This window comes from Calypte anna, chromosome 2 (genome assembly GCF_003957555.1).
Source record: "Calypte anna isolate BGI_N300 chromosome 2, bCalAnn1_v1.p, whole genome shotgun sequence".
Lineage (NCBI taxonomy): Eukaryota > Metazoa > Chordata > Aves > Apodiformes > Trochilidae > Calypte > Calypte anna.
Genome location: NC_044245.1, coordinates 17,215,171 through 17,339,007, shown reverse-complemented (window position 1 = coordinate 17,339,007; position 123,837 = coordinate 17,215,171). Strand labels below are relative to the sequence as shown.

The 123,837-nt window shown below is 40.0% G+C and overlaps 1 protein-coding gene across 2 annotated transcripts; it reads left to right on the top strand.

Moving 5' to 3' along the window:
• The first annotated feature begins 66,637 nt into the window (after positions 1-66,637).
• Positions 66,638-123,002, top strand: APBB1IP (amyloid beta precursor protein binding family B member 1 interacting protein). 2 transcript variants are annotated; one of them, XM_030445206.1, is made up of 14 exons: positions 66,638-66,809; positions 80,159-80,230; positions 82,564-82,651; positions 84,295-84,584; positions 86,505-86,582; positions 88,466-88,625; positions 90,658-90,779; positions 97,795-97,869; positions 99,170-99,313; positions 102,786-102,896; positions 113,979-114,077; positions 115,053-115,170; positions 118,992-119,083; positions 121,418-123,000. In XM_030445206.1, exons 2-14 carry the CDS (start codon positions 80,159-80,161, stop codon positions 121,937-121,939), a joined length of 1,971 nt encoding a protein of 656 aa, XP_030301066.1. In that variant the 5' UTR covers positions 66,638-66,809; the 3' UTR covers positions 121,940-123,000. The 2 variants fall into 2 exon arrangements, with proteins under 2 accessions (XP_030301066.1, XP_030301067.1); XM_030445207.1 differs by lacking the exons at positions 66,638-66,809; positions 82,564-82,651 and having other exon boundaries at positions 121,418-123,002.
• The last annotated feature ends 835 nt before the right edge of the window (positions 123,003-123,837 follow it).

The following is a 123,837-nucleotide window of genomic DNA, read 5'->3' as shown; positions in this document are numbered from 1 at the left end:
CACCTTCTTTAAATTAAAAGCAATCAGACTGAATGATGGTAAATTTACCCAAAACGGTGACAAAATCAAATTGGGGAAGTGGGAGGGGGCGGTGAGAAGCAGAGTATACAAGCTGTATGTTTAAATGTGAAAGTATTTTACCTTTTCGTAGTATTAGAACAGAATTTCTAATTACCTGTAGCAACATTTCAAATGTATTTAAATAGGTATAGTTTTACAAAAGGAAATATATATATAAAAAAAAAATCCTATTTTGTAAACTATATATTTTTCTTTTATATGGGTTATAAAACTGCAAGGACAGAAGCTGAAAATAAACCAGGATTATTTTTCTTTTGATGGAGGTGCCTCAAATATTTATTACTGTTTATTTTAAAATATGAGCCCATATACTACATTCTTAAGAGGTACCATTACCTCATTTCTCCATATCATATGGATTGTACATCTCCAGGGTTGAATACTGAAAAACCTCAAGAGTACTGCAGCTCTCAAAACCAATTAATAAGCTCAATTACAGTACAACAATAGGATGCTATTATTCCTAATTATGCTCCCACTTGGTCTAACAAAGCAGACGCACAATCAATATACAGTGCTAACCATGACTGAAATAAGGTTGGATTTGGATTTTTTCTGTGGTAAAAAAGCCTATTAAACAAAGAGTCACGTGTCTGACTAAATGCTTGCCTCATAACCATTTCTTCTATGAGCAATCCAAAACTGCAGTCCAAAACTACAGAGAAAATTAAAACTTAATGCAATTCTTACTAAAGAAATAGCATGGAACCTCCTCACAGCTACATTAAGAGGGTAAAGGCTTCCTACAGAAGTACAGGTCTGCAAGACAATGTCTAAATTACACACGACTGTAATCTGAGGGACTAGAATGGGGTCCAAGTAACAAACTACTTTGTCAAGGGTTTCTCCCAGTGCTGAACTCTATCCATGTCTGCAGCAGCTTTTGAAATTGCAGAAAAAACTAAGATAAAGCTACGTCTGGATAAAACAGTCCATGTAGAGCCTCTCAGGCCTTTCCAGAAACTGCAGGCACAGCTCTTGCAGAATTCATGTGCTGCATCATTCTTTAACATTAGAGGTGATTCTGGCATGGAAACTGAAATTTATCATCTCTTCCACCAACATGGAAGTGTTGATAGGAGTTCTGCAGCTTGGGCCTGTCTATTTATAACCCTACTAAAGTTTTGGTTTCAACTTTGCCTAAACAGCTAACTTTTATTTGTAAAGCAGTATTGTTTTGCTGTCTCTAAAATACTTGAAGAGATAAAAAGTGCAATGTGGTTTTAATTTCATCTAAAATAGATAAGTGGAATATTGATTTAATGTAGTATCATGAGGACATGAAGTAAGAGGAAAATAAATTGTGTCTGTAATTGTGTTGCCTTTATTATATTGATAGTACTGTTTTGTCACCTCAGATTGAGGCTGTGCACTTTAGATTTAAACTGTAAAATGTTGCAAATCAACATGTGTTGCTGTATAAGCTTGTACAATATATTATTGATATGTCATTATTTGTGTGGTAGTAGTATTAACTCTTGATATTGTAAGAACTGCATTCACACCAGTCCCTCTACTATATATCTTTGCTTGGTATTGACCTCTCCTGGTCAGCTTTTGGGCAGACTTCTCACCTCCCTTCCGTGGATTTCCATTGCTACCTACAATGAGTAGTGTTGCCAGCCAAGCTATAGAGGAGATACCATTTCTGTCAGGAAGGACTTCTGTGTGACCTTTGCCAAACAAGTCAAAATCAGCAGACTAATCACTGAAATGCTGAGTAGAGCAGCAAATTGTAGCCTTTCTTGCTGGCAAAAAGGAAAGCAGAGAGCTTAAAAAGTAAAAATAGTATGGGGACGATGATGAAGGTGATCAGTAGCCTGGTTACATCTTGCATGTGCAATTCTGTTTTAAAGTGCTAAGTGCAAACAACGTATTTATTAGCTGTATGTGCCAATCCAAGATTTACAGTCAGTGTTCCAGAAGAACCAGCATTTTTTTTCCACATTATTGTACTTACTGCAGCCAGGAAAGAGCAGCATAACATATACTGTTCCTGTGTTTGACCAAAGTATCTTATCTGTGATGTTGATCTAAATCCAAATAAAAGTGTAAAACGTGACTGTGGATCTTTTCATTAGCAGCACTGATGGCACTGTGATCATTTATCACTTGTGCCATTTCAGAACAAGGCCCCAATAAAGAGAATGTTTAATTGTAACTTTTTTTGTTTGTTGCTGGATTTTTTCATTACGGAATGCAATCTGTGTAATTATTGTAACATAAAAAGCCCAATTCCATCACCAGAACCCTTTTGAGGCAGTACTCAGCACCAGCATACTAGCCATTTGGTATTTGTTTACCTTGTCTTTACAGGATGGATTTTGTTGCTTTATTTTCCTCAGACAGGCTTGACAATATTTTTTGTAATTTCTTTGTATTCCAAGAGCATTTACCCCAAATTAACTATAGACTAATCAGCTGCTGGCACATCAGTGAAAATAAGAAACAGGTACAAAACCAGATTTTAATCCTGTGGCCACCTTCCTCCAAAATCTACTGCCTGCCTGTTCTGTTTTCCTTCCATCCTCTGGAATGCTGCCCAGCCTGTTGCCTGGAACAATACCCTGAGAGCAGCAATGGTCAGAAAGCTTATGCCTGAAATGAGATTTTCTGTATCATTTCTAAGCCTGCAGCAGGATTTGACAGAAGTGTCTGGGCTGAACAGCTGGTCAAAGCCCAGATAGGAGCATTATCAGGAAATGGTGGGTGGGAGAAGATGTGGGGATAAGTTACCTTCCTTACTTGGATGAAGCTCTTCATTTGGCACTGGGAGAGGGAGCTCTGGTTTGGTGGGTTTGAATATTACTCCCACCAGAGTGCCTGAAGCTTGGGCTTTGCTGTAAATCTGTTGGATCTGGAGCTGCATGGAGTCTCCCTGAGAGATGAGAGGCTGGAAAGGATCGTGACTGAGTCAAGCGCAGTCCCAGCTGTGCTCAAGGAAGGAATAACAAAATTGCCAAGCAAGAGGGAATTCTGGTGGCAGCCTGAGTGCCTGTTCTTCACAAAGACTGGTTCCTTTGGAGTTCTAGAAGAAAAACTTTGGCTTGCTACCAGGAGCCATTGCCACCACAGGACACTCTGCCTTCCCACCACCACCCCACAGACCTGCCTCTTCCTCTGTACCAGTCCTTTGCCCCACCTTTTCATACCTCTCTTTTGCCCTTCTCTCACAAAATGCATGTATATAACCATCTTAAACATCTTCATAAAGTGTCACAGCCTTTTCCTTTTAAATGTATTTTTTTAAATGTAGTCCATTAATTTAATTAAAATTGCACTACAATGAGACTGGGATCCTCAATCCAAGAAGCAGCTGATCTTTCCTTTAGGGGGGCTGGACCTGGTCTGAGCAAACTCCACAAGAAGCTCATTATCAATGGGTACCCCATTCAGAAGCTGGTCTGCTGTGGAAAGAGGCAGAGTACCAAGGAAGAGCCCTGCAGATCTCAGGGAGGCCTCAAAGCCTGCATGAAGGCATCCCGATGAACTTGCAACCTCAGTCCACTGACATCATTTAGTGCTCTTGATAAAGTTTTTCTGTCATTCATTTCTTAAGCCTTAGTTTGATCTAATTATAGCTCAGACCAGGTTCCAGGAAACAGAGAATAAGCAAACCTGGTGGTGCCAATACAAACCTCATGCTGTTTTGACATAGTGGCATATGGCTAATTTCTGGGGTTTCACTTTGGTGCATCATTTTATCCAGAGAGCCACTCTCCCCATATCTCATCTTGCCTAAATGGATGCTGCGTTGGGAAATGAACAGAGTACAAAAGTGCATCATGTCAATAAAATACACCAGAATATTTCTCTGATGATGCCAATGTGCTATGAGGAACTAGGAAAAAAATTCAGCTATTTAAATAGCTATTATAGCACCATCCAGTGCCAGCAGAACAGCTGACCAAGAACTGTGGCTGCAGCAAAGAAAGCAACAGCTCAAATTACATAAACCCCGTGGGTCTGGGTTTTTTTGGTGGTGGTGCTTATTTGCAGAGGGAGGTGCACAAATACGGGCACATGATTTTGAAGTAAGTCCATAGCTACAAAGAACAGCATGACCATATGTAGAAGCAGTATCTTGACATGATGTTTGGCTAAAAATGCAGTAATTAATTACTGAGAGGGGGGGTGGTGTTAGTGCCAAAACAACAGTGCAGCTGGGCTCTCCTGCAGCTCTTGAAAACCCTTAGCCCTGGGGCCATGTTGGTCAGAGTACAAGAGAGGCTGAGCAGCTGAAGGCAGGTGAGAGGCAGGGGAGCCTCTCAGCCCAGGTGGCCTGACAACACAAGATGGGACTACTCAGGGATGTGGCTGATCAGGTGGTTGGATCTCAGCAATTTTGGCAACTTGTGAAGGCTGCTTGCTCTTCAGTCTCTAGGAGAGACCCAGGCTGAAGCCCTCAACTACCCCACAGCCCATGGTTCTAAGGAAGGTAAGTTTAAGTACCATTAGTTGTAGTAAACTCATGTTCCAGCATGGCTAAGGAAAGAACACACAGAGCCAGAGCTCAAGGGAATGTAAATCTTTCACCTGACCTGGCCAGGCTAACTGCCAAGTAGAAAATTATTCTAGGTAGAACACAAGCCCTGTAGAAAGGATTCTGTAGACAGGATTCTGTCTTTAAAGTGCCAATCCCTTAGACTTAAAATGTCTGTACTATCAGCTTTCTACCTGACAAGCCTAACTAAAGTAATTCAGCCATTAAGGGAAAGCCAAATGCTGCAGCTGGAAGAATTAGAGACCTGACTTTGCTCTACAGTGAGAAGACAGCATGGCTTCAGGTCATGGCACTGCTCATTACAACACTGAAGGATGCAGGTGAACAGATTTTAAACTGCACCTTGGAGCAAGAAATTGGGTCTGAGATTAGAGTCAAAGGAAAAGGAACACATACCTCCTTCTGTATTAGAATAGAAGCCTACGTATGCTGTTACCAAAGTTCTTGAATTACAAATAAAGATGAAAAAAATCTGTTCTCTAAATTTACATAGCATGAACAGAGCAAGGACTATTTTCTGAGGGCACAGAAAAGTTACACGTCAAGCAAGGATGGAAACCTCCACTTCTTCCACTACTCTGTAACTGCTGCCATTGTGCAGCAGTTCTCACTCCATCTGATTCCCAGACCTAAGACTTCCAATGATATGCAGATTCTTAACTTCTATGACATGAACCCAGATTGCTTAATTCCAGTCCTCTGGACTACTCACTTTCATTCTGTTGATCTACTGATAATTTTCCAGAGGTCTCTGATAACTGGAAAGAACAAGTTCATGTACTGCTTTGCAGTATGTGAAATTTCTAAAGGGGTCATCACCTTCCATGGAAAAAAATTAGAGGCTCAGGACTCAAAAGAGCTTGAAAACCACACAACTAGGCAATTTTTTTTTTCTAAACACTTCATTTTGCAATACAAGAAATGGGCCTAGCAAACTGCTGGCATCTGACCTGCACTGGGCAACTGCAATCATGCAAGATTGTCATTATATGGCAGATAAAAGATGTGCTCTGCACAACAAATGTTAAACTAACACACAGGACATGAAGTATGACAATAGGTACATAATTTGCAACGTCAACCTAGATACATTCGTTATTTTATATAATCCTCTATCAGTTAATTTGCATTTTCTCACACTTCTGCACTGCCTGCATGAGGGATTTCTGTTTTCCTACCCATCACCCTCTGTCCTGGTAATGAAAACGGTTCTGGAAGAAAGTACAGATGTTTGGGACTCGATGTAAGCGTGCTTTTGCTGCTCTGAGAAACAAAAAGGAAATGGCTTGTGTTAATATAGTTAGCTGCAGACTGCAGCTTATTAAAGACAGCCTATAAAGAGTGATGAGGCAGTGTGGCAGAGGACTGCACACATGCCAGGATGGTCTGGCAGAGTTCCCCAGGTGCTGAGGGGCAATGACCACCATGGGAAGCGACTCCACAACAGACCCTGCCAAACAGCTTGCTCTGCTAAAGTTAATCCAGCTCATTCCCTCATGCATATGAACCACTGTTCATATTGCATTGGCAACCAGATGAAGGCCAAGCCTTGTGGTAGTAAAAGCAATATTACTGCCAGCTTGAGATCTGAAAGCCTGGAAGATACTTGGTATGCAAAGCTTTTCTCAGGACTTTGTCTCACATGATGATTTTTCCTTTTCACCAGTTTTTCCTTCTGATCAGGACTGTGGAAGGACCATGAAAATAAAATATGAATCTTTCAGGCAATTCTGTTTGTATTCATCTTTCGACAAACTTGATTTTGGGACACAGGAAATTCAGAGCTACACTATTTCCTTTCAGTAGTTGCCAGATACATGACCTTCACCAGCATGTTTGATAAATCTTCCTGGCTGATAAATCTTTGATAAATCTTCCTGTGATTCTGTCACTGCAGAAAGCTCAAAGAAACCTATCAGTTTCTGCCCATGGCTGGGGAGCTGGATGACCCAACCCAAACCATTCTATGATTCTAAACCAGGGCACCAGGACACCACCTCTGCACATTGCCTGCAAAGAGAATTCCTGCAGACCTGTCCAACAAAGCTGTTCTTCCTGGAGAAGGTGGGATACTGCACTTCTGCAGTGGACACTCAGATCCCACCTGGGAGCAGAACAGATCTAGGTGAGCTATGAATCTCCTGCAACAGCTTTATTTCCACATGCATTCTCCATGCCTTATTCTATGGCTTTGGCTCTCACACAGTTTGAGCATCTACTCCAGACAAGCATGTCTATATTAAATTTAGGAGAATAAGAATTAAATATTATTAATAGTGATGCTGATAAGAGTTGATGAGGGTGATATTAATAAAATGTAGAATGCTTTAAGTAAGCGCTTACTACTGAGTGATATTCATGACAGTTCTAAACAGAAGCTTCAGTAGAAATTTTTAAGCTGTAAGGTCATAACTGGGTTGGTACTGTAATAACTTTGGATAAAAATATAATAATTTCCAGTTTGCAGTCTACAGACTCAATAATCTGCCCCAGGAATTAGTATCCAAGAGGCAAATGATAAACTTCAGGGTTATGAAATACTGCAAGTGCCTCTGAATCTCGCTCTGTCCTTTTACCTTCAATATGTTTACTAAAATTTCAGTAGATGTCAGTGGTTGAAAGAAATGATCACATTAAAGTGAAATACAAAATATGTATGATTCACAGTGGTGCTCAAAAATGTCAGTTGATGCACTTTACTTAGTGCCTTATTTGTGCATAATATAGTTCAATTTGCCTTGATTAATTTCTCCCTTTGTCATTTCTCTTAATTCACAGTGTCACATTTTTATGAGCTGGAGCTGCTAGAAAATCTACAAGCAAAGCACATATTATTGATATGACACTGGCAACTCAAGAGGTATGCACAGATCATCTCACTATTTTTCCATAGCTTCTGAAATAGCTTTCTTTTTATTTACCACACTGACAGATTTTGTCTTCTACAGATGACAATTTGCAATTGCTTTTCTCCTTTTCTTCAGCTAGTTCAGCCACAGTTATTATGAAAAACGAGATAAAATAATCAAACTCGAAAAACCTGTCTGTGGTTTGGTCTGATTGTAGATTGCTCAATTGCAATGGAGCTGAAATTACTGATGTATTACAGTTCTTGAAGGCAATTTTCTTGCAGTAACTCTGGTAGGAATCTCTAATAAATTGTAGCTATTGATCACTAGCCTTCACATTTCCCACAAAGAAACTCTGTCTCTTTCTCCAAATTGAAGGAAGCCTCATTTGCTCCCAGGCTCGTTTTTAGAGAATTTGACAGGACAGGTCACCAGAGAGTCTGATCCAAGCAAGCAGCATAGATACAGATTTCACCAAGTTTGTCTTCTACATCTTAGGGAACCTTGCAGCTTCAAAAATACTCTTTCTCTCCTTCAGGTACATGAAAAACACCCTGGTGCCATTCATTAAGACATCAGTCTGCAGGGTGTAACAGAGATCTCCCATATCTCCTGCACTTTGAACGAAGAAGTGTTGAAAAAGTAATAATAATGCCTCAGGAATACCCCAGGGTACCGCCAAGAGACCTGAGGGAAGTGCTGTGCAGTATGGATGTGAGCAACATGCTGGCCTTCAGCCGGGTGAACAGACCATCCAGCTGGGCCAGGGTGTCTTTCAGGTCAGGCCACAGAGGTACAACAGACACAGTGACAGGACTGATGCATTAAAATAATCTGAGAGCCCTCCTGCTACAGAAAAAAACCTCTTAGAAGAGATTAGTATATGCCAGGCAATCTTTTTTGAAATGTAACTAATAAGACACTACTGTAAGATGGCGAGTGGTTTCATTTTATCTGTCTTAGTGCTGACAGAAAGATCCTCATAAATGGGGAATGACTTGTCCCTCATGGACAGCAATGGCCTCTCTGTGGGGTTCTCACTGACAGCCCATCACCTCTAGTTGATCCTGCTGTAGTGGGAGAGTTGGACTAGATGATCTCTAGAGATCCCTTCCAAATCTGACAATTCCTTGGTCTTGTGATCTCCTGTTAGACTGCAAGGCTGCTGCTTAAGGTGTTCCTCAGGGGTAGCTTTCACATGAACATGTAGAAAGGAAGGGACAGCTTTATGGAGCCACACCATAAATGCCTCATTTCTCTGTGCTTCCCTGCTTTCTAGCCCAGCCAAGTTGCTCTCAAGGGGCTCAATTATTAGTGAACAATGTTCCATGAGAAAAAAAAAAAAAAGTATGTAGTCATTCTGGAATACATGAGTGGGAAAATGGTTTGTACTGCAGCCTGAGTCATTCCTTTGATCTGGTCACCAGGGATGACTGGTACAGACTCAAATGGGATGTAGTTTTTGGGCATCACGATTCCAGGAAAACATTAAGACAGTAGTAACTATAATTATTAGCAATCTAAAACAGTACAACCTACACAATGGATGTAGGAGCAAGGTGACTGGGCAAGGGTGTCAATTGCCTGGGGGCTGGAGAGGGAGGAGAGGCACCAGTGCTGGTGATGCACATTGCACAGCAGTCCTGGTCTAGTCCCAGATGAAATACAGAAGCTAGATTCAGCTGCTGATGCCCCTCTTTGATTCATCTTTCCAGCTGGGTGATCTTGGGTGCTCTCTCACCCTGACTCGCCTTGAAAATTAACCTAGTGCTGTGGTGAGTAGGTGATAAAATATCCCTGTAGTCTTAGTTACCGACAGATAACGTATTGGAGGAAGGTAGCTGTAAATCCTGCTCCTCTACACCTGCACAAGTTGAGTTTTATTCGGCCCCTGCCCAAGTTTGTAGCAAAATTCCCCAATTGCTAATGGACTTGGGCCAAGTTTATGAACCACATAATTTACAGGATGTCTTGTCTGCCTGAACTAATTCCCATCTGTTTCAATGCCATTTACGACGCCTAACAAATGGGTTGAGCCCAGGGGATAGGCAGGGCCTGAGAGGCAAACACCAAACAGAAACCTGGACTGTCACTGCTGCTGCAAAGAAGCTCTTCAGACGTGGCCATTTCTCAGAGACCATCCTCTGGAGCAGCACTTGAGTGACTGCTTTTCAGCACCCAGCCAAGTGGGTACCTGAGCAGTGGGAATGCCTTTAAGGTCATCTGGAAAGGGAGGAAGCAGTTGATCACCCCATTGCCCCGCTGGGTCCTCACTCCCTCACTCCTGGTGGCAGTCAGTGGCTGGTAATGGACATGTGTCTGCTTTCTAGACAGGTAAGATGATGTCAAACGATTAAAAAGGTCTACAGGATGAAAAAAAAAAAACAACAACCTGGTTCATGACCTGCACATACCTAGGGAAGTAAATATTCAGTTTGTATGAATGAGGGAATTAAAGTAGGCACCAGACACTGGATAACAGATGCTATACCCTGGCAGCCCAACTCAGAAAGCATATTCCATTGCAGGAATAAAAAAACATAGGTCTCCCCACAATTTAATTTCTGGTCATCCAAATTATTATGCCAGAACTACTGTGTATTCTTTTGGGATTATTTAGCCTTTTAAACCTGTTGTGTGTTTTGGTGTTTTTACTTTGGTACAGTTTTCAACAAAAGCTGGTATTTCAAAATAAATCTTCAGCTTTAAAAATGCAGAAATTGTGTTTCTAGAATGTTTTCAGATTATAACTACAGTTCTGTCCAGCATAACCAGGTGATCAAAGTTAGTGTGATGTCTGATTTTCGGTATCTCCCACTGAGATGTATTTTCTGTATCTTCCACTTGCCCTCATTTTAGAGCTGGCCTGTTTTTCACATCACTCTGGGGCTTGTAATAGTCTCTTCATCTGGCTGATACAACCACCATGTGCATTTCGTGGGCATGTTTTCCCTCTCTCACAATGCTCCGAAGTAGCAAAGGAATGAGCATGAAGGAGCTTCTGGGCAGCATGAGAGAGTACAGGGTCATTGGTTTGGAGCCAGATGCCCTATCTCAATTTCACATGTAATGATTTCCAAAAGTCTTCTACCTGCAAGGAGTATTTTTGGGGCAAAACAGATAAGTCACAAGTTAAACTAGTTTAGTTTGATCAGCCTAATGTGACAATTCCAGCTTCTAAAATTTATCTATCTAAATGCCCAGGGTCCCTTTAGAGCCCACAGGGAAAGGTAGGTGTCTTCAAGGCCTCAGAAAAGATCCCCTTGATTCAGACTGGGAGTCAAGTTAGAGGGGCTGAGAAGAGTTAAGTACACACCAAGTTACTTAATATAAATGAAAATCTTTGGTTTTCTAGAAGCCCAGGTTAACTTTTATTTGTACAGAAGGAGTGGAAGTGTGGCCCATACAATAGGCTGGATATTTTAAATCTATAGATCAATTGCTGGCCTATGACATAGAAAATGATCAATTTTTCTTAAGTACAACAATTTCAATTTAGAATCAGGAAAAAGAATATGAAGCTAAGACTGTCTTTTACATAAGAATTTAAAGTTTTTTGCCATGTGGCATCCTGGCTATAGGAAGGAATTCTAGCCCATCTGCTAGATGAAATCCCAGGCTTGCAGCAGTGTGCAGTAAAACTCACAGTAAGTATTGCAGGATTTCCCTGATATCCTTGCAGCATTCTGAACTTGGTTATGTTTTCTCTGTGAAAAGGGTGGTGTTTCCAGAATGGGTAGTTATTTTCTACATCACACAGTTGTGGTCTGGTTGTTCTCACAAGAATGAGACCTCCAGTGAGTGACAGGTGTGACTGCTTAATAGAAACCTGATTTTGACCAGAAAAGGGACAGAAAGCTGCTGTAACATTGGACATCAGTAACACAGAGCTACACTGACCTAGCAGAATGGAAGGATTTACCTGACACACTGGTACTCATGCCAGGAGGCCACTAAATGTGAAAATTACTGCCATTATTTAGAAGATGGGCTTCTTTGTTAGTTTTTCCTGTAATTTCTCTGTACTTCAGCTGTATTCAGGGGACCTTATGATTTTCCCCCCTTTGGCTGCTTTAACAACCTGCAATATTTTCTTTCATTCTCACCTTGGGTGTCACTACCTCTAAAAAGAACCAAGTTGACCCAGAACAGTGCAATGAAATTGTTAAATTTGTAAATAGACTAACACTACACTGGTAGCAGTTTGGGATGTATCTACCCTAGGTAGCTGGAGAAAAGTGTTGACAAAATTAAAGAGCGTGTAAATATAATCACAATGATTCCTATTTTCATCTTAGTTGCATATTTTCATTTAAGCATTCTAATAAGTAGAATGTATAAATTAATTAGATAAAACATCCATTCCTCAAATTTTCTTACTTTTATAGTACAAGAATTGGTGTTTCTCTTCAGTACCTCATGCTCTTCTATTTCTTTTCTCTCACATTTGTATCTATGTCATATTTTGTCTTCATCCAACTTTTACTGCCATATGTCTATAAAGATAATGCTTTTATCAATGAGGCAAACATCAGAGATGAATAGCAACATGGAATTAAAACTACTAAGCTCTGAATAAAAGAAGCCTTGATTGTACTTTGTAGTTAACTTTTTGCCTAAAAATGTTTACTTTTCTGTAGAGAATATTTTATGTAATGTAACTTAAAAAAAAGGAAATCTCAAAGCTAGGGTACCTGGACTGATTTGGAGAAGTGTGAATCAGAAAGACTATGGCAGGGCATGAAGTCAAGCTTTCACATTTCAGGCATTAATTGCCTGCTAAGAAGGAACAGCTGAAGCATAGAGGAGGGTTAATTTTGGTGAGCACCAGCAAAGACCAGAGAGCCTTCTGGTGCTTGTATTTTTCAATCCTGCTCCAGTATAAGTGAAGCTGGTGAAGGTTTTTTGAAAATCAAGGCAAGCAGATGTGAGGACTCTGTGTTGTGATGAGGAGCTGATGTCTGCTCACAGAATTACCACCTCCAGCCAAGTCTTCTGCTGCAGGTACTGGGGCTGGGCTGCAGCACCTTTGAGCTGGTGCAGTACTTGAGTGGCACTACTTAGAGGGAAACTGTAAAGCCACCCTGAGCATGCACAGCAAATGGAAAGGACCTGAGGATGTAAAATCATGTGCTTCTAACCTGCTGCTTCCAGACAGAGTGATGGGCAGAAGCTTGCAGTCTAGCACAGAGGTAGTACACTGGGAGGTCCATCCTCCTGGGCTAGGGGTATGACAGGGTTGCCAGTCACCCTCCAAAAATATGGATGCTAATTTACTCCCCAAGGAAGCCAAAGAGAAAGAAAAACTGTATAAATTTGATCAGCTCCCAGAGACCACAGAAAGTCATTGCCCCTTATTCTGGGTGGACTCACATGACAAAAAAATTATTTGAAAAATTAAGCAAGGACTTTCTATTTCATCTGAATAAGAGAAAAATGCATTTGATGGCCTTAAAAATACTTACAAAACAATTACTCTATAGTTTTCAGAATAGTATTTGGAAAACTTAGTGAATACGACATACAGAAGGACTGCTCTGCTGTACAGATAAATAGAAACTGGAACATTCAAGGAAGAGTGCAAGGTTCTGACTGTGTTTTTTGAAACAGACTTCTGTAGCAGACTTCCTACAGACTTCTGTAGCAGGGATTATGCTCTCCGATAATTCTGCATCATGGTTTATTTTCTGAAAAAATCACATGATAACAGAAGTGGTTTGGAAATGTATCATGAATAGGTATCAGCTCTGCTCCAAGTCTCAGCTATATATTTTCAAAATATATATGTAAATTAAGTGTTTATTGAAAAATGAAAGTCAAGTATCTCTACCAGTGTTAATGAACATTTTCTTTCATTCACTGTCCCAAGCTGATTGTTTCAATTAGAAGAGTTTTAGGTGGAATGTGCCTGGGACCTCTTAAGCAGAAGAAGAGGGATCCAAACAAAACTAACTAGGATGATGAAAACCTTGAAGTACACATTAGCCTCTGCTGTGTTGGCTTGTGCCTTTCTGTACAAAAACATGGATTATATGTGTATGCCTCGCTGTTCAACAGGCATTAATAATTGTTAGCATTTACACAATCAGCTGCATTTCATGGCTCATCATTAATCTGCTGCTTTTCCTATATCTTTATAGAAATAACTTGAAAAATACTCAGAAGTATGCTAGAGATTTCTTCCACATTATGAGCTGCTAAGACCACAAAGAAATCACTACATTTTCTAAGTGTGAATTAATAGGGAAAACAGATACTTTTGTTTAATGAAATAATTTTCTGTGATTACTCTAGCTGCTACTGTGAGAGTTGAAGTTTTTAAAAAAGAAATGAACACAGCTGCATTTACTTGTAATGTTTAGGGAATGAGAGGCCTTAATAAATTGAGATGTGATGAAAAAAAATTAAAAAGAACTGTAGTTCAACTGCAGTTTTAACAACTTTCTGGTTCTACAATTATGAAAAAAACATGTGGTTCAGTTTTTAAATGGTGGATTTAAACTCATTAGCCATCTGGACACCCAGTAAAGACAAGGGTACTTCTGAAGTGGTCATTTGTTAATTTGCAGAATTGTAAGAAAATCATAAGGATTTGGTTGCATGTGTAGTTGTTAATGGAAACCATTGTGTTAGTCTGATTTTAGTATAGGAAATTATTTTCTCAGACATTCTTTATTTTTAAACAAATTTCAGGTTGTTTAATCTGCTTTGTAAACTAAACTATTGAGAAATGATGCAAGAGAAATATTTCTTTTCAGAGACATCCTCTATTTTGCAACAAAAGTCTACAGTAATTTTTTTCCTCCTTCCTTATTTGGATAAAGAGCTAGAAACAAAACCTTCTTGCAAAACTCAGCACTTGAGTAATCATGTGGCTGTTAGTGCATTCAGAGGGACTCTTATTAATCACAATTATCTAAAGATAATTGATACCTTAAACATGTATCTGACACCCACAGAATATGTGCAGACACTCTATATATAGTAATTTACTCTATAATGTTTAACATGTTAGGACCTATCACCAGTGCTCATTTTCTGTCTGGTGCTTGATAGACTTCAACAGGAAGGAGGGAATCTCTGCTTTCCTTAAGGTACAAATGGCTGCTTAAATGAAATCAGTAACATACCACAACTTGCAGCAAAACACTATTGGTGCTTTTCCCAGCTTTCCTTTGTCAAGCCCTAAAATGACAACACACTGAACATGACTGTATGTGGGACAGTTCAGCATTCCACAGGGAACTGCTCAGCATTGACACAGCTCACTTAGGGCTTCTGGGTATCCTGGATATGCTTCTGGGTACTGCTGCAGTATCTCTATGATCTCTAGAAGATCTTGCTGTGTTCCACTCCCAGGTGTGTGTTTCCTCTCTCAGCTGGCATCACTGTCAGCACTGTGGCTCTTTTCATGATACCAATCAGAAAAGCTATTTCTTCTCTCAAGTACAGGCTTTCCTCTTGAAACAAATGTTGATAATTTCAAAGCTACCAGGCTGCTCCTGAAATCAGTCTGGAAAATGCCATGTCAGCTAAAATACAGAGTAGTGACAGATGTAGAACTAAAAATACCAGTTTGAAAAACTTTTGAGAAGTCAGGCCCTACTGAGAGGTGTGTGTATTACAGGCTCAGTCCCCTGAGGTCTGGGGCACAGACAGGGACTGGTCAGCAAGAAGAGCAATGTGTGGGCAGAGCCAAGGGCTGGAGCAAGGACCTTGCAAGCACTGCTTCCTGGGGTTAGAGCAGGTCTGTTTGCACAGCTGTGCTGTAGATAAAATGTGGTCTTGTTGTATCCTCTATTCCAAGTGTTTGGGTCCCCACCCCTGGAGGATTCCCTTGTGGAAGGAGAAACTGCTACTGTTCATTTAAAAAGCCACAGGAGATTCATCTCAGACAGCTCTACCCTCCATAACTCATGCCATCCTAAGGTGTCTTTCCATCATGTGCAATTTAAAACCATGAGCATTCTGCTCCTGGCAGACTGCTGAGCCCTGGATATTACATTATTGCATTACAAATTTTTACCCAAAGAGCTTATCTTCTGTTTCTTCTTCTGAAGTTAATCGCCTGCATTAAACATCCCTCCAAAGTACTGCCTGACCCTTCTGCAGTTTTACCCCTACTGTCACCCTCTTATCTTTCCTGCAAATTAGTGTGACAAATTCCTGGAAGCTGGAGATCAGCTTATTTTGACTGGAAAAAAATGACCTTTTTTAAACGTCAGTTTTTTAATATTCTGCTTTAATCGAGGTCAAGCCTCTTCTCTCTACCCAAACCATTTAACCATGCAACATTTATTACTTCTGTTCCTTTTTCTATAGTACAGATCCTAACACATGCAGAGAAAAGTGCTGGAGCTTGAATTGCCTGGTAACATGTACTCAAATGTTCAGTGTTTCTACAGAAAAGTGTGATTAAAAATAGACAAAATAGACAAAGGAATTGCTTTGCAGAGCTCAGCAGCTTCTGACTATTTGCTCCCACTAATTGCTGAACTTGACCACTAGAGCCAGGTTTACTGCCTGACGAGCCATTTCAGTATTTGAAAAAAAGACTGAAAAATGCAGTAACCAGCTTTACCAAATCATTGTCTCAAACCTATATAAAGTCACCCTACCAATAAATTTAATGAGAATGAACTAAATAGCTTTCTACTGATGTAAAAGACTTGTATTTCCAGACAGAGGAAGGGGCTTTGTTTTATCACACGACTGGCAAGCGTCTGCTTTTGTCTGTCATTTTCCTTCTCCGGACTCTGATTTTATTATCATATTGCTGTAATGAAAAGCACAAATCATCTGGACAGCAATGGCAAGGAGCCTTATCTCACTGCTCTGATGTCACCAAACAACTATATTTCAACGCTTTTTCATCATATAACTTTTTTGAAAAATATCAACTAGGTTGAGGTCTAGCATGCAGATAAACAGGACCTGGCTTCATGGGTCTCATCTGAGCCACATCAGGCAGAAGTTTCAGCTGTGCCTTTGCTTGTGCCCTTCATTCCTGGCTGTCTCCAACAGCTCCCTGCACAGAGCCTCCCCATGGGACCTTCTGTGCTCCTCAGTGGGGACAAAGAGCCAGGGCTCAGGATTTCCTCAGGGGGAAATCCAAACATTACAGCAGAATAGGGAAAGTTCTGTTTTCCCCATACTCCAGCATGCTGTGAATGAGTGTTTGATTGCTACTGCTCTCGCCATAATCCAATTACTACATCGCTCGATCCCTCCCATCCGGCAGCAGGAAATGCTGCTTTCCAAATTGCACACATTTCTTGCAACTGGTATGCAAAATTCAAACAGTAGGAATAGTGCTGTGATACTGTAGGGTTTTTTCAGGCTTATTGCCTCTGCTTTAAATTAAGAAGGCACTGGACTGGAGCACTAACTCAGCATTGTTTCAGCTTTCTGTTGATACTCAAATCACCTCCCAGCAAAATAATCCCACTCACGTGCTGAGACACACCTGTGAGCAAATCTTATTTGGGTCTTTGTGTAAAAAGCCATAGGATGAAGAACAAATGCAGAGAACTGATTGACCTTCCTCTAAAAGGCAGCTAAACTTTAATGTCTTTAAATGAAACATTACAGAAAGAACTCATGATTGAGATATGTAATGTGATATCTGGAAAACTGACCCCAATTTCTGGTTACTGACCCTCATCTTACCTGCTACTGCTGCAAGAAGCTCAAGCAGCTGTGCAAAGGCAAGTGTGAACACACTCAGACTCTGCCAAAGGTAATGATACATTTCTAACAAAAAGAAGAACTAGGTGGGAAAAAACTGGTGCATTTTGTTTTGGAAAATTTCGCAAGTAATTGCTTCATTTAAAGCAATTTGCAAGCAGTTGCTTAATTTTAAAAAAATCAATCAAAAACTTTACAAAAAGCAAGGAGTTAAAAAAATTATACCATTATGAAAATTATATTCAGGCCTGAGATTTTTCCTCTTTTAAGTTGCTATTGGTGCATCTTAGCAACATTGCTGCTCATATTCTTGTGCTTCTTCAACAACAAGATGGTGTCAGAGCATGTGTATCTCCTGGAGATTTGACTGAAAAGGACCAGTTAGAAGCAAAAATAGATAGAAATATATAATCAAGACTTCTATTGAAGTCTTTTGACTCAGAGATTTCAATTATTCATCTATGTATCATTTGTGTCCTAATGCAGTTGCCCTATGGACAAGGCAACATAGTTGCCTCTATCTGAAGTCAAGAAGAATTAGATTACAGAGGACAAATTCAAACCCATAAATAAAAAATTTAAATTTTGTGATAAAATCCAGAAGAGTGGATAAAATCACAGTGTGATAAAATCACAGAAAGTTGGGGGTTGGAAGGGACCTTGAAAGATCATCTATTTCAACCCCCCCTGCCAAAGCAAGATCACCTACAGCAGGTCACACAGGTGAGCTTTGAGTGTTCCAAGGGAAGGAGACTCCACAGACAACCTGGGCAGCCTGTTCCAGTGTCCTGTCACCCTCACAGTGAAAAAATTCTTCCTAATATTTATACAGAACTGCCTATGCTCCAGTTAAATCATATGTAGTTTTCTGTGCATTCATATAATATCACATAATATGAACATTTGCCAGTGGTGCATCAAGTGATGAAGCTAATAATTGTTACGTGTGTTTTGTTTTCTCTCTTGTTGCTACTCCAGAGCTCAGTGTGCATCTATGAAGCATTCTGTCCTGTATTGGTAGGGACTCTGCCTGAATTGATGTTTGGCCTCTTTATTGCTCTGTGCCAGTTTCAGATTACTGAACTGAGGAAACACACTAACAGAAATTCTCCATGACTCTGTACTTTTAGACTTGTCACTTGTCTTTATCCTTAACTTAGAAAATAAAGATTTACCATCTCTTTCCCACCCCCCATGGTCAAGTTTTGAGGGTAACCAAAAACTCCTTCAAGCAATGCAAATTGATATTTTGAGGGCTTGGCTTTGGTAAAGCATAAAGCATCATTGATGTGTTAAATACACACAGACACTGCAACTCTCCCCAAAAAAGCTCTTGCTACACTTCAACAAAATTTTAGTGTCTTCTCCCTCTGATGACTGATGATCACAGTCAAAAAAAGTACAAGATCTGTTTTAAATCTCTTTAAGGCAGAGAAGTACTGTTCTTTAGTGAAAGCAGATGGGAAAGTCTGAGATTTCAGGCAATTATTACACACATGGTGATCCAGGAATAGAGCAGCTCATGATGTTAAACTCTTTCAGCCCACTACAGTGGATGGGTTGTCTTTAAGAATAGTATCAAAGGAGTAATATTTTTTCAAAGTGATGGATTATAGCCCTTGACAGCCACCTTAAAAGAACAGGAATTTAAGGAAAATGCATCCACAAGGCAATACCTCTTGGTATATGATTAAATTTCCATTCTTAACGTGCCCTACATTGTATAAGGGCATGCTCACAAAGAGTAAACAGCCCATACCTTGCCTCAATCATACTCACTAAAATCCCTTTGAGACATGAAGCTTTTTGCGGCCCCAACAGCAGCAAAGGAGTTACCACTGCATGATTGTATCCATTAAAAATAATTTAATGATTAGCCACCAAGCACAGCAGGCAAGAAAAGGGGAAAATACTACAAAGCACAACAGATATATGAGATTTAAATCACATTTTCAGCCTTCTAATACCAATCTGTTATGGACTGTATAAGTCATATAATTTAAAGCAGATCAAGAGTTGTCTGAGATGCAGAGTACTGCAGACTGCTAGCACGCAACACGGAGTACCCATGTTCTTGATATCAAGCAGCCCATTTTGGTCCAAGGTTATGTCCATATCCAGAGACTGTAGGTTATTATGTCTTATAGCATAACCCCCACTGAGTTCGTACTAAGTGATTCCTGTTCTGAAAGATGATAGAAATTTTTTACTTCTATGCTCCTCCAGATCTGCTTGTAAGGGCAAGAACTCAACTGAGAGTGTCCCAGAGCTAGTTTCAGTGTTCACTTCTAGGAGCTTGTCAGAGCTGCTTGCAGGATCATTGATCTCCATGTGAGAGATTTTATATACATTTTTCAGCCTCTCCTTCTCTAAGTAGTTGCCAAAGTCTATCAGCAGAAGGGTGGCAATAAGCTGGGATGAAATTTAACACCTTTTTAAATGTAAGGTCATTTTAAGGTTGCTGGTTCTTCTTAATTTTAAATAAATTTAAATAAGCCATCTAATAAAATGGAACCATTTCATTCATGAACAACTGAAGAAGAGTACCCTGAGGATAACCACGTAGGATTTTACCCACAACAGTTCTAAAAGTCAAGATGAAACTGTGAAACAGCTGCAGGTTGCTAACAAATCTGTATCTGGCAATAGCATGGTGTGATCAGATGTGCTGTAAGTAACTAAAATGAGGTCAGGATGCTGTTCTGTTTCCTCTCTGCAGCTGTAGCCAGTAGCTGTTTATTATATAGGTGGAAGGAACAGGTAGGCTGCATTCTTCATTCTTCATGTTCTTTCATGGATTTCCATGTTTCTTTCATGGACTTGCACTCAGCTATGACATTTATTGTGCAGTTATACAGTGCTGGCTGTGATGACAAAGGTGGCTCCAGAAGTATCTCCTCTGGAGCCTCTGCTGACTATTTTCAGTGACTTGGTTTACAGCATGGCCTCAAACCAGCCATAACTTCACAGTTTACAGGCAGTAAACTTCACCATAGCAACACAAACTCTTCTTCATGGCTGTTATGAAGAAAGGAAGGAGCTTCTTAAACCAGCTTCCCACTGGAACCAGCACACAAGCTTGACTTGATTCCTTACAAAAACACAATCCATTAAGCACTGCATGGTAAGAAAGTCCTGGGGTTTTAGTAATTCAAGGCAATCTAGAAGTCCAGGCACTGTGAAACCTGGTGCATGGATACTCCAAATTGTAATGCAATCTGATGAGTGTGCTTTCCTGATTCCCAGTTTTGCCATGACACAAATTTATTGGGAAGGTTGGTTTGTATGGAATTTAGGAACTTGTTTGTTGTTAGAGGCAAGTCCACATTTACTTTGTTAATCCCTTGCAGAAGTGCCTTCTGAATCTTGAAGTTTGTTTTCATTAAGGTCTCTATCACACTTGAGTCTTTTTCCCAGTACAGTGAATTGCTGTTTCCCCATATGGGTGCCATATTTCCGGAGTGTATTTTTATCTGTAGATGTAGATGCATATATACAAATATGTACTCCTCCCCTGCCCTTCATTAAAGCAAACATGTATTCCAAGATCTTTGTCATGTATCCAATGCTTTCTTAGTACCTACTTACGATGCACTGAACATTTTGTCATTCTCTGCATGCTTCCTCCAGAGCAGCTCTACTACTGTGTCACTGCTCAGCTGTTTAAGATACCTGCTAGGCACAAAAGTGCTTGAGTCCCTTCACAATTCTCAGAGAAACTGAGCATCCCAAACAAAACACAGTATTCCTGGCAACTGGGGATTTTCATTAAACAGTCAATAAGAAATGAGAAGGAGAGATGTTCGACTGATTCCACTTATTTTAACATTAAAGTATGGTCACTTAATTAGCATCAATTTTAAACTGGAAAATGGTCTCCCAGGATACTGTAAAGCAATTCTTTATTACTTCATTTGCAACAAATGCTACTCCAAGAAACAGATTTCAGTAGGGGCAAACCCTCTTTATGCAAAGGGAGATATATAAATTTGAAAGAGGTAGAACATGCACTGTAAGAAGAAACTGCTATGATAATCTTTCTGGATCTCACAGAGACAATTCTCCTTGACCTGCCTTCAGTTCTTGCCAAATCTAAGCAAGGTTCTGCTTTCTTTTGCAGCTATTCACATTCCAGCTTTTATTAAGTGGAAGGAGGTCTCACTGGCACTAGGCATATAATTGTGGTAATATCATGCTCACATAAACACTGAACAAATGGGCAGATTTATAGGATAGACTTTGTTGTCCAAAACCTGTGCATCCTTTTCCTTATAATCATGAAACATTTCTTAACCTGAAATTGACTTTTCATGTTCAGTTTTGCAACACCTTAACACACCTGTTTGGCACTTTTTCCTGGGGCATCACTCAGTGCAGATGCACAGAGCTGCAAACCTGTTTGTGAACAGAGGTGTAAGGAAGTGACACACTAGCAATGAACACCAGGGGAAAAAAGCTGCAGATACAGGTCCTTAGAATGAGTGGAGATCTGGAATTTGAACTCAAGTCTCATCCCACCACTTTTTGTCTGTATTTGCCCTTATAACTTATGTGGATAGACTAACAGTGAGAAGAACTGACTTCTTGAAATGTTAAAGTTTTTTGTTTGCTTGCTTGTTTGTTTTTTTTTAAATCGGTAGGAACTGTTGAAGTGTGACATATTTTCTATTCTCCATACATAGGAGTGGATATTCAGCAGTCACAAATCATTTCAACATGCAGGAGTGAAAAGCAGGACACTGACACTGGCTGCATTAGGAGGATGAGATTGCACTAAATTTACATGCTGTGATGAACGCTGTCTTACATGAGCTTCCATGGGCCATAAACTCTGCCCTGTCTAGAAGCACTGACCATATGTGGCTCAGAGCTGCAGAAGGTCTCTTTGCTTTTTGTTTTTTTGTAAAGTCATTCATACAAGCATGACAGGTCAAGAAAAAACTGTTAGATAATATTACATCTCTCTACATTGCTAAAAGGAAAACATTTATGGACATCATAAGTGAAACACACACAGCTCTTTCCAGGGAAATGAACACAAGGTTATCACATACATCTGCTGACAGTAACAGATGGCAGCACTAATTGTTGTTCAGAAAGTTCATGTTGTTTTAATTTTTCTCAAGGGCAATGTTTGGATATGGACATGATGTATTTCTGTATGACCACATTTGTGCACTGCTCAGAGAAGTGCTGCTGCTTCCTACCTTTGATGGGGTGACCCTGAGGCTTCTGCTGTAGGCAGGAAAGAGGGCTCAGCTGAGCTCCCTCCCCATGGCTCCTCTCTCCTGCCTCTCTTTGTTCTCTCTTGGCCCCTCCTATCTCCACAGCACCAAAAGCTGATCTGATCTCTCTGAGAGGAACTTCTGTAGAAAACTAGTCCTCTGTTTCATTTTTTGAGGGAGATTATTTTGCTACTAGTCAAGTGAACTGAATTGGCCTCCTGAAGGACCATGGATCCTGATGGTAGAGAAAAGGAAGGGGGGAAGAAAAGAGGAAGGATTAGGCAGGAGTAGGCCTGCACCACTCAGAGCAAGCAGCACACAGTTAATGCAACAACAGAACCTTTTCAATAGCAGCATATGAATGGAGCAAAATGTGAGCAAGCCTCAGTAATGACTCTTGATATTTCTACATACAGTAGAAAGCAGCTACAATGGCACAGATGTGGAGGGGTTGTCAAGGAAACAGACATTTTGCTTCAGAAATGCAGTGGAGCACACACTGCAGACATTCATATATCCTCATTATCGCTGTATCTGAATATCACACGGTCATTAATGATGAATTCTATCCTCAAAACACCCCTACAGTATCATGGCACTTTGTCCCATTTTTAATGGAGCAAAAGCAAATAGAAGTAGCCACCTGCCCAGCCATACCAGCACTCTGTCATCAGACCCCTGAAATCTAAACAAGAACACAGCAGTTGCACCCATTGTCCAGTCAGTGTGGTGAATTTGATATGGGTCAACAATAAACTATTAGGGAAAAGTGCAAAGATAGCAAAACTCCAGCTCCTGATACTGGCCAGCAGACCAATGCCAGGAAATGGTGCCAGGTTCATTCCCAAGGATCTGTGACACTTTCTTCCCTGAGCATAGCAGGGAAACACTGGTGTGGTTTGGGGCTCTGTAGCTCAGAATCAAATAAATGTTTTGGAAAAATCTCTTACCCTGAGCATACTGGTAGTCTGATTAAAAATTCAATGGAAAGATAAGGGATAAGGAAATAAGCAGACATTGCCCATTAAAATCCAGCTTTTTATCATGTTCCATTCCCTTCTGCCTTAAAAGCAGAACAGCTGCCCACAAGCATGGAAGAGAAGTAATGGTGGGAAGTCTTTTCTTTTCAGGGAATATGAAGGAATGGCCCAATCATAGACAAATAGACCACTTGATATGCTACCCAGTGCTCAGGCTGCATTTCCTTGCCCTTTATTTTCATTTTATTTTCTAGTCCATCATATCTCAAGCAGATTTTGTTCTCAAGAGAACACAGAAACACTTAAAAACTATTAAACAACAAAATAAATTAAAAATACTTTCTCATTCATGTAGTAGAAATTACTCTGCTGAGACATAAAGGTTTTAAATTCCTAGTGAAGAAACAGTGCAAGGCTCTCAGGGTAAGTTGTGGATAACAGGCAGTACACTGAAAGCACAGGTAATAGTCTTTCAGTCCCTTTTAAGAAATCTGGAGATAACTAGCCAGACCACCTGAAAAAGCTAAATAATGGTCCAGCGAACAGAGTACTCCATAGTGATTTCAGGACGTATGATGGGTGCTGTTATGAGCTCAGTGCACTCAAACCATCTCTGAAGAAGTCTACTGTCTACTTTTGTTAAGAAGTTTCTTCATCTTCCCATGAGAAAAATATTTCTCATTTAAAATATGAACAGATACAAAAAGACAAATAAAAATAAATAATTGTCAAGGCTACAAAATCCCTCTAATTTACCACAAGAAACACTCTTAAATAATTCTGACATGAAAGTTTGTCTCAAAACATTTTCAAGGTTTGTGATGTAGAAATTTCCAGATTTCCTCCCCCACATACTCTTTCTTTTTAATAAAGCAGACCAACACATCCTGTTGCATCATACAAGGTTAAGATGTTAGCTGGATTCAACAGAAACTGAGGGAACAGTGATGGTGACCTTCTCCATTTCCATTGTGACATCCTCTTTGTCTGCACTATTTCCTTATATCAGATAAATCCAGTCTTTGAAAACCTTAGTGTTAAAGGACACCCTCTCAGGGGACCTAAGGTAAGACAGTATGGATGTTCAGAACTCAAGCAAAAATAAAAAATACCTGACACATACCATCTGTTTTACAATTACTGGTCATTCCAAAATATTCAGGAGAAATATAACAAAATCTGTATAGCTCAAAACATTGTACAAGGCAAACTGCAGACTGTGTATTCCTTTTGTTCTGAAACTAATGTGTACAAGGGTTTAACATTCAATTACCACTCATCTAATTCTGTACAGAAGTATTTAACAAATTGTTACAGTGAATATCAGCTGATTCATACTGTGATACACAGAAAAGACAAAAATTTGTAAGAGCAAGGACTTCAGAGAGAACCTATCATGACTGTAAATCCAAAGCTGATGTAACTTCAAACAAAATAATTTGGGGCAAAGTCTTGTCTCAAACACAGCTCCTCAATGCATGGCACAAAAATCAAAAGACATCCTTTTGTTTGAGACCAAAGACCTCACTTAGCCCTGGTCTCTGAAGGTCTCTTTATAAGAAAAATGAGCTAGCTATGAAGGTGAAAGCTGCCAACAGTAGATTAAGAGATTGTTGTAACAACTGCAACTACGCCTACAGTAATTTCTCTATCATTTACCTGTAGCATTAACCACATTCATATGATGATCCCATCTGTCTCCCAGCCAGCAACACCTCCAATGTGGTGAGCAGCCATTTGTCAAAACCTTCCTCAGGGTTAGAGACCTGCCTTTTTATTGCCCTTATCAGCTAACTACTACTGCCACTTTTATGACTGCAAAGCTGAAGCAGTGATAAGTAAGACTTCCCCTGCTCAGAGCTCTTTATGGGAAGGAAAAAATATTGACTCTCTAGGAGTCAAACCTGATGCTGGCAGCCTTGATGGGCACAGAAATACCTCTGGGGCAACGCAAAACCAATCTACACTTAACAGCCCTGAAATCAGAACCTTTCTTTCCTGGCTCTGTTTCTCAAGAGGTCCCCATCCCCAGCCTTCCCTGAGCAAGGGAGAACTGCAGTGCTTTGCTACATGCCATGGGCAGAGCCAGACTTGGCTTTCTCCTCCACCTGTAAGGCTGCAAGGAGCTGATCTGTAGAGGGATGTTCCTGCTCATGGGCTGAGGCTGCTGAGGCAGAGAAAATATTGGTGTTTGGTTGGGTCTCATGTACTCCTGCTCCTGCGAGGGCCAGGCTGCAGTGAGACCCACAATCAACACAAGCTCCTAAGCATCAGCAAGGAGTGCCTCTCACAGAGCCATCTTCACCTCTTTATTCAGTGTTTCCAAGTGCTCTCTGATTTGTTTCTTGTCAAAAATTACTGTGCCCGAGCCCAGCCTGGTCAGAAAGAAAGCTTCAAAGACTTTGATACCTGCATTGTGATTTAAATACTATGTGCAGAGCTTACCTGATTCATTATCCCTTGTGTCCAAAGTTGCAAAAGTGAAGCAGCTGAGGAGAATGGCTGCATCCTGCAGCCAGAATCAGGGCTCACATCTCTTGGGACACCTGCATTATCAGACACTGTTTTCCAAGGACTTGATTAGATGCGTAGGAATTGGCAAATGTAATATGTCTGCAGAGCACAGCAGGGAAGAACATCCTCAAATAGTACAAATCAAGCCTGTATTAAGTCATTGATACAGCATTTGAAACAAAGGTTTAAACAAATCTAGATGTGTGTTCACAAGAAAAATGAAGTACAGAGCATTTTCAGGCACAAAGGCATCTTAAGCTATCTTCACCTCCTCTATGAAGACAAGCTGAGGAAATTTGGGTTGTTAAGCCTAGAGAAGAGGCTCCAAGGTGACCTTATAGCAGCTTTCCAATATCTGAAGAGGGCCTGTAAGAAAGCTGGGGTAGGACTTTTTCATGGAGGGCAAAGAACAATGATTTAAAACTTGAAGAGAGAAGATTTAGGTCAGATGTTAGGGAAAATTCTTTCCTGTGAGGGTGGTGAGGCACTAGAATGGGTTTGCCAGGGAAGTTACGGATGCCCTATCCTTGGAAGTGTCCAAGGTCAGGTTGGATAGGGACTTGAGCAACCTGATCTAGTGGAAAGTGTCTCTGCCCATGGCAGGGGGTTGGAACTAGATGATCTTTAAGGTCTTTTCTAACCCTTGACATTCTGTAATTGTATGTATCTTATCTGCTGGCATAAAGCTCACGTTTTCATTCTCCTTTCCTAATAAATCAAACAAATTTACTTCTCCTTCAACAAACAGCATATTTTACAGTGTATACTAAATCTTTCAATTTTTTTTTGATCTCCTGAGTACAGTATGAGGCTTTTATTTGAGTTTGATGCAAAGCATCTCCAGCTCTTTACTTGAGACACCTGCATTTAATCTATGGATATACTCAGAAGTTTTTAATACTCTGAAAGAGAAGGCTGCAATCATACAACTCAGATGCGATTACCAGTCTAAATCACTCACCAGGTCACATTTGCTTTGAAAGCCCAAATCTATCATATGGACTCCTGAACTGATTTCAACTTATTATTTAAAACAATGAACCAAGTCAGGAAATACTGTGACAAAAACACTCCATCAACATCTCACATATACAGAGGTCCTGAAAACACTTACTACATGTCTACATTATTGACTGCAGTATAATAGAAAAATACCCAAAGGACACTTAAATGAGCAACTTTAGGTACCATTAGCAGTCAAGTTATAGTAACAAGGAGCTCAGAAAACTCTCATTTATCTGATGAGAAGCAGTTCCCAATATAAACATAGTTGAGGTTTGCATGAAACTGAGGTTTGCATGCCAAAGCCCACAAGTATATCCAGTTTTCCCAATGTAAGTTGGAACTAAATAAACTCTATTACCCAATGTTGCAACTGGACAAAACATTTAAGCATATTCAGGATACACTAATCTCTCTGCTGTTCCTTCCTCCTCAGGGTGGGGACTGCTCACACTCTTCCCCTGGTCCAGTGTGGGGTCCCTCCCACAGGAGAGAGTCCTCCACAGACTTCTCCAAAGTGAGTCCTTTCCACAGGTTGCAGTTCTTAATTAACTGCTCCAGCGCGGGTACTTTCCACGAGGCACACTACTTCAGGAATTGACTGTTAAAGCATGGGTCCCCCATATGGTTACAAGTCCTGCAAGAGAACCTGCTCCATCTTCTGCTCCTCTCTTTACTGGCAGTATACACCTCTACTGAGGTCCATAGGTCCTGCAAGGAGCTGTGGGCTTCCCATGGAGTCAGAGCATCCTTTGGGTGCATCCATTGCTTCCATATTGGTTCCTACATGAGCTGCAGGTGGCTCTCTGCCATGAACCGCCCTGACCTGCAGGGAGACCTCCTGCCTCACATGGACTTCACCATGGCCTGCAGGGGAACCTCTGCTCTGGCACCTGGAGCACCTCCTCCCCTTCTTTCCTCACTGACCTGAGGTGTCTGCAGAGTTGTTTCTCTCGTATATTCTCATGCCTCTCTCCAGCTGCAGATGTTGCAAAGTTTTTTCACCCTTCTTACCTCTGCTATCCCAGAGGCAAAACCATTGTCATTGATGGGCTCCACCTTGGCCAGTGGTGGGTCCACCTTGGAGCCAGCTGGAATTGGAAGTTGGATAATTTTTTTTCATAAACAGATGCAGCAACTTTTGCAAATCCTTTATCCACAGTTCTTCTTTTAGAGAAAATGCTATTTAACCCAAGGATATACACGTATTTGACAAGAAAGGCTTTTCAAGTTTCTGCCAAAGACAAGCATTAACAACTCTTCTAGTGAGGAAATTTCATACTGCCTTTTAAGGCTACTTTCAAGTTATGCTATTTAACAGGATTGCACTAGACTGCTTGGAGAGCAGCTAGTTTCTCTTCTGAAGAGCCTACAATCAATAGATGCAATCCTGCAGATCTCAGCACGTCTGCGGAGCTCCGAGGAAGGACTGAAGGAAGCTACAGAAACTGCAGCTGGGCAAGATCTGTTCTAGCAATAATGACTCAATTATTTAATGCAAACAAGAATTTCCTGAATTCTCCTTTTGCAAATCATTTCCCTTTAATAAATTGAGGGCCAGAGTGTGAAAGACATGTATTTGCATGTAGCTAGAGAGGTGCTGAAGTCAGCATATTGATAAGACAGTTTTTGGAGGCCCACTCACTACCTGTTTTTGTCAGGTATCACCAGCACAGTGGCAGAGGCACTGGCACTATCACAGCCAGGATCTCCTGAGACTCATTTTAATGCAAACCCTCCACGCAGAGGAAGGGCCACAAGCCTTGGTTGCACAACATGCTTCTAGACATGGATGTTGTACAAGTGAGTATCAGATCCCTGAAGAGAAACATGAGGTGAATCTGAGAAAGACGTATTCAGCAATCAGAGCTCAAGAGGTCTTTTTGGCTGTTATGGAAAGGGCATAACCTGTATCAGCTGCTGAAGGACAGATGAAAAGAGGCAATTCTAGATCCAGCCTGAAGGAGGATGGTTTTCTTTTCACCAGTATTTCACAAATACTTCTTTTCTCTTTCCTCTGAATTTACTCTTTGTCTAATTTAGGCTATGTCTATGATGACTGTAATCCCCCTATGGGAATTATTTCTTTGAGCCCTTCAAATCAGTACAAATGCAATCACTGAAAAACACATGTAAAATTTCCCAGTTTTGCTTTTTGGTGGAAAATGCTGAAATAAATACCAGTTTGGTCTCAAATTGTTTTTTCAATCCATTTCAAAACTATTTCTGAACAGAAGTAATCTGACAGCACCTCTTCTGCATTTAGATCTAATAAAGAGTAACATCTCAAAAAAAGAAACAGTTTTATAATTTAAATTAATCATAAAGAATCTCTACTGAGAACACAGGAGCTTTAAGTAGCACAGATCCTGACAAAAGAATAGCTGTGCCACTGCAAAGGTCTGATCAGGATAACCTCCCCCAGCACTGTCAAAGCTTCCACATCTGGCAAACAGCCCATGAAGCACCAAGGCAGGACACACTTCTTTTTAAAATGCATTCTCATTTTTCTTTTCTGTATTAATAGAATGGTAGCAATGACCAAAATAAACTGTACTGCTCTTTTGACACAACCATTTATTGGTGTAGCAGCATCAAATGCAATTTTCATCTTCTCAGATCTACTGATCTACAACGGTGGGAAAATGGAAAAGAAGCAGACTAGGTGAATGCTAGAAATGTGTATTATTGCGGTGCATGTTCAGTCACACTTCAGCAAACACAGGTTACTAATTCAGATAACAACCATAAAATTCTGGTCCCAAAAAAGTCAGTGGCAAAAATCATAATAGCTGCAATTAGCCTTCCTCAGGACAGAACATAAACACAAGTGAAACCTTATTGACTTATTTATTTCAGTAAAGTTCTCTTAAAACATATTGCAATACAATATTAACAGAGGCAGGTGTCTAAACAGTATTTTTAAAACAAGGTAATATTTCAAAACAGAAATTCCATTAAAAAGCACCATTTGAAACCAGAGTAGTTTTCACAGTGTACTGCAATCTGCAGAGACCACAGAACAGAAGAAGCACCCACAATATTAAAATAGATTTAACATATTCTGCCCAGTTTTAACTTCATAGAAAGCATTAAAAAAATTGTATAAGTAGTAAAATATATTCAGGGAAAGTCTTTGAATTTGCAAAATGTTTCACAATACAAAAGTAAGCAGGTTTTTGCAAGACAAATTCTTTTTCCTCTCATATGAGCAGCACTATACACCTGTAATGGTCATGTTTTCTGTAACAACATGCTGACCATTATCTGCAGAACATAAATGAAATAACCACCTGCCTTCCTCAATGTATTAACTTCAACTCTTTCTGTACAGCTAGATTCTGCCAGCCTCATACTTACTATATTACTTCATTAATACCTCAACTGGAAAAGCTCTCAGGAAAAATTAAAAGACCCTTTCTCCAGCTACTTTAACCATGTTTAGGAACACAGCCTCAAACGATGCAAAAGAAAAGGTTTCTAATTAATTGTGTATGTGACAGTATTACATTGTGGTGCAAACAGAAAGAAACAGCATGAAAAAATGAATATAAGAAGTTTAGAAGTTTTAAGTATAAATAAGATATACCTGTCAATAAAATATGCAATTTGTTACAGCAAATGGGATATGCCATAAAATTAGCATTCACCGTATACTATCTGATTCCTCTTGAAATTAACCTTATTTAGGATCATAGTGCCACAGTACCACTTAATTTTCCATGGTATGAGGCAATATATATAATTTTCATAGAGGCAAAGGATATATATACTGTGCCATCAATTAGACTATCATAAATACACACTGACTCCAACATTACAAATGTTGGGATTCCATTAAACTACTCCAAGTCCATGTTACTATAACCAAGGTCAGTGAGTGTCCTGAACTATGGATTCGGGCTTTTTTTTTTTTTTTCCAAAAGGAAAAGATGCAAAAGGGGCTCAAATTTGAGCCTTTTCTTGCTTGAAATAAGGCTAAGTTTACCATAAGCTGCAACTGGTACTATGTGTTTAATGAGAGTTTTTTCCTCATCATGTGAGTACCTTTCCATAGATATCATTATCAAAACAGTACTATCTGCATTATCACCACCAGATGGGTACCACCAACCAACATGTGCATAATGCAGGATTTGAGCTTCAGTTTCTTCTGTGTTCAAGCAATTTCACCAACACCACAATCTTACTCAAATAAAGCATATTCATACAAATAATGTAATTAGATTTTTCTACATGCTATATATAGGTGAATGCTGACTATAAAGTAAAATCTGCACTTTGCTTAGGATGCATCAGCTTATGTCTAACATCAGATTCTGGTATCTGCTACCCAGGTTTAAATCTAGAACAGCTCTTAAGTTGTCACCATACTGGAGATGGCAGCCTTTAACACAACTGCACACAGAAAAATAAGGGTGTTTGACTGTAAGAAAGTGTCTTTCTTAACTTCCTCTAAAACAAAACTGTAAGTGCATCATTTCAACATTGCCTTTCCCTGAATATGTGCCTTATAAATAACTCAAGCCTGCTCTCTATAGAGCTCCTCTTACATCATATGCATCCTTGCACAGAAATGAGGTACCTGCTTGTGTGAGAAAGCAGACCTTTAACCCCCTCCTCACAAAATCACCTCTTTGTAGAGAGGAGTTTGTTTGAGAAGGTATGATGGCCTTGGTATCACCTAAGAATCATTTCACTAGTTTGCCATTCTAGCAGATGGATATGTCAGAAAAGTTTTACCTCCTGTGGGATCTCATCTTTTCACAGTAGATTTTCAGACTGAAGTACATAGAAAAACTGCACTGCTCCCAGGTATTGCCGATCCTCTGTATACAATAAAAACATGTGCTCTCATTGCACAAGTCTTCCTCTATCACAAAACAATATCTTCTGTAATAATAACAATGTATGGCAAATATTGAGCATCTTAATATTAGCTTTATTCTATCCTTCCTTATGTTCTTGAAAGACCGAATGAGCTTGGCTACACGAAGGCACTGAGATCTCCATCACAGACCTATAAACTTGTAAAAAAAAAAAGAAAGACAACTGCAAGTGTTAAGGACATAGTTAAAAAGTTACAAGTGAAAACAGAGCCACCATATATATATTGCGTTTGGGTTCATCTTTCCACAGAAAATTGTAAGAGGAGACTATACAGCAAAAGCAGAGTGACAAACTCCAAAATAGGTGAAGAGCATAGGAAGGTGCATATATTTTAGATTAACATACTGAAGCAGACATCAAAATAAAAGTGATATGATGCATAGCATTCCTTCTTCAGCAAGGTTGATGTAAGGCAGCCTTTAAGTGCCCCATTAATGTCCCTTTGACATTATGTACAAATGTACATAGATGTACATGACATACGTACATCTATGCTTTAGTAGGAATAAGTGAAACAAGGCTGGAAAGAGTTGAGCTACTGGACAGGGCAATGCCATTTAGTCCTAACAACAGAAATGAGAAAGGAGAGTGAAGGAATATTTGTAGAGAAGAAAGGAGAAAAGGAGAGGAAACATTACATAGAAAAAGAAAGAAATAGTTTGATGGAAGACCTAGAAGTAGACAAAAATCACTGCCGCTGGATACATGATTTCCTTTTTGAATTAACTGAGTTTGGGTTTGAAAACCCCCAGCCCCCCACCTTTTTAAAATTAAGTACCTATTCAGCAAAATAAGTTTGTTTGTGAATGGTTTTCCTTTTTGGTTAGAAAAAAATACTTTGTTATTTATAAGAAACTGGAAAAAAGTATTTAATTTTGAAAATTTTAATTTTCAAGACACTCTTGTAATGCTCATTTATTTTCTCCTATATACTCTTAGTTTTTAGAATAGAATTCCTTCATTCTCATATTGCAGCTTTTTAACGGCAAAAATAGGAAGGAGCCTACTCCAAATACTTCCAATACTTTCCAAAGGAAACTAGAAAAGTCATTAGTTCTAAAGTGTTTGTTTAGAGCAATTACATTGTTTTAAAACAATGTTCCATTTCTGACCTAGGTCAATTTCTATAATATAAAGCATGTATACTCTAGTGTCACCATAATATAACATCTAGTTTGAGGCATGTTCTCTCCATATATAGAAAACACAACATTTTATGAGATGTAGACAAATTAGCCACAAAGTGCTTTTAGTCTTGCTGTTAGCTGCAGTGAAGTAACTGAAAGGTTTCTATTATTTGCCTGTGATGCTTTCAGCTGCAGTAATAAAAGGTATGCACTTACCCTCACCTGCAATTTCTTGTGGTCCAGAAGACTGCTTTATTAAAAGAAAAATTAGTTTGATCTGAATTCAAAGTTCCCTGCCTGAAGACATTAACAGAAATAAAACCTCATAACACTGAAAGCTTTCTTTTCTTTAAATACCAATGACTCAGTTAGGATTTATTTAAATATCCCTAAAAATAGAGAGCATTTTAAGTGGGACATGCTCATGTCAACACAGTATAAGTTGTCAAATATGTCTAGAATCAGAGTACAATCCGAATGCAATTTAAACCCCAGTTCTGTGCTAACTTTGCTGTACATAAATTAGGAAGAGACCCATAAAATAGATATACTTGTTCCATGTTCATGAGTGATCTGATTAATCCTTCCACGTACACAGTCAAGAGAAACTGATATGAGAGTTCCATTACGCACTGCAAAAGATGCACGGAGGGACACACTGGTCCATGTGCTTCCCTCTGGCATCTGACCTCCAATCTGCTGAGCAATTGCTGTGGGCTGCATGTGATTCATGGTCAACTGATTGAGAGTCATTTTGAGCACATTGCATGAGTGGATGAGCTTTAAGTTAAATGCAAGACTGGCAACACCCTTTTCAGTAAAAATGAAATACTTCTGAGCAAGCTGTCCCGAAGAAACCAACTGTATCTGTTTCTCATCGGGTGAGATTTGGGTGAAATCCAGTAATTTATTCCTCACAGCTCCAGTAGGCAGACCTGTAACAGAAACTGTGGCTGATAAGGCACTAGAAACTGCTGAAGGGATCCAGATGAGGCTGAACATACTAATTCCAGAACTATCTCCAAAATACCGAACATTACACTGTGCAGGAGAAAGTATCTCAAAGCTAATCAAATCTCCAGCATCAACTCTCGTGGCCCCAGAAGCAGATATTGAGGTATCTCTGTAATTCACCCCAGATTTAAACACATTCATTAATTCTCTGTTGGTACCATTCCTATTGATGTAAGAAATTAAGGAGAAGCCCTCCCGGACACATGTATGACCCATGGAATACAGTGCTTGGTGGAACACAAATTTGACAACACCAGTTTCAGTGAACTTTATAGCTCTGCCATCATGAGATAAGCTTAGCATGTAGGGGTCAGAAATGGATATTATTTTAAAGGCAGGTCGATAGTTGGTTTGGTAATGCATTGCTGTTGACATCTGCGCACTGAGTGCCACAGCACCCGTGTCATGTGACAACCAAAACAAACTGAGGGGGGTATTAAGATCATAAATATTTAAGTCTTTGCTTTGATTGCAGAATTGATTTGGGCTCCTCAAATACACAGAAAGAGTTTGGCTGGGCTCCACTTCAGCAGCACTGCTTAAACTAGTGCTCTGGAAATACTTCCCCTCCGGCTGTTCAATGCGAACACCACTCAGTTCCCGGCCTTCCTCGCTGCCATTTAGCTTTAAGGAAAGTTGCAAAAAATTCCTGCAGTTGTGCTTTACTGCAAAATTTAGGTCAGTCCACAACAGACCGTGTTGCCTGAATACCAGGCTGTTATCTTCAATGGACAGAATTTCACAGGGAAGCTTTCCCTTTACCTTCAAGGTCAAGCCAGAGTAGACCTGAGAGATGCCAGACTTTACAGAAGGTAGAATGATGTTTGCAGCCCAAGATTCTGAGAGTTTGTTTTCACTGGTTGCTGAACAAACTGTGTCACTGACAGTGGAACATGGTGTGGTGACCATTCCATCTTCACATTTTAAACATGCTTGGCATTCTTGCATTTCCTTATTAAAGAAATACTCCTTACCACACAGTCCCAAAGCTGCATCTTTCTCAGTAATTCCAAGGCATCGGAAACCACCTATTCACAGGAAACAGATAATTTTTATTGACATATCTTTAAAACAATAAATCTAAGAACTCTGTAACTCACATATCAAGTATCTTTGGTAACACATCTTATCATCAGAGAGAAAACTGAAGACAATTATGGTGTTGGATCACTTTGCTCTATTAAGGATACCTAACAGCAAACACAGGAAATACTTAGGGGTAACTCATCTTGCCCAAGTCAAATCCTGTGCTTTAGAGTGGGAAAGCAGCAAGAAAGGGTGGCATAGGGGTAATTCTTACCAAATCCTGCAAAGGATCAGATACAATTATATTGCTGGAAGGACTCTCTCTCCCTTCCCCTAGGTGAAAGGCATGGTAACTAACTGGTGCACTGGGCAGCAAAAATATTTTCAGCTAATGGAGAATTGCTCTGTGCAAGGAGAAATGTGCATTGTCTGCCCAGGCATGTTATGGGGTAGCACAGCTGTAGCAGTGCTTTGCAATCCAAGAGACATGGACTGTAGGCATTCTGGTAGTTTTTTAAGAACCTGAAAGGAACAAATAGGAAAAACAAAACTGTAAACAGCAAGCTTAAAATCATGCAGAAGTCCACAAATTTAAAAGGTGGAAAAAACACTGTGCTAAGACACTGGACAGCAGCGCTCATGGTCAATTTAAAAGAAAAATAAGAAAATAAAAATGAAAAAAACTTAAGTAACATCTAGAGGTGCCATTTGAAATTACTTTATCTGACGTAAAGCAATTTTGTGCTGTTAAATGAATGGTACACTCTGACCTCAGTGGATCAAAGAATATACACCCGAAGAGTGAGTTTTTAAAACAGCCTGTAATTTTCTATGGCAATTTTCCAAAAGCAAGCTGCCTATGCCTCCATCTGCAGTGACTGGTGCCCAAAATCTTTGTGCACAGACCCTTCAGGATCTAAATCAACACACACGATTTGAAGCACCCTAAAGAATAACACTTGCAGTTTTTGCCTCAAAGCTTAGTGACTAAAGCACTCCTATTTTTTTACCTGCAGTAAAGTCAGTAATCATCTTTCTTATCTTATAGCCCTTCTTAAATATCCTTTACTACCCAAAAAAACTGTGGCATGCATTTACTTTGTTCCTCAGCTGGAAGGTTGCTAAAGCTAAGCCAGGATTAATCTAAGTCTGAGACTAAAAGCATTTGACACAGAGCTCAGCAAGTCCATTTTTTCCATTGCTAATTCCAGTGTGGAGCTGGCTATGCAGGCACATATACACACCACAGATACCACAAACTGCAAGACAGAGCAGTATACACGCACCTGGTCCACAAGGGAGGTCAGAATATCAGCTAAAATTCACTTCTTATATTACACTGTTCAGCAGAAAACATCAGACACTGTGTTAATTTATACAGGCTTCATATATTCACCCTCATATCTCTCTATGTTTTTGTCACTACTGATATGTAGGACTATATGATTTATGATGTGAGAAGATTCCTTCTGAGACCAGGTATCATTTTCCCAAAAGAGCTCATAGCAGAGCAGAAAGATTTGTCTATTTAAATAAAAGTCAAGAGAAACTTAGCAATTTGTTCCCCCTGAAAGTGTCTGGCTTTTTTTATAAGAAACAGAAGCCAAATAAGTAAGATCCCATTTTTTCAACTAAGAACATTCTAAGGGGAATAAAAAAAAATCCCAGGTGAACTTTCCTTTTGTTAATTGGTTTTAACCATGGTTAAAGTTCTCATGTTCTCATGACCCTTTTTAAATCATTCTGCTTCTGAAACTTTTCACTTCCATGGCTCCCCATCGCTAAGAAATACTTGATGAGCTGCTATTGAGTACAAAAATGCAGCTGATTCACACAGCAGAGAAGATCTGCAGTAGTGCCTAGAAATACTACTTATATTATTTGTTTCTTTAAAATATATTAATGTATATATAAGGATTTTTAAATAAATACCAAGTTTATACCGCTCTTTTGCTGCCTGACAACATTTCTATTTTTACTGACAACATTCTATTTTTACTGATTAAGTACCTCCAACCATCATTGTTCCTAAATGACTAGCCTCTAATCAAATAACAACTTCCATCCTAGATGAAAGCAAGGAAAAGGATCAGAGGAAGAAGGTATGATGTAGAGGGAAGTAGAAGAGTGAAGAAAGAGAGACTCATAGTTGCCTGTTTCTTTATTGTTGTTTGTTCTGTCTCCCTTCACACTGCACAGTGAACATGAGTTGCTAGAGATGCAACAACCTTTGCGTGCAGCTCAAGAAACCACATACAACATCTGGAACTCATATGTCAGATCAAATCCTCATCTCCCCTCCATTACCCAAAACAGACATTGAGTTTCAGCCTCCCTTTTGACAAGTTAATTGCACTTCTATAAGATAATGAGCTATAATGAACAGACAGGCTGAAAGTAGCAGTCCTCTCCAATAAAAAATAAAAAGATCGCTCTCTCTTTTGTGACAGACAGGGATGGCTTTGACAGGATGTTGATTCCTGATCCAGGTGACGGGAAGTAGTTTGCTTTCATGTCTTTACAAGCCACCATTAAAACCAGGAGAGAAGGAAGCAAGAGAAGAGTCCTTTCCTTCCTTCCAAAGACATTGCTACTGCCTTTCTATGGTCTGACACCCCCCCACTATCCATCTATTTACTTGGCAGCGTTTTGCCCTCACTTACTGTCCAGCAGTTGTGTAGACCACTCTCTGTCTGGGTCCCCCCACAGCTGGATAAATTCCTTACAACCTTCCCTCTTCCAAGCCACAGACTAGAGGAACACCAAATGATTACCACATCGGTGCCTCTCCTTTCTTAGAGCTGGGGCCTCGTGGCTTTCTTCCACAAAAGCACCAACTCAAACAAACACAGCCTCTTAAGAGGAGACAATGTCTTACACCTTTCCAATGCTCTGTCTCAAATTCTGTGCCCTAAGCTGTCTTGTCTCCAACTGCTAAACACTTAAGCTGTCTAAAAGTGTCTTGCTTCCTCTTTTGTAAGACTGATGGCACGTCCTTTACAGCACTTGCCTCATAAAGCAACACTTCCTCTAGTAATTTCCAGCTTACTGTAGTATTTGTAGTAATACTACCCAACTCACCACAATTCCAGCCCAGAGGAAGTAAGGAGCCTATGTCCCCTTTTAATTCTTTCCTCGGAGCAGTTCCCTTTGTCTCCCCCAGTGGAAGGGCAGGAATAGTACAAAATCACTCAGAAAAGAAGCCCCTGTCCCTCAGACAGGCATCTTCTTTTTACAAGTCAGAAGTCTAGAGCAGGAAAAATGTAAGACCTAATGAAGTCCTCCCTTGGTTATTTGACTGAGAGCCTTCAGGCAGAGGTCACAACTAGCAAAATGCTCTATTTGATCACAGAGTTCCTTTCAAGGTTTTTTGGCCAACCAGAAATCAGACAAGTAGAAAGAAATCCAGTACCGGGATACAAATTGCTCAGTATGTCTCTTAGTTTTGCTTTTGTGTGTCTGCCATGAGAATTAATGAAGGCAAAGTCTGCAGTGCAGAATTCCTGTCAACTCTGTTCTTAAATGTCTGTAAAATTCTGTTCCCCCCAATGGTAGTAGAAACTGTTCAGTATTTTCTCAGTATCTGACAATATTGTTGCTAAATAGAACTATTTAGTTAAAGGAAAATAAGACTGATGGAGGGAGGCCTTATAAGCACCTTCATTAGATCACATCAAGTATCTATCCCAGTGCAGCAGAAGGAAAATGACAACTATTTTTCTCCATTAGGAATAATGTGGATTTTGACCCCATTTGCACTAGCATGAACAACAGGGAAAGTCAGGTCATAAGTGGAAATTAAAATCAAAGCAAATAAAACCCTACAAAAATAAAGTAAAATGGACCATCCAATGCTCCTCGAGGATATTACATCCTAAATATCCCACTGTCCAGAAGAACTGCTATCAACTTACAGCTGAGTGTTTTTCAACCCCTCTGATTCCAGCAAGCTGGGTAAAACATTCAGGCCTGAGTCCTTTTCTATCTCTGTGGCCTGCTCCTGGAGCTCTAATTATTTTCATTCTTTAATTACCAGAGAATATTAACTTACCTGGAGTATTCAAGCACTTTATCCTCTCACCACAGATGCTTGGAGATTCAGTGCATTCATCTCTGTCCTGTAAATCACAAAGACCATATTGTAACACTTTAATGCAACAACTTCAATTTGAAACAGGCACTTCTTCAGGCTCTGTGATACCCGTCTCCCAGTAAAAGGCATGTGTGGAGACAGAGAGGGGACTGATCTCATAAGCACGTTGGAGCAAGACAACGTGGTTTGGATTTGTCACCTGTTTTAACAAGTTATTCAAAAAGACTGCGTGGTGTCCACAGAAAACAAGTAGTGTGCAGATGATGAGCTAAATGGATTGATTCTACAACTAAAACATTACAATGCATGATCTGTAAAACACTACCACAGCCCTGAGACTGATGCATCATTCCATTCTTCTTAAGGATATTTTTTAGGAAAGGCTCTTAAAGACATTCAGTCTACGAGGAAGGTGCTAACTGAAAAACACAAGAAAGGTAAATGATAAAGTAGTATTTCCTGTCAATGAGCCCTCCTTTCACCCTGCAGAAGGCAGAGGGGAAATAATAACAGGCTACATCTACATTTAAATGATAGCATTAAAGAAAACTGAGACTAGCAGAGAGGGAACTCAGAAGACTCTTTCAGGTTCTCTCCTCAGTGTTTTAGGATTAGGTCACGCACTGTTCCAGCTCATAATAAGCTAAGAACTGGGGGCAACACTTGGCAAACAGGACACTGCTTGAAACAAGACACTCACTATATTTTTATATGCTTGTACACTATGTTTAACCTGGAACTAGCTCTTATATTTGTTTAAACTGACAATTTTTGTTTTTAAACTTATAAATAAGTATCTGACCTCAAGGTTTGGCCAGTAAAGTTTTCCTCTCCTTTTCAGAGATGCATAGAATTCCTGCAGTGGACTAAGATCAAATAAAAAAAAACCCCAGCATGCGTAAGTATACATGCTTTAGGATGTCTTTTTGTACCACAATGAAAAAAATCAAAATTCTGCCAGCTGTGAGGTTTGGGAAAGCGTCACACCCAACAGGCACAAACCAATACCCCATTAGAAGCAGGAAATTGTAAAGAGAAACCCACAAAAAACTTCATGCAGACTTTGAAGTGCCATAGATCCATTCAGTAAAACACATGCTTCAAACTGGATCATTCCAGCTCTCCAAATAGTTATTTCCAGAATGCTATCCCCATATGTACAACAAAATAGTTCATAAGCATTAACTGAAAGATACAGAATTATATTTCACCTGGCAAATCCGATCAGAGTTTGCAGAACACTCGGCCATTTGAAAAAAACCAGCAGGACACAATGTGCATTTTTCACATTGTGATGGTGTCTTTTGGAAATTGCAAAATTCATCATTTTCACAAAGGCCACAGTCCAGCAAAGACTCCCCAGCACTTATCACTTTCGCATCCACTTCTACTTTATGCACTGAATATGACTTCTGGAGATGATTTCTGACCTGGTTCTGAAGTCCTTGAAGATGAGTTTCAAAATAATTTTGAATATCTTCTTGCAAACTCTGAAATGACATTTGTTTCACTGTATCAAAAAGCATGCCATACTGGACTTTGATCAGATCCATTTGCTCATACATTTTTCTTTGCTGCTCAAGAATCTCCCGTTGCTGGCCAACCAGTATGTGCTGCTGTTCAGCAAGTTTTTGCTGCAAATCAACAATGATCTGCTGTTGGCTCTTTAGCATTTCAGTAAATTTTTCATGCCCTTTGGCAAGCTGCAGCTGTAGTATTAGGGCATCTTCAGACGGAACTTCATTTTCTCCTGAAATAGAAATGATCAGTTATTGTCCAAGAAAAGTAATTTTCCAGCTTGCTGGGTGATCTCTTCAGAGGCATTCATATTTTAGTAAGTTTGTGAAAAGTTTCACTAAATTCAAGTAATGGTTAGAAAGCCAGTTCTTCTACTATCTTTGTAGTCCCTTCGTGGGGCCACAAGGTTTTCAATTTTATAAGAAACAAGATTTATAGTTGTAGACATTATAAAAATTGTAATCAAGTCCCATGCTTCAGGGCACAGATTAATCATCAATGGAGTTCAATAACAGATTAATCATTCTTGTGTACATGTTCAAATACAGTAAAGAGTAAATGACCAATTTCCACTGTAGAGGTGATAAAACAAAGTACTAAAATTTTCTGAGAACACTAAGCTATTAAGGGTTGTAAAAATAAGGGTCAATTGCAAAGAGCTGCAAAAGGAGTCCATGATAATGAGTAGTAGCAATAAAATGGCAAAAAGAAACTCAAAGGTGAAATGAGGCACCCACTGGAAAAAAAACGCAGAGTTTTTTATATCAAATATTTTACTTGTAGATTACCAATACTATTTGAAAACAATGTTGAGCTAGTACTTCTAGATAAACATATTGGTCTACAGAGCCATATAGACATCAGTTCAATGCCCACAGAGGTCAAAATGGCAAATAAAATGCTACAACTAATCAGAAGTACACAACAGAAGATAATGTAGCATTATGACATTATATTAATCAATAGAGCATCTTTACAGCATGCAGTTCTGGTTCTCCACCTCAAAAAAGGGCAAGTAAGAACTCAAATAGTTCACAAAAGGGCATCAAGGAAAATCTTATGTATGATACTGTCACTACATGAGAAAGTAAGCAGGACTTCTCAGACCTGGAGGAAAAATAAGAACCCAATAAATTGCTGTATTACAGGTGTTGTAAAGCAAGTGGGTATGGAAAGACTATTTGCTCTTTCTTCCAATACGAGAATTAGGGGCCACTAGCTAAAGGCACTGGTTGCAACACATGCTAGAAGCTGAATCTTCAAAGAAGATGGAAAGCCTGTGAGGAAAAGGGCAGCCCTTGCCTGTCCAAGTAAAGAATAGCCACCTAGAAAAACAGCCAATGAAAGCTGGCATATTGAGGCTACCATGTTGACTACTGTTACTTGTTTCTTGGTAGGTTGATCTCCCTGTAAATTTTCTGAGAGGGACTTCATCCTCTTGTCCTGCATCAATATGGTTTCTTACATGCTGGGATCACATGTGAGAACAGGGCTCCAGGCTAATGCTGCAATACAGTTATCAGTTATCAATAAAAATAGTATAAATGTAGTAAGCAATGAATACAATATTCTTGTAACACCAGAAAAGCTAAAATCTAAATGCAGTCCCCTAGGAAACTGCTACATAGTACTAACGGGCATTGCATTTACTGCCAAATGTGCTGTGTACATGTCTGCCTCTCCCAGTAACTTCACAAAGAGATTATCTTGACTTTAAACTTGAACTTAAGTAACAGCATTAAACAATGCCCTTCTAGGCCTTTTGAGCCTCCTGCTCAGTGAAAAAGGTAATAAGAAATAACCTTCAGACAGGTGAGAATAAGTCCAATTGCAACATTTAAAGGTCAGCCCAGGGAACTGCCTCACCAACTGCAAGGGAGAGTGAATCCTGTAGTCGAGGATATATCACCAAACCACTTTTTACCAAAACCACTTCTACTCCAGTTCTCAGTGGCTGATGTTCAGGTACCAGTAACAGTTCCTTTTTAATTATTCCAGCCATCACATATGTATTGACAGGGAGAATACAGACTCTACTAAGGCAGGGTTACTGGGGCTCGAAGGCCCCCATCCTGGGAATCTGGGCTTTTCTCACACTCACAAAATAAACTATTAGAGCAAAAAAGGTTAACTGAAGCCCTGGTTAGGGCTTCATAAAGAGACATAAAGTAAATCATAAAGAGGCATAAGGTAAAGCTTATTTTTAAGCACAAATTAAAGGACCATTGCCTTCAGCCAGTCACTGTCTGACTTGCTGGCAGTAACAACAGCTACTGACTGCAGTGAAGCTTACTCACACAATGAACCAGCTTTCCACTATCTCTGCCCTAAAGGGCCTTACAGAACTTTGTCACAACAGCTATGCTCCAGTTACTCAATTTTGGTTTGCGGCTTTTGGCTGTCAAAAGCTCAGCTGGCGAGAACGTGTGGCCTAAAAATCCTTTGCAACTTTTTTTCTTGCCTCATTTTTATCTGTGTTGCAGTAGTATGACTAAACTTATACTTAATGGTACAAGAGGCCCTTCACTGCATGATAATAGTCAATGCTATTGGCAGTTCGCAATGCCAGAGCAAAAGAGACTGTAATAAAGCTCTTGGACAAAAGAGAAGACTCAACTGAAAATAAACTATATTAGTTAAGCAGAAGGGATATCTTGTTTGCCAAAAGAATTCTGAAGTAGAAGTCCAAAATAGATCAGATGCAACATGCCCTAAATGTGGCCTGGTTTCCATTAACCATATAAAGGCAAGGCACAGTGAACATGTCAGATGGAGATGCCTCTATCGCAGGTGTCTAAAATTATAAGAATTACACTGCAAGTGATATTTACACATTAGTAGATGCCAGCAATCAAGTACATTTCTACATTGCCCAGGCAAGGAACAACCACTAGCAACACTCAGATGTTCCCATAAGTACAGATGCAATATTACTTTCCTTGCACTCACATGCCACACACAGTGGTGGAAAGGTCAGCATTGCAGACGCCTGCTCCATGCTTCCAGGATTAATCCATGGTGCAAACATATCACATACAAACCTGTGCTGCATTTCCCTACTATGCCTGGAAAGGATATATCATCCTCAGGGCATACTCCAAGGACAAGACAGTCCTCAGGCACAATCTGCAGCTACACAAGGTGCAGAGGCTAAAATCAGGAAATTGTCCTACTGTGAGGAAGTGAAAGTGTGATCTTGATGGGTACACGAGAGCACAGGGCCATCTGACTGTGCCAGTGCCATCTCCTGGTAACCAGGAGATGAGAGCAGTGGACTGCAGGCACATACAGCAACAGCATGAGCACCTACAACCTTGTTCACCAGATTTGGCAGGTATGAGATATGGCAGCTGCACATTATTTTGCCCAAATTCAAATGTTTGCAGCTGCAGAGGAGTGTGCTCAAAGGAAAACAACAGAAAGATGGGTCTGATAGGAAAAATCAAGGATTTAATGTCAATTAATTAGGAAGAAGAAAACCACGGAGGAATACAAATTAAGACAAAACAGGTCCTATGCATTCCTTCTTTTGGGATGCCAGTCTTGCATCTGACAGAAGTACTCATGCTGAGTACTGATAAACAGCAGTGAAAATCTGGCAGAGGTATGGGTTCATCTGCTTGGAAAAGGGAGTACAAGTCTGCATTCCAGCATCTTCACCAGGACAAGAGAAGTGATGCTTCAGCTGCAGCTGGCAGGAGCTTCCCAGACAGTAGTTGTCATGCTGGTGATACCGGCTGAAAAGGTGATGATGATGTTTGTGTGATCCTCACAGAAGGGCTGTGCTGGTTCTCGCAGGCAGCTGGTGGGCAGTATCTGTCATCTGCCTCATGCAGATGAGCCTGCAAACACAGACACAGTGCTGGGAATCAGCTAGAGCCCCTGACACGTGCCTATACCTTGGAAGGTTGATTCCAGGCATGGTTTTCAGCAGCATTCAAGTAGACTGCACCTCACATAAATGGAACTACATAACAGACTGAACAACAGATTATTCTGCTCACAAAAATAGAGGCTTCTGTCAGGTAAACAGTAGAGGAGGTCTCTCTCAGTGACTGAAGGATCATAGAATGGTTCAGGTTGGAAGGGACCATTCAGATCATTCAGATCCAACCCCGCTGCATGGGCAGGGATATCTCCCACTAGATCAGGCTGCACAAGGTCTCATCCAACCTGGCCATAAACACTTCAAGGGAAGGAGCATCAACAACCTCCCGAAGCAACAGATTTCAGTATCTTACTACCCTCATGGGGTAGTATTTTCCTAATATCTAACCTAAATCAACCCTTTTTCAGTTTAAAACCATTACACTTTGTCCTATCACTGCCCTCTCCAGTGAAAAGCCCTACCCCAGCTTTCCTGTAGCCCCTTCAATGTACTGGAAGGCTGCTAGAAGATCTTCACAGAGCCTTCTCTTCCCCAGGATGAACAGCCCCAATTCTCAGCCTGTTTTTGTAGCAGAGGCTCTCCACCCTCTGATCATCTTTGTGGACCTTCTCTGGACCTTCTCCAACAGGTGTATGTATTTCATGTGCTGGGGGCTCCAAAGCTGTATGCAGTACTCCAGGTGTGGTCTCATTAAGCACCACATCTACACATTGTTCAGTCACCACCATGGATGGTGATTTGACTGCCTTCCTAGGCAGCCTGTTTCAATGTTTGACAATCCTTTCAGTGAAGAAGTTTCCAAAAAAAAAAAAAAAAAAATGCTGCTGTATTTTCCTTTCCTCCTCACCCAGGTCACATGCTGAACACATCTCACTGCAAAGAGGAGTGGGAATACATAGCACCCACTCCAAGTACTGGAGTCAACTCTTAGCACTTTGATTAACCCCACAGACCCCTAGAGCTCAGCTAAGCCTGTCTGGAGCATATTCACTGGTACACTTAAGAGATCCCTATATTTCCTTCAGAAGGACTTCTGCTGGTGCCTATATGTTACTGACCACCACGGGCAATTCCCTGGTTCTTCCCCATGAATCTACATCTGTAATTGCATACCTATAAGAAAAGATCCTGCCACATCTGCATAGGACTTATTCACAAAATTTCATAGCAGGAAAGCCACCATCTCCACAACAGATTGGGCACAGCTCTTGAGAGTGTCTCAGTATCTCCTAGCAGAGCTCTTTAAAAGACCAGAACTACAGAGTTTCTTCATGATCCTTACCTGCATTTGCCCAGTTGTGCTCACTGCATGCTGTTTGAGTAGCAGCTCTTCCTGAGAAAATCATAAATGCATTTCCCTTACTTAGATGTCTGATTACCACACTTTGTTCTCTTTTTTCCAGCAGACATGCTATCCTGGAATCGCTATGCAGAACCATGCTCACTCATTTCCAAGACCCACCACTTCAGCTGCAGATGGGGACAGGACAAGGTATTCTCTGCACTAATACAGGAAACCCACTGACCTGTGTCCAAAATGAAGTTTCAGCCAAACACAGATAATGCTAGGTGCTGCAGGCAGAGCAGAATAGCAGATGCTCACTTGTACACTGACTTGAAGGAAACCAAGGATGGCTTTTTTTTTCCTGATGCCAACCACATGGAATTTCTGCTAGATGTTGATGACTCCATTATGCTATTCTTCCACTCTGAGAAGAGAAAGCTGGATGATGAAGGCCTGGGTCCAGTCTTTGGAACGGGCAGAACATTCATATATGCCCTTTGCAGTTTGAACAGAAGTATGTCTAGAGCAGGTCTCATCCAAACCATGATTGCTGCAGTGGGCCTAAGGTGTAAGCTGGTGCCACACGCTGGCCACTGCAAAAGCAGTGAGAGGGGAGAACTTCTGACAGAGCAGTTGTCCTCATCTGAAAACTGTCATACATAGAAGCTCATGTTATCCTGGGTTTGTTCACCGTGTGCTTCCATGCTGACAGTGCTCTTCATGAGATTATTCAGTTAAATGCTGTACACTGTTTTCCCTCCAACATGTAGGATGCTTCCCTCCAACATGTAGGAGATGAATACACAGATCTGTGACTGGCACTGCCCATAAGGTAGCATTCATTCTTGATATATTCAAGGACTTTGTAAAGGGAAACTTCTAACCACACTTCTCTTCCTCCAAGACTTCACCCAATACTAGGCCTGCAAGGAGGATAAAATTAAAAGAGTACTGTGAACTCTGTGTCAAGTCTCCAAAATCCCCAGCATCTTCACTCTCTGATGCTTTTGCTTTAATTTCCTTTATTCTGCTTTCCTCTGACCCACATGAAAAGGGACAGAGGATGTAACTCTAAGGCCTAGGAGATAAAGGGTGCACATAACTCACCATGTTAGCTGGAAGTGACAATGGTACTGGAGACTGGGCAGCACAGACTTATCCGGGTCCTCTAAAGATGGCCAAAGAATAAGAAGATGTTTGGAGAAACAGGTCATGTTTAGCTGGATGCTCTTTGAAAGACCTTCACAGTGATACAGAATGTCTGCTTTCAGCACCATCTGAGCAGTATTACTCCATTCTGTCTATGCAAAATGCCCTTACTATTTGCTAGGCCTTGTCTTACATTAATATGGATTTGGTTAGGACAAAGAAAATGCAAATATCCTGGGTCCTTTTACAAAAGGGAGGCATGGCAATTACAATAATGGCACCAGAAGTATGCACAGAAGCAGAGAAAATGGAGACTAACCACAGTGACTTCTCTGGTTTTGTTCCACCTTTTGTCATGGAACATACCAAAGTTCTCTAAGATATCTGGGAGCAGAATCAGGCAAGACAAAGGTAGACAATGTCACTGCACTAGGCACCAGGCAGGTTAAATTTCAGCCCTAGGACTGGAATTGCCACTACATTCTGGAGTCTGCTTTGGAGGAGGTAGCACTTCACCAAGTAGACATCAGTAACAATGCTTGGCATGTGCTCTGGTGTCTGAAGCAGCCCCAGTCCTCAGATTAGCCCCATGGATGTGAAAAAGTTTAAACTACCTTCTTCAAGCTTTCCATTAGCTTTTAACATCAATAAAAGAAGTTGCCTTTCCTCATATATTTCATATATTTCAGATACAGCATTAAACCAGGCTCAAAAGTGCACTGTGGTCATTAAGGATCTGATGGTGCTTTTCATGTAGGTAAACCCATATACCCTTGGCAATTGCAAACAACTTCTGCTGACCTGTGAGTATAACCATGAACATACCTGGCTTCCTACAGGAATAATGCAATGATCAGAGCTGTGCTCTCCTCAGCTGACAGTCAGTTGCTCTCAGTATTGTGCAATAAGAGAGAATATGCGTGGTCGTGAAGTTTCCCTTGTTATTGGAGCATGACAATTTATCAGCAGCAGAAAGTTTCTTAGCAAAGGCAACAGTTTGCTCATCCTGACTGTGGAACATACAGACACCCCAGTGAAGCCTTATATAATGTTGCTCTAAATTTTAAACCCCAGAAATACCAGACTGTGTAAAGAGAGACCTATAGTCTTACACTTGTTTTTAAAATAGAGCTAAAAAAAGATTTTGCCATGTTTCATCTGCTGTGGGTCTCCTATGCACACATGTGCGTGTGGAGGGGAGATGAAGGGGAGAAGAGCCAGGGCAGCAATTCACCTACATGTCACAACAGCCAGCAGCAGATTTGCACCCTCAGTCCCCCGACATGAGGGGTTCTGATGTACCCGTGCAGATGCCCTGTGCCCGGACTTCCAGGTGTCCGAGCCCCTCGGCTCGGGGGACACTCCGTCCGGGCGTGAGGAGACTCCGCACCCGCGAGGCTGCGGCTCTCGCCAAGCTCCGCTGAGCCGCCTCAGCCCATGGGAACCCCGGGGAGACCCGGCCGCGGCCCTCGATGCCCTCCATCCCGGGGGTCCCTCCCGCCCTCTTCAAGGAGCCCCGCACCTGGCTTGACGTCGCAGGTGAGCTGCACGCCCAGGGCGCCACCGCCCAGCTCGGGGCCAGCGTAGGCGAAGTCGTCCCCCGCGAACTGGGCAGCTCTCTCGGCGGCACGCAGCAGGACGGGCTCGGGGCAGCCCTCACCGGGGGCGGTGCAGCCCGGGCCGCGGGGCCGCGGCCGCAGGCGGGCCGGCAGCCGGCACTCCAGGCCTTGGCATTCGCGGCGGGTGCCGTTGGCGGCGCAGTCTCCGGCGGGACAGCCCTCCGGGGCGCCCTCCCGGCCGGCCGGCGGGCGGGTCGGCGGGTCGGCCTGAGGGGCGGCGGGCGGAGCCTTGCCCTGCGGCGGCCGCAGCGGCGTGGCGGTGTGGAGGAAGGAGCGAGGCGGGCGGCCCACCCTGCCGCCGCAGCGGGCCCCGCGGCAGGGCGGCGGGTCAGCTTCGCCGCCGCAGGGGGGGCCACGGCAGGGCTCGGCGCTGCCGCCGCCCGCGCCCAGCAGCGAGAGGCAGACGCCGAGCCAGCAGCGCGCCCACCACAGACGTCTCCCCGGCATCTCCAGCCGCGCCTGCAAGAGAGGAGAGGCCGCGGCGGGTCAGGAGAGCTGCCCCTCTCTGCGGGGCGGCCCAAGCCCGCCGCTCCCTCCGCCCCAGCCCGGGGTGCGCAAAGCCGCGGTGCCCCCAGTCTCTCTCGCCCTCGGTTTTACAGGTCGCAACAGAGCGTCCCAGATCCGGGAAAAACTTTTTACACCGCTCATCCCCGGCCCCCCGCCCAGTACCGTCCCTTTCCGGCGTCTCCAGGAGTAACCTGTGGGAAGGTGCGGGACAGAGCCCGGAGCAAGTGCGGCCTCGGGGCTGCGCTCCTCGGAGCAGCTGCTCGCAGCGGGCACTGAGACTGACCTCCTCCAAAAGCTGGAGGGGAATGGAAATGTGCAACATTCCTGGGGCTTCGTTAGCATCAAATTTCCCAAGCGCCTCCCTTTAACTCCTTCGCTCCTCGAGCCCCTCCCGGATGCCCGGGGCAGAGGGGGCTGCCCCGCCGCTCCCCTCGGGATCCCGCTCTCCTGCCGGGCCTCCGGCATTTCTTTCGCGGTGTTATCCCAAGGCGACAGACGAGGATACATACACGTTTTAAAGATGGGTTTTCATACCCAGTGGTTTTATTTCCCTTGGATAATAATAATATTACAACAACAACCTCAAAACAACATGAATAAAGTCCACGCGCAACACAGTTTTCTATAAAGAAAATTTCACGCGGCTGAAAAAAAGTTACTGGTAGTTTGGATTTTTTGTTTCTCACTTTGGCCGTCAGGAGCCTACATCAAAGATAACCACGTTCGGCACCTGCCGTTTTTTCTGAAGCTACCGATAAACGTAGCATAAGCGGAGTCAGGGGTCTGATTTTGACATTACATCAGCCGTGCGGCTGTGGTGATAGCTATTGCTTTTTGATAAAGCAAGTTTCCTAGACCCTTTCTGTCAGCGCTCACGCCGATGTGTGAGAAGTAGCATACCTTTCAAGTGTTCCGAAGCGTGAATAACACCCCGCAGCAGGAGCCACCTCACTTATCTAATCTCTTCCACATGCGGCTGGGGGAAAGAGACACCAAATATGTGTCCACTTCAGCACTAATTGCGATGCTGCGTTTTGTCTATGAGAAGTTGGCCAGCATAGATAAAATGGCTATGGACAGAAGAACAGTTACAGAAAATACTGTTTATTGATTTTGCCTTTTTTCCAGATGCAGGCTTACACACATGTAAAATCCTTCTCAGAGTATTTTGGCAATGCTCTCACACTTTGCTATTAATTACACAGAAAAGATAAGAGACAGCACATTGTTCTTCCCTCCCACCCTCAAATTATATTTGAAACTTGTTGGAAATCTCCATTTTTTTGATCCAGACTTGAGGATCTACAGTCTCTCTTTGCTACAGAAAAAGTATACCATATACATAATTAACAACTGTCCGGCCTTTTTTTTTAATGAGCATTACCTCTTTTGAATACATTGTCTTGTGAAAACTGAAATGCTGTGCAGCAGCAGCTCCAGACTGAGAGGGGAGATAGCCCCAGCTGAATTCTGTGTGGCTGGTAACCTGCCAGGTGTAGGTGTCCTCCCACAGGACAGGGAAATCTGGAAGTCATTCAAGACCAAGTCCTACATGAATCACTCTCTGCTCTAATCTTCAGTTTAAGTAGGACTCTGGGGTCAAATACTCCTGAGAGATTCTAAGTTTTCCTGTGGTTTCCAATATCTCTACCACAATAAGACAAGGAATAAATAGGTTTAAACCTCCATGATCTGTCTTCCTAGTGAGTCCTTAGCCTGCTTCTGGTAGTATGGAAGTCAGCATGACCTGATATTTCTTCTGAATGAAAACCTCTGTTTTGTCATGTTCCTTGATAGGTTTTGCAGCAAACACATTGCTGCCACAGCTTTATTATTTTAAAAATCCATGTCAATACATATGAAGCTAACCTAAAATCTAGGCTCATCTTTGGATCATTTTCAGATCATCCTCAGAAATGACATAGAAATGCTACAAAGTTTGGGATGATTCCTAGACTTACAGTCTAATAATTCATGAAATTACATGAGATATGTGATGTTCTCACACCACAAATTGAGAGCAACTCTACTGAAACTGAAGTGTTTATATACTGCTGGGGAAAATATTTTTGTAGAAAAAAATCAAAAGCCTTCTGATAGGCAAATATCATAATGAAAACAAGAGTACTCATTCATGCGTTTTGACCTGGGAAGTGCCTATACTGCAGAATGCAGCAGTGCAAAATGCTGACAAGCAGCATAAACGTGAGTATGCCATCCTTTATGACTGAAAAACTACAGTTAAAAGGGGGAGAGGCAGATAATTAAAAAATACATATTTTCTGCTGATGTCTAGTATATGGCATATAAACTATATGACACTGTTTGTAGGTACTATCTGTGCATAGGTGCCATGGAGTCACCCAGCAAGCCAGCCAAAGATCCAAACTGAAGTCAGTGACTTGTGCATCATTATTCACAAAGCAGCAACTATCCTAATCTTGCTTTGCTTCCCTGCATGAGCTCTGTGTAAGCTGGGAGAACCCATACTTCACATGTTTGCAGGATGGTTGGTTTGAGGAATTGTTTTTTAATTTTAGTTCATGGCATTTTTTAGATTGTCTGTGTTCTCTAGCACTAGAGTGGCTCAGATCAAAGTAGGTAAGGAGGCCTCTACACTATATGAAATACTTGAGGAGAGTACTTCAGACTTTGCAATGAATAAAATTCATACAGAATTGGTCTGGACCCCAGTGTTCCCTATCAGGTGCTGGTGTCCATTTGGTCTTTGTCCAGGAAAGAGCTTATGTGTCAGGTTCCTCTAAAAGGAACCCTTTCTGCAAGCACCAAAACAGAATATGATTGGTGAGGAATACTGGGATAACTGCTCCAAAATCACCCTGCTGCTCTAAACCAGCACACAAGCCCAGAAAGAACCCAAAATGGGCTTGCTTAGCACAGTCTTCAAGTAGGCACAGCAGCTCCAGCACGTTCCGTACAGTGGGAAGTGGGCTTTGATTGCCTCAAAGTACATCTCACCGAGACCAAAGGCACCTCCTTAAGGATTGCCCGACTCCGTCGGGGATTTGGGGTGCCCGAGGGGCCCTTACTCCTCTTGGGGAAGGAGTTGGTGGGGCGAGGCCGGGCCCGCAAGCCAGCAGATGGCGGCAGGACCCCGCGCCTGCCCGCCGGCCCCGTCCCGTCCGGTCCCCTCCTGTGCCCGTCCCAAGGGAGGAAATCGCTTCCTCTGCACTACCCTGACTTTCCCCTCCGATTTTGCACCCCATAGCTGGTGGTTTGAAGTCTCTAGAGGCCGTATAGTGAGACCCAGACTCCGGTAGCAGGCCCTTACGGGGGTCTTCTACAGGCAGGGCCTGGGTCCCTGTCCTGGGGACCCCAGGGTGGAGGCACCCATTCCTTAAAGGCCTTCTGCTTTGCCAAAACCAGAGCGGCGCGGTTTTCCTGATAGCTTCCTTGTTTCCAATGAACAGAGGCAGCTGGATGCTGTCCAACCCTCCTTTTTGTGCTCTCTCTCCATGACCCAGTATTCTGCGAAAGTCTGGAGCATGTTCGAAGGTAGATGGTATTTTGTAATATGGATAACAAAAAATATCCAAAGCAGTAATAATAATAAAAAATAATTGTTCCATATAATTAGCTTTTCTAATAGTTTAGCCATGCAGCAGTTTTCCAAAAATTCCATGCCAAGTGCAATCTAAACCCCTTTTTGTTTTCCTGCCTTTTACAATCTTTTTCAATAGCAATATACTACAATTATTTGATCCTACAGGCTTTACAGACATGCTTAACTTAGCAATCTGAAGTACTATTACAACCAGCAGGATTGCTTACAGTGCATACTTTTCAAGATACGAATTTATCTTTAATCAAAATAGAAACCAGAAAAAAAAGTAATTTTGTCTGGTTGTTTTCAATTATTTCTTTTTTACAAGTCTTTTTTTTTAAAGTTAAAATACCCCATATTAATGTCATTTTTAATAAAAGGTTTCCAAAGAAGATTGATAGTTAAGTAAAGAAATAATTACGAACCAGATTAAAACCTTGGGAATAGTTTAGAGTTTTTCCATTAAAGCTATTGGTATTTTTGCATGATTATTAGCTAAGAAAGAAAGAAAAATAAAATAAGGAGAAACAACTCCTGTTATATATAACTCATTATCAGACAGCATTTGCAACATCCTAATTATGTTCAGTGCCTTATATCCTTCATTGCTTTTCAAAGCACTATCAAATTTAAATTACGAGGTGTTTTTAGTATTTTCAACTGCTAAATTTCCTATTTATAAATTATTTTTAATGTCTACTAAACTTCAGTCTTTATTCCTGACTGGCTTTCAAGCAATTTATTCTGTACATGGTAAAAAAGATTACAGATTGAAGTACAGATGAGCTGATACTTGCTTAGGGACTGACGAGTATCTCCTAAAAGAGCCATCACCTACAGCTGCTGATACACAGTGGATAGACCTCAAACCTTTATTCTTTCTTTCCTTGAATGACTTTATGTCATGCAAAATGGCATGTAATGATATCCATGATGATCAATTTGCCTGTAGCCGTACCTTAGAGGACTGAACAACTAGATAAACAGAGAGAGAGTGCCATGTCACTGAATTAGTACCTCCCTCTGCTATGTCCTCCCTAAAGAACTGACAACAAATCTTGTGAGATAGCCAACCTCCTTTAGATGTCTAGACTGTCCTCCCTGTACAGGTAACAGTTTTGCATCTGGTTGAGAAAGAAATGTAAACTCAAAGTGGACCAAACAGAGAAGATAAAGAAACCACATTGAATAATGACAATTACAAAACACAGAGATACTAGGTTTTCATGCAAACAATAAAACAGGGACATAATGTAGTTCAAAGGATATACTTTACTGTTGCTAAGTTGTACAAAAAGTCAACCTACCTTGACATATGGGTACTGAGAGCTGGAAAAAAGGCTGATACTACAAGTTTATTCCTTGTAAGTTATACCTCTATGGTTAAAACAATTTTTAAAAAAAGACAGGCAATACAAATGTTTTTCTGATAGAAAACTAGATCCTTTTCACAATATAGCTCTTAATTGTACTGTAGCTGATCAGGAGAATGCCCACACCACAGCTTGAAAGCCTAGTGATACCACTTTTTTCTGCAGCCCAGTGTAGTTTCTCTGCACAGCAGAGCCCAGTGTGTCGTACTGAAGTGATAATTTGCTCCACACTGGCTCACAGGGCTGCACGTAGCTCTGCAGATGTGCTCTGTGTTGTAACTGCTTCCTTCAAGTGAGATGTATCTGCCCTATGGATAAGCCTTCAGGCTCACAGACTGCCTGTTATAAGATTTTGTATCTGGAGCATACTACAAATGCTTAGAGGCTGCTCAGAGTTAGAAAATGTCACAGATTTCTGAGAAATCTCCCCACTGTGAAAACTTATTTTGCTCCAATTTAGAATGATAGCTGTTAAATATTTTCTAGAAAACAGAACTTAATTGGCAAATAAAGATTCACAGCATTTCCAAAAAGCAGCAATTTCTTCTAGGCCCCTGAATCCCATGAGGTACTTGTATTCCCTGGATCCCTGGGACAAGGAAGAGGCCATCATACAGGACTAGAATTGACTGAGCAAAAAACTGGCAGCTGACCCACCTAGCAGAGAACTATAAAAATTTATCTGTATTCCAATATAAGTCTCACTGAGATAAGCTTTTGTAAAATGTTTCACTCTCAACGAACCAGCAACTTTTGACAGAAAATATTCCAAAAGAAAAGGTGTTTCCAACAAGATGCATTCATAGCTGGATGACACAGTGATAAAAGCATCTGAGTCTTGGCTACATTAGCTGATCAGTATTTGTTCAGTACTACAAGTCTCAGTCTCCTGAATTCACAATCTTTGGGTCATCTTCTCCTAATTGATGATTGTACTCCATCAGTGCCTCATGTGAGCACTAGTAGTGCAGCACAGAGTTCTTGTCCATGTGTTCATACTTAGAATCTGTAGGACAGAGATTTTTGCATTCTAATTTGAAGGCTTACAGTCAAACACAGGTTACCAGGTTGCCCAGAAATTCTCCTGATCAAGCCACCTTAACAAGGTGTTTGTCTTTTTTCCATAGGATCCCTGTACCATGCTAGTTGGAACAGCATGCAAGTGGTGAGAAAAGATTTGTCTCAAATAACTTTAGAAATAAGTTTTGGAAGACCCTATCATTTTCACAAGCCTTCATATAGGTCTTCTACTAGGAGAAGAAGGTGTGTTTGAGGGACATCACAATAATGTACATTTGGGCTCATGTAAACTGTGGAGCAGGGTCCCATGCTGGACATAAATAATGTTTTTAAATAAATGTTATCTAGTGCAAAAGATACTTGACTGTTTCATATTAACTGCTTTATTTCTTTCTATATATTGTTTCTAATGGCTAATTTCAAATCTAACCTGTTTTCTTTTTTATCGTGAGAGAATCAGAAACTAACACTTACTGGTAAAACTGTCTCAGATTTTTCTGTTATAAAATTTGGTTTGAATTTTTTATACTTTTCCGAGTTTTCAGCTGTTTGGACCAATAAATAGTCAGGTAGGTTTTTGCCTCTGGCAGTAGTCTATGGAAAAAATGGGTAGAGGCCATACGAAAACTTATACATTACATGCAAAGAATATGTCAGACATTAATTTACACCAGCAGCCTTAATTCTGGCATTTCCTAAGTCATGAAAATTTTATTTTGCAGCCTTAATTAAAACTTTGATTTTTTAATATGCTTATGTATTAAATATTTGGTATAAAATAAATCACTAGCAGGTTACCACCTATGAAACTCCATGGCCCCTATGAAAGTGAACATCTTACCATACCATATCTTACCTACACCATATTTTAGTATTGTAGCAGGATGTGTAGCAAGACAAATCTTTCTTCAGGGATTGTTGCCTCAAGTCCTTCTCGGTGTCGTGATATAGACTCATGAGCTGTGGTCTAAGTCTATTGCCTCCAAAGCGGAACTAGCAAGATTGGTCTGCCACTCAGCAAGCTACCAGCACACTCTCTTGACTAGCTCAGAAGTGAGCTACTCAGTGGGTGTGAGCCTCACCTTTTATTGGCCCCCTGGTCTTGCACATGCTCAATAGGGGGCCTGCCCTGATTGGGCACAGGTGGATTTGATACCGGCTCACACCCACTTCTCGGTAATCAGAGGCGTCTGATTGTTTTGTTCCACTACATCGTATGGTATAGGTTGGGTTAAAAAATGTACCAGCTACTCCTGGAACATCAAAGAGCCCTGAGCTCAAAGAGATGACGGTGAAGTAAAATACTTTTTAAAGGTTATACAAGTGAAAAATGGGGAAAATATCCTGTATCTACTAAAATCAAAAGTAAAGCACCCAGATCTATAAATGGTGCAAGGATTTCATGCAGAAAACCAACACAGTAGAAAAAAAACAGACCCTAACCCTAGAAAATCTGGTGCTTGCTGAGTGCAAGACTTGGACCTTTAAAATCATCTATCTTTAAAAGTCCTCAAATCACAAAACAGTGCTTTTCCAAAGCAAAAATTGTTTGGCTTAGCACAAAGCCTTTTTGATTTGTGTTATAAAGAACGGGCTAAGAGATCTAACATTATGAGATCTAACAATATGGAAATAGGACAAGATGGTAATTTTTCTGTTTTACTTTAGTTGCTGGATACTGTTAAGATTAATCTTCTTGAAACTTAAATTTAAAAACAAAAATTAAAAAAAACAACTACTTTTGAAATTAGATATTTCATGTTTTGAAAAAGTTTTGGCAATGTTCCCTCATATCAGTTTATGTCTAAAGCTCAGAAATAATAACTAGTCAAGCACTGGCCAACAATGAAGAAATTTAATCTAACCAAGGAAAGTGTTAGCTATGAAATCTTCCAGAGAGCACTACAAACTAGAGACTCTTTAGGTATATATCTGATAATGTTTCTGCTTTGCTTTAGACAAAGGTACAATAAGTGTTAAAATGGGGCTTGAAACTGGAACTGAAAATTACAAAATCTTGAGTGTTGTCTCTATATCAGAAGTGCTGAAAAATATCACCAAAGAGAAGGCTGCCAAGCAAACAAAAAAAGAAGACAGCTAGGTCCCAGATAATTTTATATGTCAAAAAAGCCAAAGTTACAAGAAAAGTGGAAACACATCTTTGGGCCTTTTGTGTTTAGGGTGAAAATGAGAAGAAAACTCCAGTAGTAATATTGTCACAGCCACTTTTTAAAAATTTAAATTTTAGAAATTAAAAAAAAAAAGGGGGGTTAGTCTTTTAAAGATAACTAAATTAAGACTGTTTAAGCTACTAAATACTGTAGACTTGATCTTCAATTACCCCATGTGAATGAGCTTTACTACAGATGTGAATCAGGTGCTCTTTGTTTTTTCCAACCTATTATGAAACCTCTCGCAGCAAACATTGCATATTAGCTTATTTCTTAGTGTTTTTCTATCAGTGAGAATAATTCAGTTTTCTTCTTAGGAAAGGAACTAAAGCAAATTAGCTCCTTTGGATCTTAGTGCAGAATTCCGCACAGTAACTCACAAGGTTCTCCTCAATAATGGTCCAGTGTTTGGTGGTCTCTCAAACACCCTTTGTAAACAGTTTACATTGATCTTTGCTTCAAGCTGTGAGATGTTCATGGATCTTTTTTTCAGTATGGCTACTTGCCGACCATCAAGACCCAAGACCTTATTTTGGTAATCCTAAAAATAGGCTAGGATCAATTACAAAGACTTCCTCAACAATGTAGATCTAAAATAAATTTAGAGCCTAAGATCTTGGCAAAAAAACCCACATTAACAGTCAAACTGGAAATGTTTCAAACACTGATTGATCAAGACCCAGCTGAGTTTATTCTACTCAAGATAGATTTTCATCAGAGAGTCCAAGAAGAGTGTTTTTTTTGGCCTCTGTTTCTAGAAATAATACTAATCTGGCAAAAACGTTGTTTCTATAAAGAAAAAGGCTGTTCAGCAGGCTAAATATCTGTCTTTCTTCTTATGTACTACACTAGTTTCACTTACATCCTGTGTTTGCTCAGTATTTTCAGGAGCTGTGCTGGAATCTCTGTGCTGTGGTTAAATCACCTACCTAACCCTTTGAGTTTGTGAGAAGAATCCGATGCAGGTATGCACAGCATACATCTGGACCTAAAGTGTTTCCTCACCATTTTTCATCCATAGGAATTTGATTTAGACTGTTAAGATACAAATTTCCAGGCATTTAGGCACAATCATATAGCTAATGAGTTTTTTTTAATCCAAGGCAACATTTAGCTCTTTTGACAGTTTTAAGTGGCTTTAAATGCCTATAGTAACCTGGTTAAAAATTTCCAGGACCAGTCTCAGAAAATCAACTCAGGTATTCCAAACCCTTGTTTAGCTCCTTCTCACTCTCCATTGCTTTATTATGACTCTTCTGTGTTTTAAGGGAAAAACCAGGCTTCCTTACCCTCTATAAATGTTTGAGGAAGATACATTGGGGAAAGTAAGGCCCAGAGTCCTGTAAGAAGCCTGTAGAGAGATTAAACCTATGGAAATGTTAATTTTTGGTTTAAGAGGATTACACTTCATTTTACACAAACCTTACAGAGGAAAAGTGGTATATAGTATTGTCAAGCAAGACTACCTTTACTTTATAAGACAAGAACATATTTACAAAGTTGCAAAGTTTAAGACTTTTTCTGGATTATGCTCATATAAATGGCACCTTCCTTTTGTATGGCTGCATCATAAGGCAAGGAATTCTTTTTTCATAGGAAAAGTAAATACAGAAAAATGTTACACTGAAAAATGAGGCATTGGCTCTGAAAGCCCTAGTACCATTGCAACACTTTACCACCAGAGCAAAGTGTAGAGTTCACTTTTCACAGTCCTTACAAGTAACACATCAAGTGCGTGCCATGTACATGACAATACTGACTGCTTAAAAAATCAGAGCATGCCAGTTGCAGAATTCAGCTGGAATGCACATTTGTATTGTCCAGGTTTACTTGCAATGTATGCTTTTCAACTTTTCTGTTCATCCAGATGTCAACTCAGGCTCAAGTTGAGCAAATTAAGAGATTTAAGAAAGTATTTGTTTGAGAATCACCTTTGACTCAGACATATATCCAGATCCTCCCTGACCAGTTGTGTCTACAGATAGCTGATTATTTCTTTGCAGCAATTAAATAGGTACCCTCTTTCCATATGTAAAACCTTGAAGCAAGACTCTTATTTCATATCCTTCTATTTGGTCCTCCAGACACAGTCTTTCCGTTCTCATTTATTCTCTTTCTCTGGCAAATATCAAAGACAAGTTTCTGATTTTCATTTTCAAGTCCCTCTCTGGACTCTACACACAACCTCTCCCTACAGAATCATCAACTCTCATCTCTCTATTGCCCTTTTATTAAAATTTACAACAGCCATCACATTTTATTCTTCAGGGACAATTTAGTACATATACTTGCTACTCTGCTTCTGCTACCAGCACTTAGAAAGGCCTCTGACAGCTGGGGAAACCTAAATGCTGCTGAAAAGGGTTTTCTTCTGAAAATGAGCAAAAATAATACTGAGAGTGGAGTGTGAAGACTGCAGAAACAATTTGAACTATGTACAGAGCTAATCCAGGAGGTGAGAACAGTGTTAGTGAGGCAAAAAGGAAGAATCAAAAAAATTCAGCATGAATGAAAGCACAGAGTATAAACAACAGACATGGTGGACATGGGACAAGCACATCCTTGGCTGCTTTGCTGAAATACCTCCATGAACCAGAACACACTCCTTTTGCATGAAATCCTGGAAAAAATTGGTTTAGAGCTTGAAGTTTTTTGTTAAGTCTATTGGAGAAAATAATCTGCTTACTTTCAGGGCATTATCAGCCAAAAGATCTTTCATGCTTATCATATTTCTGGAGAATAAGGAACAGTTTTCTCAAAGGCAAGCTACACTATTTGAAATACCTTCTGCAACAATTTTACACCCAAACCAAAGCCACATCCTGCTTTAATGTGTCCTGCAAGAAACTTTTATAATTTCCATAGACATAGCTAGTACATAGGAACTCTCATCCCCAGGAACATGGAAGACTAGTAAGGCATAAGATTCTTGCTGATACACTTTAGCTGTGTAAAGATTTTCACTACTGTTGCCAGGTCAAAGCTTACTTTTCCTTACTCTTACAGAAACCTCTGTTGTGGTTAGCAGATGGCTGTGTCACTAGGCAAGAATACAAATATTTAATAACTGGAAACTCAAAACTATCATTTGAGGAAAATATGACAGTATTTAGAATATTGTTTATAACCATAGTCTAAAAATAATATAAAAAATATATGGCAACTGAGCAGTGTAAAAACTTGAGTTATTAAATGAAAAAGGAAGTGAGAATTCACTTCCTCCTACTAAAATATTTTTAAAGGCTATCACAGGAAGCACAATGCTATTGTCAAGTTCCTCTTTTGCATATTATTGATTCTATTACATTCAAATAGAGCTCATATTTGACTTGTATTTTATGGAAAACTATATTATCACCATTATCTGGAGAACTCTGTTAGGTTACTGCATGTATCTCAATAAATCATGCAGTCTTATACTCCTGTGAATCATGCCAGATCACAGTCTTCAGTAAAAGTGATGCAACTGGCCACAGATGGGGTAATGTAATTTCTTTGCATAATGGAAGGACAGTCTCATGTTGACTCTTGCTTTGTTCACAGCAGCAACTACAGGCCACGAAGAGCCTTCTCGGCTGCAAGTGCACACTGGTGGCTCATGTCCAGCTTTTCATCCCCAGGTCCTTTTCTGCAGGGCTGCTTTCTAAAACTTCATCCTCTAACCTGTACCTACAGTGTGGATTGTTCCAAAGCCAGGTGCAGGATCCTATACTTGGTCTTGTTGAACCTCAGGAGGTTCACCTGGGCCCACCTCTCCACTTTCTCCAGGTCCTTCTGGATGGCATCCCATCCCTCTGGCTTATCGACAGCACCACTCAGCTTGGTGTCATCTGCAGACTCTCCAATGGTGCACTTGATCCCTCTGTCTGTATCATTAATAAAAATATTGAACAGTACAGGTCCCAGTACGAACCTCTGAGGGACACCACTTGTCACTGGTCTCCATCTTTAGTGGAAAAGTTTCCATTAGTTCTTGCTGTCAGTGCATACACTAATGGGAAACAAGTGATTGTGCAAAACCTTCACTTCTCACTTCACATCAGTAAACAAAATACGTCTGTTTTATAGTGCTAAGACTGGCCAAATGCTGTACACTATACATGTGCTCTGAGAGAGAAACATATTTACTACAGTTAGCAGAGCACTGTGCAGCCTAATATTGACATGCAACTACGGAAAATCAAATGCATGTAAAAAACATGTAACCCAGAATTTGAACTTGAAAACTACCCAATGAGACAGAAATATGAGTGAATACATGCTCAGATTTTGAGGACACTTTCTGGCACGCAAAAACACTGACCAGTATTTTCCTAAAGCTTTCTGCAAAATACTGTGAAAGTTATAGGGTGTGAGTGTGAAAACCACCAGTGTGATCAGGATGTGGCCATGTAACTGGTAGGCCTCATGTAGAAGTAAAAAACCCACTATTTGACAACAAAATGCATCATCAAATATTATTACTCTAATACATGCAGGGTGTTCACTGCAAAGTGTTGATTTCAAAAAAGACTTCTGGATAACCTGAAAATAAAAAATTTCCAATTGATCTTTTGAAACTACCTCTTTTCTTGACACCATAGTGATCCAAAAAGCCAAAAGGGGCAAGTGCAAAGTCAACATGGTAGAGGTTAATTTTGACCCCTGAAGAACAGAAGAAAAATCTCAACATAAAGTTAGGAAGCTGTTTTCAACTACTATTATATAGTCAAAATAAGACTGTCAAGTATTTCAAAGGCTTTCAATACACATTCAGGCAATGGAGCAAATTTTAAAATTCATGTGAGTCTAACTGAGCAGTCAAGGCAGAAAAAGTAAAGGAGAAAGTTTACCACTGGTGTGAGAAGAGAACCAACCTCAGTGCTGGTTCTCACATAAGTTAACACAGGTTGACCTTCGGATACAAGAAACTGTAAATTAATATTCTATCTGTGTAAATCACTCTTACAACAGTTTAAAAATCAGGAACAGAAGTGCATAGTGAAATAAATAAAAGGAAAGAAGTGAGTAAAGAGAAGGGATGAACTGCTTGGAATAAGTAAAATACATCATTAATTTATTTCTATTAATGGAGCCAGTGAATTCCTTCTTCCTTTGTATTCAAGTATCTTTTATACTCACTTCAGTAAGAACTTTCAAAACATTCCTGGTATCATGCTTAGTTTGTCCCACATGTAAAATCTAACACATGGCATTAATAAAATCAAATGTTCAGTTTAAAATTATGCTTCTCATTAAGCTAGAGTTTGTACACATTGCTCTGAGCAATAGCTAAAATCCTATCATCTAAAGCCAAAGAAATAATGTTAATGATAAATGCTGACATTTTCAAATGAAGACCCTCGGGTTATAGTTCTTTTGTTTAATAACAAATAGCATTCTGAATAAATTAGACGAGATTCGATATTCCATTTCACAACATCTACAGGTTTCCTTTCAGTATTGCAGACAATTTCACTTATTCATAAGATTAATAAAGCTAATAAACAAGAAATGGTCGTCAGGATTTTCATACCTCAGATGCAATTTGTGCTGGATGCTCAGCACTCACAGTGAAGAAGTGGGCTGACTTGAACAGACTTTAAGAACAGAAAGGGGTGTGTATCCACTCTATATAACAGTTACAAGAAATATTGATATATACAGAGTGGTATTGATACTTAAAAGCTGGAAAACTTAGGCTCTGATCTAAAACTAATTGAACCAGGGGAAAAAGCTCACTCAGGCATCATTAGCTGTTGAATCAAGGCTTTTGAAATTTTAACTGTGTTAAGCCTGGATATATAGTTGTCTGAACGCATTTTATACACAGAAATGTAAGCTGAAGAAAAAGTGGAAATCCACCCTCTAATTGTCACAGTGAGCAGAATTCCAGTAACCAAGGTTTGACCACAAACTTTTCAGAAGTACTTCTGTCCCAGTTTCCTGGAGTTAAGTGTGAAATTGCTAATTTCACTGATGATGGTTTCTTTCATCCCGGTATAGGTTTTGGTTTGTTTTTTTTTTTCTACTGTAAGGATCAATGCAAATAATCTTTCCTATTTATAGTTATGGAATAAGAATCATATTATTAGTTCTGAGTTGCTAAAAGGATGTAAGGAAAGATAGGCAGAAAGAATTTGGTTTGGCCAAATACCTGCTCTTTAGCACAATGAGTTTAACTTCTTCATTGTTCTAATTTAAAAGAATTAGTTAGCTTCTGTATTCAATACAGTTGTATTTAGATTTGGTTTTCTATAATTTTTCAAGAGCTATTTTTGGTTATTTCTTCCACATAAACTCTTAAATGAGAACTTCCCATCTCTCTTATAGTAAGTTTTATGCTTTACAGGTCTTCTATGGCATTGCACAATCCCAAAGGGATATTAAAAAAACACAGCCTCAAGTAGAATTAATTCTTATTGGAAGAACGTAAGACATATAGTTGCTATTTGTTTATCCCTATTTCTGCTCTTGGCCGTATCTTATGGGAAGATTCCAGAGATACTAATCTTTCCAGAACGTAGACTGATGCTGTGCTGTGATTTATTTCACACGAATTGCAACCTCTTTAAGGTTTCAGAAAAAAATGATGCCTTAGTGAAAGAAATTATCTGGTGCACCCCAGAGGATCATCCAGTCAATGGACCAAAAATTTTTACAGTTTCTGTGGAGTACTTTTTGAAAAGAGGATATTAGATTCTTTATCATTTTAAAGCTTTGTTTAAATAACAACAAACCAAACAAAGTTTCAGTTGTGCTTTATCTGTCTTGCTATGAAAAATGATATAATTAATTTATAGATTAATATTTTTCTTTTTTTACTGTTGGCCAGTGCCACAATGACTTGGCAATATTTAACATATCTGCAGCCTTTCCATTCATGACACTGAGGCCTATGAATTATTCTGGGAAGGTAAGATCCTACTCACCATAGTGTCACATTCACCCAGTGGAAATAATGAAGTTCCATCTCTAGAATCATTATCAGTGTATAACATGATGTCAATAAAACTTAAGGGAGGTCATATGTGGCAAAGCATTGCTTTTTTTGCCAATGAAGCATTGGTTTCCTGACTCTAGAAATGTATCTATTTGTTCCCTTTCAAAAACAGATGTTTTGTTTCAAGTCTGTATTACCTGCTGCTTTATAGAAACTTATATTACAATGAAATGCAAGCCAAAAGGACTGTGGAAGTTTGTAAAGCTGCTCCAAACTGAGGGTGTACACTGACAGCATATCTAACCCGTGATCTACTCCCCCATGGTAAGAAAAGAATGATTTGTAATTGCATGTGTTAGGTCTTGAGTCATGGAACTGCTGTGAAACATGCAATTGTAATGTGGGTGGGGTGCTTGTCCCTTCTTTCCATTAGAAAATGGAAAGTTTTTGGAGAAGAGCAAAATGGAAGGCCAGAATTCAGGGCAAGGATTCTGCTCCATGGTCACTTTAGCCAAGAGAAAACAATTTAGGAAGCATTATATATTTTCACTTGCTTTTGCCACAAATTTTGCCTCTCTTTAACACTCTTAATCAAGCCCATATCTGAAGCAGTGTTTCCCCACTACATTTCTTCCTTATGAATACATGGTGGCCTCCACCCATCCCACTGGAACAAAATGCTCACGCTCCTGATTCAGCCCCAAAACTCCTTAGATAACATTCATGATTTTCTGGGATTTCTATTATTTCCTCCTTGCTTTCTAGAGATTTGCCCTTCACATCTTCACTGTTCCTCTTAGAAAGCATGATGCCAATCTGTTACAGCCAGGTAGAAGAAGAGATGGAAATACTGCCATTCAACTTTCTCAGGATTATTTCAGGATACTTGGAGAGGACAGGAATAAATCTAGAGACAGAGAAAACAAAAGCTCATTCATACAAGCAGAACAGATGTTTTCTACAGTATCATAACAAATATCTTGGTCATGCATTTCAGCAACAGCCAAATGAGTGTGAAACCACTGGTGTGATCAGGGTGTGGCCATGTAACTGGTAGGTCTCATGTAGAAGTGAAAAAAACACTATTTGACAACAAAATGCACCGCCAAATATTATCACCCTAATACATGCAGGGTGTTCACTGCAAAGTGTTAATTTCAAAATAGATTTATAATCTGAAAAGAAAAAATTGTCAATTGATCTTTTGAAACTACTTCTTTTCTTGACACCATAATGATCCAAAAAGCCAAAAGGAGAAACTGCAAAGAAAGTCAACAAAAAGAATATGCAGTATCCATGGGATCTCAGACTCCCAAGATGATGAACTAATTACTGTTTCTTAATTATGTGCATGTTTTTTCAACAACTAGAAGTTTGTCAAATTTAGATGAATTTTCATGTGCTTGGCCAAACACAGTTTTGACCTCAGCAAAGTCTCTGGTAAATTTTAGCCAGCTTCTCAGTGAAATTACTTGTTTGTTTGGGTTTTTTTAAATAATACGAGCAGAACAATGTACTATTCCCTAAATGTATTCTAAAATATGTCTGAGCTGTCTCAGCTGGAATTTTTCAAAGCAATTACCCTTTAAAGCATTGAAACATCTTTGCTGTGCAAAATTTAAAATGCTACCCTCCTTCTGCTATAATTATTTTATCTCCAGCAGCGCTGAAAGACCATAACATGGGATTTCTTGGCTTCTTCGGAGCAAAATCTGGTGCTTTAATATAAATTGCCTGTAAACACATGATTAAGCTGAACTACTTGATGACTTTTATAAACTGAAGTAGCAGAAGTCAGAGATGGCGACATCTTCATCTTAGTCACTCCACTTTAATGTCAGTGTCTTAGATATACATAAGAAAAAATCAGCTGAAACATTGATTTGGCAAAGATACACACAATGAGAATAGTATTTTAAATCAGGAGAGGGGTCTGTTTGCATGCCATCTGCCACACTTAGAATCTCATATTTTTCACTTGACATTTAACCCCATGAAGGCCGCACTGAATTTTCTGACATTTTCCTTTTTAACTTCAGATGGAAACCCCCTTTTTTTTTTTTTCTCCCCACCTTTACGGAACTGTACTAGTTACTTGGTAAATAACATCTAAGCGTGCTTCAAAGCACCTTGTGATGCTACAAAATGATGTAAAATTACCATGGAAGTAATTTTCTGCCTTGCAGATGTATTATTTAAAAGATATGTAAAGTCAATGAACAGAGAACCTGTCTGACAGCACAACCTAGCCAAAAGTCACCGGCCCGGCTGAGGTGACCCCGGAGCTCTGCGAGTACTCTCCGCCTGGGCTTCCAGCACCGCAAGCCTTGGCAGGGCGGGTCTCGGGCTCCATTTTGCGGCCAGCCCGGGTGCCCCTAAGGCTCCAGGGAAAAGGAAGCCTCTCCACAGCGCGGAGGGGACACCTTGGACCCGGCTATTGGCAGTTCTCGAGTCAGCATCGAGCAGCAAGCCCTTGCGCGGAGAAGCATAGACCAGGCCCCGCTCCCCCTGCCCCGCAGCTCGGGGTTAAAGTCCCGGGAAGCGAGTGTCCCGCCCAGGAGCTTCGGAACGGCGGACCCCGGGTCCCAGGCGGGGGGTGGTGCTGCGTGCAGCGGGGCGGCTCCCCTGGAGGTGGCCGCCCCGGGGCTCCCGGCAGCCCGGGAAGCGGCCCCAGTTCCCCACAGGCGCTGGGAGGTCGAACTCCGGCCACGCAGGGGTTGAGCAGAGCCGCTCCGCCACCCCGCGACTCCTGCTTCTGGCGCCTCCGGGAGCCGGTGGCCCCGGGCCGCCCCCGCCGAGGTAAGAGGGATTAACCGGAACCCCCAGGGCCCCCAGTGCCAGCCCGGGACCCCGACGGGGTGGGAGGGCGGCGGGAAGCGTGGGGAGCCCGGCTGTGGCGTGGCGGGGGCACGAGTTGTCCTGTGCGCTGTGGTGAGAAATCATTCCGGCAGGATTCCGGTGCTTGGGGTGGGAAGTTGCGATAAACCCCTCAGTGGGCACGGCTTGTCCCCCGGCATGCCGCCTCGCCGCTCGGGAGAGAGACAGCTCTCACAGACGGGCCTCTCCCCTCGGCACAGGGAGTCTTCCGACGGCACACGTGAAATGGGCTGAAATGGGATAACGGGGTTTAGTGCTGCCGCGCTTGGTCCCGGTACTGGTATGTTCCCTTGGGTAGGGTTCGTTTGAGTCGGACCTGAAGTGTGCCCAGACCCAGAGGGGCATGAGTCGTTTGCAAGGCAGGATTGCAGTAGTTCCCCTGCAGTCTCTGGAGGCAAGTGGGATCCTGGGGAACTCACAGTTCCCTGTGTCAGGTGCCTGCCTTGGAAAAGTGAGGGCAGGCATGAAAAACTGCAGACCAAGAGGCCTGGCACGAGTGGCCAAAAAATACACAGTGTGAATGTGCTCATCTACCAGTCTTAAACTAATCGTGTAAGAAGGTGGTGTGGTTATGGCAAAGCAGCCAGTAAGCAAGGTATGCAAAGTACCACCAAACTGGGACAGACAGATTGGCTTTTTGAGGTCCTTTTCTACCCTATGTTACTCTGATTCTATGACTAGCATGGCTTCAGCTTGACTCTACTGCTCAGAAGTTTTGTTTGCTGGATTTTGGCAGTAATTTTTCCTCTTTGGTTCTAGTTCTCCTTAACTAGATGACATGTATGTTTTGTCATCTTTTCCTGCCTTGCTTCTAAAAAAAAATTTATTTCACATATGGCTCTGTTGATGTCTCTGTTACTTAATTACCTTGCATTGGTGCAAATTTAGTGTTTCCAGAGTTGATTCAGTATTATCTGTTTCATCAGAGAAAAATAGGTCGGGCCCAGTGCCAGAGGGCTATACTAGGTAACTTGCTCCACCTGTGTAGGCTCCTATTCATTTGTCTCCACTAACTTTACAAAGTTACAAACTTTCACTTGCAGATTCATAAGCAAATGTCCTTTGAAAAGAACTTGGAATACGGTTTTTCTAGAAAGACTTCGTTTTAGCAGTGGCTTTACAGGAATGTAGCTGAATTTGGTTTCCCTGCACATCATTCAGATATCCCTGTCCTTTCCTGCTCTCTCTGTAAACTACATGTGTTTTTCTCTCCCACAGACCTTATTTTCATCTTTCATTTCAGTGTGTCTTGCCGTATTTTGTTGTAAGCTCATCTGACTTCATGTAGTCAGGTGCAGATCTGGGATGAAAGTGAAAATGAGCTTTCTTACTTGCCTGCAACAATGTAAAGGTCTTAGCTTGTTTGTTTAGGAAGGTCTCTGGTGACAGTGGTAACTTACAGCCATGGAGGCCTTCCAAAGCTTTTCTTGGACTTAATAGGCAGGACCCTCCTTACCCAGCTTTAGAGTTTAGCATTTTAGTCAGCTGGGGTTCTGAGTTACCTTTGCAGCCCATGGAGAGAGATAGATACTGCTAAAACTTGGTTCAGCTGCCCTGTTTAGACAGCTACCATGATTCATCGTCTGTAAAATTGCCTTTCTTTCCCTTCATTGACTAAAAAGAGCCTGGAATGACCAGAGCAGATGCATATGTTGTAGAAACTCCACCATTTGTCATTTCATGATGAAGTGTGATCCATGATACAGTAAAATTGCTCTTGGAAAAGCAGGCATTTTAGGCAGCTTTCCTTAGCATCGAGCCTATGGATTCGTGGCTACTCCAAATAGTAACAGTATAGCTGCCACTGTAGGTGGAGGAAAGAGCCTGGGGTGCCGTGTTCTTCTGAAGTTCCTGTGGAAGACTTTTGAGCATCTACATGAGTATAAGTGAACGTGGGTTCCTCACCACCCCTCAGTATTAATTTATAGCATTGTTCCTGGTCTGTGAATGAAAAGGAAACATAAATTATTTTTATCTGACTTAAAACTTCCATATGGGAATTCACAAACTAGCTCAATAACAACTGTTTAAAAAGTTTAATTCTGTCATTAGTTTCAAAGCCTTTCTTCCAGTAAAGCCATCCTTTAGACCTGTGACTAGCTAATTGCTCTCATAATTAGACCAGAAGTGACTTCAGTCTGCACTCGGCACCTTTCTTCTTGTTGAGTATGATCCAGCATGCCAGGAGTTTAGGCTCAAATAAGTTAGGGCTACAGTTACTGGGAGTATTAGTATTTTGAGGAGTAGATACATTAGGAATCCTAGAAGAAAAAGAAGGTTCAGTATATATGAACCGAATTTTTCCATGATACTCTGTTTAGAAATGCATACAGAGACATTTCTGAGAGACGTTTTGCACTAGATGCTTATCTTCAGTGTATTTTCATTTTTGCTTTCACTCTGTATTTGCTTGTAATCTAAAGAAGTGTGTGTAAAAGTGTGATATGTCACATAATAAAGGAAGAAACTCCTTGTGTGTCTTCTATCAGTGATGGGCAGACCCTATGTAGCCAATAACACTAGTAACAGAAAGTTCTCAGTTAGCCTCAGACAATCCAACTGATATAACAAAAACTTCAGTGAAAATCTTGTCACTGTACCCAGCACCTATCAGGGACAGTGGGGATGTACTGGGAGCAAATCTGCTTCTAGCAACATTGGAAGTCCATCAGACATAGAGACAATTCATAGGAGCCAAAGTCATAGAGGCACTCATTTGGATGCTTTTGCTGACAAAAATTGCAAATGACCTTCCAGCTCCTCAGTTCTAGCAAAATAATGTGTCTGCCTTGAAGGCAGCTCACCAAGGGAGTGGACAAGCTCACAGAATCATCGGTTACCTGCTAGCATCAAGTCCATCAATGCAAGTCAAAACTTGCTCCTTGGTGGCCTTAGTTGATCAGGTTTTGTACTCTCATTGCATCTGCAGGTAGCAGACACGTGATTACTTTTCTTCTTCTTGAGAGAAGGACTTTTATATACTTTTAGAGATTCTCTAGTATTTTCTAACAGTACTAGAAGCCCTCACTCTCTCACTTATTATGGGAATTTCATTGAAGCACAGAAATAGGAAGGATATATCAGCCAAAAAAAAATACTGCAATTTAAAAAATAATCATACATATCAGACAAGTTTACATTGCTGGTCTTCATGGTTTTGATGAAATCTTATTTTTAAAAGGTCAGTACATGTTGCTTGGAGGGCCTAATATGAATTAACCCTTGAGAATGCACACTGAAAACACAAACACAGATAACATTCCCAAATACTTGCTGCAGTTACAGCTTAGTTTTGTGCTATGTTGACCCCATCTTCATGACTGAGAGGAAGCCAGCAGACATAATGTTTGAGAAAGCAAATAGAAATGAGGCAGTGAGTACCAGTCCAAGGAAGGGATACAGCACAAATTTGACTGCAGTTTTGTCCCATGGGAGCCATGTTTTTCCATGAAATTCCGCAAAGCCTTTCATATCTGTCAGTAGATTGACCTCCTTTGTCTCCCTTGTGTCTTGAGGAATTTGCTGTCTCTGACCAGATCAGTTGTTCCATCCCTCCTCCACTTGTTAAGGAAAAAAGAGAGGGAAGCAGTGGCATTTCCTCCTCATGGAAAAGCTTACAGAAATGGAAAAATTGTATTGGAAATGTCACAAGATTCTTTTCCTCTTGCTATGTTTTCTTCCCACAACTGCTTCCTTTGTGCTGGGCTGTGGTAAAGTAGCCACAGCCATGCCATTAAAATATCCCATTTATGGTGACTTCCACTCTTTCACATTACTTACAGATCTTCATCTGAAACCTACTGCTTATAGCTGTTGGTGGTCGCTGTGCATTATATAGATTGAAAAATACCAGCTTTTCTAGGTGGAAAGTTAATAATGGACCCAGAAATTCTACCTGATTGTTTAGTCAGGTAAAATTTATCTTCAGTGATTTACTCTTTAGTAAAGCTGAGAAAAGCAGTCCCCTTCAGGAGCTGACATGAGGCTAAAAAGTGAAGTTCTGTTACATACAAATTGCTTCCCATCTTTCTCCTCCCTGAGTTTGTGCTTTCATACTGATTTTTTTTCCCTTTCATAAGGTGCTTTTAACTCAGAGTCCCCAGCTGCTCAGGTACACTTGGCATATATTTTCTGGAGCTCCAGGATCCAAACTCTGTCTGTGGCTGAGAGTGAATCTGTGGTGTACCCAGCCTGCATGCCGTATCCATCTACACTCCTGTTCTGTAGCAAGAGCATTTGCTGCCTGTCACTGGTTAAATGTTCTTCCTGTCTTCCTTCATCTTAGCATGAGAACCTTTTGCTACCCCCTCTTCTAGCCTTGAGTAACTTGTTCCTGACATACCATGGGTAAGCTTTTAGGTAGTCTCTTGTTCTTTGCAGGCTTTCCTAACTGAACCTCTGGGACCATTCAGTAGTCTTACAGTCCCACCTTGCCCTTACAACAGGACCCACAGCTGCTTCTCCCAAACACCACTCCCAGCGAGTGGAATAAAGAAGAGCATGTGCTTGGAACAATGGATGGGGAAGGAGAAGGGGAGTCTGGGGAGCATAGAGGTGATGGATGTTGAGGCAAAGCCATCTGAAGGACAGGGTCCCATGTTGGTATACTCTTTCTCTCACCAATGGAAAATGAAGTGCTTAAATATATTTAACTGAAAGAGATGGTGGTATACATGTGCTCAGTTGGTATACTCATGCATGGGAGTTGCTGTGATGGTTAAATTATTATTATAATCTTGGCAAAACAAGGGTAAAATACAACTGCTGTTGTTGTTAAAGTGAAGCAGTGTATCTTTCAGGTCTTTTGGACTAAAAAATCTTCCAAATTAATTCCTAACTGCAGATTTTTTTCTGTAATAGAAGTGACTTCCCTGGATTTCCAAACCAGCAAGAAAGAGAACAAGCTTGCTAGAGGTTTAGTTGTATAAATGGCATAGGTACTGTTTCTGTGAAACAGAAGAAACATCTGAGAGTTCGGGCTGCTCTTATCTAAATGGGTTTGTGCTTACCTCTGCTTGGATAATTCTGGAGTTAACTTAAGTGCCTTTAGTCTTTCTAGAGTCTAGAGTCATTATGAGCCACTTGATCCAAGATAACAAGGCAACTGGAGTCAAAAGAAGTTTCACGGTGTTTGTAAAAATACATCTGGAGCAATCAGGGCTGTGGTTTATGTCACAGTCACCTGAAGATGCCCTAGTGTGCCAGGTTAACATTAGAAAAGGATTCTCTCATACAGTTATATTTATCTGCTGTTTTAATTTTAATCCAAAGCCAAATGTGACTTACTTTTAAATTAGGAAGGACACTTTACAATTGTATCAGTTTTCCTGAAGCTCCTAGTGTTTTAGTGTCTTGCTCTTATTCCATCATGAGCAACATTACCACATGCCACACCCATCCCTGAGATAAATATGCAATGCAATTGCAGTTGCAGCTAGGGATAAACGTATAGTCACTGACATACCAGATTTCCCAGAAGAATGAGTAAGAAACTGCTTTCAAAGTTATCTTCATGTGCAAGTTTTTTCTTGGAAAATTACATAAATTCGAAGTAAGTGTAGTGTTGGAAGCAGTCTAATTGCTTTTGATCCATCCTTTTCACAATATGAGTTAATATTAATAACTGAACCTCTGGGACCATTCAGTAGTCTTGCAGTCCCACCTTACCTTAAGAACAGGACCCACAGAGGTTCTGTTAATTATAACAGAAGAGAGTCACAAAGCCATGTTACATAGGTAAGAAAGAGACAAGTGAATGTGCTAACTGCCAAATCTGATTGATACTTTGAAAGCTTGGGGACAGCTACCATTTCTACTTCATCACTTCAAAACTTAAGTTTCCTATCTTAGTACTCCTAGAATTAGTAAATAATTGAATTATTCTTGTAGGATGAATTCTGCATAGATAGATGTTCTTTTTAATGCTACTTAATAAAAATTGACCTAAACATCTGTTAGGGACATTTTACTAGGCACAACGGAATAGATGATTAAGGAAAGTCCATGCTGCCTGCCTTAAGTATGTAGGAGACATTTGAGTAGTCAGAGTTCTTTTTGACACCTACTGTAAAATCATTGTTAGAAACCTGTTAGAAACCTGCAGTCAGTTTGACCAGCAAGTTGTCTCCAGCAGTGACTAGCATCTCACATGCATCAGAAAGAGGTACAAGAGATCCTGTGCCAGAAGGTGTGGTATAACCTGTCTATCATGAAAGCTTTACTCTGATTCTAAACAGGTGGAGCTTTTGTTTGGGGTCTTGAAATATGAGGTTCAGCATCCTTGCCTGAAACTGTGTGAAACAATAGCACTTCTGCCTATGACTGCTTGTGGAGAAAAGCAGCTCCTCAGTTACTAACTCACAACTTTTGATGATGAATTTCGTAACTACACTGTGCACATGTTCCTGGAGCAGTTGTGTAGGCTTCCAGTTTCATTGATTTTGTGTTATAAGCCAGGAAGAAATGATGCATCAATAGCTTTCTTTTAGGTTTCAATGCATATTTTTTTTTATCATAATACTTGCACACCTATGTTTCCTATGACAGGCAGTTATCCTCTTTTCAGCTTTGCATTTTTTGCTGGGGCTTCTGTAACTTTCATCATGCTTCCCTAGATTTGTTTTGGTTTTTTGTTTTTTGCATTGATATGGGATGATCTACTGCCATAGCTAAGGGTGAATCTCTGATTTGAATTATTTAATCACTGTGCTACTGGCAGGTCTCTCTAAAATGTAAAGATTTTTTAAATTCCACACCAGAAGGTATTTAAGGAAGTTACAGTGCTGGTAGTAGTCATCTGGGTAGTTGAACAACTGGTTTTCATTTTGATTGACTTGGTACTCTGACACACACTGTAGTGCAGGGACTATGAGGTGAAGGTGTGCTTTTCATCTTTATGTGTGACTTGTAAAAATATAATGTATTTTTATCCTTGCTATTTGCATATGTAACACTTTAAGAATAAGAACAATGCTTTGAAGTTAAAGAATGTTTCTGTAACTGTTCACCAGATCATGAAGCAGACTGGTTCCTAATGCTGTTTGTGGCATGAATCTGCTATATGCCTTTGTTCTAATGATACCATGTTGTTCCTCATTCCTTTTTTGTCTGTAGCCCTTAGGTTGATTGAACTGTATCAGACCTCCTGAGACCGATTTGCAGAGGTGGTAATCTCCTGTGTGATGCAGTTGGTGTTTCCTGTTCTGTATTGCACAAGGGGTCTGAGCTTGTTTTCAGATTGCAAGTGCAGAAGCGTTGTCACCACGTGACTTAAACCACTCTTCCTGTTGAAAGGAACTGGCTTTTGGCAATTCTCAGAGCTATCAGATGCTAACAGTTTAAATTCTGCTTAGTATATTACTTTGTCTGGGGTTTTTGGGTTGGTTTTTTTTTTTGAGCTGCACCATATGATCACCTTGTCAACTTTCATGATATTTTCTAATATGTTCTTTTTCACGAAGGGTCAATTTTGTGTCATTGTTTTACTACTCATTCTGTTAGCTTCCTGCCAAATGATGATGATTCTGTCAAACAATTCCATTTTGAGCAAATAACAATTTTGGTTTTATTATTCTTAAAAAAATAAAGTTGTTTTATTATTCTCTCTAATATTTTAACACAGGTATGCAACCATGCAGAAATCCTATCCTGATTTGAATTCCACAGCTCCAATTATAGACCAGGAAAGGCAGTGCCCCCTCCATCTGTCAGTCCATAATGCTAAATGTGTGCACCTTGAGACTGAGTGCAAGGGCCTCCTTGCCATTCTTACATCTAAACATTCTCATTCCTTGTTTTATTTTGGTGCCCTTGAATACTGCACCATCCCCATGGGAAAACCATTTGCTGTCAGCAAAGTATTACTAGCACAAGTTGGACTAGAGAATGTTTTTCATCCATCTTTGTAGGCTGGCTTGCTTTCTGTGCATTTGCCAAATTTCTCTGGTGTTAGAAGTGAGAGAACTTATTTCCAGCTTCTAGCCCATAGCTTAAAAAATGTAGAAATTTGCATCTCAGTTTCAAAATAAGGGTAAGTACGGAGCACATATTTAGAAAAATGGAAGAAGTTTTGTGTGGATCTGTGCACAGCTTTGTGTTGTCATCCAGGGCAGCAGGGATGGTTCTTAGGAAAAGGAAATGGCTGGAGGCCCCTTCGCAGCGGCATCTGAGGGGCTGCAAGTAGGTCTTTGGGAATGGCCATGAGGAGTGTAGTGGAGAAAAGACAGGTATTATAAAAGTCAGATACTAACAGGAGAAGAGAAATAGGAACAAATATACACAGACCAAATTTTTTTCATTGGGTAAGCTGAAATTCAAAGATGGTACAAGTACAAAGAGTACAATTAAATACAAAGCATTTGTTATTCATGGCTCATAATTTAGACTTAAATTATTTTTTATCAGCATATAGGCTGATGAAGCTGTAATTCAGAAGGTAAAAAAATAGGTCTAGAAGGTTTAGGCAACTTCTGGTAAATGGTAGGTCAATAAATATATTGATGAATCAATATTAATGTACTAAATAAGCCTGTGAGATTTTAATATGCATAAACTGAATAGTCAGACTTGGTGGTTAGAATAGCAAACAGAATGGAAAATGCCTCAACCCCTGAGATATACAGAATGAGAAATGTTGGAATTCTGGTTTTTGTTGGTGGTTGGTTGGGTTTTGTTTGTTTGTTTGGTTTGTTTTTTGTTTTTTGTTTTGTTTTTTTAAGGGTTTTCATGAGAGCTCAGTGAAAATTTGAGAATTTGAAATCTCAGGGGAAATAAAAAGACCTGGTATATGCTTGGTGTAACTTCAGGAAGTGATCTAGAAGACAAATTTTTTAATCAATCACTTTAAAAATTGGTTAGGTTTCTAAGATACACCTACCCATAAGCCCCTCTTTAGTATGTTTGATCTTGACAACCACAATTTCCTCTTTTTATTTTAATTCTAATTTTTTTCTCTGCCTAAAATCTTACATCATGGGAAACTTTGTGTAAAAGTATTGCCTTTTTTTTTCCTTTTCATGTAGTTAATAGTGATTTAAAGAGGTACCAATGTTAGTACTCTATATATATAAAAACCTGATAGAAAATTTGCTGTTTAGTGTATAGATGAGGACTGAGTATGAAACTCAGTGTTGTTCTTGAGCCTTTGGTAAATCTCCCCTTTTTGTTAATAATAGTTCATAGACATCTGCAGGTTTCACTTTGAGTTTCTGTCTTGAATAAATTCAAGTTTTTTTATTGAAGTTGAAATAATTTGCTTGTCCAAAATTAAGCAACATCTTCCTTAAATGGAATAGTTCCCAAATGTGTATATTGCTTTGTGTGTTTGTTTCTGCTGTGGCAATCATATGAAAGAAATGTAAATGGTTGTGGAGAGGAATCAAAGAGGAGGAGAATGGATGGACATTCTTTTGCAGTTCCACGTTTTGGGGACTGGCTAATATTATCTTTTGCTTTTCTGGGAGTTCTCATATCAGTTAAAGAGAACAGTAAGTGTGTTTTAGCATAAAAATATTTTCGGGGTATTTGGTAATTATAAGGTTAATTTTGTCTCCCTAAGCCAAATTGGTAGAAATTCAAGAGAAATAAAAAGATATTAATAGGGGCAATGGCTTTGTGACAAGGTGGCTTTATCAGCCTGGTGATCATGATGGATATCTGTTCAGTGAAAGGGACATTGACGTATTTCCTTCTCAAAATATATGTTGAGGTCTTCTCCTCCCACCTGCCTAAGGTCAAATAACCCCCTACTATTAAATGTCATTTATTTTAATTGACAAGAAAAAGTCACCAGTGACTAACTCAGCTCCATTTTACTGTGGAAATTTTTACTGAATTCTTTGCACACTATTTTTTCAAGTGAACCAAATGTTTCTGAAGATTCAGAAAATCATATAATCACAAAGAAAGAAGCTCTAAATTTACTAGAACCTGCAAAAATCCCATAATTTAATAGAAATATTTTATAATCCCAAACTCAGTTTTCATACCCTTTATTTGCTAACTACTTTAAGAGGGTTCTTAGGTTTGGATTTTTTCCCTTTTTTTTTTTTCTTACTCTTCCTCCTGAGAGTCTTCTGGTTATAACCCAAGAGTAATTTTTTTAGCCAGTTTTATAGTTTCTGAGAAATACAGAAAAACAGGACTGTAGTTTATCAGAAGAACCAATATGAAGACTTTTGCCTCAAAGTAGATCTAGTTATTATTTTAAAAAATATACAAAACCATGCAAATGGCTTGAGCTGATAAGATTCCTCCAGCAGATATTTTGTTCCCCTAAATCAGAAAACAGGAAAACATAAAATTATTCAGTATTATTTAAGCAATTATGAGATATTTGTCAATATGAACTGCAGTTCCATTTGTTGTTTTTTTTTCCACATAACAATTCTGACTTCACTCTGCCTGATCAAGTAAGTTGCCATTTTTTATTATCCCTTTTAGGAAAATCTGTTCTCCAAGTAGAAGGTGTGAAGGAAACTACAGAGCTGTTGATTCAAGTAAATTAATCAAGATTCAGTAATCATTTGCCCAACCAGTATACTACTGAATCTACAGAAACAAAATTTTATATAGAAAGCTCTGTATGATGACTATGGTACATACAAAGTGGGTGAGCCATCCAGTGTGGGTTTGTCAGCTGGAAATGAGGTGAATGACTTGAGCTCTCCATTCACTCAGTCATGTGTGATTTTTGTTCCCAGTTACATGGGCATAGCATTACCCTCATCCATGCCAACCACATCCTATTAAAGTGTCTTTGACAGCATCCAGTTCCCAAATCTTTAATTCTTTGATTTCCAGGACCTCAGAGAACTGTGAAAATTCGAAGTCCAGTTCCCACTTGCCTGTGCCTTGTTTAGTTACACTAGCTACAAAAAAAAAAAAAAAAAAAAAAAAAAAGTCTAAAGCAGGTAGAATATGCCTTGAGCCTGCCTGATGAAGGCTGTACATGTCTACTCCCAATGAGTTCTGGTGCTGGGGGTAACACAGGTGGTAAGAGGACAAGTGGAAATTAGGCCAGTCTAGTTTATGTAGATGCCAGAAAGACCAAGTCCAGAGGAGGCAGAGCAGCTCAGTTTGCTCCAATATTAATTATCTTATTAAAGACATGCTATGAAATGATTCTGAAACAACAGATACTGACTTCAGTGGTTCTGTGCCCTTTATAATTTAACTATGGAGTAGTTCCTTAACTCAAAATACTCTATTAAAGGGAAAGCATTAAGAATGAAGAACAGGATACTTGCTCGTCTTTTTAAGCAGTTTTTGTAGTCATTAGAGTTGTTTCTGTCTTCAGCTGATTGCTTTTTTTGTATCAGATTGGTCCCCATTGTGTAGGGTGCTGTGGTGGGTTGACCTTGGCTGTCCCCCAGGTGCCCAGCAAGCCACACTATAACTCCTCCTCAGCAGAACAGGAGGAGAAAATATGATGTAAAAGCTCATGGATTGAGATAAAGGCAATTATCTACAATTACCATTGAACAAAACAGGCTCAACATAGGGAAATCAATTTAATTTAATGCCAATTAATAAAACAGTGGGATAATAAGAAATGAGAACAAAAGGAAAAACATCTTCACCCTTCTTCCCAGCCCCAGCTTTACTCCTAATTCTTCTACCTCTTCCCCTCAAGAAGCACAGGGGAATGGGACTTGGGGATTGTGGCCAACTCATAACACTTTGTCTCTGCTGCTTCTTCCTCCTCATGCTTTCCTGCTCCAGTGTGGGGACCCTCCCTTGGGATGCAGTCCATCATGAACTTCTCCAACATGGGACGTTCCCACAGGCTGTAGTGCTTCAAGAACGGCTCCAGCATGAGTCCCTTCCACAGTCTGCAGTCCTTCAGGAACAGACTGCTTCAGTGAGGGTCCCCAGAGGGGTCACAGGTCCTGCCAGAAAACCTGCTCTGTGTGGGCTCCTCTCCATAGGCTGCAGTTCCATAGGCAGCCACCTCCAGTATGGACACACCATGGCCCACAAATTCCACCTGCTCTAGGATGGAATCCTCCATGGGCTGCAGTGGATGTCTCCTCTGACATGATCTTCCAGGGAAACAACCTGCTTCACTATGGGCTTCACCGTGGGCTGCAGGGGAATCTCTGCTCCAGCACCTGAAGCACCTCCTACCCCTCCTTTCTTCACTGACCTTGGTGTCTGCAGGGCTTTTTTCTCTCACACTTTCTCACACAGCTTGTGTGCAGCAATTTTTATCCTCTCTTAAATGTGTTGTTGCAGCAGTGTCACCAGCATTGCTGATGGACTCGGCTTTGGCCAGCACCAAGTCTGTCTTGGACTCAGCTGGAACTATTGTTTCTCCCTGACATGGGGTGGGGGCATATCCTGGTGTCTTCTCACAGAATCTGCCCCTGCACCCTGCTGCCAAAGCTGTGCCACATAAACCCAATACAATTGCACACAAACCCAGTGAATCAGTAGGACTACTTACATGTTTAAAGTTTGACCTTAGTTTTAACCCTTGTGTTATGCGTACCTGAGCTCTCAATACCTTGCATTGAGTCTATTAAAAAAAAAAAATATATATATATAGTTCTTGTCTCTGGAAGTGTTCCATGTCAGACACCACTACTCTAGCTGCAGAGGAATAAATTTGTGAGAAAGAGGATTATTACAGAAGATGTATCTCCCCAGTTTGTGTGATGCTGTCCTCACTCCTCTTGCACAAAGAGCCACCATTTACTGTCATGCAGCATGTACCCACTTTCTGTATCTCAGTGCTCTCTCTCAGGTATCTTGAGGTCAGGTAAGACTGCACTTCTTCCAGTCAACATATATTTGGAAAAAAATCGGGGGAAATATTGAGACACATACCTAATCATAACCAAGTCTTGCCCTACATAACACCTAATAAACTTGTGTTGTATGAGGCATATAAGCCAAAGAGACAAAGCTCAGGAACTTCTTAACCTCAGACTTTGTTTTCATCTTTGTTTCTCACTAGTTGTATTTCTTTGGTGCTTAAGATAAAACCGTGGTTTGTTGACTTCCTATGGAATGTACATAATACAAGGAGGTGGTTGGAACTCCTAATGTCTGTGGAGCCCAAATATGTTTTTAAGCATATATGGGATTGAGATTCTGACTTGTTAATAATTATTTTTAAACTATGGAAGAGATGTTTGCAAGTCATGAGCAGATGTTTTGAAGTTAATTGGGAATGCAATATAAAAGAATGTTGCATATCCTGGTTTTGGCATTGCTGGGCTTGAAATAACTCCTCAAGTGTGGATTTTTTTTTAATTTTTTTTTTCCAGATGGAGATTCCATGTGATGACATAGATGAAATGTTCAGCAATTTACTTGGGGAGATGGATATGCTAACCCAGGTAAATAATTCTTTTTTTCCATCAAGATTAGAAAATTAGAAAAAGTATCTATCATTGAGAGAAAAGAAGAAACTTTTCTACATTTCTCCTGTACCTAAACTCTGAATAAATACAGACATGTTGTTTTAAAAAAACTTCCATCAAATTTATCTGCTTGAGATTTAAAACAACTGAAGAATAAGGTATTATCAATGCAGGCTAGATTGTTAGAGAACAAACTGCTTATGACAGGCATGTTCTTCTATTTCTATGTACTTAATTTTAAACTATTTCTTTTTAGCATTTTGATTGTTTTATCTTTAATTTCTCTTTGCATATACTTCTTTTTTTTCCCTGCACTTTTCTGGCCTCTATGAGATTAGTAATGAGAGCATTTCCTTTATACTCTTACAGTCCATTTCACCAATATATTTTGTGCCCTCCTTTTTTCTCTTTTTTTTCTCTTGGACACTAAAATCTCATGTGTTTCATTTCTCCCTCTTCCCCTATTTATGCCATGTCTGTTTTTATCATAGTGAGTGTTAACATAAAAGCAGTGTTCACTGCTTTGGTTTCCAGTCCTGTATAACTTCAGAAGAAACTAACACATTCTGGTTGGGAAATAGGTGAAAAGGGCTGCTAAGAAAAACATTTGCATTAATTTTACTCGAAAATGTCTGTCACTTTCAGGCAGCTCTAAGAAATGTAAATACCACTGGTATGTATTGGGTATGAGCAGCAATGGACAAACATCTCACAGGGACGTATAAACAGGGATATAGCTTGTAGAATATAAGAGGTAATCCTTCCATTCTGCTCAGCATTTGTAAGACTTCAACAGGGGAACAGTGTCCTTTGAAGAAAAGGAAGGTTGACTGAAGAAAATCCAGAGGAAAGCAATGGGAATCATGGAAAGGAAAAGAAACATAGCCTGCCAGAAAAGATTGTAGGGGAGGTTGTTTAGTCTAGAGAAGAGGAGATTGATAAAAATCTTAAAATACATCAAAGACAGCATCTTAGCAGAAAGAAATAATGGTTCCTCATGTCCATGGAGAGTAGGGCAACAGGTAATGATCTTCAGCTGCAGCAAAGAAGTTTAGGTTGAGTATCACAGGAAAGGTTTGATGGCTGGATTTGTGGTTTTGATAGTGAAATAGTGGAACAGATTGCCAGAGGTGATATGGAATTTATCTAATAGGAAGGAAGAATTTAAAACCAGGTATAACTGCCCTGCCTTAGGACACATGTATGGTTCTTCCCATAAATTCCTTCCAGTCTTATCTACAGTGTTTGCTTATTAGAGCTATTACCTTTTTCACTGTGGAAGGAAGAATTTATCTTTTTCCTGTCTCCATTATATACACTTCTAACTTGTGAAGCAATGGTACTTTCCTCACCAACAAGCCACAAAGTAGGAATTCTATTATAAAGTATGCAGATTTCCAGTTTATATTGCAAACAGCAGCATGTTTTTTTGTTTGTTGTACTGGAATGGGTTTTTTCTGCAAGCAACATGAGAAAGCAAAGGCTAGGTGACCTTTATATTAGTAAATAAAACAAATGGCACTGTGTAAGTCAAATGTGTACACACTAAACTCTTTCAAGACTGTCTTCCTGCCCTCCTTCAGAAAAAAACAACCAAAACCTAAACATTCACCTGGCTTTATCCACTGTCTCTGGGAGGAACAGCTGTAGCCTCCTCTGTTCTCCACACCACGCCCTGGGGTTGCCTGACAGGGGTTGCGGTTGGAGTGGGTCAGCCTGGTATTGAGAAACACACAAAACATAAACACTTGGTATGATTGTGAGACAGTGTTTGAACCCTTGTCCTGGCTCTGTTTAGTTTACCAGTCTAGGCACAATCTCAGAAACTAGTGTGTGTCATTCTCTTCCTTGAAGAGTCTATTTCATTAGACAAATCATCACTCTACAACTACCTGAAAGGAGGTTGGAGCCAGGTGGGGGTCAGTCTCTTTTCCCAGGCAACTCTCAGCAAGACAAGAGGGCACGGTCTCAAGTTGTGCCGGGGGAGGTTTAGGTTGGATATTAGAAAGAACTTCTTTATGGAGAGGGTGATCAGGCATTGGAATGGGCTGCCCAGGGAAGCAGTGGATTCTCCATCCCTGGAGATATTTAAAAAGAGACTGGATGTGGCACTCAGTGCCATGGTCTAGTAACTGCAGTGGTAGTGGTTCAAGGGTTGGACTTGGTGATCTCTGAGGTCCCTTCCAACCCAGCCAATTCTATGTTTCTATGATTCTATGAAATTCAGGTAATTGTTTTACCAGTCCTAATGTCTGTAATAATTATTATGTCATCAGATACCCTTTTTTTTTTTTCTTCTACCTTAACAGAGTTTAGGAGTGGAGACGGTACAACCTCCATCCCCCAAAGTGTCCAACAATGAATTTAGCTTTACAGTTGGCTTTAAAGATTTAAGTGGTAAGTAGCTGAGTGGACTCTTTCAGGCTTTTTATGCTTATTTTAAAAACCTCACAGCAACAAATGAGAAAAAAAGCTTCAAACACCCTTGATAATAAAACAAACCAAAAAAACCCCAAACTTATTTTTCTGGAGAGGGAGGTATATTTGTGTGTCTAAATTTAGTAAACTTCAAAGGGGACAACTTATTTTTAAAGGGACATTGATCAGTCTTATATAGGAGCCAGACATTTTAATATGTCTCAGTATAGTGGAAAACAACACTGAGAAATCTCCCCAAATTGCTTTCTAAAATGCAACCTGTTTACATAAGGATTTAATCTAACAGGAGACAAAGTTCCTCAGCATGAGGTCAAACCTGCATAAGCATTTTTTTCCAGCGGAAGTACCAGTTTCAGCAGCTTCTGCTTTGCATTGCTCATTCTCATTCTGGCTTGCACTGTCACTTTTGCGTATACAGTTGCTTGTTAAGGCTGTGATTTTGTCCCAGGATCAGTTCACTATTAAGCTGCCTAATGCCTCTACCAGCAAAGTTGGCAGAGGTACGTAAATAGAAAGGATCATAAGCCAACTTTCCCACTGAAAAGAAAAGCTTATGAAAATACTCCTAACATAACGGATAAAGCAGAGTAAACTGTGACACTCTAGTGCTGTGTTCACACACAGTATGATGAATGATCTGCTCTTTGTTGGACTGTATTAGTATCTAGTTCAGCATTCTCCATCCCTTTTCAAAATTCCACTGAAAGCTCTCCCCATTTGTGACCATTTTTTTAAACTAGTCTCTTCAAAGAGATTTAAACCACTGAATCTGTTGTTCCTTAAAGAGCCCTTCTCTTCTAGAATGCTAAATCATCCTGTTATTCCACAGGATCTCATATATGGCTAGTTCAAAAAAGAAATTGTATATAAAGTTCCAGTAAAGGATTTTATACTCTGACAGAAGACACAAAATGAAAGTTATAGCATTTCTATCTGGTTAATAAGGTGCTTTTGAAAATGAGACTTCTTTGTTTGTTTGCCTAAAGGATCCTCAAAGCCTTGCATGTTATGGGAGGTATATCACAGACGTTGATTGCACAATTACTGATGGACTATAAATGATACCATACAATTTTGTGTCTCTTAAAACTTTCTGATTCTGCTTCATGCTGATTTTAGAGTCGTACAATAGTAGTAATATATGAATTTATTCCTGATCTTGGCCTCAGTTACACTGCTTGTTATGCACTATATCAAAATTTGCTAAGCATTTATGCATGCACTTAGTATAAATAGACTAGTAGGAGTTAATGGAATTTCTTCCATCCATATCAGTAAGCATGTGCCCAGAAATCTAGCTGGATCAAGGCCAGGTTTCATAACATCATGAGGGCCTCAGGCTGTATAACTGAAAGTGAAGTTCTCTGTCCTGTTTATTTTTATTCATAGAGTTCCTTGTGCTCTGAACTTCAGTATGACCAGATTAATTGATATTCCTAAAACACATTTAATTTCTTGAACCCATGTAAAATGTTATTTCCTTTCCCATAACCCTTCTATCTTACAGTAACCATGCCTTCTGTCATTTAATCTCCTTTGAACTGGGAACATATTGTTTTGCATTACATCCACTCTGACACATTTTGTGGTTTTCTTTACAGAATCCCTAAATGCCCTGGAGGACAAAGACTTGGATGCTTTAATGGCTGATCTTGTAGCAGACATAAATGATGTTGAACAGAGAACTTTACAAGCCCAGAAAAGTTCTGGCAACCGGCAAAGTACAGTCACTCAGCCTTCAAGAGGCTTGGATAGTGACATTTATTCTAAAGCAAGTCCTTATGTTACCATTACCAGACCACTTGTGGATGACTTGCCTGCTGCACCTCCAGACCCTGATTCAGGCCTTCCACCACCACCACCACCACCTCCTCCTGAGCCACTCACCCAGGTAAGCCTGGTTGGAAAATTGTTCTAAGCATTCGAAGTTCTTATAATTTTACACGTGGTATTTGGCATTGGAACAACAATGGATAACCCAGGTAGAAACATCTTGAGAAGTTTCTGCAATGATGAAACATATGAACTACAGAATGAGAGTTTTCTTTGATTTTGGGCTCAGCAGTTTCTGCCTCTTCCTTCACCTATTGCCCATTCCTTCACCTTTCTAATCATCATTTTGATATCCTGAAACAGGCATAAATCATTGCAAACTGTTTTACTGTAATGGAAAACTTGTCACTGAATTTTTTTATTAAGCTCTGATCAGCTAATACCTTCTCATAGAGAACTTGGCCTTGGCATGTGTGAAAATCATTGCCAAAAATCTGACCATATTGTGAAGATGTTTCATCATTGCAGCATGTACTATGATGAGCTGTGTATGCTTTACTCCTGACCTAACTTATCTCTTGCAACAGGAAAAGCTGTTCAGTTGTATAAAACTCAACATTGGTTAGGAGGCTGGGTTCAAGGCTGCTGCATTTTCTATGACATTATCTGGATGATTTACATGCTTCTATTTGAAGATCCAGAAAATGTGATGATGATTCTGTGGGAGGGAAAAAAATCTTTTAGCATGTCAAAGTATTTCTTTAACAGTGCTAAAATTTTGCCTCTGATAGCTTATTTACTTTGCATAATTTCCTTTTTCTAAATTAAGACAGGCAAAAGTTATAAAAACACGAAGGCTCTCAGGTGAGGTCTGTATTGCACAGATCTGTACAGTGTATGAACTGTTCAATATGGGTACCATGCAGGTGAAGCCTGCTTTATGTCTGCCTAAAACTCTCAGCAGAAACCCTGCCTGCACCACAATCAGCTGCTTTGATTAAGATGCTTTCCCTACCTCCTGGAGAGAGATGTTTTGAGAGAGTCAGGAGAGGGCTGTAGTGTGAGAAACTGTGCTCTTCCCTCTGTAGAACAGTCAGCCTTACTGCAAAAGGCACTTTGCCCAGCAGCTTGTGTTCAACTACATAAGCTATTTTTGTATTCTTAAGGTTAAGCATCTCTTAGCTGTAGTACTGTGAATTTCCATACATGTAGAGAGAAAAAAAAAAAAAAAAAAAAAGACATTTTTCAACTGATTTCCTGGTACATATAGTGGAGAATTCAACAACAGTAAACATGCTTGAAGGCATCTCTGTCAGGCTGCACACCTCATTTCTATGTCTGACATCCTAAAGGATCCTAGTACCTAGGGGAAGCAGTGATAAAACAAAAGATGCTCACTTCAGCCAGAGGAATGTTAGTCAGGAGTACTTAAGTTATTGTTGAACATGCCTCAAAGCTTGGGATGAATAAGATAACTTTTTAAGCTCATTTTTTCCTAGGATTCTATGACATCTCTCTAAGAAGGAAGTGGTGGCAATGCTTAGTTAGGCCTAGTTTCTTGCAAGTGCATCTCCCATGAAAAATCCTGGATTTCTTAGTTTAAAGACTACTAAAATTATGACTTTGGGGTAGAAAATGGAGACTGAAGATAACACAGAAAAATTTTGTGTGGAAGCAGAGCAGGAGCTTTCTCTCACAGTCACTGCCTGAAGTTGGGCATGCCTGTGAGTACTGTAGCAAAAAATCCTATAGATGGAAACACAGAGGAGTGCAGTTTTCTAACATTCCTGTAGTATTTGATATCATGGAAGAGCTGCATGACTGGGCAAGAAAAGGAAGTGCTTGACTTGTAAATCAGAGCTTTTGCTGGAGCATATTTATTCAAGGAAAGCTGAGGATTCCCTGTAACAATGAAGTTTCCCATGACAAGCCTTATGTTCTGGATATAAATAATAAGATTAAATAATATCTGTCAAGTAAACATAAATTGTTGGCCGTACTTAACAAGAAGTATACCAAGTATCTTGTGTCTTTTCAGGAAGAGCAAGAGGCACGGGCTAAAGCTGAGAAGATTAGACTTGCATTGGAGAAACTGAAGGAAGCAAAAATTAAAAAGGTGATCCTTAAAATAGTGAAATGCTACTATAAGAGCTGCCAGCTAAGTAATTATTATCATTCTTTTCAGTATTAGACTTCTTACTAAAATCACTAGGTTTTTGTCATATTTGGTCTGTAACTTGAGACATCTGTCTGGATGAAGTCTCTGGGAGAATGGTACCCCTGAGGAATTTATTTTTAGGAGGACTTGGAAGGCTCTGCCTCTATTTTTTTCCAGTGTTAGGGGAAAGCTCTCTGTGTCTCTCCAGTGTCTGCACAGTGCTACAGTGTCATGTAATTCTGTCTACTGACCCTAAGCTAGTATTCTAGCAGAACTCAACGGAAGAAGCAGATGTTCAGTAACTCTGAAAAAATGGATGTGAATGAAATACAATCATGACCTTTCAGTCTTAATTCAGACAGGAGAGAGGAAGTGCTGGAGATTGGAGACTGCTGGGCTTCCAAGAAGAATTGGGGTAAACTTGGGGTAGCCTACACTTGAGATGGTTCCCACGGAACACTTAATGTCTATGTAAAAATACTACTTCTGAGAGAGTGTGTTGGTAGGATTTTGCTAGTGTAGTCTTTGTAAAGCTCTTTAACTTATACTTATGACTACTCTTTTTTCACCTTTTTTTCCTCTAAATGTTAGCAATTCTTATTTGGGAGAAAAAATTTCCTTTCAAGACTTTTTTTTTTCTAATTTTTCCCCTACTCTGAATATTTTGAACTATGGTGTAGAAGTAAGTTTTAATCTTTTTATGGCTATGTCACTAAAATAAAATTACCATGTCATTTTTTAATTCTAAATTGGCTAAATAATAGTCAAGAAAACTGGTCTTCTCTCTTTTACTGAAAGCAAAGAGAAGAAGCCAGGGAGGGCAATGAAAAGCAAACTCAGAGCCCTGGACATCAGGAGAGCAGACTTTGACCTTAAAGATCTGCTTTAAAGAGTCTCATGGGATAAGGCACTGGAGGAAAGATGGGCCTAAGAAAGCTGGTTAATATTGAAGGATCACCTCCTCCAAGCTCAAGACAGTCCCATCCCAGTGAATGAAGGGCCACAAAGATGTTTAAGCTACTGGAACATCTCTCCTATGAGGAAAGACAGAGACAGCTTATTATGCATACATTTTAAAATAAGGAGCTGTTTAAACAAGTCTATTTGGAGAAGTCCTCCCAAGTCACCAGTTTAGTTCCAGTTCCCACATACAGATCCTGTAGACAATATTTCTTCTGTTCTCAATACTAATGGAACATTTTACGTACTTTCCTTATAATGGATTTGCAGTTCTTTATCACATTTTATGTATGTCAGCATTGTCTTGCATTATTCCTCTTTGGAAAAGGGCATACTGTTTCTTGTTTAACAAATATCTCACAATATGAAAAAATAGTCTCTTAGGTTAATTTACTCCATATAAGTAACTCACCTGTGTGCTTATTTATGGCTGTTGTACTACTGCCCATCTTAGTACAATCTGATTTCAGGTCAGTGTGTTGGCATGGCAAGATTCTTTCCACATTTCTAGATTGCATTGGGGATGCTCTGTCCTTTTGTACTTGGCTTCACTATCAAGCATTTTCCTTAACTGCACATCTAGTAGATGTGGAGAAGAGATTAACTTCTGAGCTTTCTCCATAGCAGTTTCACCTTTTGTAAGTCAAGCACTTAGGAAATTGATCAAGGTTCAATTTCCTTGTTTGAGAAAAGGTCTTTATTTTGGTGGCAATATAATGTGAGAGCTTCCAAGCTGGTTTATTCCCTCAGCTCAGTGTGGGACAAGGGTACCTTTGAATCAGAAATGACCTTCAGCCTTAATCTTTCTTATCTGTATTAGCAGATTCAGACCTTTTACTTGCTTCTGAAATTAATTGACTCCTCTGTGACTCTGTACTCAGCTTGTTGTCAAGGTGCACATGTACGATAACAGCACAAAGTCACTGATGGTGGACGAGCGTCAGGTGGCACGGGATGTTATAAACAATCTCTGTGAGAAAACTCATTGCAACTGCAGTGTTGACTGGTGCCTGTATGAAATGTATCCAGAACTGCAAATTGGTAAGTGGCATAGTGAGAGAACATATAGCAAATAGATAGAGTGGGTCTATGCTATTGGTAACCTTGAAGAGATAATTAATAACATTTCTCCTGCCCGTGTGTTCACCAGAGCTGGAACATCACAGTCTCTAAGCTGAGGGATGCTGTGGGAATGTTCTTGGGCCTTTCTTGCTGTAGAAATGAGCCTTTCATTCACCCATACTGTGAGCTGCAGAGAGATCCTTGCCCAATGCCATTTCCATTATTCAGTTTTACACAGAGTGAAGGGGCCATGTGAATTTCACTGTGTTTGCCAAGGCAGTGACAGACTCACACTCCAGTACTCAATTCTGCTCTTTGAAGAGAGGATGCAGTGCTGAAGCGCTGTCAGCAACATATTGGCCAAATGTTGTCATTAAACAAGGCTGTCTGAGAAGCATTTCAATTATTTCTAATGCTTTTCACTTGTGACACTGATTTTCTTAGGTGTAGTTGTGAGCAGGGTATGAATCTTTGATGAGGCTACAGTTCTGCTGGTGGTACCTTATGCTTTAGGAAATAACTAAATTGGCCTTCAGGTCCCTAAGAGACAACTGCACAAAACTTACTTATTGTTTGGTGCAACTTAATAAGTTTTGTTTCAGAAAGGCATCAAGGCCTGATTAAGAATGGAGTATTCTCTAATTGTGAGTTATTTTATCATCTTTTTATTGTCCAGGCTGCAAAGGTATTCACATCAAAAGGAAAAGGAAAATTGCCACAACTTTCTTCCAGGATCACACTTGACCTAGAAAAATGGGAAACTGTCAACCTTTAGCATTCTCCATTTACTGACTTCCAGCAGAGATGTAAAAATGCATAAAGAAATTTTGCACTTTTAAAAAGCTCCAGGAATAAACATCCTGATAAACTAAAACAAAGAAATATAAAAATAGCTGAAAAAGCCTAACTGCTCATGAGCAAGGAGGAAAACTAACCTCATCTGGGAAATTCAATTCATTCACAATATTTAATTTTGATGGGACATACTGAACCCTGGAAAAAATAACAAGGCATGTTAAGGAAAGCCTACAAAACATGTGCTCTGTTATCTCCTTTATACTAGGCCAACTTAGGCCACTGAAAGATGTGATCACCACAGACCACTGAAATGGGAGTTGAGGTGTTCCCGGGGAAGTGCCAAAATCATACTGAAAACTGGAGCTGGGTAAATTCCCTGCCCCAGTATTGAACTTGTAGAATAATGCCATTTGGATCCTTCCAAAATTACCTGTCAAATTATACTCGAATTGTTTTCATTCTAAAGGAGGTTGGTTGATGCTCAGCTACTCTATCCTAGTGAAACCACAGGAGATGGGAGTTAGCTAACCTCAGCATACTCTGTGGCTTTCTGGGGGGATGATCTGGGTTCAGAAAAGCTCAGAAGAGGAGAGAACTGACTCTTAGGTCTCCCACATCTCTGGGTGAGGTTTGTAACTACAGAGATGCTGGGCAAAACAGTTTATCATCAGTTCTCTGTCCATCTCCCTTTTTCCTCTGTTTTGCTCTTTCTGTATTTAAAAAGGGTTGTTTGAATCAAAACATTTTGTTTTCCATACATGGAATTCTTCTTGCTGACATAAGTAAAAAGACACAGAAATAAGGTTTTGCTATTTTTTTCAGTTCAATAGCCAAAGTGAATATATGACTCCCCAGTCATACTGCAAACCTTGGAGCATAAGCAAACAAAATCAGAAAGCTGTTGTAAGACATTGGTGTAACCATCTACTCGTAGTGAGCCACTCTTTCCATCCTTTGCAGTCTTTGTGCAAAAGCAGAGATTTGCAGAAATCCAGGAACATGCCATAGCTACACAAGGCATCTTCCATAGATGATTTGGCCTTCCATATATGACACTAGGTGGTTTTGCTCTCTTCTGTGCCATGGATAAGAGTGCTGGGCTGTCCAGCTCTGAATGTCTCAGATAATTATGTTCTTACAAAGGAATTTTTGCAGCCTCAGGAGAGGGGAGAGAGAATTTCAGTGTCTTATATTACCTTTTCTATCTCTCCAGAAAGGTTTTTTGAAGACCATGAAAATGTTGTTAAAGTTTTATCAGACTGGACACGAGACACTGAGAATAAGATTCTGTTTTTGGAAAAAAGTGAAAAATATGCTTTATTTAAAAATCCTCAGGTAAGTTAATGTGGTGGTTGGATAAGACTCTAAAATCATGTCATTTAGTCTGTATGCTGCCTTAATAATTTGCTTTCAGCTCTGTTAGTTCAGAATTAGAGAAAAGAAAACTTGTGCTTTCAACCAAAAAAATTCCTGGAATATCAAATGCAAGGATTTGAAAATTAGTGCTTTCTGTTCTTTTCTGATACTAAAGTCCCATCTGCAGTGGTAAAAAATGGAGCATCTCATTCTCCACTGGTGAAAGCTCTTGCTTAGGCACAGCTCTCAGAACTGAAGTGAGATGGCAGAGTTGTCAAAACTTGGATTGTGTCATTACTACAGTAAGACACTGTTTCAACTGATGAAAATCAACATTTTCTTGAAGATCCAGTTTTTTCCAGCTGTATGTGAAACTTCGTAGAAAATATGCTGAGTAATACAGAGAGCTTATCTGAATTCCATTTAGACTTTGGAGAAGAAATGGGTGAACAGTAACCTAGACACACTAACTCTGTAGGGTCTACACACTGAAATGCATCAAATTATTCAGAATAGGTGTAAATACAAATTATTATAGTGATATGTGGTCAAAACCCTATTTAAAACCACCTGAACACATACATCCAGTAGATTCTGGGGCGCTAGATTTTTCCCCTTGTCAGTGGCTTGTTAGCTTTCTGAGCACCTGGTTTGTTCCTGAGAGCAGCAACAGAAAAACTGAGCAGTTCGGCTTTGCTGAAAAAAAATGAGTCAAATATGTAATTTGGCAGCAAATCTCACCGAGATGCTCATTAGGAAATTTGTTATGTTTTGGGGTTGGTTTTTTTGTTTGTTTGTTTGTTTGTCTGTTTTTCTTTTTTTTAAATAAGCCAGTGTTTAAAATTAGATCTGTGGAGAGGAAGTTTCCTTCATTCTAAAGTATCCACAGTCAGGGAAAGGAAATTTACCCTGTGGTATACGTAGATTGATGTTGATTTTTAAAATTAAACAGTGAAGCCAAGTTTGGAAGTAAAACATGCATGATAACTCAGGATGTCATACTTTCCAAGGCCCATAAGTATACCTATCTGTAGAGGTCCAATCGTACATTTCATTTGTACACTACTAAGTGTTATTTGGGAAAGTGGCTTAGGGCAAGACTGTGAAGCTCCCGTGGGAAGTAAATTTTTGATGAAGATTGTGGGCACTTTGATTGATTGATTGCACTTCAGAAATAAACATGACCTAAACCAAAACCAGAATATGAGTGTAGCTCTTCCTGAGACGTGTCTTGGGACATGCTGAGCAGACATCTGGACATGTCTGCATCCCTTGAGCTTGAGTCTCTCTGAGATCTCACATTTTTTTACCTTGCAGATTTTTTTCTGGAAAAACAAAAAGGCAAATTCCAAATGTGGCCAGGTGTCTACAATATATTTTTTGACAAATTAGTGATATAAAATTTTCACTACAGGGATTTGAAGCAATTAAATGCTTTTTAAAATCTTATTATAAAGATGTCCAGATGTATCACTAAAACAAGTGGACCTCTAGAGAAAGTCTATAAGCTGTGCTAATGTTAATTGTTTCTTTCTGTGAACTAGTTATGTACATGGTATAGATTAAACAACAATTAATGAAATGTGTTTCATTTTCTAAGAAGGAACCGAAGTTTTGAAAGGGAAGATTTATCTTCTATTTGTGTTCTATTAACATGCTGCTTAGCTAATGCCAGTTTATCATTCTTGTCATGCAGTACTCTCTTGGTATTTTTTCTGCAACTTTTTTCTGAAAACAGTTTTTTAAAGTATTTGAAATACATTTTAGAAAAAGCATCTGCAAAATCCTCAGGCGTTCCCCTCTTCACACTTTTGCCCTTTCCTCAATGTAACATAATTTAGCCTGGTAGGAATTCACAGGAAATGACTGTTCCATGAATGGCACCAGTGATTCATGTACAGAAATGGAGCATCACAAGTCTCTGACTGCAGAGTGAAATGAAAATACGTATTGGTACATGTGCAAATAAAGAAAACCTTTACAAATGAAAGGTGATGCTTTGTCATGCAGTTGAGTGATGCTGTGCTTGACACTTGAAAGGAAAGGTTGTCAGATCTCAACACTTCTTTTCAAAAAGCTCAAAAAATAACTCTCAGCTAAAAGAGACTCTAGAAAAAGGGAAATTGTAGAAAATGCTTTGGTTCATTTAAACAGGATTATCTGTAAGGGGCAGGTGGATTAAAACTTCTGACTGTAAATGCTGGGAATGGTCTTAGAACACTATTTGATCTTTGCTTACACACATTTTGATTTCCTGTGTTTCTCTTCTGCTGATAAAAGCAGACAGGATAAATTAAAATAGTGCAGGTGACACCACATGTATATGGTGGTTGTTAATTATTGTTATTAGTAGTAGGAGGAGTAGTTTTATTATTATTGTTGTTTTTATTATTAGTGGTGGGTTTATTATGATTTTGGAAAGTTTTAATGAAAATTTATTATAATTTGTTCATAATTCATAATCTTCAAGGCATGAAAAGTCAGCTCTAGTAATTCCTTCCACCTATAGAATCAAGTAAACAGAGTTGAAAATCAGAATTTCAAGGCTTCAGAAGAGCTTTGCCTTGAGCTTCATATATTTATTTCCTTATGCAATCTACAGAGCAATTGTAGATATCTTCTAATATTTTTAATGGGCATTGCTTAGGTGACACATCATGATACAAATTGTGGTTATGCCCATGTTCTTTTATTTTTCTGCACAAACTATGCTGCATTTAGCATGAAGTTGCAATGGACTCAAATGAGATGTGAGCTGGCCAGGTCTTGCCTCATTCCAGGTGCAGTCTGGATGAGGATAAACAGGCAGCTCATTTCACAGATAAGATGGTCATGAGTATGGAGCATCTGCCTTGTTTGCTGCATGCAGTCTGATCTGTGCAGTTGCCAGCCTTGTAGATGTTCTGGAAAATCAGTTTCAATAGCTTTAAAGCAAAAATGCAACCTACTTAGAAGGCAAATCAGAGGTAGGTTTCTACCTTGAACACCTGTATTGTGTGTATATACTAAGTAGCTGCTGCATTCCAGCTTGGATGGGGCTATGTATGAAAAGAAGATTAAAGCTATGAGGGAGATGCTGTTTCATTTAGAAAATTCTATCTTTTACAATATAAAGACATGGAACACTGATCAGAGAGTTTGGCAGTGCAGTAGTTAAGGCTGCAGTTTACTCCATGATCCAAGTTTGGTTTGTTTACTTGAGGAGGTGTTCTTTGAAACTATTGAAAATGAGGGATATACAGGGGAGAGAGATGCAGCCACAGTTTTTTTACCTGCCTTTCCATACAAAAGGAGATGACTCTGTCCCTTAGTGGAAAGGTTGCATGCATAGACTAGTGGTACTTTACAGTACAGAACACAAAATTAAATAAAGCCTGCATAAAGTCTTAGCAGGATTTTTTTTCTGTCCATATGAACCTTCCTGCTAATGTAAACCCATAGATGGGTCATCAGATAGTTTCACTGCTGTCTTGTGTAAGCACAGGGGGAAATTCTGGCAGAATGTCTCTTCAGAATGTCATAGCTGGGTAGCAGTACGTGATGAAACTGCTACTGGCTCTACATTAGTCTGAGTCAAGCAGGATGATGGTAGAGTGACTGGCATTTTGTCAGCTTCAGCTGGTCTAGGATGTGTTAGCATGGAATAATTCAGCAAAATCACTTGACTGCTCCTCTCTGCAGCAAATAACCAAAACAGTATGAATAAAGCAAACTCAGGGACAAAGTGTGCCAGCATACTTTGGTTTGTTAAAATAACCCTCTCTGTTTGCTTTCTTCTGTTACCAGCCTAAGAGGCTGAACCTATCCCATTCTGGATTCTCTCTATCAAGAGAAAGACATTGTCTTTTGCATATAAAAAACAGTTAATTCTCAAATCTGTAGGCATATGCAGAGAGTTGCCCTGTAGCCACATCTTGTCCCACTAATGACCTGCTATACTGGACCAAACGTGCTTTTCCCAGTGGTGTCCTCAGACAGGAAAGAGCTTGGCTTTTATCATGACCTTTGGCTACTGGACTTGGAATGACCTCTTGTGGACACATGTGGTTTGCCTCCTGTAGGATAAATGTGTTTCAGATAAAAATAGGAGACCACACAGTGATAAAACAAGTACAGTCTGCTTCCCAGGTTTTTAGCCAGTGTCAGTAAGTATCATGTACGTCTAGATCTGAGGGCAGAGACATAAAGCAGGGAATCTGCAATAAATGAAAAGTGTGTTAGCAGGTGAAGGATGAGCATGTACATCTGGTTTAGGTGGCAGAGCCCTATCGAGAAAGCTGTGTTGCTAGAGACCCAACATGGATATAATTTCAAACTTTCTTTCTTTACCATTGATTATGTCAGTATGGGGTGGTCTGTGTTTCTGCTAAATAGATGCCAGATGCCTGAATGTGAATCACTTGTAATCAGAGGAACTTTGTTTTCTTATTATCTGTTTGCTTGACTGCTGACTGAGCCAGATGAATACTCTCCCCATCAGTAGCAAAGCTGATGAGCCAAGCCTTGTTGAGACAATGATAAGGTCTATTTACCTTGATAAATCTTCGTTGTGTATTTTAGGGGTTATACTCTGTCTTTATAATGAACTGAAGAAGAAAAGGACTTAAAGCTTGCATGTCCCTCTGCTTTCCAAATCCATCCCAAAAACCAGAGGCCCGACACAACCTAAGAGTAGCCTCTGAGATTTTCTTTTCATTAGAGCAAAAGTGAGTGTGCCAACATCAAGCCAGCAGTGCTGTGATAGTGCTCCCTGTAAAGAGCTGTTGCACATGTACAGAGGACTTGGCTGCATCTGCTCAGAACAGTTGTGGGGTTTTTCCCACTGTGTTGAGTGGAGTATTGTCATACAGTCAGACCTAATGGGTTTGGGCTGCATAGGCAGGAATCACTGTACAGGTTGTTCTGAGGACATACTTTTAAGCAGGTTTTATTTTGACACACTTTGGGTTTTTTCCTCTATGAATACTGTGTTCAGATGTAGCCTCAAAGCTGTTGTTCTTAGCATAACTTCATCCATGGATTGAAAATGTGCCCAGGTAGTCTGGGCCAGCTATATGTTACTGCATATCCTGAAGAACACTGCCGTATTTCCTAGCTTAATTGTCTATTGTATTGAATGTTCATGTTTCTTTTCTTATGTTCATACCACAGAAATGGCATTGGCATAGGCCAAATTGCAGGTGGCTGTGTTTCTGATTTCCCCTGACTGTCCTGATGTGAACTTCTAAGAAAGCAGTTTTTTAAAGAACTGGGTTTGAGATCATCCCCTCTTCCTCTTCCTCTTCTTCTCCTGGTGGCCCTCCAAACACCATCTGTTGGAGGCTTTTGTTCTGGGAGACAGTTGTTCACAACCCTAATTGAAAAAGAGATGTGGTTGTGTGGAAGAACAGGGTTTCACTTCAGATAAGCCTCATTGCTGTAAACATGGTATGCTGGCAGGACAGATTTGCTGCTTATTTCTCTCTTTCTTATACTGTAGCATGAGCATATTCCTTCATTTACACTTCACTTTTCTTTTGGTAATGTTTTTGTTTATGTTACAGCTTAGTTGTTGTGGAGTTCTAGACATGTAAATTGACACATTCTCACAGTCTTGGGATATGAAAAAATTGAGAGGGATGAAAAGTCAGATAAACAACAGAACTGCTGAAAAAAATAAGAGTAATTTTTAAGTGGCTAGCTTTCAAAATTTGTCCATTTTTAAAGATTTTTGTCTATTTCCTAGAAAATGGTGTTTGGTTTATGTCCTTTGTTCTGCAAACTTAGCTTTTTTGAGTAATTCTAGGGAAATCAGTATGTCTTTCCCATGCATCAAGTATTTTCCAAGCCCTATCTACTCACATGTACTTTTGTTTAGAAAATTGTAAAACACAAGAACTTTGAGTGTCATCACTGTTCTGTCCTCAAGCCCATGTCTCCAAATGCTACTTGATGCATGGCATAGATCCTTGTCCTACTTGCTTCCTCCATGCCCAGATTCCTGCCTTGCTGTCTGCAGGCAGCCAGGCTCTGCTGCCTGGATGAGCAAAGCTGCTGCACGGGCTCCAGCACACAAGTCCAAGCTCCTGAGCTACCTTCCCACTGCCTGGGCTTGCACATAAGTCTAAGTGCTGCCCTTCTGTCCATCTGTACAGTGTAGATGGATACAAAATTGGTTTTGCTGTTTATCAGAGGGTGAGTTTATTTTTACAGGTAACAGTGTGCATGAGGTGCTGTGCATCCTTGTTTGCAGGGGTAGACAGGCACTGAGTCCTTGGAGGGCAGCTGCAGATTGATAGACCTCTGTCACAGAAGAGGAGGGTCATTTCAAACTGTAGACTTTTATTTCAGTAGACTAGAGCACATGTGCCAAGATACCATGGTGATCCTGTCTTCTGAGCTCTTCTGGATTATTGAATACCTCCTCAATTGCATCATGATGCTTTGCACAGCATAAGCAATGGTTTAAAAGTAGAAAGCAGTAACATTCAATAAAGGCATTGGCATATAAGCACTTTTGTTATTTTTCATTATTTTATTATTAAAAATTAAGAGTGGCAGATATGAAGCATGCAAAGTAGGCTGTTAGGAAAAATACCTTCTAGACTTTTGATACTGAATTATATTAACTGTATATCAGCACGCAATAAAAATTTATGTTCTCTGCAGCATGTAATAATACAGGAAATGGTGAAAATTGGAATGATAAAATCAAACCCATTGATCCAGAAAAACAGCGAAAAACATAAACCAGTGTTTGTAAACTTTGGGAGGTTGTACATACACAGGCAAAATCAATTTTGTATTCCTTTTGAGATATATGAAAAAACTCATGATCAGGCAGGTGTGATTAATGTTTTCTGTAAGAAGAGTCCATAAGCATCTGCCTCTTGCATCAGCTGGCTTGGGTAGTCAATATTGAAAGACTGAGTAACTGTTGGTGGGCACGTAGGGATCTGGAGACCTATATTGCTGTCTTTATAATGAACATCAATTTCTTTTGCGTCTTCATCAGAATTTTTACCTGGCAAGCAAAGGGAAGAATGAAAGCAAAGAAATGAATGAGAAAAACAAAGAGGCTTTACTGGAGGTAAGCCAACTTTCTAGGATGAAGATGCAAATGTCACCAGAACTCTGCCACCACCTGCATCTGTTCTACAACAGCATTTAGTTCTTTGTGGGAAAATGTGTAACAGGAAGTTCTGTGATTGTTGGTGTCTTTGTTTCTAAGGCTTAATAGTTGGATTTTCCTCTGCTTCTGCTGCTCTTCATTAAAAATGTAGATTATATCCCTTACCAGATTAATTAAAGGATAGAGTATTATTTTGTTGTAATAGACCCCAATGCCATGAAATGTTTTGACTTTGTGCTTCTATGAAGAGTAATGCCATGATAACAATAGAAACAGTGTTAAACTAATAAGAATAAAATAAACAGCTGTGCCGCACCCTTAGGCCAACCCTATATTGTTGGTAAGGTTGAGCAGTAGTAAAGAGTTATCTTTTGGATTAGAAGATGTACTTCTCTCTTCTTCAAGTTATTGGTACTACAACAGAAAAAGAAACAGCGTTTTTTGGCAAGTCAGCTGTTTAGCCTCTTGCCTTTCCTGCTGAAGCTTTACTTCAGTTGTATGTTTGAGAGAGGAAACTTCAGCACTGTATGAAAGAAAATACTATCACAGTTCTGCTGCCAAGAATTTTGGCTTTGACAAAAATCGACAAAGGAAATGCTCTTCTCAGATGACAGTATTCCCATTTCAAAATGAGTGCATCTCATGAAGGCTCCAGGTGTCAACCAGCAAAATTCCAGGTGAATTCTAAATGAAAAAGGTAGCTATTAAGTGTTGGAATGAAAAATTACTCCACAGCAGCTCCTTCAAGCAATTAAGTATATTTATTTGAACAGTGTTTTAAATGCCAGAATGTATTTCAAAGTGAAAGTAGAGATTGAGACAGACTTTTTCCTTTAGCTGTTATTAGGTCTCTAAGCTATTTCTGAAGAGTTTATCAAAAGAAGTATTTCTCTCCAAAACATACAGATACAGCAACTTAAAAAAAATCAACAGCAGCAGCACCAACCATTCTGTTTTATTGCCTTCACTAAACATGTCTGTGTAGAGTTAAAACTTTTTGTAGATTTTTGTTTGATCTTTTGGAGGAGGTTTTGTGAGTCTTCCAGTTTGAGCACCCACATTGCATGGCCAAGTTACCACATTAGCTTGGCAAGTTTCCTTTCCCTGTCTAAGGTGTTCATCTTCCTGGTATCTGCATTCCCCATGTTTGCTGCCACAGGAAATAACTTTATTTTTCAAGGGAGTCTTTTTCTGCTGTTTATTAATACAGTTGTGCTCAAATCAATTCATTTTGTGTATTATTATTCTTGTTGCACAGGAAAGCTTCTGTGGGACATCTGTCATTGTGCCAGAGCTTGAAGGGGCTCTTTATTTAAAAGAAGATGGAAAAAAGTCCTGGAAGAGACGTTATTTTCTTCTCCGAGCTTCTGGAATTTATTATGTTCCCAAGGGAAAAACCAAGGTCAGGAAGCCAAATAATCCTTTTTGCAATAAAACAATTCATAGAGGTGAAAGTGAAGAACTCCCAAGGTGACATTTTTAAGGGTACTATCTAGTGCATCTGGGAGGGTTGGTGGCTTTTTGGTTCAACTCTGACTACACCACTTGTACAAATATTAGAAAATAGTCACTGAATCCTGTCACGTTTATGTCCTTGTGATTTCTGTGATAGATAAAAGCATTCATGAAAATAGCACTTCTCTAGAAGTCAGTAGGGGAAAAAAAACAGGGCAGAGCCCTTCAGCTGGTGTGATTCTGCCAAAATGCTTCACTGTTATATGGGCTCCCTGTGGAAGAATATTTTTAAGTTCTCAAGTAAACTACTTATCACAAAAAGGTGGAATTTTACTTTGTTTGATGGTGGCTTTCTGCAGTGGTAACCAGCATGAAGAAATGCTATAAATTTTTTTCCTGCAGTGATCCTTACCTAAATAATATGCTGTACTGTTTAAGGCTTTTTAAGACTGCCCTTTGTGTAGAAAGAAATGAGACAGAAGCATCTGCCTGACCAAAACAAGTGCACTGATGTTTACTATTGCAAAGTATTTGAAGAGTTTGAATTGCCAGGACTGGAATAAAAAAGAGGTCCTGAACATGTCTCGCATTAGGGCAGCTGGCTTCTCATTTTCACAGTGATGGGGTAGAATGGTGGGTTCTGGAGGTGGTGGGGTTTGCTTTTTGTATTGTGAAAACCCCTTCTGTTACGTCCAGCTCTGATAATGCTTCATATCTGAAAATTCTGGTGGTGCTATTGGAGATACTCTGTTATGATTTGTACTGTGAAATTTAACTGTCCTGCCATTCCCTTACTAAATTACATAGGAACAAACCCAAAGCCAGTAGCTTGTAAGGGATTGCTGTGCTGCTATTCCAGTGACCTGTGTTTATAACCAAATCTCAGTGAAACATAGACCTACCTGCTTTCACAGGAATTTATTTTGACTTCACCTGACCCTGATAGAATGGCTTTCAGCCCTTAAATTGTATTGTACACACAGAACATCCTATCAATTAGGAGCTAGAATGCTATTTGGAAGGCATTTAAGGTGGAATGAGTATAAGAACAGTCAAATGAAAAGTCCATCTGGGACATTTCCTTGTAGCCTGCCTCCCATGATGGCCAGTATCACAGTACCAAAGCAGGGCAATCATGTACTGGCACTTACCTAGTACTTTTTTTATCATCCAGTGTTACCCATTTCAGTGTCTTTCCATCATAATGCAAATGGGGAATGTGCTTTCTTTTTTTTAAGGTGATAGTCTGCAACCATAGGCTCAGAATGGAGTCATACACTTACCATGTAACAGCTGTTTTAATTTAACACTTTATTGCCTGGTAATCATTACAGCCTGTGTAACACCTGCCTATAACTGAGCCTTTTTAAGGAACTGTGTGGGTGCTTCAAACTCACTATATTACCAATTCAGCTGTTTACAGGGACTGAGGACCTTGCAGCTAGTTCTTTAGGTAATAGTCACAGCTCTTTAAAATGGTACTGCAGTCAGCTGTTTGCTTCTGCTTCTCTGACAGCTTTCAGCAAAAGGACACACATGTCCATGCCTTAGCCATTCCAGAGAAAGTCAAGTCTGAGCTCAAATCTGTGTTTAATGGTCGTTTACGTTATTTCATGGAGCCTGTACTGGAACATCTGAGGCTCAGGTACACATGTATTAAGTGCTGACAGTAATCTCTGGTTGGTGAGCAGGGTGCAGTGAGGGTGCTAAACATCTTAAACCACTGCAGAAAAATTCAGCAGAGCTCTTCAGTCAAAACCCTTAAATTATGAGAGTTCATTCCATGTCAGGATGGTATGAAGAGTGCCCATGCACCTTGCTGCATTCCTTCACTTGAGGATAGAGTGATTTTTCATTGAGATACAGAAATAAGCATTTGGCAGATGATACCTTCAGCTGCTGCAGCTGTTTTGCAATTCATTGTGTAATCATGTTTCACTTCTTATAAAAAAGCAAAGAAGTCTGACATACCTTTGGCACTTGATGTTGGCTGTAAAATACATTTGCAAACATGAAAATATAGGGACACATGCAGATTACACACTTGCCTTTGGTGTTTTTTGGTTTGTTTTTGTTTTTTGTTTGGGTATTTTTAGCAAGCCAGGCACCATTCAGCACTGCTGTCATAATTTCTTCAGTATTACTCTACTTACATCCCATTCAAAAGCATGCTTTTAATGGACAAATTAACAAAACAACAGGATCAGAATTGCAGATACAATTTAAAAATTAATTTCTGTTAATTATACTGCTTTGTCATGTTAACATTGCAGAAGTACTAGCAATAAGTGCTTTTGTCCCTTGCATAAAAATTTGTTCCTTACTTCAAAGAAAATAACAACTGCATTCATATTGGTCCTAATTGTCATTACCTGGTTCATAACAGAAAGGAATGAGTCATTATATGGCACAGATTTGAGCACATTTAGGAAATTACAGTGTTGGAAAATCCTTCATCCATGCAGTCAATGACAAAATCCCCAATATCAGCTTCAGGAGAGCAAAGGGAGAGAGAGAAGCACAGTCTGCACACTGTATGTAGTGTTTTCTCACCCCAAAAATCTTACTTGAAAGCTCATTTTGTCAATAAACCAAATTCAAGGGCATATTGCCAGGAAAATATCAAAAATAACAACAGAATTCAAGAACCATTAGATGCAAGAGTGCAACCCATTCTTAGCGTTAGAGAGGGTTTGTGGTTTGATTTTTCTTTCTCAGTTTCTCAATTTCTCAGTTTAGGTAAGACTGACAACGTGACACAGCCATTTCCACCTACAGGATTGCAAAAGTTATGCTTTAAATGCAAGTACTGCAATGAGAAGTGTTCCAGCAACAGAAACCTTGTTACTTTAGCAACATATTGTGGCCAAGCAAATATAGTGATATACAGAAAAGGAATGATGCCAGGAAGTTGGAGAAAATTCAAAGCAAAACTAATGACACTTGTTTATTTCCTAATGAGACTTTGTCTGTTACATACACACACACATACACACAAAAAACCCCTCAAGCAAGCTCACAAAGCAATTTAGAACCCCCAGCCTTCTTTTTCCCCTCCAAATTGTAAGGGTGTGGTTGCAAAGCCTGTATCTGTTTTACCACAGTTATTTCTTCTTTTAGTGTTTAATTTGGTCTTATTAGCCATAAACCATAATCTCCATACAAAGCAATAAAGCACATCAAAACCAGAACAATAGTAAAATGTTGCACTGAGTTATATTTTATTCCTAATATCTATGGGCCCTCTTCCATTTGCTGGCTTAAGAATGGAAACTTTTAAAATTAATCTTCAGTCAACGTAAGTACAGTTAAAAAATAAAAAGCATTGGCCTTCACGCACCTGAAAAAAGTCCTATTAATGAGTTCCACATCAAAATTCAATTTTTTCTAACAATTATGTGCTTGTTTTTCATTTGTAGACATCACGGGATCTGGCATGCTTCATTCAGTTTGAGAACATTAATGTTTATTATGGCTACCAACACAAAGTGAAATACAAGGCACCTACAGATCACTGCTTCGTCTTAAAGGTAATCTATATGAAAAATCAGTTCTGCAAGTGTCAGATATACAAATGTTTTATATGTAAACATATTTAGTTTTGAAGTTCCAATATCCATATGTCATCTTCTTCATTGCTGATAAGCATTACACCTTTAGAACCTTAACTGGTAGTTCTGTGATACATGTCTACACTGCATCTCTAAATTTGTCCTCAAAACAAGGCTGAATATTCTTCCATTGGCTGACTGTTCAAGTGGCTGGACACATGTGGACACATGACACACAAGGCAGATGTATGATGAGAAGACTGGCAGCAGCTAATGTTGACTTTGTGAGCACTAGGGACTGTATACTACAAGGTATGACTACTTTTTATTTGCATTGTAGTCATACCTGCTGAAGTGAGATGCAAAATCTTGCACAAATAGACATCTCAGATGGGATGTTTTATTGCACAACTGTTTGTGGCAGAAGAGCAAAAGGCATAGTTCACCCACTCAGGAAAATCAGTGCTTGCTGTTGAAGTAAGTATCTCATTCCTGCCTCTCCAGGTAATAGGACTACAAATTGGCTGGGAGTTCTGCATTCCTCTCGGGAAAGGAAAAGAAGCCCATGCTTTTCAAATAGTTCAGATAACAAAAATGAAGCTTTGAGGATGCAATAATTAGGCCTTGCTTCTTATCTGTCATTAATACAGATTTTAGAACACAGTGGGATTACTGTGCATAAGACAGAAGGTAATCTTATTGCTGTTTTTCTATTTAAAGGCCTACAGTGCAAACAAGATATTAGAAAAAGCAGTATCTTGCCATTCCAGAAAAAAAATACAGTAAACATTCACTTAAAATACCACATTTCTGTCTCTAGCTGCACACTTAGAGCATGTTTTTATTTAGTTTGAAAATATCTGCTAGCCTAATTTACACATGGCCAAGCAGAAGTGGTTTATAGACCCAGACTTATTTTCTGAAGCAGATGTATCTAATTAACACAGATGAGCAGTTTTAATACTATAGTTCCCTGCAAAATGCTTTGCAGAAAAAAACTATCTATTCTTGTAAAACACAGGTGAGTCTTCTGAAGTTAACAGGTAAGCATTATGTCTGAAAAAATACAACTTCTAATAAAAAAAAAGGAAAAGGGGACTTGATTTTAAAAATTAGTGGAAATCTATTTTCTGAACAGATACTGGTCTAAGAAGTATCTGATTAATTCAATGTCTGTTATTCACATTGTGTTCATATGAAAATAGAACCATGATTTTGAAGCTTATGCAGCAATGTGTTTAACTGTTAATAATTATTAGGAAAATTTTCTGAACTTACTGCATCTTTTGTGAAAAGAGTTATGCTATAAATAAGAACTTACACCCCCCAAAAAAGTCACAACTCAACTTTACACAACCCTTGCTTTGCTGGATGTGTGATGTTAGCACAGTACCCCCAACATGAAGGGAAATGTGAAGAACAAGACCAAAAGCTCACAAGGGAGAGCTTTATGCATAATAGGCTTATAAATTTATGAAACCTACTTTTCAGAACTATTTGCTCTGATGCTTCTAAAATGTGTTTGTGATACACTAGAATAAACATGATATTGATTAGATTGTTATATCCAATGCTACTTAGTGGTGAATGGAATATGTTACAGTGATTGTTCTTCCTTTGAATTGCCTCACATCAGCATTTGGTAGATTCCTGACTGGTTCAGCTTCAGATTTGGCTTCTTTTGACATCTGTCTCTTGCATGGGCTGGAGTAAGCACTGACATCTTCAAATCTTCTGTTGTTTCAAAAGTAGAAAGAAGCCTTTCACTTAGGGTGGCTTTCTGAGAGTGATGCAATGGAGACATCCATATTTGTTACAATTTCTCTACATTAATTGGAATTCTGTATCTACCTTTTTGAAGGCATGATGAGTTCTGTCCTATCCTTCTCTTACTTTTGGAGGTTGGAGCTGAGGATGTAGTGTGTCTTAAGATCTGATGGCTGATGGAAAGATCAGAGGCAAGGGACAAGCTTGTACTTTACAGGACAGGAGAAATACAAGGACTTAGAAGCTTCAGCAATATCTTCTGTGATCAAAATTTCACTCTGCTGAAATCAGAACCAGACATAATTTCCCACATTTGGGCATTTGAGTTGAAAAAACACTGTATTTACTTCTGACTGGTAAGCTAACTGACATCCTTCCTCCAAGAACAGGGGAAATGGCCTTGGTTCATTCAAATGGCTGCAAATGCCTAGTGAGGTGGTCTGATTTGGGGTTCAGTATGGCCTCATGCTTGAAGGAAGCATCTCATCCTTTCCTCCAGTCCCCCTTTGAATGATGAGCCTTCTAAACAAATAGTCTAAACCGTATAACATTTGTACATGCCTTCAAAGGTCCTGTCTCATATTAGCTAAGAGAAAATATAAAACATTTCTTTTTGCTTTCCCCCATCCTTTGTCATCTTTATTGGGTGTCTTTATGAAGGGAAGAGCCCTCAGGAGATACAAGAATGAGCAGAACATTCCTGCCATTTTTGCATCTCTGTGCCAGGCTTCACCAAGAATGTATGGGCAAGAGGAACCCTGTAACTAATGTTAATGACAACCCTAGTGACTTGGTTCTAGCTAGAACAATGAGGTTTCTCAGGTTGTTTGACACTGCCGTGAACTCTAGGGGCTTCTGCCTCAAAGTCTTCATGACATTCCTTTGAATGTTGCTTCACCTTGATCTCTCTGAATGGAACGTGACATTTTTTCTTCATTTTCTTCTCTTAGGTTCCAGTCAAGTTAAGGGCTCATAGAGACAGTGAGCCATGAGGTAACATGGGTCCAATCACCTGGAGCCAGGAGCTCCCTCTGTCCTGTTTCTTTTTTAATCCAGCCATTTAATTTGAACAGCAGTCATCACACCTGGGTTACTTAGCTGATGTTGGCCATTGTACCAGTGTTGGCATAGCAACAAGATCGTGCACATCATGGGCAGGTTGTTTTGATACTAAGCCAGAAGCTGGGGTAGGTTTTGCAGCAGTAGGTTTTGTGTTGGAGCTCTGCACTTAGACTAGCTATTTTAAACTACCTCAAATATAAATGTTCTTGTCTGCAAATCCATCCTGTAGGATGTTCCTCTTACAGCTAGAGAAGCAAGATGTGTTATGAGTGCTCCTTTCCTATAATTTCTTCCTGTTACATCAGCATCCCAGCGTACATACCACAGGTCAGAAAAAAATGGGGAATATTTTGCTTACTTTTTAACTGTTACAACACTGAGGAGATAATGGGAATATGGGTGGTGTGCCAGAAACAATTCAAAAGCACATCACAGTGTCCACCAGCAAAAGAGAAAACACTTTGCTGAGCTTATTTAGGAGTTTCCTTTCATGATGATTCAGGACACAACTGCAGTAACTGAATGCAGGACTTGCTTCCTCATATCAGCCCCTCTCAAGCAGCAGAAAGCCCATCTGGGACCAATCAAAAAGAGCACAGCTGGCTGCTTGGTGTCAGGTCACTTTTATTTGTCCCTGCTCAGCAAACAAGAACTGATGTGGCTGGTCCTGAAGATGTAAGTGCAGCCTGACACAGAGGCTCTGATGGAGTTGGCTTTCAGGAGTCTTTTCGCTTTGGGCAACTGTAAAGCTTGGAGAACTGTTTTATTTCCCAGTAGCTACTTTTCCTGTGCTGAGCTATAACCTTTTTAAACTGAATCACTCTATACCACTGCTAAACAAGCCTTCCTCCCTCAAAAGAAGTCCCATGTTTAACAAAAAACAAGACAAAGAACCTTCAATATATTAAAAACAAAACCTCTGAATAAAATTAATACCTTTGGATTATCTGCACCTATAAACATGCAGATCTTTCCTATTTGCTACTCAGCCTAAAGGTAATGCTTACAAAAATTTCAAGATCCCACCCTTCACTTTGACATCACATGAAGTGAGTCTTTTCTTAATAGATACCTCCATATGCAAAAAAGAGGAAAGGAAATGGCAGCCAAGTGTGAAAGAAGGCCCTGACTCAAACCTGCATCTGTCAAGGTCAGATCTATCCCTCTGTTGCAGGCAGAGGAGGCAGGAGAGGAGAGCAGCACGGTTCTCCTCGCCACCCTGTGGAGAGTGCCTGCTGCTCCCAGGAGAGAAATGGCCAGGGAACAAAAATCTCTCTCTTTCATGGACAAAGTAATTTCGAACACAGTACCCAGCAAGTGCACAAGTTGGAATGGCTTGGTTCCACGCAGTGACCTTTGCATTTACAAATGTGAATTGTCATGCCTAGATTCTCTGTAGATCATCTCTTTCGCTGTCTGCTATGCTACATGGGAAATGCTGTAGAAATGGGTGAGACTTTTTGTGATTTATTTCATATTCCAAAGCTGAAAGCTCTCAAAGCCAAGAGATTCCACCATGAAGGAAGGGATCTGTTCATCGTGCTGGTGACAGCATCCATTGCACTGAGCAGAAGCTGTGAATGTAATGTTTATGCTGTGCATTAGGAGTGTCTGTCTATGTGTGTGGGTGGGTGGGTGCGTGCTCATGCTAGTCCAGAAGCTGGTTTTGTCACACCATGGTGAAAAATCTTTCAAAGCCAACAAATAGCAAGGTAATCTATATGCAAATTTGCTGGTTTAGGCAGCCTGATGTGCCTGTGACAAAGAGTGGATTTAATTATAGTTTATTGGTGCTGGTTGTGCTTGAGTAATCTGGAGGTAATGGTGCATAATGCTGAATTAATCTAGGATGAAAAAAAATTGGTTTCCTGGGGATAAACTGAGACAAAGGCAAATCATCCTCTGTTTCCACAACAGGGTTCATTTTTCTGTCTAGTCTAAACAGCTATCTTTTCCTGGCATCATTTGGAAACTATGATTTTTTTAAAACAAATTTCTTATGATCCAAATAATTTTGCAATTAAATTTTCAAGAAGAATAGCTTCTATTTGCAAAAGTGGTATCATTCTAGCAGATAGTTTGGTATTTAGTCACTCAACTCCCTCCTCACACCCAGTATGCTCTGTTGCAGACTGAGTCAGGTACATAATGCTTTCAACACAATGACAGTTCAGTTAGAAGGTGAGAATTAGCAGTGTTTGAGATAGAAAATGTTGGAAGAAGAACCAATGGGTTGTGCTGGAAACAAGGGTAGAAAACAGGAGATTTTCTGTTTCTTTAAGTGAAATATATGAAAATTGTAGTGTTAGCATGAGTGTCTCAGATAAATATTTCAGAGAAAAATTAATTGCTAAATAAACTGAAAAAGCAAAAGCAGAAATACTCTATTACAGAACACTTTCAGATATATTGCACTACAGTCACTGTATGTGGAGACGTTTTCAAGATTAATACATAAACAGTGGGCAGAATAAGGACAGAGAATGGATAGAGAAACAATGTAATAGCTTTGGAAACTTGTTTCCTGCATAAAGCAGTCCTCTTTGCTTACAATAGATATTAAATATATATTTTATTGAAAAAAAAATTTGTCTCTGTCACTAAAGAAATGTAGGTCAAAAAAATAATTTCCTCATATTAGGACAGCTGTATAGTTCACACACATCTTGAAAAGATGAGTTAAGCCTGGTCATCTTAATGCAAATAGTGCATAGGATTGGAATTTGACAACACTTTATAGCAGATGGCAAATTCGAACCGCTTCAGTGTGATTTTGAAAGGTGCTGAGTGTTAATTCTTTTTGCAGTCATGGGAGCCAGAAGAGTCTCAGCTTTTCTGAGAAGTTAGCTCAACATAGCAGAAGTTCATTGGTAGAAGATAAGATATCCAAAAACATTGACCATCTTGTGAAAATCTGGCCTGAAGCCAAAGCTTTTGATTCAAAGTTAGTCACTCTTTATACTTCTGGCTATTGTTTCTGCCTCAGAGACTGAGCAATGATCCATGTATTTTGGGGCAAGGAATCCAATGAGATGCCTGAATAACTTCAGTTTACTTTTCATCTTCAGTGTTGGAAGAAGGCAAAGCAAAAGAACATTTATTGGGATAATCTCTAATTTCATGCACATATGGCCTTTAGCCTCTTTTTTTGGCACAAACCACAGAAACCACATCGTTCAGTTCCCATTTCCTAAGGTTTTCAATGTGGTCTTTTTTCCCTTAGACAAAGAGCTTGTTTATATCTGAAAATGTAATCTGCACACAAATATTTTTTAAACCTCTCCAGAAAAATAAGGTCTCTGTATTCAGGTGCTTCTACTTGCAGAGGAGACAGTGGGTCAGAACACTAGATTCTGTTCCAAACCTTTTCAGTGCTTTAGTGGGTGGAACACAGCACATCTTTTTGCAGCCTGAAGTTTGAGGTGCTCAGGCCTTAATAAGTGACTGGACAAGTGTCCAACACGTCCAAAAATCAGGCCCAATGATGTGACTAATTCATCATTATTAAGAATTTTGACATCAATAGAGAAAAAAATCCACCACAGCCAACTTCCATTGCATTTTAATACACCATATTATTTCGAAGCACTGTTCCATTTTTAATGTGAGAAGAATTCCGGAGTCCCTTTCTACTTTTCGTTCAAACTGTGACTTTAGAGGTGGCTGGTTTTTAAAGTTGTCGTTGGTAGTTCATTTTGGTGCTGCATGTTTCAGAGGCAAAGGTGATAAACCTTTCCAGAGGAGATGTTTTCGTGTTGTGGTCAGATTACAATAATGGCCTTTTCAGGACACAGTATATGTACCATGTAACAAAGTAACTCATCTATCTCTATGTGTGAGATGTGCAAGTTGTGGCATACTGAAGTTAGTTTTTACTTTACCTAAAAATACAGTATAGTATTTCTCAGATGACCCTCATGATTAATATTGTTATGACCTCTGTTAGTCTCACAGAGGGGTTATTACAGGGACTATGAATCTAGTTTAGCAAAACCAGACCTGCATAGTGACTGCAGCTCCCTAAGTCTGTGTGCTGTACTAAACAGCTCTCCTGGGACACAGGGGCTGTGAAAGGAGGAAATGGGTTCACATGGATCTTCACACCAAGTCCAGGGACTTTGAGCTATGCAGATTCTTCTCTGAACTGGTTATCCAGAGTTATCTTTTTTAGATATTGTCTAATAGTTTTTTCATGTGACCTGTAGTACCCAGTGAAGGTTTGGGCTTGTAAAGGTCCATGTCAACAGGAGGGACTTCTGCTAACTGTACTGCCAGAATACTTTTGGTATGCTACAGTTCTTGCCAAGTAAGCAAGCTGCTGGGGTGTGGTATGACAGTTCCTAGCTGAAATGTCAGACCTTCCTATCCAAAATAGCATGCTTCGTGCATCTGAAAACCACAGGAAGGCAATTGCCTCCATCTGAGACTCTTTGTAATAATCTCTTACAGGCTTAAACCTACGGGATTAAGCTTGGTGCTTCTGGTGTTTGGTCCAGTGATCTGGCCTTGCACACAGCAGCAGTAGGCAACCTCTGCACCATCAGCATGCAACAGTCCTCCTTAGACCTGATCCAAAGCCCAGGAAAGGTAATGGGGATGTTTCCAGTCAACCTCAGCGGGCTGTGTCCAGACAAATTCATGTTTTATGTGTCATTAGTAAAGTTACACAGAAAAAGAGAGCCAGTGCTGTAGCTACTTCTTGGAAAGTGAAAGACAATACAGTTCTTAGCTGCCAGCATGGCTTTGGGGTGTTCAGCCTTCCTTATGATACCTGTGTTCAGCAGCTTGCTAGCTTGGTCCCTAATTGACAGAATATACTTGTGACTTTGCATTTAATCATGGTTGCTGATTGGAGTAATTTAATCAAGGAACTGATCGGGGTAATTTGGAAAAGGCCCCACTGGTGAATGTCAGTAGTTAAGATGGATTGCCCCATGGAGACAATAGCTAGTGAAACATATGGCAGAGGGCAGGCAGTAAATAGCTCCCATGCTTTCTGGCATGGGACATCCTAACTTTGTTCACTGACAGTTCCCTCCCAACTTTTCAAGGATGGTGAGAACCTCTCCCAGTCTCAAAATATTCATAGAAAAGTAAGCAGAAAGGTGAGGAAGCTTGATGATGATCCTACATTAGTCAGATTCCTGAGAGAAGGGCAGACTAAAGAATTATGGGAGGCCATTATGAGGCTGAAGTTCAGGACAACAAAATCCTGAATAACATACAGTGTAGATGTAGATACAGTAATATGCATAAGCAAAAAAGTGATCAGAACTTTGCTTGTGAAACACTAACTTTCAGCTGGCCTGTACCATTCAGGAACAAGATGCTGCTGACTTGAGTGCTTTCTTTCAGTGCTCAGTGGTGGTCAGTCATGTAAATTTAGCATATAGGTGATAAACTAGCAAACATTGCCATATTGTGGCAGAAGTCCATTTCTCCTCACTTGTGCAGTTCTGCTCCTCCCATCTCAGAGGATGTAACTTGGAAAAGAATCAAGGAGGAGCAACAAGGATAAGCAACGGTGATAAGGAATGACTTTGACTTGAGGAATTACTGCAGAGATGAAAAGCCTCTAGGCTGAAAAAGAGCCATCTTGCCAGGAATATGGTGCTGATCTCTAGGCTCAGGATTGTCATGGAGAGGTGTGGGTAGGGGTCAGCAATTTAGTGTCTCTTCCAAAATAAGAACATTTCACAAGGGTAGTTGGTAGCCACCAGGTTCAGAGCAAAAGGAGGGGATTCTTCAAAGAATCTGTAGCAGATTTGGGAAAAATTTTGCTGGAAGATGTTGTAGATGCAAGAACTCTGGGCTTAAGAAAAAAGCTGAAATATCCAGAGGAGAAATCCACTGAAGAACTTAATTACAGAGAAACACCATCCAGCTCAGAAAATCCCCTGACCTCAAAATAGTTGCAGACAGGGAGACTGCAGAGCAGGAAGTATCACACATGCTTGTCTTGTTCTTTCTCTTCCCTCAGTGTCCGTTTTGGCCACTGGTGAAGTTCAGATGCTGAGTTCAAGGACCTGTGATCTGACATAGCATGTGTGTTCTTGTGAAACTGGTATTTCTGTAGGGTGCCCCAGAAGAGAGGTTTGCAGCAGCAGCTCCTCTGAGCTCCCCAGCAGCAAATTCCCATGGCAGGGCTGTGTCTATGTACAGCACCATTACCTGTGCTTGCTCTATACCATGGCCTTCTCTGCCTTATTTATGCAGTATGCATTTTCTTCCAGATGTCAGTGTGAATTATCTTTTAAATTATAGAAATGGGTTGGGTTTTTTTGTTTGTTTGTTTGATTGATTGGGAGGTATTGTATATAAAAACTGTTAGAACTGTTGGTAGGTAAGGTGTGTGAGAATGAGGGGAGTTACGTAGACCCACTGGAGCTGGTTGTCATGAAAAAGGAGGAAAACAAAAATCCTCGGTTTTTTCATTTTTGAAAGCTTTGGGCGCCATCTGGTGGGCTAAGCAGGACCTTACACACGGGAGGAAAAATTGCTATTTGCTTATTAAAAAGGTGCTTGAAGAACCTATTTACTCAAGGTTGCAGTGCCTTTGTTTGCACGTCCTGGTTCTTTTGACTCCGCTGGTGGTAACGTAACCCAGGTCTATGGGATGTCCTCTGACACACACAGAATTGCCTGCTTACAGTTCCCTTTTAAAGATACCATTCAGAATGAACTCTTAATGGTTTTCACTGCACTTGGTAACATGGAGAAATGGTGGAAGGAAATGAGGTTTGTCAGGTATTACATCCTGGCCATGTACTGCAGTAGCAAAGCCCACTCTGAGCAGCATTCAGACTCCCTGAGGCTGCTGGAGACAGGGACAGGGAGACTCTGGAGAAGGCTGTCTGTCCAGGGGCCCTGATTACTGCCTCTGTTTGGTTCGTGGCACAGGTGTATAGCAGCAAGATACAGCCCTGTGCATTAAGCTGTGTGGAGGGATGGCATTTGAGCATGCCAGCTGGGTGATGCACAGGTCTGTGTGATGCAAGGCATGGTGCCTGCTCTGCAGTTAAGGCACCTGGTGACAGGGAGCTGGCATCTCTGAACTTGCAATGGTGACATGTCCCAAGCAGCTGAGCTCAAACACACAGAGATCTGTAATGTAATTACTCACAGCACTGTCTTGGGACACATATGTCACTGTGAGGCCCATCAAGAGTAATATTCCTTTGATTTTTTCCTCCTCACAGTTATGTCCCTGGTGTGTTTGCTCTTGCTCTGTAATTGTGTGTTCACAGATTTCACTAACTGTATAAAATTGTAAACAGAAATTAACATATAAATGAGGGATAATTAAGCCCTTTCCTTTGGTTTCCTTATTTTCCTTGCATGTCAAGAGATGGCAGTATATTATTCCATCCAAGGTACTAAAGGCTTAGACCCTTCTATGCTATAGCAATTGACCAAATGCCTGCAGAGTATTAGAGAGGATGGTCAGTCTCAGGCAAGTAGGCAGACTGTCATTTTAGTTTTCTTTGGGCTGCAATGGTATATCAACACATACCACTACTACATTGAGGAATAAGAGGAAGAGATCTTAGATTGTGTCCAGAAGAAGAAAAAATTTAAATATATTTGTACAAACAAACCAAATATATTACTTCCGATGGCATTACATTTTGAATGTTCCTCTATCTAAAACATATGGCAGCATTACAAAACTGTTGGCAAACAAGAGTAAAGAATAATATGAAATATAAAGGAAGAAAGCTAGAACTAAGCCCAAAGAAAGGCAGTCAGTTAGAAGGAAAAATCGTTTCAAGTGGAGGTTTATGCTTAAACAAATCTAACATACTCTTTGAAAACTTAATATGTTCAGCATTCAGTCTGGATGCCTTACAGATGACAAACCACAATGAGAAACAGACTTCCTTGCAGTGTTTATACACTGAGTGTTAGACCTCAAATCATGGCATATGTAGACTTCATTGAACTCTAGATCACTATTAGATTTCTGTATCCTTTGAATTCATAATACAATTCATTAAAGTTATTTCAAGAAATGCTGCCAGTGGCAGCTCATGTACAGTTCATAATCACCATCTTTTTACTATTTTCTTATATTCTATTTCTGCTGCTTCTTTTTTTTTTCCAAATCATCTTCAAGTTAACATGATACCTCTAGGCAGTGTTCTCACTGATGTCACAGTGCAGTGCCTTCAAACATTTGTACAGTGACTTGATTTCTGTGTTTGTATTACTTTATGCATCTATATCTTTCAGCATCCCCAGATTCAAAAGGAGTCACAATATATCAAGTACTTATGCTGTGATAATCAAGCAACCCTGCATCAGTGGGTAACTGGAATAAGAATTGCCAAGGTGAGGTTAAAAGTAAATTTAGTTAAATGCACTTTTTATTTAAAATCCTGTCTTCTTCAGGTTACTGACTGCCTTCATCTCAACTGGAAATATTGTGTGAAGAATGGACATTCATGCTAATTCTACCATAGAAAGGAGGAGCAGAGGGGCATGACCAAGACAGATTTTCTGAATGTTCCCATACACCAGTTGTCAGTGTGTTTTTCTCATTACATGAGGGTGAATTCCATAGCTATCAAACTCTCGTACAAATAAAATTACTCCACAGTTGCCTGGCACAATAATATTATGCTGTGACAAAAGATGGGCAAGCTCTGGTCAGTCCAGCTGTGACATTTTCCAGACAGTTCTGCCCAAATTGCCTGCTGCACCCTCTTCAAAAAGATCTGTATTCAGAGACCATTTTAGTTGGCACAATATATTTCAGGAGATGGATTTATATGTAGTCTAGTATACTATGTATACTATAGTATACTATGTCTATGCATGGCTATACAGACACACGAGGGTTAAGTATATATTAGACTCTGCCAGTGCTGTTTCAGGATGCTACCCAACAAAGTCATAGGGTGAATCAATTTTGTGTCCTTCAATGACAAGAGTTGTTTGCAGCCCAGGATTCAGTGTCCCAAGTCTCCAGTCTTGGAAAGCATTGGAAAAAGATATTTATTGAGAATAGTTGTTTTTAAAGCCATGTTTCAAGGTGTTTATAGATAGTGAAATTAACATAAAATGTGAGAATGATATCAATAGGACTGTGTTTGGTGACAGGGATTCATGTTTTACTGTGCTATTACAGAGGTGTTTTCTACCTGGCCCTATACAGAAGTAGGCACAGCACTTGTGGAAAGCTACTTTTAAATAAAGCTGGGAGGGAAGGAATGGGATCAGAAAAGTTTTATGAGAGCAACATGAATGCTTGGTTTATATCAAGCTTAATACTATGCTTTTTGTATTGTTCCTGTTGTTTTGCAGTATGGCAAAACACTGTATGATAATTACAAATGTGCAGTGAAGAATGCTGGCTTGTCTTCTCGGTGGACAAATCAAGAGACAGTGGAACCAGCTGCACTTGCAGGATCCTTATCAGCAGGTACTGACACTGTTACAGCAACTGAAATAACATTTATTGTCCTCCTCTGAAATTATCAGTGTTGCACTTTGTCTTCACTCACAATACTGTCACATGGATTCAGCAAGACAGCATCTTGTTCTAGGCAGCCCAGTGTAGCTCTGTTCTGTAACTAAGCCAGCAGCAGAGCTCTAACTTTAAAGTTAAAACTTGAGTACTACAAAGACAGCCCACAAAAGGTCAGTTTAAACCTGCATAATCTAATAAGGTATTTTAATGTTGGCATCTGAATACAAATCCTTTATCCTCCTTCTACATTTTGCGGACCGATGGTCCATGTCTCAAAGTTTTCTGTTTGCCCATCTCTCCACTGTCTGTACTGGAGCTTTTCTTCCAATGAATAAAAGGGATGAGTGGAATATTCTAAGAATAATTTAATACAGAAATTATTATAAGGTCAGACACCCCCTTTCCTACCCTTCACTCATTTGCATGGTAACAAGGTGGGTGTTAGGAGAAGGATGCAGAGGAAGAAAGGCTTAGGTTATTCTCTTACCATTACTTTTCTAGTAGTTTCATCGTATGGCTGTTACCTTTTTTATCATTGTGCAGATATAACAGTGCATAATACTGGCTGTAAGCTGCATGAATGTTTTTAGTTTACATTCTCAAGATATACTTTATTTATTAGGAAGGATATGCTGGCCAAGTACTAACTGTCCTAACACAGGCAAAGTCAGCAGTTAATGTTCTGAATTCACATGCAGACAATTCAGACTCCTCCAAAATTTTTTTCAAGGTTTTAGTTTGCTTTTTCTCAGTACACTTGAGAAGTGGGTGGTCTTTCTACTGTTCCTTGGAGTGACATAATGGTAATAAATGCACATTTGAAGTGTGAAGCCCCAGTAACAAACTGTTTTGAGATTGGAGGGGAAGGGGAAGTTTATGCATGGGGGTAGTTTGGCAGGGGTGGATGGGACAGTCATTGAGCAATTTGTGTTCTGGAGTTGATGGCAATAGACATGGATGGCCAGTGGGGCTGGATGCTGGTGCTTCAGTCCATACTGGATACAGGCAGGATCAAGGCCTTATAATGTATATTATACATCTGTGTAACTTCAGTTTCTGACTAGGATCCAGGAACATTGCATATGATCTTAAAATATACTGTTAATCTTAACTAATGGATCCCATTAAATGGCATAGTAGCCTGGAAACATTTTTGTCATGTATGTTGTCTCTATGCAAATGTCTCTAAAGGATTATTAGTGTTCTAATTGAGGCACATTGCTGTGTTCCTTGCTGTCTTACAGCTGTCATTACTGCCCTATATAAAACCTGAGACCCAGCTATAATATTATGACCTGAACTTGCCTGACTACGAGCAGTTGTTGGCTCAGGTTTTGGAAGTAGAACAAAGCATGTTTTCATCTGTTCTGTTTTCAAATGGCTGTATAGTCATTTATATGGTCTAATTTCAGTGTAGGCTAAAATCTGAGATACATATATAATTTCAATCCTGTGTGAGTTTAGCAGGAGGCTGTTCCATGTTAACTTCAGTGTCAGGCAGAAGGAATGCTCTGGAAGAAAGGGGGTACTTCTGTTCTCACATCTCATGTGTAGCCTGTATTCCCTGATCATGCTGCTGAATTCAGCATTTGTGTGTTTTCACATACCCAAGACTGCTTAGTCTGCAGTTCTGAAGTGTCCCAAAGTGGCACAATTGTTTACCTCTCTGCCTCACTATGTGTATCTTTGGACACTAAAACCCCAGTATGTTATGTGCCACCACAATATCATAATGTTTGAAAGATGAGGGAATTTGCTTTATTCAGATGTTCCATATCACTACCAAGCTCAATATTTTGCATTGTATATTTTGGGTGTCTATATTTTTCATCATATTTGGACTACTTTTTTGTTTGTTTAATAAAATATTAATTCAACATACAATTTTTGAGAAATTGACTTGCAGAAAGTTCTATAACATTTAAATGAAAAATAAATCATGACAATGTAAGGCATGAACTCGCTTATCTCACTTAATGGATTAACTTGGTGTCCTTTAGCTGGCTGACTTTGTGCACAGCATATGTGCAGGTATGTGCCAGGATGTTGCTTCCAAGTCTGGCATAGTTCATGAAAAATCCAGGAACAGAAGAAGAAACAAAATACCGCTCTGCTGATCATGTCCCAGCTTTCTGCTTTATCATATTTGCCAAGTAGAACACTATACCTTACACCATATAGAGTGGATCTCTCTCTGCTCTCTTTCATTCAGTTAAATCTCAGCATAACTGAGGGCAGCAATGTCTGAGCAGTGTGAAGCCCAGGCTCCAGCTCTCTTATGGCAAAGTGAGGAGACAGTAACTTGCTCCACCTGAGGACATGGTCCCAGAACTGATCTCTCTCTGCTGAGCACTTAGAACCATGTGGTTGATTTTATCTCTTTATTGAGCTTATATGTTAGTGCTTTAACAAACACAGATTAGTTTGAATTATCAAAATGGCACTTTGGGTTAAATATGCTGAACAACATGCAGGCACAGACATAAAAGACAGGAGTTTCAGGCCATCTTCTGTCATCCCTTGACAGTAAATCCAGCATACTGCAGAGTTTGTTTTCTCTGACAATCATGTGATTTGAGGAATGGTAATAAAAATAATTTGTTATATTTCTTATCATATTTGTAGAGCCTATTTGCTGCTCAGAAAAGTACATGTTAAGATTAAAACCATCATTGTGCTTTAACTTCCATTGTAGACAGCTATGAGTTCACTAGCATCCAAGTACATGAGTGGAACTTCACTGGATCTCAGAACTGTAAATCAGAATAGAGCTAAGGCAGTCAGTAAGGTTTACAAACCTATGTATCTAGGCACCAAACAAATACTATTTACTACTTTGACATGTACAGCTTCCAAAAATCATAGACTAGACTAGAGAGTTTGTTTAATCCTTATCAGACTATACAGGTGCTGGGGATTTTTTCATAATTAAATCCACAAATTCATCCTGTGGTCTCTCTAGCTTGCTCTATTTGACAGTACTGGGTTATTTATGCATATCCCTTTCAAACAGAGTAATGGTGGGCAGACATTTGGAAGAGTTTTAACTTAGCCAGCTGGCAGATTTTCACTAATCTGAGAATAGACTGAGGTTCACAGTTTTCCAAGATTCTAAATAGGGCAGAATTTTCAAAGCTCTTAGTTCATTTACTGGAGAAAATGGATCAGCTTCTCTGTATGTTTTCAAACCTTCATCTCTCTTGACTGTTATTGATATGAAACTAGGATGCTTTTAGTGTTTATGGTGCTTTTTTTTTACTTTAGCCTCTGTTAAAATAAAAGAAAAAAAGCATGCAATAAAAACTGAGAATGTAGTAATGCTACAGCACAATGCAAACTTCATAATGCTGTTACCAAAGCCAGCTCCCCATCTCTATTCCTGTATCAGCCCTATCAGTCACTTTCTGCAGACATCATTTACAATAGGCAGAAGGAAAAGCTCTTCCTTTGTCAATAGCTTTACACACTCTGGTAATTTCTGCCATATGTCTTCATAATTCTGTCACTTGCACTCCCTATAGTCATGTCAGCTACAGCTGTGGGTCCATGTGGACAGTTGTTAGCTTTAATCTAAGGTATCTTGTTTATTTTCCTTCAGTAATGAGCTGAATATGAAAAGTCACAAAGTAAGCCTGCAGCAGAAAACAGACCCCTCGGTGGAAGTTGGAAAGATGTTTTTATAGCTTTTGTCTTAGTTTACTTAACTTACTCCCTGATCTGGATAATATTACAAAAATGTAACACTCTTCCCTTTGTGTCCTCCCTTGTCACAGGTGCTGTTCAGTCAAATGGACAGGTTCCTCAAATTATTTGTCATTCCAGTGCAGAATTTTCAGAAACTCAGAAGAAAGTGGATACATCAGAGGTACAGTTCAGCAGCTTATAGCAGTGCACTAGTTAAATGTCACCTACGAACCAGATCTCCAGATCTGGGTTTTTTTTTTTTCACCCACTGTCTCCCCCCTCAAAGTCCCAGCATATTCTTGTTACAAGCATTTGGCTCATGGGCAGAGTGGCTGGTTCCTTGCTGCACCTTCTCCTGATTTACACACTGCAGTGTGCCCCTTGCATAGAAGCAAGGAGCTGCTGATGGGCAGTGAGGGTACAGTCCATCTGCCACAGCCATCCCAGGTGTCTTCATATAGCAGAAGTAGGAATGTGCCTATTGGGACAGTCTCAAAAACTCTGCTTCCAGAACTTTGGTGCCATTTTCTCTCAGCCAGAAAACAGGTCCTGCCTTAGGTAACACAAAGGATGCAGTACTATTTTCAGCAGCAAACACTGTGCAGCTGAAGATGAGTGTGTAAGAAAGGAGGAAGTGTGAAGAAATAAGGGAAAAAAATTACAGGTTTTCCTTACCTCTAAATGCATTCTTTGATTAAGCTCCAGATTTTGTTTACTTGAACTGTTTACTCTGGATGTAAAAATACCAATAGGACACTTCAGAAATATCCTAGAGAAAAAGAAACCTTGCATTTGGAGTTCATTATCTACTCCATCATGCAAAAAGTGCATAGGACAAGTGAAATGAAATTCCTAGGATTTTTCTGTCGTCTGCCATTACATGTCCTGTGCTTCTTTCTCTCTTTGAGTTCCTCCTTTCAAAAGATTTATTTCTCTGTTCTGAGCCTCACTTCCTCTGGAATAGATGATGTTCTCAGAACCCAGTCAGAGGTTCTCTCCTTCTGTGTCTCATTTACTTCCATCTTTTAGGCAAGGAGGGTGAGGAAGAGAAGACAAACATGTTATAATTAGCTGATGCCAGAATTAGTACTGATGACTGCAGGGCTGCAGAGCATTGTTCTCTAGCAGAAGCAAATGTTGCCTTCTTCATCTTGCAGGTTCTTAGAAGCCTGGGGCCAAAGAATCAAGCTGAAGTCTTTCAGGGTGCATAGTGCTGCAGCTAGAGCACTGCACTGGCTGGATCTAAACTGATAAATTAGTGTAGCTAGAACTGAATGTATTACAAAGGTTTGTTTTCAGGACAGCAGACTTCTCCACAGGTTGACAAGAACAGATAGCAGCATGTTTGCGTAGTAACTGTCAACAGCTACCAGCTGCTACATTAAAAGAAAAGCACAAATTATATCATGATACCACCAAACAGGTTTGTTTATCTTCAATATCAGCTAGCAAACTGAATTTAAAAGAAAAGCCATCTAAAATTTTGTCAAAGCAAGCATCTCCGTAATCTACTGCTATCCTGTTTGTTGTTTTTTGTTTTTTTTTTTTACTTGTATGATGGATGCTTTTATTCATTTCTCCTTCAAAGAAGTTGCCAGAGGGTTTGAACATCTTGTGAACTTACAAACATGTCTAGAACTTAGTGGCTTCAGGGACTTTTTTGTAACACTATTGCTTCAAAAGTGGAAGAGGAATGTGGATGGGTCTTGCCCAGAAGGCAGAAGACACCCTTCCCCGGGCTGATCAGAGCCCTTGCCCATGCTGTGCAGCACACAGAATATTGACAGAATGGTGACAATTGTGTCCCAAGTGCCTCTCCACAGTGCCTTGCAGCACTCTCCCTCCAGCACAGGGGACCAAGTGTAGCACCTATGGGTGCTTGTGTGTCACACCATGCTGCAAGTGCTGAGGACATTGAACCCAAACAAGTAAATTTTAAATTCCCAAATATCTCCACCTTCTTCCCAGTTCGCTGATGTTGTGTCTGGTGAGTTTGGTGACTTCATTAGAAAATAGGTGACTTTATTATTTTAGTTTTATCCAGAGATCCAGCAGTCATAGCTAGAACAGAAGATGGAGATAAAATGGGGAAGAAAGGCAAAACTACACATGCTCTGTATGTTCACAAGTCTTGATCAGTATTTTTTGATGTAAAAACACAGCACAGATATATTTTTTTTTAAGTCTTCATGGTCTCAGGGAATGAACAGCAGGCTGGAATGTCAAGAAAGTATCTTTATAAGTTTTACTGACTAGCTCCAATTCTTTGAAATTTTAAAAGCACTCATTTTCTGAGGACAGCACTCAAAGAAGCACTATGAATACTGCCAACAGTGGAGGGCTCCACTGTCAAAGCTCTGTGGGCAGCTCCAGAAAGAAAAAAACAGTTTGCATTCTTCAGGCACAATGTAGTCTATCCTATTCCTCTGTCTGGCTACTGCAGTATTCTCATGTATTTTCACATCCTTTCACTGACTGACTGACTATGTCTTGTCATTTCTTCTGCTTATTAAAGGCTAAGTCAAATAATGTCAGTACACCTGGTCTGGCACAGCCAGTGATGAGGCCACAGAAATACCAGACTAAGAAGAACTCACTGCTGCCCCCTCCTCCACCTGCAAGGCGGTCATCTGCTATTTCTGTTTCACCAATTCTGCCCCCCAAAGTCAAACGAGACAGTGCCATCTTCCTATCGGATCCAGAGAGCTTTCCAGCACCGCCACCTACAATGAAGATGGATTTTCCACCCCCTCCACCACCATCAGATTTATGTGAACCTCCTCCAGATTTTGTGCCTCCACCACCATCACCAGCCCCCAGCAGTGGTAATGGAGACCTTCCATTACCTCCTCCTCCTCCTCCTCCCCCTGTCTTCAGTAAGCCACCACCTCCATCAAAGAAACCTGTGCTGCTTCATTCAAAAAGGCCTGAAAACACAGAACAGCCTGGAGAGCCAGCTGGGGCTGGAGGCAAGCAAGCAGATTTCATGTCTGACCTCATGAGAGCTCTTGAGAAGAAAAGGGGCAGCAGCTCCTGACCTTGGGGAGCAGGTGGACTTCAAGCTACAGCTGGTTTTGTGAGATATCATGGAAGGTTGTGCTAGATCAGGCTCCTTCTGGAGGAATTCTCCTTCAGAGTTCCTTCTGGAGGGTCTCAAAAGTAAGGTGGGGTACCCTCTGTCACTATAACCTGCTCCTTTCCCTCCCACCTTGCCCCCTCACTATTAACTCCCATTCCAGCATCAGGCTGAGGTTAGAATTTGCTGCCTAGCTCCACTCTGTCAGGATAGACAAGGATGGTGAAGCAGCACATGCAGAGCCAGTCCACAACTGATATGCATCTTCTGTGGCTGCCTCTCTAGTTAAATCAGAGTGAAAATAAAAATACAGCAGTGTTCTCATGTCAATTTTGAGAAGTGGGAAGATCCCTTTCATCAAATTTCCCTTAAAGTTTCTTTATCAGAAACCCCCCTATTGTGGGGTTTTCTTCAATAGAAAGACACATTTTTTTCCCCAAAAATAGCCTAATCTTGAAAGTAAAAGCTCAGTTAGATAATTCTGAGATGTAAGGCAGGATTAGGACCATTTCCAGACAGCATCATCACAAAAGTTATACACAACTACTTCCACAGGCAACTGCAGTCACACCTGTCAGCACTCACCATTGCTGCCCTAAACTCTCATTTATTTGGCTAATCTTAGATGAAGAAAAATTTTTATTTCAAAATCCCTTGGGATTTTTTTTCCAGTTGGCTAACAGTTGTCTTCAAACTGTACCTAGAAATAGACTGTGTTCTGAAAAACTTTGTTATTATCTTGTACCTGATATGAATGTCTCCTCCTACATTTTTTTTTCATTTGTTCTCCCACTTTAATTCTCCATTGTTCATTTAGGCAGCATTCATTATTAGCTCTCAAATAAAATTACCTTCTATCTGTCCAAAGTGTCATCGTTAATGAACAGGCATTTTACTGGCAATTGGTACCATTTCAAATATTTTTAAAGAGTTTTTGCTTATACCTTCTAGTCTTTATTTTTATTTCTTTCAGTCTTTGCCTCTTCTTTTGCACATGATCTTCTAAGATATAAGTAATACATTTCTGTATATGGCTTTTTTGTTTTTTGTTTTGTTTTGTATTGCAAAATGTGAGGTAGAAATAAATAAATACATACATACATAAAAGCAGTGAAAGAGCAGGGGCTGAGAACTTTGCTGTTTGTCAAAATGGAGTCCAAGGTGCCGAAGTGGTGGTGGGAGGCAAGGGAATGACAAGCTGATGGCAGTGCCACAGCCTGGGAAGGTTTAAGGTCATCTCTAGTCTTACTTTTGGTTTAAGGTTGGTTTGTCAATACCCGTGGACTTTGCATAACAGCACAGCAGAAATATGAATGCTATAACCTTATCTTCATGAAGTGCATTCCTGTTGAAATTACCAGATATTGTCAGCAGCATAAGCACTGGAAGGGTAAGTAAAGCTCACACCAAGGATATGAGGATGGGGGAATGTCTTACAACTGCTGTTAACCATTTCTTTGCTCTGCAGCCTACAGTGTAGGATCTACCACTGCTAGCAAGGTGCTACAGCTTGTACACCTGTGTGTCTACTGATAAATAAGAGGAGAAGGTTGCAGGCTTGGATGCTGACCTCCAGCTCACCCCTCCTGGCAACGTGGGACAAAGCACAGTCCCAGGGGCAGTTCAAGAAACCTCCCAGGCCAGGCACCATTGCCCACAGACAGCAGGGACAAGTCTAAAGCAGGTTTCACTCCTGATACAGAGATCTCCCACCGTGTGAATATGGCCAGGTAGGGTACCAGTTCATGGACCAAGGGACTAGTTCTGACCCTTTACTTGTCAACACAGAGTTCACACAGTGCTTACTGGTCTGTTAGCTCCCCTGCTTTCCCTGAAATGAGGAAAAAGCTCTCACCAAG

Coding starts and splice junctions, on each gene's coding strand:
- APBB1IP (XM_030445206.1), top strand. CDS start 80,159: ATGGAGATTCCATGTGATGACATAGATGAAATGTTCAGCAATTTACTT. Junction 88,626..90,657: donor GTATCCAGAACTGCAAATTG/GTAAGTGGCATA, acceptor CTATCTCTCCAG/AAAGGTTTTTTGAAGACCAT. Junction 90,780..97,794: donor CTTTATTTAAAAATCCTCAG/GTAAGTTAATGT, acceptor CGTCTTCATCAG/AATTTTTACCTGGCAAGCAA.